We start from the raw sequence: 144,179 nt of genomic DNA, 5'->3' as shown, positions 1-144,179 counted from the left end.
ATGCTTTCGTGTAATATGTCTGTTAAAATATCAACCACTCATAAGTATGGCCACAAGGAAACATGAACGCACATCTGTTTGTAACTTATCCAATTGTATAAGCGAGACAAGATTCACTGTCGATTGTACATTCATGTTTCTGTTTAACCACTATCAACTATTTACTAGAAGTTTTTAATTACGTGACCACTGCCTGCCTAATTTCCAGTTGCTGAGTTCCATGATCAAACAGAGGATACGAATGCTAGAAACTTACGATGAGTTTAAAATATAAATTTCCTGCAATCTTTAGTCTCGTTTAGACTGTTCGTCGGGCAGTGCTACGTATTTGGCTTAAATTAATTCTGGACTTATACAAATTCAGTCTACAACGCTGTGTTAATCTACAGTACCTCGTATATAATCCAGATTTGAACTACTGTCTTCTTCAAATTTCCAGCACTTGGAAGCGAGAGTAACCCAGGCGAGTTTCATAATTGCATTGGATACTTTCGTGCTGTGTTTATGATGCCTAATAACGTTTCGTAGTTGCTTTCACGTAGAGTAGTCATATATTCTGTCAGTGCCATCGATTTCTAGTCGAAATCATGTAAATTTATGACTCGTAATCCGACATATTGTGGAAAAACTCATTGCATGTACACGAGCAATCTTAGGCCATGTGCTAACTAGACACTTCATCGTACGTAATATGTTACTTGACGCTAGATAAAAATCTCACTGCATCAACCTTTTACGAAATGGTCACGTTATCTGAACCTTCTAAACCTTAGTTACATTGGTGATTACCATTTTAATAAATGTTTACTATACGCTCTGTATTTTCTGTTATCGGACACGGTGAATCATGGCTGAACTTCCTTATTACACGGAAGTCATTTTAATTCCGTTTTCGGTTTATCTAGATGCAATACAAGTTCAGAAAATACCTAAACCACCTCTAAAATTCTCCACGAACGCCATCACAGTCTACGTATATGTTTTTGTTCACACATCCGACTGTTACAATAATAATATCTAAACAAACGTTTAGTGCAACTGTCAATATACGCAAGAACGATTTTTTTTCGACGTGACATTATAACACATCCGAACTATTGTAGCTATTTAATTTCGGCGTCGTTCATTATTTTAGTAAGTATTGTTTCCTCGCACCTGTTATCTAAATGATGATGTCGGTACGACAATCAACTGTTCAACTACTAGATGATTTAAAAGCTGTCCAGTTCAGTTGGTCGTCTGACAACAATGTTATTCGCGCAAATCATCAGTTTACGCAGTCGAGAGAATCTCCTGCAAATTGAAAACGACATTTTCGCCCCCAGCCCGACACTGACAGTGTTTTTCATTGGTATCATTGACATGAGTCCAGAGTGACACTCTTGGTTCCTTATGTTTTTTTCGATACTTTTCGGTTCACTTATCGAACAAACATAATCGTTTAAACACTTCATCAGTCCACCTTCGCTCTCCATCTGTAGTCTTCGACCCTTAAATAGAGTTCGACACTTCTGAAGGGAAGCTTCCAACGACACTGTCTTACGTCATACTTTAAACCAATAATGGTACAAACATCGACATTGATTGATAATACACTTATCATGCTATCGTTGTAGCATCATTACTCTTGCGGCAAGCTTAACGTTTCTCATCTGAGGACTTCAATCACTCGTCAAAACTGTATATTTCAACGCACTTTGGTAGAACTTCAAAATGTTCTGTTTTTCTTAAATTATTTTTATGGCTAATCGCTTTACAATCAACTAAGGTCCTAGTAATTTATTACTATTCGCTGTTTCACTGGCCCTTCAGTCGTATTGGTTGGATGCGTCCTGTATATTATTCTCTTTGAATATAATCTGAATAAGGGTTAGCAGGATCGAGTTTGGAAAAGCCAACTTCGATGTATAATTATCATTACTATTTGTGTACTCACACATGATTTTATAGGGTCTTGAGCAGGCATCGTTTTTAGCGAATTGTCTAATTGCTTGTAATAGGACTACTCGGTAGGAATTAAAACCAATTCAGCGTTCTAAACACGATTTAATGGAGTATTTTGCATAATAAATCAGCATTAATACCATTGGTTAATGACATTCCACTAGACCATAAGGAGCCGTAATTAAACAAAATGTTCTGCCCTACAGACATGGATGGATTGAAGTTATCTACTCATCATCATGTTTGCTGACCAGTAACGTCACCCCCCCTCCTTTTGTGATGTTAGACTCCCTTACGTTTGTGGTATGAATTTTTCTTTAATCAAAGCCCATAGTTGGGATACACTGTCTCTACTAGTTCCATGTTACAGGCGAATCAGATAGTTAAAGAAATTGTATTATGGGTTAGACATCCATTTAGTATATCACACTGCTATGAAGATAAATAATGGTAAAAGTTAAAAAACAGGATAGATTATATGTGGTTTAAAGATGGTAAGGACTAACAGCAAACCAAAGGATATCAAAGAGCATAAATTTGTAGGACTTTCAGGGTAAGAAAAATAAAACACTGAGCAACTCACAAGAACTTAGGACATTTCAGGCTCCGTATGATCGAACTTCTTATTATTTTTTAATATATAATATACTTGACATGACGGATAGCGACTACAGTAGCATTAATATAATAGACTCCCATGTACGTGTACCGAATTCTTGACACTTTTTATTCGCGTGATGATGAATTCCACGCTTTATTCGAGAAAATTTCCCCTATTAACTATTCTCCTCGCTGACCCGGCTGCTTGGTACGGAACGCATACGCATCACCGTCTTCCACCCAGCATCAAATGGTTAAGTTGAACGGTTCCATTGCCAACTTAAAAGTGCTCTGCGAGCACACGAAAACGACAACTGGTACGAAACCTTATCGCTCGTCCTCTTAGGAATCAGAACGAGCTTGAAGGCAGACATCCAATTTTCTGCCCCTGAACTTGTATACGGCACGAGATTGCGTCAGCCCGGGGAATTTTTCACACCACGGAGCAGTAACGATTTCGGTAAATCAGATTAAGTCCAACGACTGTCTGCATTTATGCGAACACTGTCTCCGGTGTCAACTCGAATACAACATCGACAGGTCGCTCTCCCTCGAGAGTTATCTACCTGTTCACATGTTTTCATACGAGTAGATTCGGTACGCAAACCTTGGCAACAACCTTACGAAGGCCCTTTTCACGTGATCGCTCGTCACGAAAAGACATGGCCGATCGAGATCGTCAGTATTGATTGTCCCAAACCAGCACACGTCGATGACAGTGCCCTATCTGATAACTTGAGATTCAATTCCAGACCTATCAAATTTACTAGCGGGATCCTTGGATCTTCTTCAGATCCCACGCTAGATACATCTGAGACCACATTCTCACGTCCCGGTCAACAGCACGTGTCATCTGCACCATCTACGGAAGAGACGACAGTCTCACGTCCAGATCAGCAGACCACTCCGCCCTTGACTTCGAATGAGATTGTAGGCTCACGCGATACGAACGAAACTACCGTCCCACGTTCCGGTCGCCGAGTACGGTTTCCCGTACGCTTCCGCGACTAGCCACGCAGTTAACAACCGATACGGTGTAGGACTATTCCTATACTACATGCATACTACACTTCCCTTTTTTCGATTTCTTTTCTGTATCCTGAGCCCACGCCTCCGACCATCCTCGTTTGGTATCGTCGACTTCAGTCAACTTTGGCGAAAGCTGGCCTGATCACCCACGCTCTTGTCAACGCACTCAGTCGATATATTGGTTTCGAATGCTTGGTACACGTTTGGTCTCGAACTCGGTCGTTATGGTCGCTTCTGGTTCCTCGGATCAACGTGGTTTCGTCCTACGTCTGCAGCGTTTCTGGTCCGGACCCCTCTGAACTCAATCTCTGAGATTTTGAATACAAACCACTCTGGTGTAGCATGCCAACTCAAGCAACAAATACAGCACATCGCCCCTGGTACCGTCCTCCGAAAAAGAACTTCGTTGGCAACTCGACGATCAACTATCACTTTCCTGTTCCGCCAATTCTTCCGTCCTACAATCGCTTGTCAGCCGATCAGTCCCACGATTTAAACCGCTACATATCGAAAGTGTTAACCCTTTCTAGCGGGGAGCTCCTATAGTGACTCACTTTCATCACGAGAACACGACTGGTTTAATAAAAACAATTAGTATTATAACCAATTGTACCAGTCACTGTTTTAAGGTGCTCTTTGTTTAACTGTGCTAAAAACATCATTATTCTCACACTTTTGATTGTGACCTCGCGCGAATTCGGTTACGCTCTGTAACCAAGCTTGAAACCTGGCACGATCTCGGTATTCTTTCGATGCCACGAGATCGCCAGCAAATATTATCTCGACTTGGTCCGTTAACTGCCTTCTGATATTTGGCTCCCGGGGGATTTTCTGGATATCCTGGCACGCGTTCCTTTGTAGTGGTGTTCATAGTCAATTTCGACTCGACTCCACGCTACAACGCCATGGTTAATAATCAATGAATAAAAGGAGAAGATAAACCATATGTTCTGTAATTTAGTTATATTCATATTAATAACAATGAGGCCCGTTATATTCTTGTTCTCTCTAGATATTAGGCGGTTCATAATGAAGTGCATCATTTGTAGGTGGGAGTTCAAGGAATAGTTGAAGCTCTTTAGAGTCTAGTAACAGGGTTATTAGCCTTTTGAATTAGGTAGAAGTGTCACAGTTACGGATAGGTATAGGCAACCTGTTACACAATGAACTATACCGCACTGTAAAAAAAGCTTACAACGCATTTGTTTTTGGTGTTTTACGGTAAGTAGTGTATATGTGTTGTTACTTCGTCTACAGGCTGAGTCATGGATCATAGTTGCGCAGGAGGTTAGAAATGAGAGTCCATATATTGCTTTGTAGAGAAATATCGGATTGTTCCTTAGCCTACGGTGCCATAAAGGTTCTAAAGAGAGGTGCTTACATCTTTTTGCAATCGAGATGATTATGTAAAATACTTTCTCTCCTCATATTTTTTATTTAGCTTTGTATATCATCCTTGAACAACAAAGATAGCTGTAATATTTTGAGGTATTTGAATTGTTATACAAAACAGGAGTACATTAAATGACTCAATTCAGACCAAACAGAACTAGGTGAGCCCAAACGAACGTATTGTATTTAGAATTAGAAATCTGGCAGACGTCGAGCACGTAGGGACCATTAGATCACACGAACGCCACAACTGCCACAGCTTAAATTGGAATCTTAATTTGTGTAATCGATTAAACGTGTTCTCCTAAGGTTCATTTTATGTCAGTCAGACTGTCCATTGGATACAGATGCTGTATTATTTTGAATATGCTCACTGGCATTAGAATTAGCAACTGAAATTGGAACTGACTCACCTGGTTCCTGGGATTGTATTTGATCGACATCTCGGTTATGTGTACTAAAATCACTGATATCTAGAATTTGCACCATAGATTGCCCAACATTCTTTATCACAATCAAGGTGGCTGATCAGAGATCATTTCTACAACAGTATGCAACTTCTTCAGACTCCAAACATCCCATATTTGAACTAAGAATCCTTTCTTTTTATAGGTTTGATTATTATTATTGATGGCTTTATTCAATATTATATTTTGGTACAATAAAAAATTCTCAGCACAGGGTATTTCAACAAGTTACTCACGCAAAGAACAGTAACAAAGACGAAAAAAGGTTTAAAAATATAAAACCGAAAAACTGTAAAACTTTTCAAATTAGAGACATGTTAAGAATGCAGGTTATTGACTAGGTTAACTCTAACAACTAGTTCGTCACAGAGTATATTTGCTAGGTAAGGTATTATGGAACTTTTATACTTTTGCTTGCGTACTTGGATTCTAGTGTAATTACGTCTCGTTCTACCAGAAGATATACAAGGAGAAAGATAAGAGTGAAGGGGATGGTTAGTATCTGATAAAATAACACCTGCCTGCATGACTTTAGATGTCTATCCACTACCATATTAATTATGACCTCGAAAGATTCACCACACATCTTGCCAACTGCCTTCAGCACTCTCCGCAACACAGCAAAGTCTTTTCTCAAAAGCCTGGGGAAGAATAATGGAGGACAGTAAAGAATGATAGGTATTATGCAAGAATTGACAAATTGTAAGAGTAAATGACGAGCAATCCCAAGAGCATGCAATCTCTTTATGTAGTAAATCAGATGGAAAACCTTCTTCGATAACAATGAAATGTGGGAAGACCAAGAGAGATCAGAGGAAAAGGTGACACCAAGATAATTGACCTTCGACACTGTTTATCAAAGAGTCTCCAATGGTACAAGCATTGTGGGATCGCAAAATGGTGTTTAGATTCCGTTCATGTCTCATGCTAAAGTTAACAGCCTGACATTTAGACGGATTAAGTATGGGACCATTGCCAACAGACCAACAATCAATACGGGACAAAAACTCGTTCATTTCTATTAGATGTAAAGAGGAAGAGATAGGCATACATACAGTGAGATCATTCGCATAATTTACAAAAGTGTTTTCTGTGGAAGATGACAGATCATGCAGAAAAAAAGCGAAAGGAAGAGGTGAAAGAACAGCTCCTTGTGGTACACCTTCATGAGACAGCAGAGACTCTGAACACTTTCCTCCAAACACAGTGTACTGTTCCCTTCCAGAGATGTAGGAACATAGCCAGTTGGTTATCCAGCTGTCAGTGTTGACGCTGATTAACTTGTTAAGTAGACGTTGCCTTGGTATAGGATCAAAAGCTGAAGTATAGTTCAGAAAAGCACATCGAACATACTTCTTACCTTTTTCTAAGTTGAACACTATGTTGTGATGGAGAACTGCAACAGCATCTAAGGTGCTTCTTTTACATCTGTAGGCAAACTGATACGGATCAATATGCTCTTTAATCGCAGGCTGAAGTGGAAGTATTAATAATTTTTCCATTGTTTTGAGGAAGGGTGAAGCTATTGCAATAGGTCTAAATTTTACATTCTTATCGCCAGATGCTTTCTTGGGTGCAGGAATTATCTTCATCTTTCTCCTCATTTTCGGTATGAGATTCGATAAGAAGGATCTGTTAAAGATAGTTGTGAACGGATAACATAGGACGTCAGCGCACTTTTTAAAAAGGATGTTTGGGATACCATCAGGTCCTAAGCATCGAGATGAATTAAGTGACTGGAGATATCTTCGGACATCAGTCTCAGCGAAAGTAGAAACACAGCTATTATTTAAACCTGTGGATAAAGGGGGCATCACATCAGATGACTGACGTACAAAAGACTTATTGAAGTCATAAACATTCAGCTGGTTCTCGCTCCTAAACTGTCTGTCATCTGTAAGTTCTTTAAAGAGTTTCCACATACTTGGAGAGTTTTCGCAGGACAAGAGTTTTTGAGTAAACATAGAGTTGATACGTTTAATCTCTAGGTTCATCGGACCATTTAGCTTACGAACTTCATAAGAGTTCTTCTCCTTGTACATTCTTTCTTTCACCCTCCGTAGTCGTTTTATTTGTGGAGATGTAAGTCGATCAAAACTTACAAAAATGGTTTCAGTGGGACAACAAATATCAAGGCAGAATTTAAGACAACAAAGTGATAACATCAGTAGTGATTTCCAGTGAGTCATCTGTAAATAATTCCCAGTTAGTCGTATGAAACATGTTTTTCAGATTTCGGATATTTTCTGAGTAATTCCTATATTTGACTTTCTTGGTTTGATGTAAGAGTGTACTCTTCCCATGCTTTCCATATACTTTAGGTAGAACACGAATTATACAGTGATCTGAGCTAGACAGTGGAGCACGTTCACGAGTCGCATATATACCCATATCATTAATGAAAACGAAGTTTAAATGAGCATCCAAACGGGTAGGAAATTTTACTACATTTTTGTGACCTAGTGACGTAAGGAAGCTACAGTCACATGAATTGAAATCATCACATACAACTGAAAGTGAACCACTGAAGGCAGTAACAGCGAACTCAGTGAATTCATCAGCGAAAACAGATAGCTCAGATGATGTGCAGTCTGGAGTCACGTAGATATTGGTAACATAAACATATTTGTATGTATTCAGATTTTTTGGACGACATCTTAGAGTTAGACAGTTAGACAGATGGCATAACAACTCCTGGGGTTGTAAATACTTCGGTCTGAAAATTATAATAATAATAAAATTGGGGTAAATGAAGACATATCACATTCAAATTATTACTGAAGTCTTCCAAGGCCGTTACAAGGTTATTTTGGTTTTGTTCAGAAAAATACTGTACACAAGTTGGGAATACCTTGGTAAATTAAAATCATACTAATTTCTTAAATAAACCCCCAAAATAACTTTGGATACTGCTCGAAAGTTACTTTCTAATCTTGATTGAAAATAACCCCCTCGGTTACTACTCATATGCTCCAAGGTTACCTTGACGTTATTTGGCACAATTGTACATAATGTATACTCAGCCATTGAATAAAATTTCTTATATGTCGCACTATCCAGCTAAACCAACACAATCTTTTTGAATGTGTTTGCTATCGAATTATGCTTATTTGAGGAAACTACATAAATCACATCGGATGATATCCCAGCATACAGGTGTTTATCCTGTCAGCAGTCTGATCAGCATGGCAAGTCTATTTGTGCCATTTCTTCGTAAAACATCTTTTCTATATTGACTTAACGTTTGTCATGGTCTAATCAAGTTACAAAGTAAGTCCAGCGGATAAGTCCCAAATAAAAAATACCGACATGCGAGATCTCATGGCCAGCCGTATTGTTACGTCAAAATTTTGCTCTCATCCGTTAATGAAGCAAGGTCAATAAATCCGTTTATAACTTATGACCCAAAGAACATGAGAACCAAATTACAGTCGAGGTAATAAACTTTATTCATAAGTCATAAGTAATTAACCCAATATATTGTTTTAATAAAAATCGTCGCAATTACATAACAAATCTTTATTTTTCATGTTTTCAGAGAAAAACGTCCGATGTACTAAGCTAAATGTAGCGTGAAACCAGACATGTCTGAGGTCAAAGATATTACCAAGCAAGGTCAAGAGTTGAGTATACACAACACAGGAAAATTAATGATATTCAGCTTGACAATTATTGATCAGTCAAACATTTCCAATTTTTGTATAACAAATATTCCACCTGTTTCATAAAAGGAAATTACTGGGGCCCCAAAATACTAAGTAGTGAGCAAACTCCCATGCTGATAGATCATAAGCAGACGAAACAGTAGAAACAGCTTATTTTTTACATGAACAAGAAAAACATCGATGGGGAATGATAAAAAGATGCCATTGCTAGTAACACCTTTTGAACGGAAGTATGCCAACCCAGTTAAATTAAAAGTCAGAAGTGAAGAGGTTCGAAGTTCTATCTGCAAGTCTGTTGATAACTTAAGAAGCACTAGTTCTAAGCTGGCCAACGGTTGTAAGAGATGAGTATCACTGCGTACCCACTTCTGATCTGGTGCGAATGCGTGACCGCGATCCTTCAGCAACAAATGTCGAAGACCTACGTAGTTACACATGTTACTCCCAGTGGAGCATAGGCCGCTGACCAGCAATCTCCAACCCACTCCGTCCTGGGCCTTCCTTTCCAGTCCTATCCAATTTTTGTTCCTTCTTTTTATATCTCCATTTCTAAGCTTAATGTGTTCTTAAGTCGTCCTCTCCTCATTTGACCTTGAGGATTCCATGCGAGGGCTTGCCTTGTGACGCAGTTAAACGCTTTCCTCAATGTGTGTCCCATCCACCTCCAGCGCTTCTTCCTGATCTATGCCTCCGCTGGGATCTGGTTTGTTCTCTCCCACAGTACGTTGTTGCTAATAGTGTCCGGCCAACGGATCCGAAGTACTTTGCGTAGACAACTGTTAATAAACAATTGTGTCTTCTGGATGATGGCTTTCGTAGTTCTCCACGTTTCCGCCCCATACAGTAGAACTGTCTCAACATTTTTGACAATTCTGACCTTGGTGTTGGTTGACAATTGTTTTGACTTGCAGATGTTCTTCAGTTGTAAATATACTGTTCTTGTCTTGCCGATCAGCGCCTTCACATTTGCGTCAGATCCATAGTGTTGCCCTGTCCCCGCTATCAAATGCTTCTTCGTAGTCAATGAAGTTGATATAGAGTGATGAGTTCCATTCAATTGATTGTTCCACAATGATCCGTAGTGTTGCAATTTGGTCTGTACACGATCGATCCTTACAGAATTTAGCTTGTTGGTCTCGAAGTTGGGCGTCTACATAGTCCTTCATCCTGTTTAACAATACCCTGTTGAAGACTTTTCCCGGTATTGAGAAAAGAGTGATGCCCCTGTAGTTATCACACTTGCTGAGATCGCCTTTCTTCGGTATTTTGATCAGAAGTCCTTCTTTCCAGTCTGTTGGTACTTGTTCCTCATCCCAAATCTTATTGAAGAGAATGTGGAGTATCCTCGCAGTTGCCGCTACGTCTGCTTTTAGTGCCTCTGCTGGGATGTTGTCCGGTCCTGCTGCTTTGCCACTCTTGATTTGTCTGATGGCCATGCTGATTTCTTCAATTGTTGGTGGGCCAACATTGATTGGGAGGTCCGTGGGTGCTGCTTCGATGTTGGGTGGGTTCAGTGGAGCTGGTCGATTCAAGAGTTCTTTGAAGTGTTCTACCCACCTGTTTTGTTGCTCTTCAATGTTGGTGATTACCTCGCCTTCCTTGCTTTTCACTGGTCGTTCTGGTTTACGATAATTTCAAGCGAGCTTCTTTGTTGTATCATACAATTGTTTCATGTTTCCTTCTCTTGCAGCCTTTTCCGCCATCATTGCTAGATCTTCCACATATTTACGTGTCGGTTCTGATGCTCCCCTTCTCTTGTTTGTTTACTTCTGTGTATTCAGCTTGCACCTTGGCTTTTTCTGCTCTTGTTCGACTGGCATTGATTACTGCCTTCTTTTTCCTTCTTTCTTGAATATTATCCAGTGTTTCAACAGTGATCCATTCCTTGTGACGCGGTTTATTGTGACCCAGAACCTCATGACATGTTGAAGTTACTGCCTTTTTTTATCCCTTTCCAGTTGCTGTCCATAGTATTTCTCTCTCTGTTGAGTAGATCAGGACTGGACTGGAATTTATTGCTGAGGGCTATCTTGGATTTGTCCAGTTTGTGAGTATCCTGAAGAAAGGCCGTATTGAACTTTTGTGATATTGTCCGCACCGTTGTCCAGTGCTTCTTGAGTTTCAATTTCATCTTGGCGACCAGCAAGTGATGATCTGATGCTATATCAGCTTCTCTTCTTGTTCTCACGTTCTCCGTCGTCCCACTGAACTTTTTTTGATGCAGATATGGTCGATTTGGTTCTGAGTAGTGTGATCCGGTGAAGTCCATGTGGTTTTTTGTATGCGTTTCTGTGGGAATATAGTGCCACATATGACCAGTTTATTAAAGACTCATAGGTTTGTAAATCTCTCATCATTTTCCTCCCTTTTTCCCAGTTCATGTCGTCCCATGATGCCTGCATATCCAGTGTTGTCCATTCCAACCTTGGCATTTAAGTCTCCCATCAAAATGGTCAAGTTCTTTTGTTGGGCACCTCTGGACGATTGACTTCAACCTATCGTAAAATTGGTCTTTGACGTCTTCACTGTAGTCGTTGGCAGGCGCATAGCATTGGATGATGTTCATTGAAATGCCCTCTTTCTTCGTTTTGAAAGGGGCTGTGATGATCCTTGGTCAATGGGATTTCCATCCTATAAGTGCGTTTTGTGCTTATTTGGATAGCATCAACGCAACTCCTTGCGTATGTGGGGCATTTTCTTCTTCATGGTCAGAGTGTAACAAAAGCTCCCCTGAAGCTAGTCGTTGTTGTCTAACCTGCGTCCAATACGTTTCACTGATTTCGAGCACATTTCTGCAGCAATTCGGAAGACTCTTGCGGTCCTCCAAATTGTACGAGCATTCCATGTACCTTAATAAATGGTTGCTCTGGTTGTCAGAAGGGGCATCTGCCTCATGACTTCCGAAGGAAATCGGCCTTCACCATGAGACGTTGAAGTATGACACAGGTATTCAGTGTTTGACAACGCTTCTACCAGTAACACCTAATATGATTCGTTCCCACCGGGAGAAATCAAAAGACTGAGTCGAGGAGATCGGAAGAGTGTATTTGGCGATAACCAAAATATCGGAGTTCTCTGATCTAATCTGGCTAGTGATTGCGGTTGATGTTGAGCACGGCGTTACCACACGTGATCTGGTGCGGATGCCTGACCGAGCGCCTTCAGCTAGATGAGTCCACTAAAACATATGGTCAGCATCCAATGTCGAAAACTTACAGGGCTATTTATTTTGGGTATTTATTTACCGCTACAGCGTCATAACAAATTGCTACAGAAATGAGAAGATACAACCTAGAGGTACTTGGAATCAGTGAAACATCGGACACAAGTTGGACAACAACGACTAACTTCAGGAGAGCTCCTGTTATACTCCGGCCATGAAGAAGAAAATGCACCACATACACAAGGAGTTGCATTGATGCTGTCCAAACAAGCGCAAAATGCGCTTATAGGATGGGAATCTTATGGGCTAAGGATCATCAAACCCTCGTTCAATAAGCTGGTCACAGGCGGCACCATATTCCCACATAAACGCATATACAAAACCACCGGATCACTCTACACAAAACCAAATCGACCATATCTGCATCAAAAAAAACGTTCAGGAGGACTATAGAGGACGTGAGAACCAAGAGAGGAGCTGATATAGCATCAGATCATCACTTGCTGGTCGCCAAGATGAAATTGAAACTCAAGAAGCACTGGACAACGGGGCGGACAATATCACAAAAGTTCAATACGGCCTTTCTTCAGGATACTCACAAACTGGACAAATCCAAGATAGCCCTCAGCAATAAATTCCAGTCCAGTCCTGATCTACTCAACAGAGAGAGAAATACTATGGACAGCAACTGGAAAGGGATAAAAAAAGGCAGTAACTTCAACATGTCATGAGGTTCTGGGTCACAATAAACCGCGTCACAAGGAATGGATCACTGTTGAAACACTGGATAATATTCAAGAAAGAAGGAAAAAGAAGGCAGTAATCAATACCAGTCGAACAAGAGCAGAAAAAGCCAAGGTACAAGCTGAATACACAGAAGTAAACAAACAAGAGAAGGGGAGCATCAGAACCGACACGTAAATATGTGGAAGATCTAGCAATGATGGCGGAAAAGGCTGCAAGAGAAGGAAACATGAAACAATTGTATGATACAACAAAGAAGCTCGCTTGAAATTATCGTAAACCAGAACGACCAGTGAAAAGCAAGGAAGGCGAGGTAATCACCAACATTGAAGAGCAACAAAACAGGTGGGTAGAACACTTCAAAGAACTCTTGAATCGACCAGCTCCACTGAACCCACCCAACATCGAAGCAGCACCCACGGACCTCCCAATCAATGTTGGCCCACCAACAATTGAAGAAATCAGCATGGCCATCAGACAAATCAAGAGTGGCAAAGCAGCAGGACCGGACAACATCCCAGCAGAGGCACTAAAAGCAGACGTAGCGGCAACTGCGAGGATACTCCACATTCTCTTCAATAAGATTTGGGATGAGGAACAAGTACCAACAGACTGGAAAGAAGGACTTCTGATCAAAATACCGAAGAAAGGCGATCTCAGCAAGTGTGATAACTACAGGGGCATCACTCTTCTCTCAATACCGGGAAAAGTCTTCAACAGGATATTGTTAAACAGGATGAAGGACTATGTAGACGCCCAACTTCGAGACCAACAAGCTAAATTCTGTAAGGATCGATCGTGTACAGACCAAATTGCAACACTACGGATCATTGTGGAACAATCAATTGAATGGAACTCATCACTCTATATCAACTTCATTGACTACGAAGAAGCATTTGATAGCGGGGACAGGGCAACACTATGGATCTGATGCAGATGTGAAGGCGCTGATCGGCAAGACAAGAACAGTATATTTACAACTGAAGAACATCTGCAAGTCAAAACAGTTGTCAACCAACACCAAGGTCAGAATTGTCAAAAATGTTGAGACAGTTCTACTGTATGGGGCGGAAACGTGGAGAACTACGAAAGCCATCATCCAGAAGACACAATTGTTTATTAACAGTTGTCTACGCAAAGTACTTCGGATCCGTTGGCCGGACACTATTAGCAACAACGTACTGTGGGAGAGAACAAACCAGATCCCAGCGGAGGCATAGATCAGGAAGAAGCGCTGGAGGTGGATGGGACACACATTGAGGAAAGCGTTTAACTGCGTCACAAGGCAAGCCCTCGCATGGAATCCTCAAGGTCAAATGAGGAGAGGACGACTTAAGAACACATTAAGCTTAGAAATGGAGATATAAAAAGAAGGAACAAAAATTGGATAGGACTGGAAAGGAAGGCCCAGGACGGAGTGGGTTGGAGATTGCTGGTCAGCGGCCTATGCTCCACTGGGAGTAACAGGCGTAAGGAAAGTAAGAGCGTCATAACTCTTCTAAATGAAGACTTTCTGACTTCCAGAGTAGAGAATAAATTGTTCGAATAGTTTTTTTCTTGTGAGCGTTGTTTAGCGAGTTAGTTTTCTACAGGAGGTAGTGATTAAACCCATGCCAAACCCTCCTTTATCTGGGCTTGGGACCGGCAGTAGCTCCATAGGGGCTTCAGGCGGAGTTGTTGAAGACTTACAGAACTGTTTATTGTGGGGAGTTATTTACCTCCAAATATTGTCACAACACCAAAAGAACAAGCGTTATCACGGAAAATTGAGTAATTATAAACTACGCAATGAGCTATGATAAACAGTCACACTGTTTCTAATAGTATAAACTTAATACGGTCACATAATGTAGTCTACAGTTGCGATGGTGTTATGAATGTAAAACCAGGGGATTCCAGTGCGATGAGAAGTTTCTAGTTTAATGAATCTACTCCTTAGACACCCTAAAGAGAAAATTTAGGATAACTCCTGTTTACGTTTTCTGAATAAGGCGCCGAATGTGAGAAGTCAAGTAAGAAAACAAGCAAACAACAAAAATGCAGCGAAGGACATGTCAAACAAAGAGGGTCTACTGTGTACCCACGGAAAGTTTCAAAATCAGGCTCCCTAACACTGAGCTTACTCGTCCGACGATAATTAACAACACTGTACTAGTACGCATTGATTACACAACTTCGACAACCAAGTGGCCATGTTCTAGCACTTAGCTATGTCATCGGATCATCCATGAAATTAAAGCACCTTGTGGATATGAAATTTGTTTAAATTTTCGTCCAAGTCATTGTTTAGGTTCACTCACTCAAGAATATACCAATATCAGTAAATTCTGATGGAGCCAATAAAGTATAAAAGACGGCCCTGAGTTGCATGTGAATGCTAAGAAACCTTCAATACTGTACATATACAGAAAAGGTACGAAGAACCCGCAAGTTTCGAATCATTATGGACTCGAGGAACATTCTTCTATCAAAAGGAAAATTATTCCTCCAGATAAGTATATAAGTATGGAGTTATAGAGCGTAAATATAAACTAGGAAACTACACTCACAGTCAGAAATGGATACCAGTAGTTAACGGAATCCAAGGGATACCCAACACTGGAGAGTAGACAATTCATTGAAGGTAAACAAAGGCCTAGATTGTAGCGTTCTCAGAAGGAGAAAATAAGATTCTAGCCCAAGGCATGATTAAAATAAATCAATGCTACAAGAAGTTCTCATAATAACTGTTGGTATTCGTCACAATTGCTACTGCAATGATGTACCTGGATACAATTATAGCTACTTATAATTATTAAGTGGTATAGTGAGTATATAGCTAAAATCATGTAGATGTTAGAGGATAAATTTATCTTCTCTGTGCAACAACTTAATGTCCACACAGTCACAGCTCATTGAACTACATAAAAAGATGAAAATTCTTTGACTCCCCCACTGAATAAGAGCTAATTCATGTTAATGCATAACCTATGGTTGACCTCATCACACATTTATGGATACTGATATCAAGAAGCATAGGATTTCCAACCATACTACACATCATTTCATCAGATCTATGATTCATCATCACTGACTACGAATGTAAAACATTACAAAGCTTGAGTGAATGACAAAATCACTCTGAATGAGGTTTGTGAATCGTCACAAGTGAAGCTAAAGAATCACTGGACACCTGAGCAAGCACCACTACACAAGTTTGTTACAGACGTTTTTCGAGATGCTCCCAAGCTCAGACAGTTCAACGTAGCTCTCCGTATCAAATCACAAAACTTAAAAAGCCTACTAGAATATAAAATCACCATGGAGAACAACTAGTAAGGGATTAAAGAAGTGACGACTTGAACATGCTAAGAAATGATGGGTCCAAAGAAGCATCAGAGCATACAATGAATCTCTATTAACACACTGGGTAAGATTCAGGGGGTGGTCGAGAAAATACCAGTTAAAAACAGCCGAATGAATGCAGTGAAGGTAGCTCTCAGATCGAATATACAGAAGCAAACAGATGGGTGGTGAAGAATATCGGAACCGACAGGCAGATATACATAAAGACCTGACAATTGCAGTGAAACAAGCTGTAAGAGAAGGAAACATGAAAAAGCTATTCGATACGGTGAAGAAGCTTGGAGGGAAATACAGAGAAGCAGAGCAGTCAGTCGGGAACAAAGAAGGCAAACCAATCACTGAGGATCAACAACAGCGAGATAGATAGGTAGAGTAGTGTGAAGACCTATCGAATTGATCGGCATCGCTGAGCACAGCCAACATTGAGGCAGCCCCGCCAACAATCAAAGGAATTCTCAAAGCCACCAGACAATTCAAGAATGCCATAGGAATAGTTGGACTGGACAGCATACTAGCTGGGGCACTTCAATCAGATATGAAGGCAACTGCAAACCTGCTCCACGTTCTCTCCAGAAAGATGTGGAATGGAGAACAAGTACTAACAGACTGGAGAAGGATACTTCACCAACGTACCGAAGAAAGGAGACCTTAGTAAGTGCGAGAACTACTGAGGGAACACGCTACTGCCAGTGACTAGTAAAGTTTTCAAAAAAGTGTTGGTAAGCCGAAAGAATGCTTCAGTGGACATCCGACTTCAAGATCAACAAATTGTCTGACGTAAGGATAGATCGCATACAGACCAAACTGAGACACTACGGGTCATTATTGAATAACTAGCTGAATGGAACTCACTGATTCACGTCAGTTTCCTTCACTATACGAAACCCCTCTACCGAACGGATAAGATATTCCTTGGCAACATGAAGTATATGGGAAGATCGTCATCATCATACAGAACTCCTACGTTGGACTGAGCTGCGACAGCGTGCATAAAGGATAACTCACAGGTGCATTCCAAATGAGGGCTGGTATCAGACAAGGCTACCTATCCTCCCTTTGATGGTCTTTCACTGGATTACGAAAATCTCAAGAGCTTACGAGAAGTGAGAAAAACAGTAGACACTCTGGACACAGCTGGATGCCTTGGACTTTGCATATGACATGGTCCCGTTATCTCATATATAGTAAAAAGTGCAAGTGAACACTGCCAGTGTAGCAGCGGTCTCTACAGAAGTCAGTCTCAACGTTCGTGAGGGACTCGAATCACACTCGATGGCCAGCTTTCACGTACCGAGACTCCTCAAAACAACTGTCACCCAAGATTAAAGTCAGAATTTACAACACTAACGTCAAGAAAGTTCTATTTTAGGGTGATAAAACTTAAAGAACTACCACCATCATCATCAAAATAATACAGATATTTATGAACAGTCAGTCGAGAAGCGAATTGGGAAAAGACATTGGAGATGTATTGTGACATGCTTTGTGCAAACCACTACCCTCTATCACAGGGAACGTTCTAACTTTGAATTCCCCAGGCTAAAGGAAATGTGACCGACTGAAGAATATATGGCTCTTGGAATTCGGGCGCAGACATCAACATCACGAACACCTGTTGGAAATAACTGGGAAGGAAAACCTAGGACAAAGTTGATTGGAGATCCCTGGTCGGTGGTTCATGCTATATGAAAAAGTAGTAGGCTTCAATATCGAAACAATTTACGCGAATAATTCACTTCACGTTGTCTTTTGCTGGACATATTTTACAATATACAGACGAAGTTTTGAATGAGATGTTATCGAATAATACTACAATATATGTTTCACTACCATGAAAGTTAAACATTGCAGCAGCTATATCCTAGTGGGCAGATGTTTTAAATATTCCACTACTTCTATTATTTTTTCAGTGGAGTATTGAATGAAAATCAAGTTATGCTAAGCAGTGACGTCTCCAAAACCAGGACTCACGAGCAAAAGACACCAGTGACATATTACCTTCAGCACTATTTGGTAAACATGCATCCAATTCACTCATCAAATCCCAAATAAGCTATTGACAGTGTACTAAGTTTTCTTCATGTTAGGTACACTGATTATATCATTACAACGTATTGAGCTGACTTATAAAGTGAAATAACGATCACGTCGTTGGTTATAATTTGAGGCTGATAAGGAAATTATTTACTACTATTTGACATCTTCGAAGGAATAGTTGTAGGACTCGTAACCCATCAAGAATCTATTTTGACTTTGATAAATTTTCTAACTTTTTTCGATAGGTTTCATAGCAGATTAACCGACAAAGTTCATATGTTATTGATTAAAGAAATGTGGACAGCGTTTTCGTTTTGCTACTAGGAATCAAACCCAGGATCTTCAGGTCTTATGACAAACACATGAACTTTTGAACCTACAAGTTTTCATCGAAGCGTTTATTCATCTTGCTCAAGGCAACTCATGATCATCTAAGATCGTCAGGACTAATTAGGAATTCTAAGTTTCTGAATTTATAGAAAAACAGTGATGCAGCATTAGATTGTTGAATATATTAATACAGGATTGTAGGTGTTGATGATGGCTAAATCATACTACATACAAGATAAAATTAGCCAAATAAGAATTACAGGTCAACTATAAAACTCATGATCGAACGAAGGACAGAAAGTGAATGGAATACTGAATAGGAAATGAATATGAACTTGTTATATAAGCCTGTTTTTAGGTTTTTCATATATAAAAAGAAGTAATCAAAATGTATCTGAAACAAAAGTAACGCCAATCAAAATAATGATTACAGATTGTTTAACCTAATCTAAAACGTAATATACTTAATCAAGAAACTAAATGATTAACATGATAGCTCATTATAATATAGTTCTAGAACATGATAGATTCCACCATATTTATTTAATATAATATCCAATAATACTTTTATGATGATAGAAACTTGAATGTTCTGTTATTCATTTTGATTCCACTAAATCAAGCTATCTGAATCTGTGTTGTTTCATGTATTGTGACAGTGATCTTAAAAAATTGTTCAAAATATTAGAGCGTTTGCTATAGGATTACAACATGAAATACCTTGTAGATTTTGTTGTCATCATTTTGTGTTAGGTCGGATAACTGTTTATTGAAATAAGTGACAAGTTGCTTATACACCCAGATAGACCAATAAATTTTATTGAATAAATAAATAAAAGCACAAAATGTTAAGATTATTCTACATATTTTCAATATTAATTGAAAATACTAATGACTATAAGTATCTATTGTTTCGAGTTTCTTTTTCACACACTTGTTGAAACAGTCAAATTTACTAAGAAAGTGTAATCCACTACTAGCCACCATCCGTCTTTGATTATAATGCTTGTGATCTAAGGCAATATCCAGGCAATCTGAACAGGATGCACATATTCCAACAAGAGATTGATAAATTGCAGTCCTATACATCAGTGGGAAGATTCAAACAAACAATACAAAAACGAATTAAACAAATTTGCCGTTGTAATACTCAAAAGATGTATGTATAGCACGTTTTTTCTAAAAGCTGGAATTAGTAAACATTAAGCGAGTAGTTTATAGGAACAGTGATTCCGGGGATATAAATCAAATACAAATTCATTTGTCCTGAAACCAGTTTATTGAACAATTTGTTAATTCATCTAAGAAAAATACAAAGAAACTTATTTGAGTCCTATGTGTTTTTTATTTTCTTCCCATATTGTTTTAGAAGTAAATAGGAATAGAATATGAAACCCATTTACTAAAGAAATTATTTGCCACTATCAAAATCTTAATAAGTAAAATTTTTCTGATTTTTTAGTAGCAGATATATGTTAAGATAATTTGGAACATGAGTGATTATTATTTCACTTGGTTCCCATATTTATTCTTTCGTAATGAATAAACTAAATGTGACTACGTTGCATTTTACTATCAGAATGGAGGTTTGTGGAGATTGTAGTAACTTAATAGTTGAATTCATGAGTCAATTTAAGCTAGACCAAAATAGAAAAGCTAGAAACACTGGACGGCTGTTTCGTCCTAGCGTGAGACTCCTCATCAGTGCGCATCCACGATCCTGCATGCGGGACTCAAAGCCAGGGCCTTCGGTCTCGCACGCGAACAATTAACCTCTAGACCACTGAGGCAGTTACTCTCCGATGACAGTGGTGGATGGTCGCGCAATATTGTGGGCTGGTTGAATTTAGACATTAACACCACTGAATGCGAGCTCAGTGGTCTAGAAGTTAAGTGTTCGCGCGCGAGACCGAAGGTCCTGGGTTTGATTCCCGCATGTAGGGTCGTCAATGCGCACTGATGGGGAGTCCAACACGAGGACGAAACAGTCGTCCAGTGTTTCTAGCTTTTCTATGTTGGTCTAGCTTAAATCGACTCATGAATTCAGCTACATTTTATTAGTTGATAACTTGACAGGTTATTTACCAGTAGAGTGATCATTCTAATCAATACTAAACGAAATCTATAGTTTACATTATGTTATTGTTCATCATATAAACTATAAATAGATCTGAAGTTCATTTTTAAAGTCAACTAAAATAATATACAGAACCTTTGAATAACCAGGAGCTTCTGACAGCTGTTTCAATGTAGTTTTTTACTTGTAAGTAACGGGAATCTACAAACACTAGATTTTATATCCTATAGGCTACTGAGTATGTTAATTTTAGATCACTGAACCGGGAGCCGATGATTTATAGTTTGAAATTTATTCAATCTGTATTATAAAGTGACACTCATCCAATGTCGTTACCTTTTTTCAGACATTTTGAAATCCATAAGTCATTGATTCATATCGAAAATTATAAATTCATGATTGCTATCATTTTGATTCAGTACCTTGTTACTGACAATTTACAGATTTGTCGTGAACAAGTGGAGGCAACTATTTGTAAAAAAAATGGTTGAATGAGTTTTTGTTATCTTCAAATCGAATAACAGAGTATAATAAGAGAAAGTTAGTGGTATACAATGCATTAGAATGTAAACCTACATAGGGTAGTTGAAGATCTTGTAATCTAGTACTTCTTAGGTAATTTTATAACCAACAGATAATTCACTATCAGGTTACAATTGCTAGATAACCATTTGACTATTTTTGACGTTTTCTTCTTAGTGATTCTTGTGAACATTATGTGATTATAGTTTGATCAACTGTCCCTTTGAATAATTTGAATATAAAGCAATACTCGTATCACTTGTAGGCATAATTTCTTGACATTAGTATGATAAATACTGGTTCTGGTAAACAATTTGATAATTCTAATGATCACTGTATTTAGACTCTACACCCTGAAATAACCAGACAAATAGTCATTTAACGACTGGAATATAAAACCTAATTCCCCCCAAAACATCTTATTTATGTTGAAAGTTGGGTATCATGTATACAACTTCTTAACAGATAAACAATAAGCTTTTTCCTGTGAAAATTAAAGAAAACGTAAATGTGAAAAAAAGATTTTATGATAAAATCATAAATTAATAAAACTAATTATACGGATATTTAATTGATAAAATGTTTACCACAACTATTACCGTTACTACCCTTATCGGATTATTAGCATGTATAGTATGGCAACAAATTACACTTTAGTAACTTCTTTGTATGTTAAGAATACATTCAGACCACCCTGAAGAATGACGACAAACTAATGCTTATAGTTGAGTATTTTTAAACCTTGAACCTTGATGTATAGCTAAACAGATGTATAGTTTTTGGAAGATTTGCTAACTTTTTCCTAGTGTGGTATAAAATTGAAGTGGCAAATAAAAAAACAAACAAATAAATAGTAACCACTGACTCATGATACTATTTCATTTGTCTATTTGTGTCACAGGAAGAAATGACATTGTAAAATACAGTTCTATTTAAATAACCATGTCACATTAATTAGGGAAAAAAATGATGCTTGTTTATTGATATTTTTAGAGAATTTCAGTGAGAAAAATACATATAAGTTTTTCTGCATGCATTTAAGTGTTTTTTTTTTTAGACATCGACAGAATTCTTTTTAATATAATTAACAGTTGTTTCTGTTATATTGTGAATTTCGGTAAATGGGCTAAAATTAATCAGGAAAGAAATTGTCACTTAGTCCATCCAATGAATCATGGAATTCAATAAAAAAAAATGTATTTAACATAAAATTGATGGGTTAGTTTAGCATTTTTTTAAAAAGCAGAATAAATGGTGAACCTGTAATAGATATAATTTAGAAAACGAATCACCACAAGTGTCTTTAAGTTACTAGCCTAGGGTTATTTGTTTTAAGTACATGAACTAAAGTTTTTTATTGAGGTGGATTGTTAGAGTAATAAACAAGCAGCTCGGTATTTTTAGATTTTTAATCCTGCCACGATCCTGTATAGTTTTATTTTTAATCAAACCAGTGTGAAACTGAAGTTGTCTTTCTATCACGAAAAAGATGTGATTTATGTAACAATCGGGATTTCATATCTTCCCTAAAATGAAGTGAGAGTTGGGTCAGAATTTGGATTTACAAAATCACTTAATAGTGTAACTATTTAGCTGAAAACATAAGTAACACAGACAGTGTCCAATTTTTCTTCTTAACGAAGTCATCATCTTTTCATACTTAATGAAGCCCTTGTGGTCTGTTAGATGATTCAACTAAATATCAATTCTAGATTGACTAAATTAAATGCAATGTTATTGAAACGATAAGATATGAATGTTTCATATAACATCACCTTATTCAAATTTATCGATAGGCTGCTTGTAAGAATTTCAGCATCTTTAAATTAGGTCTAAGAATCTCATTTATAAGAATGTCAAGTGGTTAAACATAACGGTTACATAGTGCGATCAAATATCACGGATGATTAGTTTATGGTATTAGTTTCTAATCATCAATAATATAGTCATTGCGAAACATAGTAATAGCTCTTGTGTGGTTTCAAGTGACGTGTTCTTTGTTTATTTATTGTTTTTCCGTTATTTCTTCTTAGTGGTTGTGTAGGTGTCAGTTTCTTTAGAGTCTACGATACGCCCTACAAATACATACTGCTGTAGTGACGCTGAAGTCGAACTTGTTCAATTCGGATAATATATTCCATACAGGTGTAAATAAATTGCGGTTTGTCTACTCTTGTGACTTTACCCATCTAAAACCATAAATATGTAAACAATATTTTAGGTATCCTGGGAGATGAAGTTATTTATGTAGTAACAAATTCAAGTAAAGGCGATACAAATAGATCTTAACCAAACCCGTTATCGTTATCCAAAAATCACTTGTCATATTATTTACAAATGGCTTAAAATATCGGCAGACTTTACCAGTCTGTATAAAAAAAAATCACGAGTATATACAAATCGATCAGTTAAATTGGTAATGAATGTAAATCTGTCTGAATAAATATTCTGTAAAACCGACTAGGTTAAGGTGGTCTCTTAAAACATTTGGCCCATCTATTTCCCAGTTGTGCGAATGTTGCAATAAACCAGAATGTTCTAAATTTGTATGAAATGAATGATTATGAGTGCTGACTGTATTTACATGAGCCCTAATACAAAAGAGTTACAAATTACTGTACTAACAAGTACTGGAAAACCCAAAAGAAAACAGTGAATCCGCTGGAATTTTTTCTCCTCTTTTTATTTGATAAAAATGAGACAAATATGTTGAAATTGATGTATCTCATACATGTTGGAAGGTAAAAACAGACAGTTGTAGGGGATGAACTGAACTGAAACTTTCATAACTCAAGCTGAGTATCGCCAACTGATTGAAGTGAGATACATAAACCATCAGATACCGGCTTAGTGGTATAGAGCTATTAGTTAAATATGTATTTAATTAAGTTATGTAAATAAGTATGCTGACTAGTAAGCCTTATATTGGTTTATCGAACCAGGGATCTATTACAAGATGTTATATTAGTCATCCCTAATTCAACTTTTGACTAGTAAAACAACTGACTATTATGCTTAGTCAGCTAATATCTTAAGCATAAGTACATTTAACAAAAAAATATTTTGACATTATTAGTTTATGTTCATTTGTGTTTATTCTATCATCCGGTGACCAATAAAAGTATATGAAACACACTAACTAAAGTGACGACATTATTTTGTGTTTAGAATTTATAACAGAAAACTAGTATTTTATAGTTTTGTTTTTAAGTGAAAATTTACAAAATAGTTTTTGTAGAAATTTGATAAGAAATACATTATTGTAAAGTCGTGGATACGTACATGGTGTGACAATTTTATCTGTATACAAACTTTAGTTAACATGGAACAGTCTTGAAAGGAAGTTATTTGACGGCTTACAAACTGAGAACAGAAGCTTTGCGTTTGTGCCTCAGAAATCCAAATCATTTACATACAATTTTGTAACTGTTTAACTTTAATAGGCCACTATATATATATATATGGACCTACTTAAAATGTTATTAAGTCATACTCTAAACATGAATCATTTCACGAAGCTTTGTTTCAGTGATATCCTGAATGCTCAGTACCAAAACAATAAGTGTTAGTGAGACCATGGACCGATCTAAATTAGACGATTGTTGAATGGCAAGAAGCATTAAACAACTGTTTTGCTCAGGTGATTGGACTCCTTGGCAGCCCACACCTATGACCCCACTTAGGATCGAAGTCAGGACCTCCAGGTCTCACAGAGTGAGCCTCTAGATCAATGAGCAGGCATTCGAAACAATAATTGTTATCCCACAAATTAGACCATACCTACTCTTATGAATCTGATTAAGAATCCGTTTTCTGTAAATGAAAGAACTTCTTGACAAAAACTTTATTTCTTGCGAAAAAAATTTAAAAATGATGACGATAGTGAATAGCTGCAAGATTGACGACGAAATCCTTGTATGACAATTGTAAGTAATTTTTGGAGGAAATGTTTGTTCAACTTCGAATATAATTCTTTTATATTTATGAACCTTACCGTAACTTAATTTTTTAAACTCATAAATTATCAGTTAATAAGTATACTGATGCAAGAGTGTGGAGCTTTTTACTGAAAACATTCAGAACTTCACTGGTTAGCCCCTGTTGATATTTTCCCTCTTCAATCAAATGCTTTAACACTGACTCCCTTTACAACTTGGTTATATTTTGTATAGTGCTTAACATTGGAATCCAGGGTGATTATGATCACAACTCGTGTGCAGTGGATCAAAATCTGGCATTCGAATCTACTGGGTGGAGTTGCTATGTTACTATTTCACTGAATTCACGTACACTCGATCTTTTAACTTCGTGTATATTCCCAGACAAATTATCGAAGTATAGTTAGGCGTATTTCCATTCGACAAGTGCAGAAGCCGAATATGAGTTCTGTTGGAATGCTTTTTTATTAGAAGTGAATTAATTCAATAGATCACACGTTAGCAAGGAGGCCGGATTCAGCAAGAAAACATACAGAGTGTCCTTTGAATATCAATGTATGTGAATACATGAGTAGTAAATTATTGATTGACTGGGTCTGCAACCAATAAGAGAATAAATAAAGATAAGTAATAGACATGCAAACGATCACATACAAATGGACATACAGTTAATTAACTGATTGAACTATGATAAAGAGTTAATAGAAATACATCGGCCTTCATTTAACTCAATTTTATCTGCCTTTGGCAAGACATATTATGTAAATAAATAGTTGAAAAGCAGTCTACTACAGAGTCAAATTCTGAGCACTAACACTGATGTACTCATATCCAACTGATAAATTCTAGACAGAATAAAATGCCTGTTCCACATCCCATTGTTAAATACTGTCCAAGTCTAAGTAAATTTTAGTTTTCAGTCTCATACCAAGTAAAATACAAACAACTTACAACGAATTTATTTGTGTATTGTGAATATCATCAATTGTATTTACTGTATATATATATTACCATTGGCGCGTTAAAGGTATTTTTCATTACGAGGTAATATCAGCTAAAGAACTATTGAAAAGTAAAAAAAACAATAAACAGCTATTGCGTTGCCAAAACTCATCAGTAGCTTCAGAAGCGAGCCCAAACCATGGTGTCACTGTGAAAAAGACGCCTTTAGACCTAGCATAGACTTGTGTGTACTGTGAAAACTGAAAGTATGACAAAATAACCGTTCAGTGTTTTCTAGTTCCCAGTGGTACTTTAAGTGAGATTTTTTCATTAAGAAAAGTGTCGTCTAAATACATAAAGACAATTTCTCTTAGAAGAATATAAAAATCCGACTTTTATCAAAAAATAAAAGAAACAAATCTATTATGGGGACATTCAATTTATAATCTGGGCACATATTTCGCTGAAGCGGATACAAAAGTTAAGTAGGATATCTAAAAGTTAACAGATTTACTTTCATTTACTTGCAAAGTGTTGTGGAAGATCAGTGCGCAAATTATTTTCTCCGAAATTCTTTTAAATCTATTAAGGAATATATCTTCCACTGGTGATATGAATCCATTTCTAAACAACAATTGGACTATAGATTGTTTTCGCTTCTTGTAATTTCTAGGAAGAACATTTATGTTATCAACTTTTAAATATCTGGGTTACTATCGAAATATGTCATGCAGAGATTAACAGAAGTTTTAGGTATTCTAGGGATTAAAAAAAAGAAAGGCCATAAAAGCTTCATAACTTCAATGTATGCGACATTCAGAGCACACCAATGCTCTTTTCTTTTATAAATGCTGAACCAAAACATTTTATGAAGTTAAGATAAGAGCATTGTATACAGTGGAAATGTTTTCAATACAGAATATCAGAAATGTCTAGTTGAAAATTCAATTAGAAGTCCCATTAGCAGACGACAACACTGACGGTAAGTAATCATTTCACAAATTAATCAGACATTTCACTACGCTATCATACGCAACATTTTCAGTAAACTTACGTACTTGCGTTAGTCGTCAACGGTCACGTACAATCGATTTATTTCCGTGATGAAAGTATTAATCACAGCTACTGATGAACGTTTTTTTCATGTATCTGTAAATGCTCACAAACAATGCATTATTGGGTTTAAGAGACAGAAGCTTGAAGTGCATGCATTATTCATTTTCTTAATACTTCATGCTACGGCTTTCTCACAGAAATACTAGAACAGCGAAAATATTGTTTGAAATATATGGGACATATTGTAACATTTAAATCAGTAGTCTTTAAAAAAAAAAAAAATATTCAAGGTATTAATGTGTAGCTAAATAATCCTTAAAATAGAGCCATATAATCACATCGACAGCTTCAGAAAAGGGAGGTAAACATGACTCCATTTGGATCAGCTCATATCAATAAAATTCATACCACAAAATACGAATATTATGAAGTCCATTAGGTTTGAAAAGTTCTAGGATTTGAATAGCAAGTTAGCTTTCAATACGGTTACGGTAAAATAATAATTTAGGATGGGAGATTTCCAAACCATTACCTTAGAAAGTTTTTATTCCAGACATAACATGTGACTGTATTGTTCATGTGACAGGTTTCTGGAAGAATATAAATGAAAAAAGATTATACCTCTAACTATAATTTAAGACACAGAAAGAAAAATGTTTCTTAGAAATTTTATAAAATAATAGCCGCTCTCATTTGATCTCATTCCAACTATGCAGATGAGCATAAGAAAGCTTTTCGGCCGAAAAATTTTCAGTATTAATGCACTTAATATTTTTAAAGTATCTGACAACTTTCATAGTACCTGAATATCTACACATAAATGAAAATCCAATTTTCTTTTTCACCTTCTATATTAACTGTTAGACAATAAGATAACAATATCACCAAACCCATTAATGCTACTAACACTACAACCAGAATTGAGCACAAAAAACCACTTAACTTTTGGTCTACAGACAATTTATAATAACCACTGATTGTAAAACCTATGATTTGCGGCACACTTTAAACTTTCATATATTCAGTTTCTTTTTAAAGAAAGGACATTACAAAGAAATTAAATTGTATGAGAAGACAATCTGCTCAGTTATTTATGTTTTGTCACTGAGATTGAAAGTTTCAACTTATCATATATGTCCCACGAATTTATACCCACATTAATATGTTACGAATACATAAATCACAGAGTCTGATGTCTTGTTTTTTTTTCTTTTCTCAAATACAATCTAAACGAATTTGTCATTTGACTTTATGATGAATAAGTTAGTAAATTAATAAATAAATGAAATGAATTAAAACCGGTGATATGTATATGTATATACGATGACTAAGGATATCGTTTATGCTAAATATGGTACTAATAGAAATCTATGTTCTACAATCAATTTGTGTAGCTTATTTAACTGGTTCCAACCTATTTTCTTTTCAAAATTTATTCCATCAATTTTTACATTACCCCACCCTCTAACTAAATTATTTCGCAAAATTTTAAGCCAGACAGAAAAAAAAAACGGTAATGAATTATTTATTTATTTTGCCATAAATTTACAAAAATAAACACACATAAACTGATAAAATATTTCTCAACTTTGGCTATTTCAAATTGATTTATAGTTGAAATGTAGAAATAATAAGGAAACTGATACATTTCTTTATAGTCTATGTTTGTTTTATATAGGTGGTTCTTATAGAGATAACTGATGAAGATATAAGATGTGGTTGGATGTTTAACGTATTTACTTAAGAAACTTATTTATTCTTTACAATGAGATAATTTGATGGTCTATATGATAAATACCTGAACTCAGTTTAGAGAGTATTGGTTACTGTTCATTATAATGTTGCATGAATGGATAGTAGTTTGCTGTAATGTTTGGTGTTTGATGTAAATAGGATTTGCATTAACTATTACTTACAAGTAAGTTATATCTCTCACACTAGAGAAATTATTTTTTTGACACTGTAATAAATGTTGTTTCGAAGCTAATTTAGAAAGTAATAATCAATTTCTGTAAAGTCATGTCATAAGCCTCATTTTCAACACTGAAACCCTATTCGTTATATTGTAATAGAGAAGTCAAAACATTTTCAACTGTAATTGTTTGTGATTTATTGTGAAACAACCCGAAAATATTGGTTTGAAATAAATAACAAAAAAGCATAAACAATTAACAGTAATATCAATAGGAATAACTACAAAAGAGGTTTCGCTATACAATCATTGAAAGTCCAGTCCACCTAATCTATGCTTATGTAACAATACTGGGTCTATTCAATACCATAAGTCTGATCATACTAAAAAAAATTTCAGCACAAAATATACATTAATACAATAAAATTCTCGCTTTATAAGTGTCTGGCTTGTAAAGTAGGCACTGTTAGTATTTTTTCGATAGTGAATGAAAGCTTTGCAATTCACTTGGTCACCTTAGATAACAAAACGCAACTGAAATCATTATTCCGAGCTACAAATCTTCACCATCACTCAATCAATGTGCATAAAAAGTTTCCATACTGTGATTAGCAGTTATTCATATTCATCCGTAAATGTTTACTATCACATCTCTTTTGTTTCTGCAGCTGATAGAGGATGAAGAAAGCAAATTACTCACCTTGGTAGCTTTTTCTGAGTTTCTGGGTAATTATATTTGAAATAAACTGTAAACACTTTAAGAAAGTAAAAGCCACATATTCTATACTTCATTTGCAAATCTTACATAAATTGTCTCAAGTGTTATCGTTCCTTCATCGCCACAACAATTACCTTATCTTCTTAACCTTCTGCTTCTGATTGGTGTTATATACTACTTAAGTTTATATAAGTAGCATACAACACAATGACAATAAACGCACGTTTGGATAGATGGCTTCCGGGAAGTTTGAGCAATATGACGTAATATTGGTCATTTTCCGACATGAAACAAACAGACCTAACATATGAAAAGTTATAATTGAACAGATTGGAGACAAATTATTAGACACTTATTTAATGGATAATATTTGTCGTAACAATGACTTGATATAACTGGAATTTGTTTTTCTAGACAGCAGTTGATGCATTACACACGACAAAGTATTGTAAAATGTAACAACTATTATTATTGTCAGAATTAAATTTAAAGAGCAAAGAAACACGCAATAAAAATATGACAATTAAATACTGATATTAAATTGAAGTGATACTCAATCTGTTGCTAATCATTCTTGTTTTTCGATACAGTTGGGATAAGAATTTTTCAACGAGCGATGATGGATAAACACTATCTGGATGAACGCGAAACTAATATGGCTGTGTGAAAATTATAAGAAAGATATAATATATTGGTTGTATTTAAGTAATAAATAACCCACTATAAATAGTATATAACATCAAGAAATACTTAGTGAAATTTGTAATGTATGTTCAACAATGTATCAATGCATTCTAGACGACTACAATGATGTATATATATACAAACACAGAAAAATGGTTTGCATTAAACAAGTCTGAACTTCAGTAATATCTAATCAAAGGATGTGAGGAAACAAATTTGCACAGAAGCTACCTTACATTAAGTACATCTTGTAGTTTGAATAACCAGTTATTAAAGTTCGATAATTTAATTAATTTGTAACAGTTTTTTTAAAAACCTATATCTCTTTAACAGGGTTAGTATAGAATTGTGTGAAATGAAAAACTCTGTAGCCACTTAAATATAATGACTGAGTGTTGATATATATATATATATCATTGGCCAGCATAATTGGAATTTATTGCAACAGTCTCAACAGTGAAACTCCTGTATACATTTTTATCAATACGAAACTTATTTAATAGCAATTTCTGTCTAAGTTTAAACAAGGTAAAGGAGACTAAGTGTTCCGATTCAAATCTCACTAGACAATCAGTCAAACAAATGTCATTTGTATATAACATTAACAGATTAAACAGTAAGTAAATATTCTAAAGAAGAACTTTATAGAGTGATATTACACTTCCCCCCCCCCAGGTACAAAAATAGAAATTTAATTTCAATGTAAATAATCAAGATGTTGTTTAGTCTATAAGTTAATAAAATCTCCTATAATTTTTAACCCTAATTGTTTTAGGTATTTCTTTTGAAAAAAAAATACTTTTATGAAATACAAATCTCTTCTGATGGAACTCGTTTTATTTTTAGAAATAATGAATTAAATATTCATGATAAATAGCATAAAGTAAAGGAGAAAATGTCAGAAAGAAAAACAGTTTAGAGATAAGTTATGCTTCCTAATTCTGGACACTAAAGTGTTAGTTTATAATTGTGATTATTGAAATCGATTTGTGTAGAGAAGAAAAACGTGACACAGTGATTAGATAGTCTTTAAAATTGATTAGCTTTCAAGTAGTGTTTTATCAGTATACTAAAGGAATTAATAATTTACTATTTAAAAAGGCAATGTTTGAAACTACCAGTCTCTTATAACACTCAGTGAACATAAATAGTTTTCATAATAAATATATTTTTTTTGTTATAACCCAGTGGAAAGAAAATTGTATTTATTATTAACTCTCTATACAGTTTTTTATAAGCAAAGATAGATAGTGGCTAGCAGTGGAATCCAGGACGCGCGTTTCGTTCCATTTGGGACTCGTCAGCTGGATGCATCTGCATCTCAGAGTCTTAAAACTCAATGGGAAGATACAAGCAAAACAGTACCAAGTGAATCTAAATTCACCCCATTGCACAAGCAAGTGGCTGTCAGGACTCAGTAGCTGAGTGGATAAGGCGATGGCGTTTTAAGAGAATGGTACTGGGTTCGAGTTCCAGGTGGACATCAACTCTGAGATGCAGGTACATCCAGCTGACGAGTCCCTAATAGGACGAAACGCGCGTCTTGGATTCCACTGCTAGCCACTATCTATCTTTGCTTATAAAAGCTTGTGAATTAAGGCAATATCGAGGCAAAGACACAGTATGCACATACGCCAATAACAGACTGATCAATTGCAGTCTTAAACCTCAATGGGAAGATACAAGCAAAACAACACCAAGTGAATTCTACACAGTGTTCAATTTATTTGAAACTACTTAGTTCAGTCTTGGTATTGGTACCTAGAAATAGTTTGCCTTTGTCCTCGATTAATAGACCATTGAATGTATTTAATAGTCTTTTGGAAGATTGTAATAAGCGTTCAATCCAATGTTTTTATACTGCTTAGACTAAATATATACCACAGAACATTTCTCAGCTGTGTTTCACGAAGCTGTGGCTTAGAAGTTAACATTTTTGGCTCTCAGTCACTGAATTAAAGGTTGGAATTCACGCCGTCTAATTAAGTTTAACCAAACGGTTAGTATCTCTAGTCCTCATGCAAAACATGAGATTCACAGTCTAATACATAAAATAGTTCTTGATATAAATTAAGGTTTCTGCGATAACGAATGAATGTTAAACGTGCTAAAAATGTACTTTTAAAATAAAATCGGAAGAAATGCTACTATGATATTCAAAGTTTAGACGTTTTCCTTAATCTTAAAACATTGACATTACTTTAAAAAATAAACAAACACGTAAGCCAGAGAACGCGATGTCGCATGTCGGCGTTTTCGTCTCTTCTCCCCTTGTTTTTGAAGTGTTGAACAAAAGTGGATAGTCATGTTTACAGATTTAACTGAAACGTAAAACCCTCATACTATAAAGACTCAAGGCACTAAATAGAATCATTTAAAAGTAACATGATGAAATAAAAACTTTACAGTTCATGTGAATGATGGAAAAATTTTAATATAAAATTAAATCGTATGGCAGACTTGGTTTATAGCTATGGTTTAAACTAATGTCCTGATACTTTAAAACCAACTAAACTGAAATATTATTCGTTAATAGAAATTAACCAACTTAATATTGATACGATATAATGCTGTACCGGGATTGTTGAATACACCTTATCCATTAAATTAGTTAACCATTCAATTTATTTTGCGTTCATTCAAAATTTTACAACATATTATGTTCCCTCTTCTTATATTAAAGCATGGTTATCAGTGCTATCGGAAAGAGGAAATAGGAAGGCGATCTGGTAATAAAATATCTTGGAAACCATAGTATTCTTGATGCCTATTTCGCTAGAGGTAGTTTTGATAATATCTAACTCGATTATAAGCGGTAAAAGTGAACCACTTGAAAACACCCAGTCGACAACTAATTTTAATTTGAGTTGTAAAAGCATTTGTGTATTATTATTATTATTATCAGCTTTATTCAATATTATATTATTGGTACAATATAGAATTCTCAGCACAAAGTATTTCAACAAGTTTCCGTTTCTTTCTTCTTGATCGGTCCTCGCGATAAATACTGAGTGATCGCCAGTTAGATGTTAGCAGTCCAGTAAATGAACATCTGAATAATGTACATTCTTTTCGCTGTATATTGCCAGCAACCACATTAGCTCTTATTGAGTTTTTTGTAACTTTGACAACGAAAGGTTGTACACTTTTCAGAAACGCAGCAGAATAGGTCATGCGATTAATAAACATAATGATATATTAAAACAAACAAAAATAGATAACTTGTTGAAATATCTAGATGGCAGGAACAGGTAGCCCAGATGCTCAAGCAGGTCGCCCTTGTTATAGATTCATAGAAAATGCTTCCACAAATATTCGACACTAGGGAACATAAACAGTTGACATGTTTTAATGTATAAAAATCTAACTGATTGTATTTAAAACGTGATAATGCAGTGAAAGAAGCAATTTAAATTACATTGGAAATCTTGTTTACTCTGAAATTTATAAACTACGTGTTTGGTTATTAATATTGGGATATAAAAAATGATTGGTTCAGTTAAGAGTTCTCTTTATGATGAATTCAGTTTCAAAGCTGTACAGTTGCAAATATATACTTAGTTTTTCATTAATATGACTATTAATAATAATAATAACATTTTTGTGTTCTTTGTTTATTTTACCTCTCTGTTACCATGTTTAATAAATTACAATTATTATTATTAACGGACATATTATTGATAGTCATCTTGAAAAACAAGTATGTATTAGGGATTGCACAGCTTTGAGAATGAGTTTACCGAAAAGAAAACTCTTCACCAAACCAATTTTCATTATTTTTATGTCTTAATTAATATATTTTGTTTAGTTTTTAATTTAGTTTCAGATGAGGTTGTCACTAACAAAATAACCTAATATATTAACACTTTACTTTGTCAACAGAAGTACTAAATACAGTAGTCACAAAACAACCAGAAGACAATTTTCATAATTAAAAATATTTTACATTAATGAAATACAGATTTTACTCATTAAAACACACTTTTAAAAACAAAATATACCACAAACTATAGTGGGAATAGTATCACCAAGAATATCATAACTGATGAGATACCTCAGACATTGTAAAAGGAAGATTGGTGATAATGATTTAAGACAGTGAATAACTGTTGGATTTAATAATTCGAATAAATCTAGCGGAAAATGTTCAATTACAAAGCACATTTCGAAAATGCATTTCAAATCTTCTAATTCATTTTCAGATTGTTCGTTTGAATCTTACCATTGTTATTTAGGACTGCAAAGGATCGGTCTCTTGCTGAAATCTGTGCGTACTGTGCAGATTGCCTCGGTATTGCTCTAAGTCACAAGCAGTGTAAGTATAGGTGGACTATCTGGAGGCTATCTGGACTCAATAGCTAAATGGATAACGCGATTACGTTTGAAGTGGACGGTTTGAGTCCCGGAGTGAATATCAACTCTAGGATGCAGGTACATCCAGCTGAGGAGTCGCTGATGAGACGAACTGCTCGTCCTGAATTCCACTGCTAGCCATCATCTATCTTTGCATTTCAAATCTTTTAACCATATCTACTCCAGTAAATCGGAAGGAGAACATAAACAAAAATTATGGTCATAAAAATATATCCACGTGATTGAAATTTGCTTCACAACTACTCGACATCTTCAGCAAACTGTACCACAGGGTATTTAAAATCTTATTTTTGAAACTAAACAATTCTAAGAATTCTCAATCTCAGTTTGATATACTTTGAAATGTGTTAGACCTAAAAATCTCTACTATTTCATTCAAATTTGTAATGAATTTGAAATATGTCAACAATCTTTCTATTATTCTAATAATAAATTATCAATACTTGTGAAAGTCGCTAGTCAGCTACTATAGTCTAAATGAAAAGAAGTATATATTCTGGCTGTCTATTTTTAACTACTCAAGTAGATATTAGTTACAGATTACATTCAAGTTTCATTATTACTGACCGAATAGACTAGTTTGACAAGTTCAAAGTAGATTAAACAACAACAAAAAATACAGAATTTTAGTAAATTACTTATTTAGCTTGTTACTTTTATTAATCATATCCGATTGATTTTTCAATATGACAATAAACAAATAACTCTAGATTTTAATTTGTCACTTGGTCTTCTGATCATTGGTGTTTAGTTTAAATATCAAATCTAGATTGTACAAACAATAGTTGATAGAAAATTTAAAATTATTTAATTTCACTGAACAATACAGTTAATTTATACTTACTTTACCCACCACATTATCAATCTGTTTTGTCAATGTGTTAGTATTTCTCAGGGTTTCTCAAATAAATATTTAAATTCCAGTATAACTTTTCTTACCTTAATACTTCTGGAGACTTGAATGAAACTTTTTTCTTACTCACTTTGTTTGATTGAACAGATAAACGAAAAATAAATCGTTAAATTTTATCTCAGCATGATAGTACATTTTTCACCATTTGTGCTAATATTAACGATAGACAAATGTATATCACTCAATACGATAGATACTGATAATTCTAGATGAGAAATGAAAAGTTTTTATTAGACAACACTGAAAATACTCTTAAATCCAATTTTTTTCTTATTACAATTCACCATTGAAATGCACTGTTTTGAGAAACCAAAAAGAAATGTATTAAGTTTTTTAAACTAATTTAAAATAGAAATAGAATTGAACTTCGACCTATAGCAGAGTAGAAGACGCACATTTCGCTGTATTAAGAACTCGTCAGGTGGATGTGCCTGAATCCCACTATTATTCACAGAATTCAACTTTAATAAACTGTGAGATGTGATGAAAATTAGGTTTGAGGCAATATCCCTATTTGAATTATCTCATTGCAGTATTATTCAGATGGTTAATTCTTATAGTTAATAAACTCTAAGAGTAATGATAACACACTTCATCTTAACGAAGTAGATATTTTTGATAAATGAGGATTAAACGTCCAATTTATGAAGAAGAAAAACTGAAATGTTTTGTATTCAGACTTAAGAAGCTAGAAATTCTCTCTTCGATACCATTTATTTAAGTTCAAAATTGTATAAATTGACTTACAGACATACATATTTCTAAGATTCGGAAGTTTTTGAAAGGGCTATATGATTATCTAACTCATTTTGGTTTCTATACTAATGATTCACCTGCTCAGTGATTCACTTTGAATCATTTGTCTTCAAATGGAAATATTACACCTTATTTTTTGTATTCAAACGAGATCATTTCAAATTCGGATGGCATAAAGAAGGATTCAGGAGAAGGAAGGACAGAATGACAAGCGGAATATTTTAAAATTACGTCGATAAAATGAACATTCGCGCTAAGACATTTAATGGTCTCACTTAGATATAGCAAATTAGGTTACTGCATCCAGATTGCTATTATTATTACTTATCAATTAGTTAGTCAAACGTATTTGTTTTTATCAAGAACCGCTTAAATTTGTCGTTACGTATTGATCCGAGGGCAAAAGCAATGGGTATTTCTCCAAGCCGAAAAATTTCATCAATAACTGATCATCATTACGATTATTATTAAATTACCAATATTTAAGAAAAATATATCTTAAACAATCTTCTCGGTGTTAAATGAAAGTCGCTTGGTTCGGCCTTTTTTCCGCAGACCTTGTCCTATTCAAGAAGTGCAGGTTGGAAGAAACAGTTTCATTTTTTGGAGAAACATTTTCAAATTATTCATAATAAAATGAACTGTTTATTTTCAAACTTTTGTAAGATTTTTACGACGAAATAAACACAATATTGTTACAATTTTCTCTTATTACAACCCAGCTATTTCTGTTGCTTAGTATTCTTGAGCACCAGTTCATTCGACAAGTCCTCAAATCAGAACACAGTTTAACAGGAAGGAAATTATATTCCAAACGACAAGCGTAGATGGAAGTAAGAAACGCAATAAGAAAAACGATAGTATATCTATAGTTTGTACAATGAGAAGATTCTAGAGTCTTCTCCAAACATCAGATAGCGCTAATTAGATAAGAATTAGCCAATCAGAGCTCACCAACACAATCGTGCATGGAACATGCTTTAATCCAATCTATGTCCCGCTAACACTTCCCCTTTAGGCATATTCGTAGGATCTGGTTCTAGGGTCCAGCTGCAACCGAGTGACTGGCCTGTGCTTTCGATTTGTCCATCATTTAGGCAATAAAACAGTTGTATCACTTTTTGCTTGCACAGAAACTGACCTGTCTGTTCCAGGCGTTTTGATTCCAAAGGTGTCTAGCAGAACATCAAGAGGTATTCGATATCGAGTCTCGTTGCTGATTATAGAAGTTGCTCCCAATTCCTGGAATATCGATACGGCTAATTTATAAACTCAGTTATTAATTGAATTCATTTCATACTTTTTTGAAATACCAATGTATATATGAGTAATCATTAGTAGAATCTATACCATTTGAAAGTTTTTAGAAATATAAGTTTTTATTTACATGTGTTGCATTTAATTAAATGTACTTACTTGATGCTGATTAAATATGATGTTAATCATCAAATTCAGTCAACGAAAATTATATGTATTACGTATACTATTAATATGTGTATTGACACTATCCCCAATTAGCAATTTCCATGACGATACAGGGAGATTAGTGAGCAGTCATCATTAAAAACCAATGAAACACTACTAGAGTTATCCATAATTTAAACAAAAGAATATGTCTATTTCCAATATTTCAAATGCATAGTAAACTCAACATAAATGTAAAGCATTTTAAAAATGCTAACAATTCACCCTAAAAAATTTCATCCCATTGTTGGATAGTTTAGCATAGTTTTAAATGAATCGGTTTTATAATTTACTAGTCAAAACTTTGACATCTGGTTGTGTAAAATATCTTGTCTAACACAATCGTAATGAAGATATCTTTAAGTAGTAGAGATAAGATCACATTAACGTGTGATTAATGATTTTCTCTGTTAAAAAAAATAAAGAAAACCCCAGTTTTAGAATATATGAAAAACCTCTTAAGAATAAAGCGCCTACAATCTTTCTAACTGTTTTCACTGTCATTGATAAGTTAAAATTGTGTAGATTTGTGTTTTAATGAAGTAAGATATGACAAGTGATGAATTCGATTTCAGTTTCTTTTGTTATTTTTGCCTAGTGGTTTTAGTATGTCTTCTTTTCAATTTGTTGATCGGAATTCAACAGTTTACAGTTAGAGCGTGGGATGACTTTTCAATTAGTTTATTATTCATTAAAAACAGTTTTCTTTTGACTTTATTTTATCCGAAAAAAAGGATGTAAAACATATTGACCGATTCAGATTATGAAAGTTTAACTGAAATTGTTTAGATAACTACCTTGTTCTCTTTTATTTTACAAAAAAGCATCAACAGTTTGACGCTGTACGACTGAAGATCGAAAATTTTCAAAAAAGGAAACATTTGTTTAAAAAAAACCTCTTCTGATTAGACATTATAGAAAACATTAGACAATAAAAAAACACTATATGAATTTAGTATGTACATGTTGAAAGTTGTGTACAGTTGTAAACATGACTCTCAGCAAAACATAACATAACGAAAGAAAACTTTTATTATTATTATTATTTTCAAAAAGAAATTAACACTTTAGAAATAAATTACTTCATATTCATATATTATCTTATTTTAGGACAAATCATTCTGCTGCAGTTTTTCCAGTTTACATATATACAGAATATCCTGGTGAAATATGAAAATCAAACATTAAATACTTCATTTGCACGTCTTCTGTCAGTTTTCCTTTACAAACTTCATCGTTCCTTCATTCCAGGTGTTATTAAAATTACTTTCTGTTTAAACTCCCGTTCCTTTCACTTAGACCTTTTTGACCTCCTACTGCCAGGCATTTCACTTCTGATTGATGTTACATACTACTTATGTCTGTAGACATAAGTAGCATACACCATATATATATATATATATATATATATATATATATATATATATATATATATATATATATATCAAGGACAAATATAAAATGTTACCGTATATTTTAATTCACTTTTAAGGTTCTGAATATGCTCGTCGTTATTGACAAGAACTACAGTCTACCAGTCTCTTTTAGTAATCATGCATCTTAAGCTGATCACCCTTAACTCTGCCTATAACTGCTTTGATTTATTGATCATAAATATTTAGTTATCCGATTTTTTGACTCCGATAACAACCATACTTAATTAAAGCAACTGGAAATTGTTCAAGTCCACTGATAAAAAATCCACATTTTAATGAAAAGATTTCTGATTTGAAAATAAACATTTTGTTAGAACTGATATTGATTAGGTATAGATTAAAATAAAATAACGCAATAAACGGTTGTTTTTTCGTGAAAGTTAGATCAAACTGTCAAGTGATAGTTATATTTTTTACAATATGTTTGCAAATATAATCTGATAATAACAGCCAAAGTGATAATATTTGCAGATTATTGTAAATTCATTGTATTTCATGCTTCTACTTCAGGTACATACAAGCTAATTAATCTATTTAATTCTAGATATGAAGACTTTTCAAGGTATGAGTCGTCATCAGAGGTCAATGCAGTTATTCAAAGCATAAAACTGAGTTGACAATTTTGAGTCAGTTTTTTTATGAATTTTTTTAAATATAGTGATAGTGATCAGTGGTAAAATGTATAAAGGTCAAGACACTGATTAAATTACCATCATCCTTTCTGTTGACAACAGATCATTCCAATAACCAAGATACTTGATGAGACTTCAGAATACGGTATGTTATCATACTGTATGAAATCATTTTGGATCTGATCAGAGATAAATCCATGCATTTTGTGAAATTTAAATACCATTCGGCTGAAACGTTTTACTGATTTACTGAATATAAAATAATAAATCACCAAGTCACGGCTATCACCTTAATCCAAATTACCAATTAATGACTGAGAATCATGAGAAAGGTATTTTTACCAGATTATAATAAAAATACCCGAGTATTAAAATTACCATTATTATAACAAAAGTACTACTAATCTGTGAAACATTATGCTATAAGTAGTAGATATCAGATAAAATGTAACACCATCACATGTAACAATAGTATTTGAGCATTATATATTGAACTATATTTATAGATGAACCATATGGTACAACGCAGTATAGGAAAATAAATAATTTCAATTAAAATGTCTAAGCACACTTGAAAAACGAAACAATTGTTCCACTCTAAAATGTCAATCATTCTTGTTAAATTTTGAATTCAGTTTCAGTTTCTAATGTTTAGAATGGACAAAGGTGATGGTCAAAAATTTCAGACATGTTCTTTTTATTATGTGCTATAAACGGAGTACTTGTAACCGTACAGAGGGAGTAAACAATATCAATAAAAAAAATCATTTTCAAATAATCCGATTAGGGTTAAAAATTAACTTATTAATTTTAAGAAAAATCAAAGCGAGCAGCTGACGAGTCCCAATCAGGACGAAACGCGCGTCCTGGATTTCACTGCTAGCCACTATCCATCTTTGTTTATAATGCTTGTAAATTAAGGCAGTATTGAGGCATACGCCCAGTATGCACATATGCCAATAACAGACTGATCAATTTCAGTCCTAAAACATCAATGGGAAGATTCAAGTAAAAAATATCAAGTGAATTAAAATAAATAATCGCCCAGATTCATACTCATATTTCTTATCTGTACAGCTTTATAAACTATTTCACTGAAGAATATAAATTAGATATTAGGAAACAATTACTTTGTTTAAAGGTGAGAAGGATATGAACATCGGTTAAAACAACACCAGCTAATTTACATTATACATGAAATTTATGATGTGTTATATTCAATATAGTGAATGTTTGATTTATATTGTTAATTCAAAACTATGTTTCAGAATGAGGGGATAATATTTGAGAATTCTTTGTTTCAACTATAAGATTTGAGTACAACAGTTTAATTGCCAAACTAGATGATTTATGCAGCTTTGATTCAGTAGAATATATTTAGAAGTAAAATTTTTATCATTTCTAGGATTCATACATAATTCCGCGTACTCGTATCTCTGTTGATACTGATGATGGCACACTTAATGATTAATTACAAACGATATTGAATGTTGAACCAGTAATGGTGATGAAAAATATATAATCCGTCGAAAAATTAGTTCCATTTTTTCTCCTGAAGTACAAGCCGGTATTCTACAGTGTGATGTCAATGTGTTCATTCTTTAAATGTTCAATGTACATTAACGTCATAATAATCGTCTGAAGTACATTCTACAGTATTATCGTCTCTATTTACCCAGAATTTTGGATAATTACAATTTCTGTAATGAGATTAATCATTGTGATCAATAAAAAAATGTCCAGTGCATTTTAAGAAAACAGAGACTGATTTACTTCGGATTAAAATCAAATTAGCAAAAACAAAATAGCAGATAAATTGAGTTGTCAGAGTAACCTATTGATTCTAACTTAATTTGTTTATAGAGAAAACAGACATTCCAAACGGGTGAAATAATACTGTAGAATTAGTTTGCACCGATATGTGAACCCAACTGATGAAATGCATTTGAAAAGTTTGACAGTTTATCATTTTTCTACCTAATGTAACTAGACATCAGGATTTCGTGATGAAATAGTTGAATATGAACAAACTATGTAAAATATGAATATCTAGAATTGGGTAGATGAGGTTGGAAGGGCTTCTAGATCATGGTTGAATTCTGTCCATTGAACTTCAGTTCAAATTACCTACAAAGATCATACAAAAAGCCTATTTTCTAACTTGATTTCAGTATTCCTCCAGAGACCTAGAATTTAAGCCAAATATTACATTCCACCACAGTAGATGAGCACCTAGGTTTACTCATTTTAATTCAAATGGATAGGTATAGTGAGACGATGATAACAATGATAACTGAAATTAACTTTTTGATGATACTCTTTTATTAAAATCATTAGCGTACACTGAAATATGAAACAATTGTTACTTTCTTTATCATATAAAATTATTCGGAACCTTTTACAACAACAAACTGACAGAAACATGTGTTTAAATGGGTTGAAAAGTTTTAAGTAAACGAAAATAAAATCAACATAAATGAAAATTTTACCGAAAACCAAAGAGGGATGAAGAGTATATGTATATTATGATAATCGGTTATGGGAGATAATGCCTCGAGTTCATAACCCACCAAACAGTTTAGTACTTCCTTTACTTCTAAGATCAACAAACAATGGACTCATAAATCATGTCTTTGTTTTTGTCTGTTTAATCTGAGAGTTTCACATTCTACTTCTAATATAGCCAGCGTTACTGTTTAAACTACATTACTTACTTACTTACTTACGCCTGTTACTCCCAATGGAGCATAGGCCGCTGACCAGCATACTGGTAATATATACCAATGTTATTGGAAATGCAGTAAAAACATACTTTTCTATCTACTAGACTATAGTCAAGATTATCGTGATAATTTTATGTAATTAAGTTTCAGGGATTGAAACATTATGAAGTGTTTGATTTACATTTTTAGAATATTGATAGTTCTGTAAGTAAATAAAGAAATTACCTTAACACCACTTTATGATAAATTTTGTAGCTGATTTACGCTCTTTAACATCAATATTAAGTTTGTCATTTTGATGTTTAATCTTTTATTAAGTGTTTTGTAACATATTCAAAATGATCAGAAAGAGAGCTCGTCTCACTGATTTTTATTTCAATATGTTGATACCAAAGGTATTCGAGGATCGTCTGATCTAATCTGGCTAGCAATTGCAGTAGATGTTGAGCACGGCGTTCCCACTCGTGATCTGGTGCAGATGCATGACCGAGCGCTTTCAGCTAGATGAGTCCATTAAAACATGTGGTCAGCATCCAATGTCGAAAACTTACAGAGCTATTTATTTTGGGGATTTATTTACCGCTACAATGTTATGAGATACATACTAGATACAAAGTTGAAAGAAATGATAACCTCCTTTTTTAATTTTGTCTCATAATGAAGTTTGTTCAATAAAACACACTAAACTTGTTAATTTTACTGCAAACATAAGCAGTGGTAATCATTAGGAATTCACTAACTAAATATTTACATAATAAATTTCACTACACTAGGATGTATCAAAACACTTAAAAATATTGTGACAAAATACTTATGTCATAATAGGCATTCGTAAACTAGAAATAATCCATTGAAGAAAACTACACATCTGTGCCATTTCAAAATCTCTTTTCTTTATGCTTTGTTGTTCTTTCAGAACAACATATAATATGGCTTAAAAATAATTACCTGTGAACAGAGATATGCGATCTAGTAGCAGAGTGTAGTATATGATGAATGGCATTTGATTGATCGAAATGTTTATATCTAAAAAACAATCCGACCGATATGCATTGCTGACACATTCGTTTTTACTGATTTGTCAATATTTATAACACTTCATTAAATATCCCACTAAAAAATTAAAAAATACATATAAATTGAATGAAGAAATGTTTCTTTTAAATTAGTCCCTTGTCAGTGCTGTACATTAATATATAGGTTCTAAAATCGGGTTGAAACTCGATACCAAATAGACGGTGGTGAGTCAGTATAACAATTTATTAATGATTAAGTAACACTGTAATAACAGTATATTACGTGTTCACATTTTAAATGGATTTCACTCTTTTCTCACTTATTTAACTCCATTTATGAATTGAAATATGTAAAAACAAAAAAGAAATTACTTGACGATATGAAATTCAAAATCACGACTTTCCTCACTTTTTCGAATGTTGTCTTAATGTTAATTTAAATATAAGTGAAATCACTGACACAGTCCAATCTATCTCGCATAGAATGAGTGACATATGCCCCCGGTGCATCAGTGAATTGTTTATTGAATATTTCATATAAAACGACTAATTTTGTACTGATTGATGATTCTGTTAGTGAAGTACGAAAATTACTTATCTATCAAGGAAATAAGATTTGAATTCGGTGGTGAACATAATTTTAAAGCATAACCATTAGTTTAGTCTTCTTGCTCATTTGGTCAAGTACAGCTCTCATATATTGGAAGACTTTGATTTGTATCTATTCATGTATAAAGTTCTGTAGTGTTATTCTTATTCAGAGCATAATTATCATTTATTGTCATTATATGGCATGAGTTTTGTAGCTGAGGCCAAAATTAATTAACAACAGGTTAAGTACTCCCATCAGTCACCTTAATTTTTTATAGTAATTTTTCGGTCGCTATGACATAAATTCATTAGAAGTGTGTTAAGCTGAATATATTTCCTAACTTCAGCACTATTGGTTTACACAGTATAATGTTATATCTGGTTTAACGACTAAACTCTATTCACTTTCCAATATTCTGAAACAGCTCATTTTAGTTTATACTAAATAATCAAGTACAGTTGTAATGAACAAACTTGGTCAAAGGTTTATTCTTGATTAAACACTTATTGTTAAGGCGTATAAGTTACCTAGTGGTAAGTGATACTCATATAGAAGTGCGAACTCAGCTTCATAATTAGAAAAGTAGACTGTGAGTTTTTTAGTTTAAACTAATATCTGTAGGATTGGATCTGTTAAACTATTCTGTCAATTTAAAGTTTATAATTCAAATTGAAGACCCAGTTGACAAAAATCAGTTAGTACTGATATTTTCGGAAGAGATATTATTCAATATATGGTAACTGTTCAATTAAACTATACACAGGACTATGTACTGTTTAGGCTTAATATTTCCAGTGGATTGTTTGTATTATTCGTCACATAATTGTGAAATTCTATTGTCAAGACGTGTTCCAAAGACAATATATATATGTTATTGTTTTGCTTCGCACAATGCTTGAAAATAGTTGACTTTAATTTTTTTGTAATGTTCAAAGCAGTATATATGGTGTTTAAACGCAAAGTAAGAAAACTAATCCAAAACTATCATCACTGCTAATTAGGTCAATAATTATTAACTACAGTAATGATTTTTGTAGACTATTTTGTTTAAATAAGTAGGTTATCCAGGTAAATGTCTCTTTAGTTTCAACTAAGATCAAAGGTTTGTTGTTGGGTGATACGAAACAATTACCTTCAAAGCCCGAGACACTAGTCCTAGTGTTTCTTGGTACTCACCAGTAAAAAATGTCTTCAACATGAAGGAAGTTGACTTTTTTCTTTCAGATTTAAAACTCTCAGTAATCAACATCACAGTCATAAGTAATATGAATGAATTATTCATAGCCTATATAATCAGTCTTCCAATTGTAAACTGGAAGATCTAATTTACCCATGGACGACTTCGTCAAATGAGTTCATAAACTGCCGTACACAGAATCGTGCTAAGGTTATCGCCAACAATTGTAATGTTTTTAAAACATAGATTAATTCAATTAGTAAAAAACATTGGAATAGCACAGTCCATTATAAAAAGGGAGCAATAAGCACACGTATAGCGATCAGTAGTAAGAACACAATGGAAGATTAACTCGTGTTTTTTTATAAACAGGGTACAATTTTATAGTTGGTAGTTAAACAAGGAATGAGATCTAAGTAGTGGACGTTTACCTTCAATATTAATGGTTGATACGTTCTTACTAATTAAGATTGAAATAGACAAATTAGGAGCTCGAGTATAAAAACACATGCCTAAGATGTTGTGCCTTATACCAGCACATTAAGATGAAAGTAACACTGTATAAATAAGAAAGGTCAAAATAACATTCTCAATGCTACGTAAACAATAAAAATAAAAACTATTTACAAAGAACAAATCAAGAAGTATGAATTAATAATAAAACTAAAGATCTAGGAAAAAAATCGAATGATGAATACAGAAGCTTGCAATTAATTTTAGCCTGTCATCGCCTGCATCACTGTGATCTTTATGATACTTTATCTTTCAGTTGAAACAAAGGTTATGGTGTCTAAACTTTGTCGTATTCAACAATTTATGCAATAAAACGATAATTATCCTCCTTGCGCTTTTTAATTTATGAATAACTAACCATGAGCATTTGAAAATGGTTTTCTAATATTGATAAACCTAGTGTTGTCAAGTTTCTTGATATTTTCTTTCCTCGCTTAATGAGCTCATCTACAGTGTTAAACTATAAACAAGAAATTAAAATGGACAGAACAAAATAAATAGCAGTGAATGAAATAAAAATACAAATTTATGAACTATAATATCTTTTTATTAACTTTGTTCCATCTCAATAAAATCGTTTCTCACTGATTATTATTTACCATATTATTATGAATTGTTACACTTTTTGCACCAAACCTTACTTAGCTTAACTCCAGACAATGATTTGTGAAATTGAAATAAAGAAATCGTATGGTGCATGCTAAGCATTTCGCTTTTTTGCTTATTTGCTGTGTTTGTTTTTTTGATGTCGTTTTTTGACAATTATTTAGTGAGTCAGGGTCAGTCAACTGTCAAATTAACCATGTAGAATGTTAGTTCAGCCAAATAGGTATACTGATACTTCAAAAGTAAATGAAGTCTGACGTATTACAATAATTCGCATTCCACAACTGATGTTTATATATACAGTTATATACAAGGTATAGATGAAAATGATTCATTTTATGTAAATTTAGTTTGTTAACAGAACAAAAAAGAGAAACAGATTTTTTTTCAACCCTTAACTTTTGTCTTTGAAAAGAGTAAAGAAAAAAAAGAGGAAATTATTCTTCATTGTTTAATATAAATTTAACTAAATAAACAGGAAAAATACCATACTCTTTATGATTGACTAACATAGTCAATGGTGACTAACCTTAAAATATTTCCTACTTGTATTTATTTTCTCTAAAATTTTGTTGAACTTTTAAAAGACAGAAATACTTCTTCTGTATCATTCCATTAATGCTTTTTGTTGTTGTTGTTATTGTTTTATTTGAGTTGATAAAAGTCATAAATTCCAACTAGTAATTGTCTGATTAGTATAACTATTGTTATTATTGTAGAAAATAGTGTACCTCTCTAGACAGTAAAAACAGAGATAAGTAAATCGGATTTAATAAAAGGGATTTATTAGAAACATACTTTCCATGAAAGAGATAATTTATTTGAGATGTAAGTTATGGAAAAAAACTACTCAGAAAACATTAGTTATTAAAAATGTTTCTCATTGAGAACTAAAAGACCATTGAAAACACAATTTCATTGGAATTTTAAAGGTTATCAGTAATACGGTTCTTTATGTTTGCAAAGAATGAGACCGAGAACGTCTAGATCTTGGGTTTACATGGTTGATTAGTCTTAATTAAATATGAGATAAAACTCTAATTATTAATGGTTTAACCATTGATATTACTGGATGAAGCATAATTGAAAATTAACTATTTAGTATAAGAGAACATAATGAGAAACAAAAATCATTATATCAGCAAGCTGTCTTTTATTTCAACAATAAACAAGATTGTAAATTAAGTAAGCACTGGAGCAAATTTGTTTCCTTCATTTGGTATCTCATATTTTTAAGTGATCTTATTCTTACGTTGTTAAAAATTTTCCTGGCCATTATAGGAACAAACAGTAACCTCACTAAAACAAAACAGTCAAAACTGATTTAAGAAATAATCTGACAACTTTATTTGTTTTTGATTGAGATCATCAATCGATTGACGTTACACCATCATTGAAAGCCTAGAATTACCGGACGGCTTTTTCGTTCTATTGTGAGACTAAGCTGTGCACATCCTGCAAGCGAGGTCATGGATTAGCACTGATGAGTAGTCTCATAATAGGTCGAAACGACCGTCCAGTGTTTCTAGGTTTCCAATGATGGTCTAACATCAATCACTTCATGATCTCAAACAAAAACTTAATCTCCAGAACCCCATACTGATAACTTTATTAGTCCGTAATTTTCAGATTTTATTGACCTAAAGTATTAACTATTACCTTATATGCATCAGTTTATTTTCTGTAAATCAGCCATGTAACATTTAAACATAACTGTCAAAAATATATATGTAGTTTGTGGAGAAAATAAAATAACTCAACTCAAGAATAATGTTATTTACTTATCAGTATTTTTGCAAAATAATCAATATCAAAGTCATGAAGAATCGTCAATCTAATTGTTCACGTACATTTCTGAATATAGTAGTTTATTTGACTGGATGATAAATAAATGAACTTTTAATTCTAACAGATTTTTTTTCAATAGTTGAGATCATGAATCATTTGAAGCTAGACCACCATGGAAAACCTGGAAGCACTGGACGACCGTTTCGTCCTATTGTGGGAACCCTCCGAAGTGCGCATCCACGACCCCGCCTCTTGGGAGTCGAACCCAGGACCTATCAGTCTCGGGCGCGAGCACTGAGCGAAACGTCTACCATTGTCTTCAGTGAGTTACTATCTCATAACAGACCCGGTTGAACTCAACTGGTCAATGCTTCTCATTTGAACTCCAGGATATACCTCTTGAAGCCAGATTTTTTTTATTTAGAGAAACTTGTGAAATGGTTTACAAATATGGTGAATTTGACAAAGCTGAAAATTTTTATGAGATAGATGACAGATGAGCTTTAAAAGTAGATCTGTTAGTAATAATTTAGTTTTCAAATACTTTTTATCATGAACTGAAATCAACCAGAGAACTGATGAATATAATAATGAACTGGGTAGTTGTATGTTCCTAATTTTGATTTACTCGTGAAGAGACCTTAAACATAATGCAGAATCATTGTTGGAAGAAATAAATGATGTTATAGACTATACAAATGGAGGTATTTTATATTGTCTGAAAAGATTAATTCCAAAGTACTTCAAGTAACCAATATTTCAGAAAACATTGGTTTATTTAAAGCAATATGGTTAGGTATGTATATATATAACACTGTTTTTTTTAAGAGTATTTATTTATTTATTTGAACACATAAATATTGGTATACAGCGGCACCGAATACATATGCGCCAAACAAGTCACCTGATTTGTGTGTCGGCTGTGATACTGCCCAGACCGAAGCAGGTGGTTTCCTTAGGGGGCCAAACCCGGAGACTTTGACCTAAAGATCTAATCCACAAGGCCATGGAGAAACGTTAGGAGATACAGTCCCATGGTAGCCAGTGACCAATAATTGGTCCATACGCCATTTGTTCCCTCAGGATACTGGAACCCGTGTGCACCATCAGTTTGGAATCAGGTTTTTCAAACTCCACTAGGTGGATCCTACGTTTGTATGGATAGATGAACAGATTTTAATTCAACAACTGGTCAGTAGCTGATATGACGTCAATCTTAATTCAGCTTCCTTTCGGTGTTCTTAGTTATTCTCCATTTCCATAAATACTTTCAGTATACGGGTTGTGTAAATTGTCTAATTTCATTGAAATTATGAATTCATCTGCGTCAGACCACTAGTAAAAACCTGAAAGCACTGGATGGCACACCACTGAGGAGTCCCATACTGGGACGAGACAGTTGTCCAGTGGTGATCTAACATAGATCGGTTCACAATTTCAATACATAAATATTTGTTGTTCAAAGGAACTTAAATGTTGTGCTTTTGCTGGTCTTATACATTTGAAAACAATTTGTTGTTTTCAAATGTAGAATTTATGAAGATAGGACTCACTCAACTGATTTATTGATTTACAACTAATAGATAATGAGTTTATACATGTTCTAAATGAATTCATACCTGTAGTATTTAGAACTACAGGTGTAGTGTTTATAATCGTAGAGTATGAACATGTGCATTTTTATTTCTTGAACTATTCTACCATTAACCTCTATTTATTAAAACGATCAATGGAATATCACTTATGGAAACTTGGACACGAACAAACTATTCTATTTACTCAATGAACAAACAAGTAATCCTCATCACTTTTTTAATTATTATTAATACATATTTGCAGAAGTCTCTACGATTGGGTTTTAAATAAATCCAACATTTCGTTAGTCAGTACGATTCAAAGATTTTTAAGGAAATATAATCAGACATCGGAATTATCGAATATAAATACATGGTTCACCTGTTAGCTGTATACTAAACAAGTCATCCTCCTTAATATATTACATTAACTTAGCGACCAACTAGTGTGGAACCATTTGTTCGAATTTAGACAAAAGTCCTGATATATAATCGTTATTGTTCCGGATCCAGTATTATTCAGACGAAAATAAATGGAAAGTTAACTGCATTTCGAATTTTCTAAGTGTCTACACATCCTTTATCTTGTTAACCTCAAAGGGAAAGTTCTAGGTTCAATAGGTTGTAGTGACGGGATATTCAGTTTTATCAAACTTTTTTAAACAAAAAGAAAATACGAAGCCGATAAGTAAAGTCATGATTATACAGTTTAATATATAATGTGTCGTGATATTAAAACAGTGAATATCAATAAAATGGGGCCACAATAAACTCCATCACTATTTTCAACATTCACATGTTGACAGGTATACACGAACATGGATACATGCATATTACAAAATAATTTTTTTCTAAAAAAATCCGTTGAAAACAATATACGATACTAAGTAATTGTAACAATAACAATAAAAAATAAAAGCGAACTGAATTAGAAAAAAAATCAAGAAAGGACAAAGAACGATAAAGAAAAGACAAACAGAAAACATTCAAAAACAACCTGGATGTGAAGTATTGTCGATCCATGTGAACTATGTGTCTATGCATCCTATGAGAGAATGCTATTGATAAACAAAATGAGGATAATTGCACAGCCTTAGTGAATCAGAAACAAATCATACTATAATAGAAACTAACGATGATAACAACGATATTACTAGTCATAATGTGAAATAGTAATATAGGTAATAGTAGTATTCAAACTGTATCCAATTTACAAAATATACATAGAATAAGATACAGACAGATTAAGGATTCTATTTGGAAGAAAAAGTCGTTTCATAAAAAAAACAAGTACCTAGGAGTGGATGAGTAGATGAAGAAATACATCGATAAAGAAAAATAAACATGAAACAAATCACTTTAGAAAAAAAACCAATGATCAAAAATAACCGAATAAAGTCACTGTAACAATTATTATTCTATTTTCACTATCCATATAACTGTTGTTTAAATGAAAAATGTTACTATAAACAGTTGAGTTGACCTTTGTTCTTCGTTATTTAGATCGATTGAAAATTGTTACCAGTAACAAAATTTAACCACGAAGAAATAAAAGATAAAGAAAAGTGTAAGAGAAGGAACAATTCAGTTTGAAATTAACCGGTCTGTTAAAGAGTATGTTTTTGTATTAAGATGGTTTAATATAAATCCTCGGTTGTTTTTTAATGGTGGTAAATTTGTCATTGAAAAAATATGATTTAAAAAACAAATTCATGGTGAACTAAGCAAACCTAAGACTTGGACTCAAAGCTAATAAATTCATTCGGTCTCAACCACAATGATTGGACTTGATTACTTCCTTATGTTTTTCATATCAAAGTCAACTAATTGTTTATAATTACTTTGATGATTTGAAGGATTCGATTGACATTGTTGATATTGGGCAGGAAGAGGATGGTGTTGATGATGACGATGAGTAGAAGACTGTTGTTGTTGATGTTGTTCATAGTGAACATACCGATGAGGATGAAGAGATGGGGTATTTGTTTTATTATTTGAAGCATGAATAGCAGAACTAGTCATGTTGTTTATTGCTGTATATTGAGAATAAGAATTATAATTAATGGGATTATTATTATCATTGCCATTATTATTATTATTGTTATTATTATTACTACTATTATTGTTACTGTTTTTAGCTTCGGTTTTCAAAGAATAAAGTTGTGAGTATCGACAAAGTATAGGACTTTCACTGATACTCTTGTCATTCGAATTTTCCGCCGGTATATTATTAGTATTACTGTATTTTTCATCTCTGTTGGCTTTAGTAGATTTATCTAGTAATCCTAAAGCAAAATGTCTCTGACAATGATGATGATGGCAATATGGAGATACTGATGATGAGACAATATTCTGGCGTGGTGCAGCATGTGAACTAGTTCTCATTGGAGGTCTTGGAGGTGGTGATTTAGCTTCTCTACGATTGATGTTTTTAGTATTATCTATAAAATTATGATTAGGAGTATAATTAACATATGAGCGTGATTTACACTCATCAGAATGATTTAAACATTGTGAGTTATGATTTTGATTCAATGTATTCAGTTGATATGATGTAGACTTTGGTATAGAATGAATTGCGTGATCTATAATTTTATTCGACTCATGATTTATCCAATCATTTGGAAGTGTTTCTGATTTTCTCAAGCGACCAGATAAATTTTGAGGTACAGTTGATGTGCGATACGGTAATAAATGTGTCCAATAGGGGATTGGTACACTAGATGCATTACTTTGCATAGTTTTGTCATTGTTATGAGTACTAACAGTAGTGATAATTTCTGTTGTGGATGCATTTACGGGATTCGAACTTGTGGATGTGGTAACAGTGTCAGCAGAATTTTGTCGATCTCTTACATAACCACCAAAATTATTTCCACTACTGTCATTATTACGTATCATCTCAGGAATTGGATATATTGATGCATTTACATAAACTGAACGTTTTTGTCCTCCAGATCGACTTCTTCCAGTGGCTATTTGTTCTGAGTTATCGCCTAACCATGGTCGTCTAACTGGAGTAGGTGGTGTATGAGAACAGCAGTAATTTCCAGAAGGAGGTACACACAGTGGTGGAATAGGATATAAATCCTTAGGATTCAAATGTCTGTTGTTATTATTTATACATGTCGACATATCAGGTGATTTCATGTAGTTCAACTGATCAATATTTTTCATACAATTTGTAGTTGATGACGTTGTGCTGTTATAATGTGAAGCATATAAAATTGGCATTTTAAATAATATGAAAACGATAAGCACAAAATATAAAATTAAATCAACTTCTTAATTGTAAATGAATTGAAAAGTAAACATTCGCTCATTGAATGCAATTCTCGTTTGTACTAGTGTATTTTATTTTATCACGTCAGTCACGTTTCTCAACCAGTCATAATCGTCTCAACTACCGGCAACAATGATTGGTTAGTTAGACTTGCGATGTTTATTAACAATATATATGGCCAATATACACAATAAGATGTACAACCATTGAAAATGTACGCATACACTTAGGCTAGTATACTTTTGAATGTGAAAATTTGTAACATTTACAATGAAATATGGCACACAAGTTTCATTGTACAATAATAGTAAACAAGGAATGAGTAAATTAATTATTTATTTTTTTAGAGAGTACTGACAGAGAATAAGCTAACATGTTTAAAGGTGAGAAAACAAAGAAAGCAGTGTTGTTCAATATTCAATTAGACATTTAGTGAATCCATCTAATAATTCAGAAAATAGTAATAATGATGATTAAGTTAAATCTGATTTAAATAAATATAAAAACTAAACGAAAATACGATCGACTTATTTACTTATTCGAGAGATCAGTATACTTCCTCTTGAAAATAATATTTTCCGTGAATTGAAAGCAAAACAAAGTTGTCAGTTATTTAAGAATAACAATTCATTATTAACTCAGTCTACGCTAATCCTTAAAATGTTACTTTTTAGTGAGATCAGTGAAAGTGGAAAGATTGGGATATTGTCAATAAGAACTGGTTAATGTCATTACATTGCTTACAAAAAAATATTGTTGAAAATTGAAAGAATAAGGTGAAATTAAATAACATTTAGACAAGGTTCAGAAACGGAATAAACAAGCTAGTTCACAATAGCAGGGAGGTCTTGAGATTAACAAAGGACAGATTCTAAATTTGTGACACTGGCGCAAACTTCACGAAGCACTTGTTAAGGCCATGTTATAACATGGCCACAATACTAAGGATTAGCAGTATAACTTTAAAGTTTGATGTTCCATAATCTTTTGATAAGTCACAAAAACTAATTCGATCCCATTTATTGTTTGATGACTTCGCCTGGAGTCCCTCCGGGGGCTACTGCCGGTCCCAAGCCCGGATAAAGGAGGAGGGTTGGGCATGGGGTTAGCTTCCCCATCCCGTAGAAAACTAACTCGCCAAAAAAACGCTAATCAGAAAAAAATATTCAAACCTTTTAAACTCTGCCCTGGGAGTCAGAAGGTCTTCATTTAGAAGAAATACGACGCCTCATGATGAAAGCCGGATTCCTTCGGAAGTTACAAGGCCGATGCCTCTTCTGACAACCAGAGCGACCATTTATTTAGGTATATGGAATGTTCGTACAATGTGGGACACCGGGAGAGCCTTCCAAATTGCTACAGAAATGAGAAGATACAACCTAGAGGTACTTGGGATCAGTGAAACATTGGACACAAGTTGGACAACAACGACTAACTTCAGGAGAGCTCCTGTTATACTCCGGCCATGAAGAAGAAAATGCACCACATACACAAGGAGTTGCATTGATGCTGTCCAAACAAGCGCAAAATGCGCTTATAGGATGGGAATCTTATGGGCTAAGGATCATCAAACCCTCGTTCAAAACAAAGAAAGAGGGCACTTCAATGAACATCATCCAATGCTATGCGCATACCAACAACTACAATGAAGATGCTAAAGATCAATTCTACAATAGGCTGCAGTCAATCATCGAGAAGTGCCCAACAAAGGACCTGACCATTCTGATGGGAGATTTCAACGCCAAGGTTGGAACGGACAACACTGGATATGAAGACATCATGGGACGACACGGACTGGGAAAAAGGAACGAAAATGGTGAGAGATTTGCAAATCTATGTGCCTTCAATAAGCTGGTCATAGGCGGCACCATATTCCAACGTAAACGCATATACAAAACCACATGGACTTCACCGGATCACTCTACACAAAACCAAATCGACCATATTTACATCAACAAAACGTTCAGGAGGACTATAGAGGACGTGAGAACCAAGAGAGGAGCTGATATAGCATCAGATCATCACTTGCTGGTCGCCAAGATGAAATTGAAACTCAAGAAGCACTGGACAACGGTGCGGACAATATCACAAAAGTTCAATACGGCCTTTCATCAGGATACTGACAAACTCAACAAATTCAAGATAGACCTCAGCAACAAGTTCCAGGCCTTTCATGATCTACTCAATGGAGAAGGAACTACTGTGGAGAGCAACTGGAAGGGGATCAAAGAGGCAATCACTTCAACATGTCATGAGGTCCTGGGTCACAAGAAGCACCATCACAAGGAATGGATCACTGTTGACACACTGGATAAGATTCAAGAAAGAAGGAACAAGAAAGCAGCAATCAATACCAGTCGAACAAGAGCAGAAAAAGCCAAGGTACAAGCTGAATACACAGAAGTAAACAAGGGAGTGAAGAGGAGCATCAGAACCGACACGTAAATATGTGGAAGATCTAGCAATGATGGCGGAAAAGGCTGCAAGAGAAGGAAACATGAAACAATTGTATGATACAACAAAGAAGCTCGCTTGAAATTATCGTAAACCAGAACGACCAGTGAAAGGCAAAGTAATTGCCAACATTGAAGAACAGCGAAACAGGTGAGTAGAGCACTTCAAAGAACCCTTGAATCGACCAGCCCCACAGAACCCACCCAACATCGAAGCAGCACCCACGGACCTCCCAATTGATGTTGGCCCACCAACAATTGAAGAGATTAGTATGACCATCAAACAAATCAAGAGCGGCAAAGCAGCAGGACCGGACAACATCCCAGCAGAGGCACTAAAAGCAGACGTAGCGGCAACTGCGAGGATACTCCACATTCTCTTCAATAAGATTTGGGATGAGGAACAAGTACCAACAGACTGGAAAGAAGGACTTCTGATCAAAATACCGAAGAAAGGCGATCTCAGCAAGTGTGATAACTACAGGGGCATCACTCTTCTCTCAATACCGGGAAAAGTCTTCAACAGGATATTGTTAAACAGGATGAAGGACTGCATAGACGCCCAACTTCGTGATCAACTGGCAGGATTCCGTAAGAATGGATCGTGTACAGACCAAATCGCAACTCTACGGATCATTGTGGAACAATCAATTGAATGGAACTCATCACTCTATATCAACTTCATTGACTACAAAAAGGCATTTGATAGCGTGGACAGAACAACACTATAGAAGCTTCTTCGACACTACGGCGTGCCCCAGAAGATAGTCAATATTATACAGAACTCATATGATGGATTACACTGCAAAATTGTGCATGGAGGACAGTTGACAAAGTCGTTCGAAGTGAAGACCGGTGTTAGGCAAGGTTGCTTACTCTCACCCTTTCTCTTTCTCCTGGTGATTGACTGGATCATGAAGACTTCAACGTCTGAAGGGAAGCGCGGGATACAATGGACATCTAAGATGCAGTTGGATGATCTAGAATTCGCAGACAATCTGGCCCTTCTATCCCAAACGCAACAACAGATGCAGGAGAAGACGAACAGTGTGGCAGCAGCCTCAGCAGCAGTAGGTCTCAATATACACAAAGGGAAAAGCAGGATTCTCCGATACAACACAGAATGCACCAATCCAATCACAATTGACGGAGAAGATTTGGAAGATGTAAAAACCTTTACGTATTTGGGCAGCATCATTGATGAACAGGGTGGATCTGATGCAGATGCAGACGCCGAGAAATGGAGATAGATATGAGAAAAATGAACAAGAATTGGATGGAACTAGAAAAGAAGGCCCAGGACATAGTGGGTTGGAGAATGCTGGTCTGCGGCCTATGCTCCATTGGGGGTAACAGGCGTAAGTAAGTAATGTAAGTAAGTATTGTTTGATGTTCGAACTTGTCTACTACTGCATGTTTGAAGACAGAAGAGGCCAATGGATGTAAATGTGTATTTGAGAAAAAAATCGATTGAATTACCGCTTTAACTACAAAACACCTAGACAGAATGCCTTTTTGTCGTAAAATGTAATTTTAAGGTGGAATGGTATGGGACCAATAATAATAGTTTGTGTAATAACCAACTATTTACGTATACTGTACAGATTTGTCTCATTTATTAAAGCCTGTGAATAGTTTGTAGTCTACAAAATCCGTTTGTATTGGTTGATCGCTTATTTTTGAAGATTTAAATTAGTTTTTCCTGCTAGGCTAATGTTCTTCATTTTAACTGAGGTCAAAGACACGTTCTCTCGTTAGTTTCTTGTGTTCTTAGTATGCTATATTTCTTAAGTTACTTTCAGCAGCGTTGCAAATGTAATTTACACCTAAAAATAATTGGCCAAGTTTGCTTTTCTTCAATATCATCAATCAGTCGTTTCATTAACAGTTGACTTTTAGAAAAGTTGGGAGTTGTTCATTGAAGTCGGGACTAGGAGTATTTTACCGTTTTATCAATAAATATTGACTAAGTATTTCGAATAAACTGATTAAGAAATATTTGAAGGTTTTATCAACTTCAATTTAACTTGTTTGGTTGTATGTGTTTTTGAAAACCGTTTTAAAAAAAACTTGTCTACATCTAATAGGATAAAAAATATTTTTGAAAATCTAAACGATCTATTAGATCCATAACAAGAAAAGAAACGCTAACAGAATGTGAATGTAACGTTCATAGTAAGTTCACGACTGACGTAGCTCACACTTTCCTTGAAACACTGAAAAAATATATTTAATTATTTTAATATATCATTATCCACCTTTGAATGACAAGCATCATTGCTTTGCAAAACCTCAATATTAGTTAATGAACATTACACAAAAGCCCAATTAGCCAAACAAAGGAACTTATCCTAGACTTAAATAAAACCATGAACAATTCACAACTATCTTTAAGAACTACTATATTCAACAAGCAAATACAAAGCTGAAAATTAAACGTTTATTTTCAAGAGAACACAACTGCAAACGAATTGGTTCTCTGAGCAATAAAAATCTACTAATAAAATCGTCTAGATAAGATTGATAGAATTGTTTTAATGTATCGTTTGGACTATATCAAAACTAATATCTTCCGTCGTAAAAGAGTTAAAGTATCTTATTATTTAAATGAATTTAAGCAATGATAACAACGATAACAACCTGATTTGACACATTTTTTTCTCCAATCAACCACTAATATAAACGAACTGCTTCACTAAAAACAGATAAGATTTATGTTCAACAGAACTATAAACATTTAAGTACATTAATAGGAATTAGAAAAAAGAAAACCCTAATCTACCTTATGCATGTTTATCTTATCAGTAAATTATGAACAAAATGATAACTGTGTATTACATTTAAACACTAATGGTAAGTGTAATATTAATATTAATAGAAATGATAAAAAGTATTTACTAATACGCTATTGGCAAACAAAATAATTAGTAATCACAGTCGCTAAAATACTTTGAGTAATTTGAATGAATTAATTTTATGTTTATGCTGTAAGAACATTTCACCGATATAGTATATTATCTTTAATCTTAGAAGGTATTGAAGACTATGAGCCGTAATATCATAAGATCGATATTAGTTTAAGTTAAGCATATGTTATTAGAATAAGAACAACACGATGCTGTTTATAAAATTAAATATCATGAGACGTTAAAACATGTAAGGTGAACGGAACACAGACAAAGTTTGAAACACGATCCTAAATCTACGGTAGACCCTATCACGCCTGAAAATAGATCTACAATAGAAACGGAACACATGATTAGATTCCAAGGAATCTAAATAATTGAGAATAAGTTTGGGACACAAAAAAGCCGAGTAACAGAAGAATCACTATACAGATGCGCTAATCAGAACAGTTTGAATAGAAAACGCCGAATAAAATTAGTTACGCCTTGGCAACTGAAAATTAGCAAATAATTGAGCCTTATTTCTACACACCCTGTTTACATCAGTCATAGCCTATTTCCGACAAAAATTCTTTCTAATGTTTAACATCACAACTATGTTTTTCACTTTTCGCATGCTGCATACATTTCTACGATCGAAAATTTTCATTTGTACTATTAACTTTTAGTAAACAAAACGAATAACATGTCCTTGTTGGTACACAGAGACTAATAAAGTCTTTAAAAAGTTTTGAATAATAATAACATAAGAGTATATACACACACATTCAATGTTTTTCACATTATGAATATCCTTCACATCTTACTGACTCATATTTTCTTATTAAACAGAAATCAACATCTGTATATGATTAGATAAGCTTATAGAGTAGATCTGTTGGACGTTAGATAAATCTTTTGATAACCATTGCTTTGATTATTACCCTGAAGAAGTACAGATAAGGTTGTTGGGACAAATGGTGGGATTATTTAAATTTCAATCGCTCAGATTGTTTTAAATATAGCTTTTCCATGTCTCCAATATACTCGGAGCCTAATTATTCGTTCAAATACTGACGAATACTCATACATACACCCAATTATTGATTAATTCGATCTTGCCAGGTCAAATGGTCGTAGCGATACATGCCCTATTAATGAGGGACAGTGAGAACGGATTAAAATCGAATGAGCAATGGCTTTAATTTGTGAAAATAGAGAAAACGAAGGTTTAGAAGGGTTAGTGATAAATATTATACAAGTCTGTTCAGTCATGACAAATAATCAATGGCCCAACATTTGATGATAAACAGTCTACAAATTTCATTAAACCTTCGCAAAAGACCCATTGAAATAAAAATAGTTCACCCCTTACTCAGCTTAATTTGTCTTTATTTATTGTGATTGGATGTTTCACAGTTATATCGGATCAGGAATCTTATTCCAGTTATTACAACACACAAGTAATTTAAACATTACGAAATCGCAACAAATCCTATTTTAAAAGTGTTCATGTCACAGCATACTTGCTCAATTACCTACGCCTATTACCCTTCGTGGAGGAGCGTAGGACGCCCATCAGGATCATATCACTCCACAGAGAACTGAATTCGTGATACTCAGGTCAAGCGTTGTAAACAATTTTTTTAGACTAAATTAATGTGTGATGGTTCATTAGGTATACAATTGTTATCAATGCGTGATGAAAACGAATAACAATACAAAAATTCCAACAAAACCAGTATGGGTAAGTATTACGTATCACAATGCCAGGAATTTATCAAACAATTCGTAGCACAAGTACAAATGAAATACATTTTATCGAATAATTTACGAGGTTTAATGTTGTATTAAGTATTAAATATCATCAATGATAACTGAATATCAGACAAACGAGACATTTACAACCATTGGAAACTTATAACACTAACTGATAATAACCAACTACTAAGTTTTCTAGTCCTAGATAATATTTAATAAATCAAACTTAGATTGATGAGAGTTAGATTATCGATTAAACTATTTTGTATGGGTGAATTAGATATTATATTCCGATTGTTGGAGTAAGTAATTTACCATCAAAATGTTATAATACAGGTAACTATAAATAAAACAAAATTGTTCCCTAATTTCTCGAATCTTTTATGATAAAAATGTTTATACTAAGTGCAAATAATTAATGAGATATTATTGATAAGCAAAACAAGGAGAACTAGTTATATAGGTATAAACTAAAATAAATAGAAGAGAGAAATATGTGCAGTGTAAACTGTATTTATAAATACATAGGTTGACATTTAATATCCAAATTAAAATCAGTAAATACATTAATGTTAAAACGGTCTATCTGAAATCTTGTTTAAAACTGGAGTTTGATGTTATCAATAAAATGAGGAATTTTTGCCCGATTAAAAGTCGTAAATGTTTTATGTGGCTGACTGAAATTGTTAGTCTAGTAGATCGTTTGAATAGTATTCACTTTTTTTGACATGACCCTTACAAGTGATCATACGATCTAGGGTTTCTATGTTTTCTACAATATAAAAGAAAACAGAATAAATCCTTAAGGTCAGTACACCAATGAAATATTCAACCAACTAGCCCGTTCCAAAAAGACAGCTTCTAAACCTAGTTGTCGTTTTTTACATCGGCCATCATCTCCATCTGCCTAGTGGCGACAAAAAATCACAAAACATTGTGGAATAATGTAGAAGAATTGAAGTCTTCTACAATAGTTAAAAGGTGAGTCTGAATTGTAACAAACTATGACTGCAAATAAGAAACATAAATTCACTAATGTCATGCTTTGGTTGGAGCCAAATAATGTCTGTTCAACGAAATCGAAAACATGAAAACTGGTTAAGTTAATTCAGTCACCTATTAATGTTAAAGTAAATAGGGAAAGAGAGACAGCACAGGGAACAAACAACATATTTTCTAAAATAAGGATACCAGTTGTAAACGATTAAGTTTCGCCTGCTCATTTATTAATTATTTTACAGTCACCGAGTGATCAGTGTCAAAAAAATATTAGTGTGTTATTAACGGGGTAATTATTGTTTAATGCGGCTGTTGTGCCTGATTAACTTCGTAGTCGGGATAAGTGTAGGGCATGCGTGTCTCCAGGGTGTTCTATTCTACCTATTATAAAATATGATCAAAAAAGAATGAAGGTGGACAAATCAATACTGTGGCTGTTGATCAAAACTGCTTTACGGTGTGATCTAGCTTATCAGAGTGTGAGAAATCGTCATAGCTTTCAGTTGATAATTCTAGATGATATACATCACATTACGTTTTCACGAATCTCACAAACGTCAAGTACAAATGTTTTGCGATGCTGGATGATTTGTGTTGATGATTCGTCAACGTAAAGAAGTACATAATACCAAGTAAAATAAGGATTATTATTATCAAACATATTTTCGCTGAATGTTACAAGATCTTATGGTTAACAAACTGCATTGCTTAACCTATATTTGTCTATGGTAAAACAAGAATATGGAGTTGATAACTGAAAACAATTCCACCTTTATATATAATAGAAAATAACAGCAATTTCAGTAAAATCGTCAGACAGACGTTTAGTGAAACGTTGATAAAAAAGTGTGATAAGAGAAAAAAATTACAAATCAAAAAACGCATTAGTGATATCTTGGAGGTGTTTAAAATCAGATTCATGTCAAAATTCCCTTTCTATCCTGATAAGTTTGTTCATATTAATTCATTTACATATCGAATAAATTTTTCTAATTCGGTAAACCATCAGAATGTAACAACAATAATAACGAACTATATGAGGCTGTATAAATTAATTTAACTGTCAATATAAAAATGAATGAATTAATCCGATTGGTTGGCGCCTAAAATTAATTTTTCTTCAGAAAGAAAACAATGTCTAAATGATTATCGAGAACATGAGTCTGCTGTACAGATGGTCTAGTTTAAGAGTATTATAAATGGTATGTACGAATCTAACGTAAAAAGATGTCATTGATATAGGGAAAAATATCATACAGACATGGAAAAAGAAGTCCAATGGACAACACTATCACTTAAGTATTATATATATATATATATATATATATATATATATATATATATATATATATATATATATCACCCATAATGAGAAGTGAGGAAAAAAAGACAAAGAAAGAGAAGCTTTATCCATTATCTACTATCGTGTATGAGTCATACTAATCCCTAACTTGTGTTTTAGAAGTAAAATGAAGGTACTAAGCATAAAATGCAATATTTACTGAATGGAATCAGTGCTGAAAAACAGAGAATATAGTACCAGATGGGATAAAGAATGTTTTATCATAGCAGTCAACTTATATATAATAAAGTGAATCTGTTAAAATCAATCCTGACTAATACGCACCAGAGAATATTATCATTTATGAATGACAGAAAAGCCAAACAAATCATTTAACTTAAGATTCCCAGCTATTTAAAAAAAACTTTGAAAGTGTCCTCGCCCAAACTTTTTATTTTACTGATTGACATGAAAAAAACCCAGTAAATAAGTCATAATTAATGTGATTTCATTCTAGAAAATCAGTTCTACCTAGAATAATGTCATTCAGATAAAGTCGAAAGATAATATTTTAAAAAAGTAATGTAACTGCGTTATACGCACAAAAGTTGTTGAATTTATTTTCGATGTATAACCTTTTGGTGGTTGAAGTGCAATATTTCAAAAAGAACATTCGTCAGTATGGGGTTTTAGGAACTGTTGAACTTCGTTGAAATCATGGACCGATCTGAGTTAGACCACCAATGAAAACCTAGAATCACTGGACGACCATCTCGTTTAATAATCTCCAAAACAATAAACTTTCAATTATCATGCGCTCACCAGTGACTAGTTTCGAGAAGAAATTTCCGGAGTCCTAATGAGAAGCCGTGACCAGTGACGCTGAACCGTGTCGGGTGTGAGGCAGTTACCCACCGAAGATGATCATGTAACGTCATGGAATGATTGAATTTCGACATTAACACCGTTGGATCTAAAGATAAAGCCTTCGAGAGCGAGATTGAAAGTCCTAAGTCCGATTCTCGCATGCTGGCTCCACTGAAGAGCACCACACAAGGACGAAACGTTCATCCAGTGTTACAAGGTTTCCAATAGTGGTATGACGTAGATCATTTGAAAACACAATTCAACTATTAATGTGACTTGTCTATACAATTCAAACAACAATAAATGTTGGTGTTCTAAATAAACACTGAACACCAATTTTTTCAGATAATTTATGTCCCATTTTGAAATAGTTTAAAATAATAGTATTAATACCACTCCAGAACTAAGACTAATAATAAATATAAATCATACTTCTGAAGTATTCTTTCATTATTGAATGGTTTTCGACACTTATTGATTCCTAATAATGCGACAAACGCACAGATCAAAAGAACGAACAATGAAGGTAAATTAAGAAAAAATAACTAATGATTATTCATTCCTGCTAATCATAACACATTTCAAAAATAACTTACAAATATAGTTTCTGATAGAGGTACTGACTGAATATTTGATGGAATTTTTAGAATTGCTTAAAGCTGAATATAAGTCCTGCAAATAAGTGATGAAAAGCAAGATACTTTATTAATTAATTCAGTTGTCATATAGTAGATACACTTCGATAAACAGGATTCAATAAGTCTAAAGTAAAAACATAAAATAACGTTCATCACTACATGTTAACGTAGTGTTATTGATCGTACAGCAGAAGTACTAATCTACACTCTAGATGTTTATCACGTTGGATCCATTATTGTAAGTTAGATGGAGAATTCAGATCAGGTGATATATTTCACAGTAATGTGGTATATAAAGTCGTTTGTTAACTGTATGTAATCATGGCGAATAAGTTGCTTATATATATATATATATATATATATAGACTAGTGTTTGATTACTGAGACAGACTATATCCATCACTATTATTATTAAGGTAGTTTAGAATCCTTTTAAAAAAATTCAAGAAAGTGACTATTTGTTCAGCTAATTGAAAAATATACCGAGGTCGCTCTGAAAAGAAAGGCTAAAAAGAATAAAACAGCAAAATCCGAAAAAAAACACAATTCAGTGGTCATGTGTCACCAAATATTACTAACTGTTATTTTTACTGCTCTTCACTGACACTGTTAATGTAACCAAATAAGTTGACGAAATGATACTGAAATTCACCGTATTTCATGTTAGGAAATTAGTCGTAAATAGTTAGACATATAAAACTAAAATCCAAACTGCAGAGATAAAAATTATCCATGAATTATTCTGGAGGGCTCATAGGTGAATAAATATTAGACAGCGAATGAAACCCAAATGTGAGCTAATAGATCTCCACTACCCTACTCGTTCGATGGAATAGGTCAATATTCTAACACAAGATTCGACTTCAGTATATTTGATTACATCAAAAACAAATTTATATGCAAACAACAAGGTTTGTTTTCGAAAATTTTCGATGATATAATTAAAGAGTATTTTAAAAATATATGGCCGTTTTTTCCTCCGAAATTAACACTCTAAACATTATTAATTCATTTGAAAACATTCTGCAATCTTATTAGCATGAAAAAAGAAACAGAATAAGACTTGATTAATTCCATTTGACATTTTGACCCGTCTACACAAACAGCACTAAATATTTATTATAATATTTGACTAAAATAAAGCTAAGCATGGAAGATAGTAATAAGACGGCATTCGAAACACAAACATAGTTCATATATTCATCACGGTGAATTAATTTGCATTCTATCATCCTCAAATAACATCACCTTTGCTAATAGCTGATTATACACTAGTGAAACGCAATAAAATACACACATATACTACTATTATAATAATAATTATTATATACTGTACAATAATAACTTAAACATGTATATAGGCAGTTGATGGAACGCATTAAGTGTTTGAATAATGAGCTTTTCCTAACAGTCTAGAGAGAAAAAGAAGCACAAAGCCAGTTATTAAATAGACGCAAATCAATGACAAACTAATTTACATATAAAATACATAAAAGACTAAGTTTTACTCATCAAAATACACTATTTGATATTCATAAAAATAACTCTTTCTTATTGTTTCAACTTAATAGAAAATGAAATAGTGAAAACAAGGCATAAACAGTATTAGTATTAGCAACGCCACGGCTAAAATGATGTTAACTTCGACATTTTGTCAACATTGGTTTGCGTTGTGAACGGAGATCAGCTGGAAAACAAATGGATATGAAAGAGAACTGCACAAATATACTGTCTTAGTGCAGGAGTTTTTAACACTGACAACCCTGAATGAGATCGAGACTGGTAACACCCGAACCCCGGAGTAAGTATAAGTAACTTTTTGTTTTGTTGAGTTCTCCAAACTATATGGTCAAAGTGTAGAGTTTTCATCGTCTTCCCAAACAACATTATCAGTGTTTGATGCAAACAGACTTCTACATGAAATCTTAATAAAATCCAAAGACCACGGGAAATCTATTTCACCATACTTTATGTGTATTGCGCAGCTACGATTAAACACGATAAAATCAATGATTTCTAAGTCTTAACTTAAGAACAAATTTTATTGGAATTATTAATTTACTCCTAACGGTTGGTATTGAATAAAAAGAACGTTTATGAGAGAAAATAAGAATTTATTACATGGAGATTGATCATAATCAGTTATTATTTACACTTCTTCATTTGATTGATGCCAAAAAAACGGAACTGAACATTATATACTTATGCCAATTATTTAATTCGGTATAATATCTGATGTTTATGTAATCGAACCCTCAGGCAATCTTTATATGACAAGTATTCAAGTCAATAATTAGTTTCATGGTACAGTACAAATAAACAGTAAAGGTAAACAAGTTATTATCATGCTTCTCATAGGAAACGTTATAACCAATAAAAATCTGAGGAAACGAAGCACATAAAAAAATTCCGAAATACTTAAACTTTTTATTATTTTAGGGTTTATACGTCTATATCATTTCGGTGTAAACATTTAAACAATGGATAATATAATTTACGCATTGAATAACTTTAGAATAAAGTTGAGTGAAATTCGATCGATACCATGCAGAAGCAGTTCAATAGTTTCTTTTACAAGATAGGATGTGTAAGATTATCTTTTTTACATTTTACTGTTTCTTTAGCCGATACCATTGGACTAGTCGCCTTTATACACCAGTATACAACAAACGTGAGCAACTGAAAAAATTCAACTTGATAATTCGATAAGTAATAGACATTAAAATATATCAAGCAACACTTTTATCGTAATATGAGACTGGTAAATGATTTGTATTATAAAACCAAATTTTTATTGAGCTCCCAGAGCGCATAATAAGAGTGGAACATTTGGAACAGTATAAGTTTAACAATATTTGTAAGAACAAAACAATATGAATTAACTAATGACATAACCTATAAAAACGTTCTGAATTCAAAAACCGTATTCATTGTTGAATGAAATCTGTTGAAAAGCTACTGAAAACTAATATAATACTGATTAGTTGTTTTCTTAGTAGGTCTCTGATACTCATTGATAAGGGATAGAGAACTTGGATGAAACAACAGTTCAGAAATCCCAGTACTTGATAGATTTACAGCTAACAAAAATCTGTATGATGGATAAAAAATGCTTAAGTGTTATTTTCAGATGATGTAATAGTACATAAATGGAAGAGATTATTTGAATTAAAGAAAACCAAATGTATATTTATTCATAAGGTTACGAAGAAACAACTTCTGTGTAAGGATAAAATAGTACTACCATGCGAACTAAACACTTGTAGGTGAAATTGGATTTCTAACCTTTGTTACTTCATCTTTCTATGAAGGACCATGAACAGTGGAGTTCAACTGCGCACAAGGCTACAAGTATCGCCAATAGTGCAATATCGCGAGCTGACTAAAGTTGGAAACATGAACCGATGAATGTCAAGCCAGTAATCTAAAAGTAACACGCTTGCTGTGAAGCCTAAAAGTTTTTGATTTGATCCTTAAGTACTCTGTGATTATAAATTGCTAAGTTTATTAAAATGAAGAACTTATCTAATCCCTTCTGATTTCCTAAGGTTATTGAATTCAAGTCAATACATAACACAAACTATTAAACTACATTGTATATGCATTCATGTCAGCTTTACTTTATCAATAATGTTAATATCATATTGGACAATTTATTTTAAAAATGAAATGAATACCGTCTAATTAAGTATCGAAAATATCAAAACAAGTCTAGGTCAATACATAAAAACAATTATTCGTTAAATGTAATTTATGATAAACACATCAAAAACACAATTGAAAAGTTAATCTCACTACCATAATTCTTTGTAAACAAAATAGGTGTAGCTATTCTGGCTAGAACTTTATCTATCGTAAAAAAGTAAATACGGACTATTGACAGTGATTTGATTTTCATTTCAAATAACCTATTAGATAATGTATCAGTAAATATTAAGCATTTTAATTTTGTCCCTAAGTAAAATAATTTATAATAATGTAGCTATTCTGTTTGTTTTTTATAGAAACACTTTAAATGAAATCAACCGAATACTCATTTTATCTATTTTAATTATCATTTCAACATGTAATCAATATATTCTTTTCCAGTTAACATTAAACACTTGAAAAATGCACCCAGTAAAACATTCAGTCAACAGAATAGTAGCGTACAGTGTGCTTCATAAGTAAATGGAAAATGATAAGTGGTTATCACAGCTATCAGAAATCAATGAAAGAGATGAGTTAAAGTAATGTGTAGTATTTGAATTTGCAAACGAATAATTCATTTTTGACTTTTCTTTGTTGATGTTCCTAATAGTCATAAAATTCAAGTTAAATGAGCAACAAAAGTTGAATGCACCACAGCGGCACATAGTGTACTATTCAATTTGGTTTACACATCCTTAAACAGTAGCCAAAATTAATATCCTCACGCATTGATGTTATAAATGGATGTTTTATCATTGTATGAAAGAACGCATACAATGGTAGATATTGCGTTACTTATCCTATAGATATTATGATTATTTATCAACTAGCACGAATATTTGATAGCTGGTGTTCATTAAAAGAAATAATGAGAAAGAGTACTTTAAACAATCGTCTCATGTTGATTTGAGGAATCTCATAGGTGTGTATCCATGATCTTACGAGAAACTGAACACACTGAATACGGCTATCATGGCCAGCTCACTATATTTAAGCTACCAAGTCGGAATTCAATGGTTTACATATTCAAGTTTAGTATGTATATGATATCACGTGACAATCATTCGATCTCATCAGTAAAAAATATTTTATTTCTGATATCGGTGACTCCATAGCTCACGCAATATCTCAAAACAACTTCAGGAAATAAGTCTAAATTAAGTCACAACTGTGCACATGATTAAAACGTCGCTTGTGTACATTGCTCAATTGGAACTTAGCTTATTTCACAGCCTGATGCTTCGTAGAGAATGACTGAGCCATATTTAATACACAAATTAGGAATTAGATGGTAAAATGTAAACTTATATATATATATATATATATATATATATATATTCGATTTAACTCGTATAATGTACTTAGATTGAAAAGACTGCACTGTAAATTACTTAATGAAGGCACTAACTTCATGTACATGTCATGTGATTCTGTGTAAAAAGAAAAGTTGTTCGTTTATGCACTAATTGATCGAATTAATAGTCTTAACACATTATTTATGTATAATTCTAGAATTGGTTATATACAGTGAAAATGAATATGTAAGTAAATCAAATAAAATCACTTCATTTCATATTTATTGCTGGTTGAATAGATGGATAAAATACTTTACGAAACTTAGATTATGATCGGTTAGTTCAGGTCTAAAGTTATTTTACTGACATAAAATTAAGAAAACCAATTACCTATTTAATAGCAAAATGTATTTTTTTTTTAAATTGATGTCTTCCAGATATGAATTAAAAGATGCTTGACTTTCGTCGTGTAGTAAATATGTGACTAACTCATTCATGTTGTACACTGCATTGGCTGGTTAAATTTAAGCAGTATTTAGTTGTTACCTGTTAGTTTACTAAAGCTGATGAAGCTTCCAAAATAACTGGTCATGTTGCTGCACTGTTTTACTGTCTATTATGAGAATAGGTATCAGAGTTAGTAAGTTCTGAAGCAAATGAGAAATACATCTCGAATATTATACATTTTCATGCAAGGTGTTTGAAGATAATTTCGTTCTGGTCAGAGTCTTCACTCAATAAAGTCAAACTGTCAGTTTACGTCTAGACAATCAACGGATTCATTGGCAAAACATTGTCCCTCATAATATTTGTACACACCATGAAGAAAGTAATATAGTTAAAAGGAGATAAAAAAGGATCTCTTTGATGTTTGCAATCACCTTCACAAGTTTTCATACTTAATTATAAGTTCAACAGGACCACTATTCTTTTTACAGCACGACACCATCTTTACTCACAATAAGAGCTTATCTATATTACTAAGATAAGAAATATCCAAAGTAAAATGAAGAGAATAAAATTTGTCTCAAACATAAGACGTTAGACACAAAAATTGATGTTTAAGTAAATCTGAAATTAATATCAACCATATAGTCATTTAAAAATTTGGAGAAATGCACACTTACAGATATACAAATTGCTGTATAAATGTAAACAAATTATACTGTGAAGGGAAAATGGCGAAGAAACATTACGTCACTTTGTTTCATGGTCAGAGCTAGCCAATGTGAATTAATTACCTAGATTTTTCACCAAAAAATATTAGAAGATAAATAATAAAACAAAAACCAAATTGAAAATATTGGTTATATACAAAGTTTATGTGAAACTTAGCAAATGACCACTAGTTGAAGTGAATAATCGACATAGTGATTCGTTTGAATTGTATTACACTTTTTCAGCATTTATCAGTATACTGATTAGTCCATTAATCAAAATATGGAATATCATATAGAAGTGTATTATTAGTTGTATAGAAACGTCCAACAACACAACGATTAAGATAGACATGAAACCGAAGTTCCAAAAATAAAAATTAGTCTAATAACAGTTCTGTTATTATTGAATGTACACAAATTGGTTACAAACGTCAACTTGTGAAGTATCTGGAGTGATTAACGTGTTTGTGTCTGAAAAGAGAAAGGCTTCCTGTACCAAAAACATAAAGAGTAATTACAACACACAGTAGAGTAAATGACAGTTGGTAGCTGTGTCTAACGATAGCAACGCTTTACCACCAATCAAAACAGGGAATAAGAGCACATAATTATAAAAGCTGTTATGCTTAAACAAAGATTCAACAAATAAACGTTACACTATGATTTCAGAAGTCCTTAGAAATACAACTGTTTACTGAATATACACAAGTAGTATAAGGCATTATGAACAAATGAGTTCAACGAGATGAGAATAAACTAAAAAAGGAAAACGAACTTAACAGGTATAAAAAAGTCAAATCTGAATAGATCAAAAAATTCGAAATGTTCACCAAATGTATATTAAAAATGTTTTGAATATTGATAATTGACATCAAAACAAATACGTTTGTTTTTTCTTCGCACAGTAAATGATAAACACCTCGTCGTGAATTAACTTTCAATAACCCCGTTATTACAATATTCATTCTTCTAATTTATTTTTAATGACTTTTCCCCAGTAATCTATCAGAAGAATGTATAAGTCATAGCTGATATATTAATACTTATTTATGATATTTTTCCCATGTAGATAATTGCTATGCAAAGATGTTAGAGCGTTTGAGCGAAAAATAAATCAGATATTTGGCAAAATCCTAAATCGGATTTAAACAAAATTTATGCACAATTATTTCACTCGTAATTACAGCAACGGATTACGTCCTTCAAAAAAGAATGAACACACAGTGAAGAAAACTTACCATTTGACGATATCACTTACTACTTCTATAGATACACACATCCAATAGAAAACTATCACTACGAAAAGAAAGCTTTAGTGAATGATATCGTCGAAAATAGGATTTTCTCAACTGAATTATTATTACTCCTTATTTCCCATATAGAAACTGAAATTATGAAAGCAAAGATGGATGGTGGCTAGCAATGGAATCTAGGAAGCGCGCTTCGGGATATTTAGGACTCATCATGCCAACAAGAGACTGATTAATTACAGTCCTGAACGTCAATAGAACGATTCAAACATACAATGCAAAAATGAGTTGAAATTATGTAAGCATGGAATTGAAAAAAACGTTGTCGTGTAAAATATGAACTGATAAAGAAGTAACTTACACAGAGTAAGATGTAACTGGTAAGTTATGAAGTGATGTAACTATGAAACAAAGAGTGGTTCATTTTCTAGCGCTATAATTAAGTAAATATATAGTTTATTAAAGAGATGACAACATTTAATGTAGTTGAGGCTTTATTGAATCTAAAAATCAAAATCAACAATAACTATTCGGAAAACCCTATTTGTTTTAGGAACCCGCTAACTAATTTTTGAAATACTGATTTTTATGAGAAAAAATGCATTTAAATCGATATGCATGCTGTGACTTCACAAAGTTTACTAAGAAAATGACAACAAACTGAGTAAAAACAGTTGCATGTTAGTCTCTGTTCATAGGAGCACTTTATGAATCCCTACAAAAATAGCACGTACCCAAAACGTCGAAATGCAACAGTCGTAATAAGTAGTTCAGAAACCATTCAAAAAATGATAAGTAGATTGTCTATTCATTGATAGAGTAGGATAGCCCCCTTTTTATTCAAAAATCAACGTGCAGTTTCAAAAGTCTCAAACCAATAACGAATACATAACTACCTTTATACCACCCATGAAAATTTATCTGTGGTATATACTAATTCAATCGAATAAATGATTAGAAAATTATTCATACAGCCTATTTAATAGAGGAATTACGAATTTACTGCAATCTAAATCAGACGCAGTGATCGAGTCTGAAGTTTATCAGATGTTTTCATCATATCTTTATAATTTTCACAGCTTTTTTAAGGACTCAGTGTACTTTTGAATTAAATGGTAACCAACAGATGCCTCGAAATATAGTGAATTCGTTTGCGTTTTATCAATACAACAAAAACTACTAATATTCAATAAATCAACGTTAACTACTTATAATCTGTCAGTAGCTACAGAATTTTAAAACAAATATTCGAAGATTTGAAACCGATAGTGAGCATTAATTTTGTAGACTCGACAACATTATACGACAAACTACAAAAAAATCCGGAAGATAATGGATATACCAGTGTACTTAATAGATGAAATAAACCCCATTTGTTGTACAGGTTTTGATGTCAATAAATAAGTGATGTCAACGAGGTGCAGCAGAATTAAAAAATATGACTGAAAAAAGACATGCTAGCATTGAAAGAAATTGTTTACTGAAACATAGAATTTGATTCACAATGTGAAAACTTTCATGACACAATAGTCTACAGTTTCCAGCGTACAGATTATGCAGTTAATTTATGTTTCTATTTCGTAGTGACATAAGTAACAATGATCACAAGTCAGATGTTTGATAAACCAATATAACACTATGATTAAAGGTGTAACAATATAAAAATCTACACAGCGAATAGTTACCATCGCTTTGCGAAATAAACTTGAAGGAATAACTATTTAAATTTTTCTCAACAATACGACTACAGTATTATGTTTATTATGAGAACATTTCAAATTAGTTTAAGGCGCCTACGCGAAAATTACTACTAAAAAAGTTTCATTTCATTATTCTCAGTGCACAAGTAGTGACAAACAAAGCAATAAGTGATCAATTAATTAACTGATTTGATCTCATACCAACAATGGAACACAAACACCTATACATTATCAAAAGATATTATTTATTTGTGGTGACAAATTATCTATTACTAAGCCATCATACTGGAACCATTACAATATATCAAAGTCTAAAAGATTCAACAAAATACAACCCTAAACCTTGACTTCCAGTTTACCATCAACAAATCAATGGTAAAATGAAAAAGACCACAAGTGACAATGAAATGACAGTTGGAAATGGTCGATAATTAGAAATATTTTGAGATTTTATAGGTTGAAGATATGAAAAAGAACAAACAGTTTGACAAGTAAATGAGAATTTACTCAGATTACCATTTTAAATCAACACATGTTTGAACAAGTATCGATAAGCGTTGGAGATAAAGATAAACAAAATTTAATTCTCGCTTTAAAAAAACAGGTCATTTTGCTTCTGCAATGAATAGTAATCAATAAAGTAGTGATAAGATAATAACTGAAAAAAAAATACTATTTGTTGAAATATACTATAGAGCTTCCCTATTTATGACTTCCATTAGTGACCTATGGTGAAACCTGTTAATCTATACGTTAATAATTTAAAGGGATGGATAACTTACTTCATAAGTCATAATCGAATGTATTGTTAATACCTAATAGAATGAGTAGATCATACAAAGAATCAGTTCAGTTTGTTCGGGTATTCCTTATCAGTAGGTAATCATCTATCATTTATTTAGAAGTAGTTGATAAACGCAAGTAGTTTAGGAAACAGACTAGTTGTCTTGGATCGAAACACAACCCACGTGTAAACAGTAAGACAGAAATGAGTCTTGGATTCAACTTACGTTTATCAAGTATAAATGATTTTAAAGCGATTCAATATATCTAAGTAATATATGTAGTAGGGTGAAATGTATAATGCATACTGACTATTGAGTGAATCATTGCATTATACGCTAAATCTTACAATTTGTATAATTGTGTAGGGAATAGATCATATATTAGCGTTACCACCAAACATTACCCAAGTCACTGATAAATAAAACACTTATGATGAATAAAATATATTATGAATTGCTTTCTGTTTCTGAAAACTTACTATAAGCCTATTGACACCTTAATATATTATGCCACAACGATCGATAGCACAGATACAATTCTCACCGGTTCTCAAAGTTACCAGTCAGGACTTCAGGGAGACCATATAAGTAATAACCAAATAACCGAACTCAGTTATTTGTATACTCTGAGGAAGTAGTTCACACTAAGTCACGAAACGTCAGAAATACAACTTTTCTATCAATTGGAATATAACAAAAATATATTTATTATTAAATTTCTACCCAATGCTCAATTTATTTGAAACAATCAAGTCTAACCTTGATCTGATAACTGGATATCAAGAATGAATATATATATATATATATATATATATATATATATATATACTGGATACCCAGCGAATGGTCTCTCAAGTTCCACATTTTCATACATACACCCCGTTTTATACAATTCAGTTAAGCGGAAACAGGTAAGTTTATTAAAATGATAGCATTAGTAAAGTATTGTAAAATATATTAGCATTTCATGAACAAACCCTGATTTCGAAGCTAAAATAAACTTCGATTTAATGAGTGCTAGGTCACTTAAACATCTCAGTTTAAAATATAATTCAGCAATAAAAACAAATGAATTGTACTAATGAATTTACAGTTTAAGAATCAATAATTCTGCCCTAACAGATAGAAAAATGACAGACACATTGAAGGAATAAGGTTAATGAATATTTAGAAAAGCCTTCGGATATGACTGTATGTCAAAAGGCTTTACATTATAAAAACTGTAATAACATTCAATTTATCTTATATTTTGTATAGAAAAAAATTGTTTCACTTAACAGACATGGATTTCGACGCTGATCGGTTGCTCTGCCTTTCGATCTACATTCATTTCCAGGATGATCTAAGGGTGTGATGCGGATTAGCCACATGTTAATAATTTGGTTTTTGTGGTGAATTGTCATTTGGACAATTCACACAAATTCAAGCAATCGATCGTATTGTCATTATCTACAAGCAAAACATGTCATAGCTATGAGATAAATTTGTTTATTCTATTAAATTATTTGGGGACTAGCATTCAATGAATAAAATTCAGTTCAATTCTACAATCAAATTCATGCACAGTGAATAATTTAAATAAAACAGGACATTACTCACTACATGTACATGTAAAACAAAACATAATTTTGTAGGTCAACAAGATACACCTTGTTTAATTTTTATACTTTTTTTTAATCATAACGCTCTTTTTGTTCATTTGAACAATTCACAATTGCAACATGGCACGAAATCAATGAAGAGAACATATATAATAACCAGTAAACAGAGAGACTAGTAAAAAGAATAATAATAAGCGAGAATGAGGTGATTCTATCATTATAAACCTTTTTATGTTGTATGCCTGTCAAGAATAACAATAGAGACGATAATTTATATGCATAAAATGTTCTATTAAATGTTTTGGATACATTAAGTAACTAAATAAAATATTATTACTGAATAGAAGCAATTAAAATTGAACATGACTATTCTTTCTTGTCTGTTCTGAACAAATAAAATAAGAATCAAAATGAAATCAATGCAGGAATATAGTTTATGTACAAACAAGCGAAGGTATAATGATAGAATACAATGTCCCTGGAAAACATTTAGGTCAATCTTTAAGAAACACAGGCATCCTTAATGGTTCACACCAAAAATCCTACAGTATATAAGGTACAGAGCCTTAATGTTTTACAGTGAACACACCAATTTTAGACAACTGAGTGGGCATTCAGTGGTTCAATCCCTAATCAGATTTATCTTGTGATATAACACTATCTTTATCCAATGTTACCGGTACGTTACAATTTCACGATCGACAGAGTCGGATACCACCAATCACGACTTCCCAGGAGAACTTTGTCATTCAATATCAAAGCTGGTCAGTAGTGATTAGGGATATGAGTCTCAGTTCCAACATTCTTGAACCCTTATCGGTCACTAAAGTTAAAATGTATAATTTGACCATAATTAATCACATACGCAAGAAATTAATTGCTTTTTGGTTCCTTTATCCAATTTATAAGGTGTCAAAATATGTGATATGTAACACTGATTTCCCATGAGCTGATGAATAAAAGGATCGAAAAAAAATACGCAAATTAATTGCTAATCATATGAGCCAGACAATAAATTATCTCTTTTGATCTGAGATTTATTAAGTTGCTTTATGTATGAAAAAAGATAAAGTCTCTTTATGTTAATCACTCACAAAAGGTTTTTTTCCAAATACCCTATCACAAAATTGTACTTGTCTAAAATCCATTTTGCATAAACTAGTTGCAAGATGGGTTTAAAAGTAGATTTATAAAACGAAATAAATTTACATGAGTAAAATTAATTCAGTTAGTTTAACTTATTCACCAGATACTTGGTTATGAACTACAACCTTAGTATGAGGGATAATGACAACATACGGGTGCCCAAACCGAAATAGGTGGAGTATGGTTCGAATCTGCGACTTACTGGTTGAAAGTTAGACTTCTTCATTGAGGAGAAACCGTTCAACAGTATAAATAATATGGTGCCGACTTCTACATTTATAGACCCATTAAGTTGAAGTAAGGGTCAACAAATTTGTGGAAATATAAGCAACATATATAGCCCACACCCTTATAGAACAGAATGGACACACAAATATGGGTTAAAGGTTAAATATAAGGACTAGCAATTGGCTTTCATTCGCTACAATATAATTATGCTAATGGAATTTAAATGTACTCAACGGAATCAAGTAGAAAACAGACTTTGACGAAAACGGATTACAATGATCAACTGGGAGTTTCAGATGTAAGCAGACACAACACACAAGCTATTTTATGAATGAATACAATCAAATTAAACAGTTGTTATATTAAATAATATATACCCTTGCTGGGTAAAACACAGTAAATGTATTAGACGGTGTTTAATCAGTCGGACTAAATAGATAACGAACTGTTTAGTTAATACTGGTTTAGTGTATATTACAAGCGGTTTCATGTTCAGCTGAAATGTAATTTGTGGTGTTACATGTTGCCCCCAAATGCTCTCAACCACTACCAGGGAAATCCTACTCATTGTCTTCTGGCGGCGGGGGTAATGTTTACGGAATTGAGAGGACGAAAAGCGAATGTCCGACGTTTTAACAGGGTTGATGAATATGGATGACCCACCTAAGGGACTTGGAGAACACTGATTCCAAACCAATGGTTCACATGAGCTCCAGGACCCTGAAGGAACAAAAGGCGTATGAACCTATTGTTGGTCACCGGCTACCATGGGTCTGCATCTTCTGACGTTGCCCCACTGCCTTGTGGATTAGACCTTTAGATCGAAGGCTGAGGATGTGGCCCCTTAAGAAAACTACCTGCTTCGATTTGGCCACCCGGGCTGTATCACAGCCCTCACACAAATCAACGATAGCTGCTACTGGCCTCAATGTTATTGTGCGGCGCATATGTATTTGGTGCCCCCTTGTACCAATGTTTATGTGTTCAAATAAATAAATAAAATAAATTGGATAATATATAAAAAGAATTAACAAAATATTTTGATGAAAGGTCAGTATTACAGCAGATAAGTACGAGTCAAGAGACGGATTTAGAGAACATGTAAGAATGGACCACTTAAAGATACAATTAGTCATCTAACATCTTACTGTCACTACATAGATGATACTTTTATGGTATTAGAAAAAGAACATGAGGGTACTTTACTCAATATATTTAACAACATTCATCCATCAATTACTTTACTTTCTAGATGCCCAACTAACAAGAAGAGTAGACGGAACATTAAAAAAGAGGGATATATAGAAAATCTGCAGTTGGACAATATGCTCATTTCTATAGTGCTGTACCAATAGGATATAAAAGACAGTAAAGATTCTGACTTATCGTGCTAGAATGATTTATTCTGATGACATTATTGTAGATGAATTGAATAATATTCGTGACCTGTTTAAGAGGAGTGGATATCCAACAAAATGCATCAACAAACACATGAATGAGATGAAAAAGGATCGGATGTATCTACTGTTCTGAAGAAAGTACTGTTTTTAAAAGTACGATTATTTAATGATGCTATAGAGGATATTGTAACTCAAAAGTTAAGAAAGAGGATACAGAAAACATTTACTGCAGCCAGGTGTTTTACAACCACCCGAAAATGAACGCCGTAAATAAAGGCAGATTGCTCAGATTCGCCACATTCATATGTAATTACCAATTCAACTGCTCTTGTGAAGACTGTTATATGTTATAGCAGAACATCATGTCTTGGTTGAGCAAAGTACAAGTAACAGTGACTAAGAGTTCTATTCTTGCTCACGTAGTGGACACAGGACATCAAGCTGACTTGAATAAAGCTTTCAAGTTTATGCACCATATTCCATTACATTTACCACTGAGTTTATAAGTTCGTCTATTCCATATTGCTGAAGCTATCGGAATCCATTTTCACCAACCTAACCTTTGCATCCAAAAGAAGTATGTACAACTACTCTCGCTACATTTGTCATCGGTATAGGAGTGAGTTTTTAGTAGAATCTTGAATAAACACTTTCAAAGATATTCAAACACTTTTCAAATTTCTACCGCTTTTGTATTTTTACGTATTCTTAAAATCCGTCTCTTGACTCCTACTTATTAGCTACTGTAATACTGACCATTCATCAAAATATTTTGTTAATTCATTTTATATATTTATCCAATGTAACAACTGTTTAATTTTTCAAAATAATTACTTTTATTATTATAATGCTCTTTCTTCCAATTACTCAATATTATTTTATAATCACTGTGATATTATGTAAATAAAATCAAATGTACAATTGTCTATCTTTACCTCTATTTCCTTGTTACTATATTTTTTTCGTTTACTACTTAAATGGTGCAGAATTATGAATTATAACTAAACCAATGCCTAGTAGTTATGTTGATTTTTAAAGTTAATAATACAATTAAACATATTAACCATGAACAATAATCATTCTAGTTAAAACATCAATCATTTCTTTTTATTACTAATTAAGTTATTTTTACTTAAAGTTCATTACATTTTATATCCTTTAAACCAACTGTCAATTTCAGCAATGAACACATTTTAATGTGATACAATTAGTCAAAATATTAAGGACATACAATTCAAGTTATTATATTTCGTTTAGAAAAAAAAAGAATTGAAAATTGAAAAATTAAAAAGTCATACAATCAGCATTACAAAATAATTTAATAAATAATAAACTTTGAATCACATACGAGTTAAATGAAGGCTGTAGATAGTTTTGTTCAGTAATTTAAAATATGGTCATTTTTAAGATGGTTACTAAAATCGTAGTTCAGTAACTATAAGTTGAGTGCTTAGACTACTGGACTGTCGGTTCGATTCAACAAGTGAAAACTTTATACCAATAAAATAATATTATCACAAGTGGAACATGTTAGTGATTAGAAAAAAGGACCATATAGGTCAAGACAAAAGTTATCGGAATACCAAGTATTCCCTAAGTAAAACAATCTTTGCAGACAACGTTCAAAGTTGTTTATAAGAAGTAGAGTTGGTTTTCGTCAGCAAGGAGACTACTGAAATTCAGGGGGCACTGAAAAACTGTTTCATACTACGGTGGGACTCTTTAATACTGCGAAACAACGGTCTGAAAAAGACTGGATCTAGAATACTCAGTCCTTGTGGTGAGCCACTGATTCAAAATCCAAATGTTTAGCAATTTCAACTCCACTTGACTTGAAATATCGTGAAACAATCATTTAGCTTATGTCAATTCTTTATAAACAGTGCCTGTCGAATTAAACGAATCCAAATCTTCTATCAAAATAATATAAATACTTTATTTAAATATATCACATCTGTGTGAAATTGTATTGAATTTGACTTTTAAATTCATTTTGAAAATTTCAGTTAGAATTATCAGGATATACGATCAGTGTCAATCAAACTAGTCATAACGAGTAAACAAGAAAAACACAAATCTAATACAGAGAACTTGTTGCTTATTGTGTAAAAAATAACGCAGAAGTAGCAACACAACAGGAATGAATAATACATTTGTGACTAAATGAGAATCACGTTGATAGATATCACTTGATAAGATTTATCAGAAAGAATCGCATACAATTTTCTCTACCCCATGTGTACGATTTCGTATTTACCCTGGCGCCTTTCAAGCTTCGACTAACAAGATTAGGTGATAAAAGCATATCTTACGGACGAGTCAACCAGAATTAAGAACGCGACTTCGGGGCTTCCGAGCGAAATCTAAATGTCATCACACATAACAAGGGCTAGGGATAAGGTCGACAGTGTCAAGTGTATCGTAGTCAGTAATTACGCGTATGTTTTCATCTATTTAGTAGCTTCATTAAAGATATTTTGGAATCATTTCTATTATTAAATTAAATTTAGGTATGATTTCTGATACGTTGTAATTTTTTCCATCATGACTGAAAGGGCTACACTTGAAAAGTCCGTACCATGATGGAGTTGTGTTTACGTCGGAAAAAACATGAAATTTTTCATGTAAGCCAGCAAAAATGATACAGCAAGAAACACGCCCCCTATCATGGATTATGATAGTGTAACTAATAATTCCCACTTCATTTTGGTTGGTTGCCAGGTTCAAAGTCAAAAGTGAGAATAGGTGTTGAGTTTATCCTCACGCATAAAGAGCAGTAGAAATGCCTTTATACACCGCTGAAGACATTTATAATGGAAACGTTTCTTGTAATTATAAATTAAAGATGATAGTGTAAAATGTGTCAGATGTCAAATTGCTTCTTAAGATTGCATATGACAGACAAATCAACACCATCCTTAAATCCTAACCCTAGAACTTTTATCCTGAAGCAAACTTCAACCCGGTGACACTAAATTTTATAGCAGAACTAATTAGATAGCTTCTCTTGTATTTTCGGGCGAAATCCAATCATCCAAACAGCTATTGATAGTCTTGCATAATAGCTGATGTCCGTTCATGATGAAAACCTTGACCCTGAACCACTGATCCTAATCCTGAATACCTAACTCTAACTAAGAGCAGTGTAAAGAATTTTAAAAATTTGTTTGGATCTTTTAACGTGTTCAAGAAGATGGTTCGTTTACATCGCCAACCAACCTTGAGTTGAGACCAAGATAAAACTTAACACCTGCTTGTCAGAATACAGTTTTCATAGGCTTCTTTGCCCGATAGCCAAAATAGAACAACACAGACAACTTTGTAGTAGTCCAATTCTATAACTCAACTCATACAATAGTGCATAGAAAAGCTTTGACAACTCATAATCAATAAGAAATTACAATATGAGGATAACGACGCCATAAGTAGGAGAGAGCTAAGTGATAGGTTCGTAATTAATAAAGAATAAACTTGGGAAAGGTAAAATATACAAGTTTATGTATCAAATAAAAGCTTACAACTAGGACAATATGAGAGTAAAACAATTCAAATCTTTAATAATTATGCAATAAAAATGTAGACCATAATATATGACTCATACCTTCTCATTAGTCCATGATTAATAGTAGGGATTGTGTTTCATGAACTAACATGACCGATAAAAGGAAAGTAACCTAGTCTACCATCCTATCGTAAATTTGCATTAACAAATTTTTCCACCTGAGCCGCCTACACAGATGTATCTATGCTTGTGTATACTATAGGATGTAAATTTCAACTTCATCTATGTATTTCAAGTATGCATGTAATGTATACTTGCTCCAAAGATGGTTGAGATACTTAACATGAACAGGTAGCGAATACGAAGAATGGGAGTGGAGGCCATCTTGCCCTTCTAGTCATGGTATTTATGCTTATGTGTATGCTGTGGATTGCATAGGATTTCATTTGTATATTTCAAGTGTGCATGTAATGCGTACTTGCTAATATAAAAATATGAGAGTCCCTCTTACCCACTCAATTAATAGCAAATTCTAACCACTTATTCTTTGTGATTTATAATCATATGGTTGTGCACTGAAAACATATCCTAGCTCGGGTATATGTGGCGCTAAAGAGTAGAAACATTATGCAGTCTAATAGGTATTAAACTATTTTTCTAGGTCAGTTTGATTTTTATCGATCACCAGTCATCTTACTTATTAAATCAGCTATAATCATTGAATTATCGGTTTGTTTTCGAAAAAGGACTTATCATACTTCCGACTTTTTTTTCTCATCAATTACAGTTGACCTGTTATCTGAACAAGGAAAATAAGGCCATAATAAGTAGATTTATACCTCGGTGCATTCAGTTTGAACATCATGATTTCAGCTCCCAACCAAAACATCTAGATCGAAACAGCTATAAAATATTGTACCATAAGTCGTCGTAGGTTACTTATTGAACATCCATACAGTTTTATTCCGTTTATCTTAAAATTTTTACTGAAACTGTGCTAACAAAACGATGCCACCAATATCAACACTGGTGTAGATGGAGATCATCTTCATTTTCGATCTAATCGATAAGATGCAAGGTATATATTCCAATGTCAAAACGACTCAATAAAATAAAACATTAGATTATTTAATAAACCCACTGTGCAAATTATTTCTTTTCTAATAAAACCGAATAGTTGCATTCACAGTCTAATTTTATCAACTGAAAATATCAGTAATAAGCAACGTGGGACTTAATAAATGACATAAATAATAGAAGTAGTAACAGTAACAGTGTTAGTAGAAAGCATCAAGCATAGATAATATGATTCAAAAAGAAAGAATAAATTAGTGAAACAGAAAAATAGGAGATAATTTTAAAGCACGTTGATTAAATTGAGATTAACTCTGAACCATGTCATTCATTATTTCCAGAGACTGGTTACGACAATCAAGCGAGACAATCAAAATTCGGCAAACGAGAAGGCCACGTTGTGAAAACCAAAGATCTAATTGAAAAGGGCGTGTTAGTGGTCAGGAAATGGTTTTGTTTTCGAAGAAGTAGACATACATTTAGTGAGTGATCATGATCGGTTTAGCCCAATAAAATTCCTCCTTCACCCTTAATCCTTTCACTTAGTAGCTGGGTGTGGACCTGAATATAGGGCGTTCTGTGCATCATTTTCAGTCTCGTAAACGGCAGATTATAACAAATGGATTCATGGACTGATCTCAAGTCTTGATTTGGTTGCCCTTAGCTTTCTTTCAACCCACTCCTCCTCCGACAACAGCGAACATCATGTGAACCGACAGTCGAAAGTTTGGATATATAATGAATGAACTTACCATTATCGATTGTGTTGATATACTTCAGTTAATACAAAACAAATGTTGTACTCGTATCTTTAGAAATGATTGTGAATCCTTAGTAAAATTCTCATAGACACAAACATTTGATAGTCAGATACTCGTGAATGAATATTTTAACTACTCAACGAATAAAACAAACAACAGACAATTATCTATCTAGAAAAAGCATTCTGGACATATTCACAAATCGATATTAGCTAAGGAACCAGTGAAAACCACGGGTTATTACGTATATGTTTCGTTTTAGTATGCAACTCCACAGAAGTCTACACCTAGAATTATTAGCCATTACGTTCTGAGCATTGAGTTGATCATCAATGTTACCAAATTCACTCAATATACATTTAATCAATACTAACACATGCACACAAAAATCGAAAAGTATAATTACATTGTATTCGGACAAACAGTTTTTAGAGGTCCAGAGTCAGATTGGAACTTGCCTCCACCTAAAGCTGAATCATGTGAAGACATGGAATTCGGTGATAAGTCAGAACAAGATGATTCCCTTCTTGTTGTTGTTATAGTTGTTGACGTGGAAAGAAGAGAATCTGGTCGAAGTGAATTACAAGATGAATTATTTTGTGTTTGGCCAAGATCAACAATATTACTATTATTCGATATATGATCAATTGGAATATTTGGATGACTTGGTGTTGGTGGTGCATCCAAAGTAATTAACTGATTATTATTATTATTACCAGTGGTAAAGTTTCCATTGACTTGAACCATATTTGGATAAGAAATCTGTTCATTAAGAGCTAAAAAGAATATGGGAAATCAATTTAAAAGTATGCAGTAAATAACATTGTGATATTTGACTTGAAACTGATTATTTAATTTAAATATATTTAAATATCGAAAGGGCTTAGTAGGACTGTGATTACAGTTATAATTCCCTTAAATCTCAACAAGGTTGAAAAAGACAATCTGAAGTAAGAGAAAGTAACGAGGCCCAATGGTTTAACCCGACTGTTGTTGCTACCTTGACGTGGTGGTTGGGCTTGCCTATCGTGATGAAACAACCGAGCTATATTGGCTGGAACAACTGTTCCTCAAGATCCTACCATGCCAGACAGGTCGGTTGAAGAGCGGTAAGACTAAAAGCAATAAACCCAAGGTCCAAAGGCGAAGTCGTACTGTTGACTGTACAGAGGTGTGACAGCAGTAAGGTGTTTTCTTCAGATAACCAGCATGACAGCGATGCTGCCTTCCCACAAGGAGGGGTGGGGTTAGAAAAAGTCGACCCTAAAAATGCACACCTCGTCTTATCCCACGGATATCCGTCTCCGGCGGTAAGGTCTCAACAAGTACGGAGCTAACACAAAAATTACCCATAAAAAGGTCGTGTGTGACCGACCTCAAACAGTTGTCCCTTGGGCACTGCGGTCACGCTCCCAGTTCCTTTTCAGGTACCTCCAGAACAACCCTTCCACGGTGTGGACAACCGAGAAGTGATAAACGCCCTCATACCTCTAACAGCACTCAAGACCACTGTATTCATAATCATCCTCCGTCTTCACTTCCTATTATTGCTCCTACATCTACTTTCACCTCTAAACTTCCTTTTTCGGCTTCCCCCTCAAGTGTCACCATAGCCAACGATCCTAGTGCTCAAAACACTGTCCCAGGTCTACTGAAACATCGCTCCAAACTACACATTAGAGCCTTCAACGTACGCACCCTATGTCAAATCGGTCAACAGGCTTCCTTGGCTAGAACCCTAGAATCTCGTACCATTGATGTATGCTGTGTCTCTGAAACACGCATACAGGATCCCAGTGTGGTAATTCACTTGACCTCACCTCGACAAAACGGAGAGCCAACGAGATACACCCTCTGTGTATCTGGTGTCCCGACGGCCAGCTCTCGTGGACTGACAGTAGTAGGGATAGCACTAAGCAGGAGGGCGGAACAAGCATTGTTAGAGTGGATCCCCGTTACCAGTCGTTTATGTGCTGTTCGGCTAAACGGCTCCGTAAGAACCCGGAAGGATAGAGACACACGTCGTTGCCTTTTTGTCGTTTCTGCCTACGCTCCCACCGACTGCAGCTCAGATGAAGTGAAAGATGAATTTTACAGAAAGCTATCTGAGCTTCTTCAGAAAGCTAAACGTTCAGACATAGTACTCATAGCAGGTGACTTTAATGCCCAGATAGGTAGTTTAAACCAAACAGAAAGGCATTTAGGTGGGTATTTTAGTATTCCGGCACAACGAACAGATGATGGTGGTCGTCTGCTGCAACTGTCCACAGACAATCGTTTATTTTTAGCAAACACAAATTTCAAGCATAAGGAGAGACATCGTCTAACATGGATGGATTCTCGTAAACTCATCTCATCAGGCTCTAAACACAATGAAGAGCGAAAACAAATCAGATCTAGGTTAACCAAAAGTCTAAGGAACGACCGTGAGCAATGGTGAGCAACGAAAGCAAAAGAGATGGAAAAGGCGGCGGCTATAGGGAACACAAGACAGCTCTACAGACTAATAAAAGAAACTGGAATTAATAAGTCAAGTGTAAGTCAGACTATTTCGGAAAAAGACGACACCCTCATCTGCTCTCAGTCCAGACGTATAGAACGATGGGCGGAACATTTCAGAGAACAATTCAGCTGGCCTTCAGCTACTCTACAACTACCCTCCACTCCCAAACAGTGTGAATGGAACATTGAAGTAGGTCCCCCAACTCTTGCTGAAGTTCAAAAGGCTATAGTTAATCTGAAACGAGGAAGGGCAGCTGGTCCAGATGGATTGACTCCAGAGGTCTTTAAGGATGGTGGTCCAATTTTAGCGATTAGGTTGACTAATATTTTAGCTAAGATCTGGCAGTTAGACGTTATCCCATCTGGCTGGTCACAATCACTTATCGTCCCAATATATAAGAGAGGGATAAAATCATCCTGTGATAACCATAGAGGGATTAGTTTAACTAATATAGTATCTAAAATACTAGCTTCGATAATTATCAGACGCCTAACTAAGACTCGTGAACTGCAAACACGAGAGAACCAAGCTGGCTTCAGACCTGGTAGTGGCTGCATCGACCACATATTCACCATTCGTCAGGTTCTAGAACATAGGCATACTTATCGGCGTCCGACAATGGTGGTCTTTCTCGACTTAAAAGCAGCATTTGACTCTGTAGACCGCGAGATTCTGTGGCAGTGTCTGTCATTGAAAGGCGTACCTCAGAAGTACATAAACCTTGTGAAGGCTCTTTTCTCGAACACTACCAGTCGAGTCAGAGCTTATGGCGAACTGTCATCTGCTTTTGTAACCTCATGTGGTGTCCGTCAAGGCTGTCCACGTTCTCCATTTTTGTTTAACTTCATCATAGACCTATTGATGGAAATAACATTCTCGTCTACTGAATTCCCGGGTATTGATCTCCTTCCAGGAGGTCCACTTATCGACTTAGAATACGCAGATGATATAGTCCTGTTTGGTGAAGACGCTGATAAAATGCAGAGTCTTTTGGTAGCACTAAGCAACAATGCCAGAATGTTTGGAATGCACTTCTCTCCCTCTAAATGCAAGTTGTTGCTTCAGGACTGGTCTGCGTCAACACCTGAACTAAAGATAGGGAGTTGACAACTTCACTTATCTTGGAAGCCTGATCAGCCCTAATGGGTTGGTGTCTGACGAAATCTCAGCACGGATTCGAAAAGCTCGCTTGGATTTTGCTAACTTACGTCACCTGTGGCGAAGGCGAGATATCCGTCTATCAACTAAGGGACGAGTATACTGCGCGGCAGTCCGTTCTGTTTTAATTTACGGCAGCGAAACATGGCCATTAAGAGTAGAAGATACTCGTAAGCTACTAGTATTTGACCACAGATGACTTAGAAATATTGCTGGCGTCTGCTGGGATCACCGGGTAAGTAATAGTGAGGTTAGACCCAGGGTATAAGGAAATGATGGTAAATCAGTTGATGAGGTGAATCTTCATCGAATGAGATGGTTAGGCCACGTGTTACATATGCCTGAACACCGATTACCACGACGTGCAATGCTAAACGGTGTTCGGGATGGTTGGAAGAAAGTTAGGGGCGGTCAAACCAAGACGTGGCATCAGTGCTTGAAGTCACTAACCTCTAGTCTGAGCCATGTTGGTAGATGCAGACTACTTGGTTGGGGTCTGCGTGACTATCGTAACCAATGGTTGGAGACCCTTGGTGACATGGTTCAGAATCGATCACAATGGCGTCGGTGTATACACTCTCTGTCTTCCCTTAGACTAAGAGATTAAAATCGCTTCATATCTTTGTTTCTACGAACTAAATCTTTCTTCCTGCACTATATCCTTATGTGCAATCTTTTTTTACCACCTCTGAATTAACTACTTTTATGAATCCGGTGTCCATCTTGTTGTGTTAATGAGGTATGGCAACTTGGACCGATGCATATATGTGCCCGGTCCTACGTTGTAGCTGACTGACTGACTGACTAAGAATTTTAGCCCAGTTGTAGCTGAGAACTGGATTCAATCTTATCTGATTAGTTTCGATCGCTGGTTGTCAGTTCTAAAGAAAAACCTTTTCCATCTTACAAACCTGGACACAATGTCTGCTTCATGTCAATAATATATTGGAAAAAAATAAGATTTATTCACGTTACATATACGGTATTTATAAATGGAACAGTACTCTTAAACAGCAGTAAAATGTATTGTTATATATCATAACAATATCTAGATCGTGTACTTCACTCTTTGTGAAAACCACTAATTACCATTAGACATATTACGGAATTAAGTATTAACCAGTCAACGCAGTATATTGTATTAATATAGCATATACATAATTGAACCTTAAGTGAAGCTGTATGGGAAATATATCGATCTTGAAACCAGTACATTTTAGATTTTAGTTATGCTGATCGCATTACAGTTATTTGTGATATCAAACTGGGAGTATTTTATTATATAATTTAAACGTCAGTTAAGGTGTTTAGTCAAACACTTACTTCAGCGATAATACACATACTACATTAAATAATACTTGAAGATCAAACATTTCCAAAATTAAAACAGGACAAAATGTTTGGATTTTATATAAAGAATATTTCATTTAATATATATATATATATATATATATATATATATATATATATATTCGTCCGAACATCATAATTGTATAGTTTAAAAGACTGTCTACAAAATGATTGACATAAGGCATCTTACGGAATAGGGTGACAGACATATAAACACAAGCATGCACATCTAATACAAAACATAGTGAACAATGTAAGAAATGGAACTCTAAACTGTGATGGCGAAATGTAAATCAATGAAGTGAAGAAATAACAGTACTAACACTAAGAAATAGTTAGAAGAATGATGTTTATACAATAAATAAATAAGGTCCATGAATAAGAGAGAAAAGAAGTCGAATAATTACCAGTAATATAATTCATAAGCAGAGATCTACTGAAGAAAAAAAATCAGGTGGAGGAGGGAGGAAAATTCAAGGAACAAATTAACAATCACAAAGGTGCAACCATAATTTTAAAGTGATAGTAAATGTCCCCTATTTAAGAAGACGAAACAATCTTTTTTTCTCAAAGAAAATGTGCAAAAAGTTTAGAATGACTGATGATTCACGTTAGATAATATTGATAAGAAGAAAGGAATGATAAAATAATTTCCCCAAACATGAAAAGAAGACAGAGCAAAAAAAGAAAAAGCTATCCTTTCAGGTACATAAAGATATTTATAAATTCATGCATCAACGAATTAAAACTCCACTGCTTACATTTGTTTTGGAAAGCTGGATAATAATATTAACTTTCACACAAAAAATGTATGGCTCAAAGTCGGTTAGTTGGCTATTGAGTTGTGTTAGACAGGAATTGAATTCAAGTCAATAATTTGGATATAATTAGAGTTATAATTTATTTCGACTAGGAGATTCTTAAGATGATTTCAGAATTTCGTATAACTTGTATGCTACCACCAAAAACGAATGCTGAAGCAGTTTTTCTGAAACCACGTGCGCCATTCAAACTGGCTGCCTTCAACGTTCGCACACTCATGCAGCTCGCACAACAGATAGGGCTGGCTATGTCTTCGGAAAGTCTTCATATCGATGTTTGCTGTCTATCCGAGACCCGTATTTAAGACTCTGGTGAAGTACTACAAATTCGCTCTCCACCTGTCGCTTCAAAAAGCTTGTTTTACGTGCGTTTATCCGGGGACCCTGTGGCATCTTCGTCTGGTCTTGCTGGCGTTGGTGTCGCACTAAGCGCTAGAGCTGAGGCAGCACTAATCGATTGGATCCCCATTGACAGTCCGTTATGTGCTGTTAGATTAGAAAGTTCCATCAAAGTGAGAAGAAATCGGCGTGAGAAACGATGTCTTATCGTCATCTTCACCTATGCCCCGACAGATTACAGCCCAGATGCAATCAAGGATGAATTCTACCACCAGTTAACTGTTGTTCTCCAGAAAGTGCGTTCGACAGATATTGTAGTACTAGCCGGAGACTTGAATGCTCAGGTCGGGCGTCTAGGCACAGAAGAGAGTCGTTTAGGTGGCCGATGGGGACTCGTTGGTCGCAGGTCAGATAACGGGGACCGTCTACTGCAACTGTGCACAGACCACAACCTGTTTCTGGCTAGCACTAACTTTCGGCACAGTCATCGCCGATGTGCCACCTGGCGTCCTCCCTCTACATCCCAAGCCTGCACTCAGATTGATCACATCGCGATCAGCTACCGCTGGCGTGGTTGTGTACAAGACTGCCGCTCCTTTTGGAGTACCTATCTGGACTCTGACCATGCCTTGGTCTGCGCCAATCTTACCTTACTTTTCAGTGGACAACGAAGTGACCGCCAGCAAAGTATTGATATTAGCAAGCTGGTTGCAACTTCTGTTGCAAATAAGTATCAAACCGAGCTAGCCTCTAGGCTAGCTACCACTCCACCGAAAAGTATAGATGAGCATTGGTTGCAATTGCATGACGCCATGAAAATGGCGGGAACAGTCAGTTGTGGGTTTGCGAAACGTCCCGCTTTTAAGCACTGGGTTTCTTCTGGTTCCTTACAACTCATTGAAGCCCGTCGGTCTACTCCGGGTGACCGTGAGTTTGACCATAAACGAAGGATGTTACGTAAGGAAATTGGGCAAAGCTTGCGTAAGGACCGAGAAGCCTGGTGGTCGAAGCGTGCTAATGAGCTGGAAGCAGCAGCTGCATCTGGTAATGACCGGAAGCTCTTCCAACTCATCCGAGCCACTGGCAGCAAGAAGTCTGGTGTGAGTGAAACAATCTGCGAGGATGATGGGATGCCAATCACTAACATCCATCGACGTCTTGAACGATGGGCAGAATTTTTCGAAGGGCAGTTCAACTGGCCTGCTGCTCCGGCAACATCGGTCAGACTGTCCTGCCCTCCATGGCCGGTGACGACTGATCCACCAAATGAGGAGGAAGTCCGCAAGGAACTCCAACTCTTGAAGCGTTACAAATCACCTGGCCCAGGTGACTTACCTCCGGCTCTTTTTAAAGATGGTGGTGACATTTTGACTAAGGAATTGACGACGTTGTTTACAAAGGTTTGGGTGTTAGAGAGTGTACCAACGTCATGGAATGAGTCGATAGTTGTCCCTATCTTTAAAAAGGGTTCACGTCGTTCCTGCAACAACTATCGGGAGACAAGTCCACTTCCGATTGCGTCCAAGCTATTGGCTTCCATCATACTTCGTAGGTTGTTCAAAACCCGAGAAAGATTGACTCGCGAGGAGCAGGCTGGGTTTCTTTCTGGTCGAGGATGTATTGATCACATCTTCACCCTCCGCCAAATGTTAGAACATCGCCATACTTTTCAAAGGCCAACAATCGTAGTGTTTCTTGACATCAGGGCTGCCTTCGATTCGTTGGACAGGACTGTTCTCTGGGATTGTTTATTGAAGAAGGGTGTGCCTGAGATGTTTATTAACATCTTATAGGCCCTATATACAAACACCTCAGGCAGAGTGAGGGCATACAACCACCTCTCTCCATTGTTCCATTCGAGCAGTGCGGTTAGACAGGGTTGCCCAATCTCACCATTCCTCTTCAACTTTGCCATCGATGACATTCTGGAAACAGCTCTGATGAATGTAAGTAATGGCGGTGTGGATCTGTTGCCTGGAGAAAGACTTCTCGACCTTGAGTATGCGGATGATAATGTTTTACTCTGCGATAATGCCCAAGCCATGCAATCCGCACTTAATCAGTTGACAATCAGTGTCCGTAGGTATGGTATGTGCTTTGCACTTTCGAAGTGCAAAGTACTTCTACAAGACTGGCAGGATTCTAATCCTGGATGGTGAGCAGATAGAAGTAGTCGAGATGTTTGTGTATCTAGGTAGCTGCATAAGTGCTGGTGGTGGCGTGAGTGATGAGATCTTGAAACATCGCGTACACCTAAGTGTCTGAGACTAATAGGGTTTCTTAGTAAAGATGAGAACGTTTGAGTTTAAACAATCAAATTGAGCTGATGTTTAATTCGAGTGAGCAATAAAACACCAGCAAAGCTGAATGGTAGTGAGAAATGAATTTTCAGTACACACCTTAACTATTTAAGACTTTGCAAATTAAAAAGCCCACTCAGTAACTGTCTAGCTTAGGATTAAGGTGAATGGCTCTAAAACGATGAATTAGTCTATATACTAAGTTATTGTTGACAGGAAATTCAGTTACCGAGTTGGATTTACAATGGAATTGTTGTTATACTGTTAATTCTAAAAACATGCGATTTGTCCAGTAATTTTGAATAAATCGAGCATCGGGTAGATTGTTATAAATAAATAATATATTTGTAATGTCCCAATGAGTAGAAAAAAATAGATTTTCTGACGTTTTTTTATTCTATGATTAGTCCAGTAGTTTACAACTGAAGAAAAATGATTTTCATCATGCACTGATGTCAGCTGAAGAACCAGTGAGAACAAGAAGACATCAAACAGCGGTTTAGTTCCAGTTTTCAAATTCTCAACACTATGTACTTACAACAATACACAGGTTACCTTGCTAGATCTAATGAGAGTTAGCTAGTCAGATAATAACTGTTAAAAAAACTTAATACACACTAAGTTCCTTTTCACAAAATGGAATATATCTGGTCGTCTGTTTCTAAAACTTGAACTAACCAAGAAAGATTAATTAAACATATAAATCTCATGCTCGGATTACTTAGTGATCCTCCAGAGAATCATGGCAGCTAACAGATAATCAGAATACTAAGTCCTGTCATCAGTGATCATACATACATAAATGATACGTTTTAAACATATAAACCTTTTATCAACATGTATCACGTCAAAATGTATGAATAAAAGCCATATGAAATTGTGACTAACTAATGCTACTCGGTTGTAAATTTACAACTGATATCTGTGTTTATAGAGTGGTTGTTTCAGAAGCCATTAATTTAAATGAACTTTTTGTGGCTAGTTTATTCATATTCTTTTTATACAAACAATATCAGTATTAATAAACCAGAGCACTTCTATATAGATATATATGAATGGCTACTAAATCACACCTTTGATTTAAGCCGATATAATAAGAGGATTTTATAAATTTAGGTGATCAGATTAAAAGATAGGAATATGGGGGACGTAATAAACAAATTAATAAAAAATAAACCATATAAAATTATTAATTTCTAGTGTTATCATCATCAGTGCCAGTGTGAATAAGACTAAAACACTTAGATTGTGTTGATTTTTACAATATATCATTGTAACTATGGTACGTTAATGGAATAAATCATTACGAAACAAAACTATACAGTAGACAAAAAGCCTATAGTTTACTTTTTCTGGACACATTAACAGGTGCGAATGAATCAGGAAATAGGTAGACTGAAATAGGGAAACATGAGTCAAAATTCTTGACAGGAAATGATTTTGGCCTATTTTACATGCACAAAAAGAAAAAAATCCACCTTTATTCTATAAACACAGTGGTTAAGTAACTGTTAGTAATAGTGAGGTGAAATAGACATGATTGAAACTAATTTCAAACATATTAGTAGTTTTGGGCATACAACTGGGTGAATAAGCTAACTGTAAAATGAATATGTTTCTTTACAACAAGTGTATGTAAAAATTAAACTGGATAAATAAACAGATTCAAGCATACATTCTCGACTTCGAAAATTTCCTACATTTTATACAAAAGCATATTTTGTTTTATTATCAAATAGAATTAAAATTGAAGCAAAATTATTCTAACCGATAAAAGTGTTATTCTTTGTTGTAAATCACAATCATCGTATTAACTAGGTATAAGAAAATTGCATTTCCGAACAATGTTTTCTAATTTCTAATCAATCAAACACTCGTTTTATTTGATAAACTTCGCAATTTTCAATATTTTTCATGCACATCAGTCACCAAGTACATGTTCCCGTAATCGGATTTGAGCTATATCTTTCATGATACCCAAAACTAAAACCCGCTTATCCAAACAGAAGTAGAAAAAATAAGATATTATTCTGAAACCGAATGGTCGAATCCGAGTACTTTAACTGCTTACTCACTACTATGCAGTCATTTGTGTTTATATTCAGATGAAGAAACTTAAATAGGGCAAGAACAAACATTGATGCATGCTTTTAAAATTATCAATAGACAAAGAAGTACGACCACTCTCCGTTTTGTTGAAGCCATTGCGATCAAAAAACTTAAACCGAACTTATGCATCCAAAAAGATACTTTAATAAACTTATCATTACCCTGGTGACCTTTTTTTGTGTGTGTGTTGGTTATTTGGGTTATTTTACTCATTGATTTATTTTAAAATATTTATACTCCTCCCCTATTACCTAATTCTTAAACCAAAAATTACCAGAAATTACTACAATCTCCACAAAAACCCATCTGATATTAATCAACATATGCTCACTAGTGACTGGCTTCACGAGGTATATCCTGGAGTTCTAGTGAGAAGTAGTGACCAGTGGAGTTCAACCAGGTCTGTTGTGAGATAGTAACTCACTGAAGACAATGGTGAATGTGTCGCTCAATTTCGTGGATTAGTTGAAGTTAGACATTAACACCGTTGGATGCCGGCTCAGTGGTCTAGTGTTTAAGTGCTCGGGTGCGAAACCAGTAGGTCCTGGGTTCGAATCTAGCAGGGGGCGAGGTCGTGGATGCGCACTGCTGAGGAGTCCCACAATAGGACGAAACGGCCGTCCAGTGCTTCCAGGTTTTCCATGGTGGTCTAGCTTCAACTGACTCATGATCTTAACCATTGAAAAATTGTATTCACATATTTCCACCACCTGATCCTCTTAAATTATCTTAACTTTTCAAATTCTATTTAATTATTATTGCGTAACCTATCTTATCTTATGATTATTCAATTCCATTAATCGCTAAAATTATCACACAATTTATGAACTTCACTAAACTATTACACCACCCACCCTAAATTAATTCCCTTTTTTTAACCTCTGACCTGTTGTAGCATATATATATATATATATATAGTTATTATTCTAATCCAGTTATTTACACTCATTTATGTCAATTGTTTCACACTATCTCAATGTAAAAATTCTATCACATTTTTGGTTGTAAGCAGCTGACGAGAAACCTCGAAATATTATGAATTCATACTATTCTGCATCAATGTTTGTTCTTGCTCTATTTAAATTCATAAAGGGTACCAATTGCATGAGGAAACTTAAGTGAGCAGCTAACATGAAGAAATGAAGTTAGTTTTATACAGCACATTCATGTGAAAGCCATGTACCTTCCTGATTGATTCAACTAACACTGAGATCTGGCATACAATTTCAGTCAGTAGATCACTATTCAAATCACCGGTTTTATTGAATTAAAATATTACTAAGCTCAAGTAAATTGTAAGTAACTGTTAAAATATAACAGGTTTCAAACAGTTTGAGAGTTGCTTATGTGGTTTGAGGAAACCATTTACTATGCACCGTCAGCTTCCCTTTTATTTCGATAGAACAATAAGAAGACGGAGTTGATCTGAAAAATGTGATGTATTTGCGCTATACATTTCGAACTAATTGCTTTAAATTCCCTTTTATTGTTTTGAAAGCAAACTATTCAACTGTCCATCTGGAATAAAAACATTGGCTAATATTGATTTAATAGTATTTCTCTGCAACTAGATGGCTCCCTATCTTATATGAATGGAGCTTAAGTCCAAATTTAATATATTTGGAAGAAATTAAACAGTTATCTAATATATCAACGTAGTTACATTTCATATAAAAATACGGATAAAATAATATAAAATTTAACAGAAGATATAACGTTTCCGGTGACTGAAAATATTAGCTAATGTGTCTCCTATAATAGAATACAGACTGAATGTTATCTATATTTAGGTAGCACTGGATACCACATTGATGCACAACACAACAAATCCAAGACTTCTTAATTAACTGATAATGCTAACTTAATTACTCTAAATTAAATTTCAGCCAAACAGCTTTTTTCACCTTCGTTTTGTTCTTCATAGATCAGTAAACTTCGTCCACTGAGTGTAATTTTTAAGGAAAACTTTCATAAACGTAAATCTCAAATTCCTCGCAAAGTTGTTCATACAACTATGTTATGTATTAGTATGCATATTATCATGAATACCCTCAGTCTACATATGAACAAAATCTCTATATATACAATAGTTTATAGTGTTGATTTAAAGATAAATATCTTCAGTCTATTAATAAGTATTCTTCACCTTACACAAGATCGAACTCAACAACTTCAGGCTTTGTGATCCACATTTAACAGTTAAGATTTTCAACTATATTCTATCTCATTACCAACTTGGTCAAGTCTGCAAAAACTGTTTTCATGGAAAAGATATACTCGTAGACCCCAAGTCGGGTTAAATAAATCGAATGGGATTAAAAAACTCAGGTCTAATAAAAATATATCTAATCAGCATAAGGAATCTTAATTGAAGATGAAATAACAAAAACTTAACCAATTTTTATTTTGACGATATGACCAATAATTTTTTAGTGAAAAAAACGCTTCTTTTAATAAAAAGGTAATTATAGAACTTACAGTTATTAGATTTGCGTCCTGGTGAATGCTTCATTTCACAAGAACTAAAGGAATTGACGAGTAGACTTGGACTATTGGAAGTCACAGTACTCTGATTATTATTATTACTATCATTATTATTATAATATGTAAAACAGCATTTGGAACAAACTTCTGAATATATAGAAGAGGTGAAAGGATTATACAAAGGTTGATACTGCTGTCTCTTGTCCAATAACACAAATGAGTCGGAATATTTCATTTCATTTGGAATATCCACACATTCAGAGTTAGACTCCAAACAAGATGAATCTGTCATAATGGCAGGTGTTGACGATGTTGTACACGAATTAGCAAAATTACCATGTAATATATTAGCATTGACAGATGCTTGATAATTTGATTGAAGATATAATTCATGATTAATTGGAGTTTTATCTTTTATTGGAAGAGTATATGATGAATTGTCAATGTTCGATAATTCCATTAGATTATTGTTAATATTACCAGTAGTAGTAGCAATAGCATTTATCTTATCATTGTTAATAGGAAAAGATGATTTCATTGAAGAACATGATGTTAAATAGGATGATGATTCGGGATACAATTCGGATGGAATTACATTACATTGATATGACATACCATTGTCCAAATAACCTGATGGCTTTTTAATTTTACAGAGAAAGGAAAATGGCAAGTATTCAAAATTATAATAGAATCATAATATTAATAATAATGGGTAGTGACACTAATTTCCTTAGCCTCAACGGAACTCAGTAATAAAATACAAGTCTATTTATTGGTGACTTTGAGCAGCACTTCAAGTGTAAAAATTAAGGTTGGTAAACAATCACTTGAAAAACAGTAACTGGAAGTTGAATGCACTAACTAATAAACTAGTTTTTCGTCACCTCAATCACTCGACATGTGAATTTCTCCTTTCTTAATAATCCAAAGATTTCCATTTCATTCTACTTGTTAAACTAAACGTAGACAAGCAATGATATCAATTCTGCTTAAACAAGTGTGGTGTGTTAGGTTATTGGTTAAACCAATCGAATTCGAATGATTAATTTGCCAGTCCGTAAAAGCTTTCATCTGTAATGTTTTAGGCAGTCCGTCAGTGATACGAAATTTCTTAGAATGTGTAACTCACTGACCAAGTACAGGTTTACGTTCTTGATTTTACGTTACACTTCTGATAATGTTAGCCGATTACCTAAACCAAATTAGAGGAGGTTACGTTTGACTATGTAGTGGAATGATTGGAAGTCGAATGTTTAAACTCCTGTAGCATTGCTCAATCGGTATTCATCCTAGCTCTCACCCGAAAAGTATAACGCAAAGTCCAGTGCATAATCTTGTGCATGGTCACTGAGTTACATTATACTGCAACTCACTAAATCTAGTAAAAAAATATCCCTATACCAATCGAATTGTAATTTTTTTCATGTTTTTGAGGGATTATGTCAAGTTTGAAATACTGATACATGAATGAAGAATGTTCGTTTCAACGGATTCTCTTCAGATTCTAATGTTATATATTCTAATCATTAATCTAAAAAGTGGCCAGGTTTAAGACAACTACATTGTTTAAAATCATGGCATATGGATTTAAGACTGTTTGTTGTAAAATAAAACAAAACTGTTAATGTCGAAATGACTAAAATGAAGCGTTAACTTGAACGACCTCATGCGTTAAATAGAATAGTGAGATTAATAAAAATAGTAATAAAAATAATAATAAATATGGGTAAATTAAAGTAACAGAAATAATAATGTAACTACAAGTCAGATAAAATGTTTAATGTAAGACTGTATAGTGTATAAAGTCAAATGAGTTCAGTAAGAAATAATAAAGTGGGGTGAGGGGCGACCGAATTAATCATGTGTTCAGAAGATTAGCAGTGATATTGAAATAATAATGATAATAATGTGAATAAGATTAGTTTTAATCAGTCGAAAATGGAGAACGGTTGTATGTGAATTGGTCAAATTAAGTCATTCCATCATGAAGATTACCACTGATTCAGTGCAAACTGATCACAGTCTCAACGTAAGACAATCCTTCTCAATAATTTATCATGTTAAGTAATTTTCTGCCAAAATTAGTCAGTGAAAGAATGAATTCACTTTCGATTCGATTGTGAATGTAATTGAGTAGTGGCAATTATTTACCTGTTGTAACATTTTATCAAGGTCAATATTTTCGTCACAGATAAGAAAGGTATCATCCATATATCTCTTAGAAAAATAACATCAATTGTTGTTTGAAGGATAATGTTCTCCAGGTTGACCACGAATCAACCTAATGATTTTTTCCTGATACATTGACGTTGGTTATTAAATTCACAAGATCAAAGGAGCCTGAAGTACTAAATTTGCAAACCTGGTTTCTGACTGGTTGTAGAATTTCCATCAACGATTTGAAAATTGCACAGTATGTAGAGTTATTATATATATTGTATATAATACGAATATATGATCATAATTACGGTTGGCCTATAAATGGCCAAGTACAGTTAGGTGTGGAAAAGTCCACTCCTTCTCTCAAAATGCTCTCATACCACGCTTATATTTCCGACCGGTAAAGTTCTAATTACTGCTTTTTCGAGTCCCGGGTATTGTTTAAAAAAGTGAGAGGATGAAAATTGAAGGTCCAGTGCATAAACTGGGTTGAGAGATAGGTAGGATCCACCTTGGGAATCTGGAAGACTATGATCCCAAACTAGTGGTGATCAAGGGTATAAACTGATTTTGGTCACCAGTCATCAGAGAACTGAATCACATGACACTGTACCACTGCCTTGTGAATTAGGCCTCTAGGTGAAAGGCTAGTGGAATAGTCTCCCAAGAAAACTACCTGTTCTTGTTGGAGGGACAGGACAATATTCGAGCCCATTGGTAAGTATGATAACTGATAATTACGAAGAAAATGATCTATTCACTCAGCTTCCTTACTAAACACGATCGTGGAAAGCTATTTTCAAGCTACTCAACCATCACTGCATCTAATTTCTCTTTTTTCTAAAAAAAAACGAACCAACAGCCTACTAGAAAGTACACAAACCTCTCTAAAGAACAAAGTTTATTTATTTCAATAATATTGACTATTGACTAAAAAACAACATTTAAGTACTCGGGAAACACACACGCCAGTAAATCCATTACTTGTGGACTATTTTTTTAGCAACCTAAATGATTAATACATACTTAATGTGCAGTCTTACAACTAGATACTGCTTGTGTTGACTTCGATAAAGGGTACAAAATAAAACCTCTTGACATTATATATATATATATATATATATTCTGACTAAAAAAGTCATTTGTACAGGACTATGTAATTTATTCTTTAGTAAAAGGAAAAAACACTATTCATAATTCAAAAACATTTAGATACGTTGAAGCACGTTCAGCATTAAATGTAAGATATAAGTTAAGAAAATCAACAATGGCGACTACTAATCATGAAAGCACATACAATTTTTATATATGTAAGATACATAAACTGAATAAGCTTGTTTTTGCTTACTTACTTAAGAGACTGTTAATCCTATATAATACAGATGACACATATTGACTGAAATGTATTATTTAATGATTTCCCCATAGTCACTTAGATTTTTAGTGATCACATTTACGTTAAACTATCAAAACTCAAAACATTGAATAATGGTAGTCCTCAAAATCCTAAAACGTGAATTATACACTTCCGATTTAATAAATAACAATAACATGTAGATGAAAACAAGGATTATTGCCATTGTGACGCGAAGTTTATAAGCACAATGAACTATATTAATTATGTTATGAAATTATAACATTTTATTTATCTTAATAAGGAGTTTACTTGGTGGAATAGAGCATTTAGAAAGGCGTCATACCAAACATGATAATGAAGCGGAAAAATAAAAGAGGTGAAATCATATTATAATAACGAGAATATGATTTAGATAAAGTCTCAAGGTTCAGTTACTGTTTATAAAGAAAACAACCGAAAATTGAAACAGTATCTTCACGGACTATAGTCTAAAGTCTGTGAACTGTGCAATTATCGCATTACGACCACACACAAATATACGTTATTCCAAAACACTATGTTCTGAAGTTCATATTAAACTCTATAAAACAGTGTATCACTACGGTCCTGTACGACACACCAAGCAGTAGTACTAAAATCTGTTACTCACTAGACACTTACCCAACTAGATTAACCTTATCGAATAACAATATAGGTGTATGGTGATTTAATGACTAAGGTTTTGAAACAGAAAAATACTTGAAACTTTTTATTTGACAATTTTTCATTTTAACAGTAATATAATTATGCAAAAAAGGTACTTAACATTCAATGAGAACTTATTTAAATTACGTATGAATTTAAATTCGCTTAGTGATAGAACAGAATGAAAGTTATGTGTTAACAACTTACAACATAACTACGGTCTTGTAATTCAGGAACACTTCTTGATAAAGAAATTTGTGGAATCAAATTTGGAACGAACAAATTATTATATTTATTAATCTGTGTTAATGAATACTTATCAATATGGTTGATTTCAAATTCTGCAGAGCTTTGGTATGAGTATACAGATCGAGGAGCTGAAGAAGATCGACAATATTGTGTTTTATTATCACGTTTATGCTTATCCCTCGAAAAAGAACGTTTACGTAGACGTTGTAACAGACTATCAGCACCAGATTTAAGCCTTCCTTTCGATGGTTCTTGATATGTGTATGTGAAATCTTCTTGATTGTGTACAGTGCAATGATGTGAACCGGTAGGATTGACAGAATTTAAATGATTAGACGATCCTATGTCAGTTTGACGAAATGGTCCGCGTGAATGCCATTCAAAACATCCAAGCTGTGATGGAAATCAAGAGACAATGGATAAAAGTTACAATAAGGCAATAGTTGGGAAATTATTCACGTAGAATTAGCGTTACGTCTTTATCCGGGTATTTATTAATAATAAAAAGTAATGATAATGATAATAATAATAATAATAATAATAATAATAATAATAATATAACCTTCAATAAGATTATAAATACTCTTTGAACTCATTAGAACTGGAACCAAATTATCGCACTTTTTAATTTAATAAGTAGCTGTAACTAACTAACTACATTGGACAATCATTGTGTTCTATCATAAATTGATTGGGGTTACAAAAAATGTGGATCATTAGATTTCAACGCAGTGGTCTAAATGGATTGTGTTTGCAACAAGACTTGAAAATCCAATATCAGGTCTTAGATGTGCACTGATGAGAAATACCAGACTAGAATGGATTAATTGTCTAGTGCTCCAAAGTTTTCAGTGGTTCATCAACGACATCAAATTTGAACATAAAACAAAGTAAAAACTTCACTGAAACATCTGAGCATCTAAAGATAGTTTTTGTTTAAAATTGGTAACAACTGAAAAATTATCAAACAAGCAAGTGAAGGACTGAACATATATTAAGTTTTGCTTATAGAAGCATAAACTCATAAATTAGATGGAACTTATATGCTGAACAGAATTTCACAGTATACCTTATTGAGTGAGAACCCAGAGGTTGGATAAGATATTTAATTTCTTAATCTGTCTGACAGTATGAAAATTCTTGTAAAAATATGAAGACAAATAATAATGAACAACACGTGAAGTCAACGCACGAATGAGTATAAGTCAATGAACTATTACTAAAGCACTCTATTTTCAACCACTTGGTTCCATATGTATGTCTTACACCAACAAATTCAGTCTGGGTAGTTTTGCAATAATACTAACCCTTAAAATATAATATGGAGCTCGGAGTCGTATACACAAACATGTAAATGATGAATGAGCTAATAATCAATACAAAGCAATTATTGGTAGAAATAATTCAGAGACTAGAATTTCTTATTCACAAATCGTAGCCTGGAAAAAACAAGATTCGAGAATCTATTCACAATAAACAAAACTGATAAAATAAAACATAAAATCACGTTTAGAATAGCAACCTTCCTGCTTAGTATGAATTATAAGCAGATAAACACCCATAATCACACATAAATAAAAAAGCTCGGTAAGACATGGTTTTCTTATATATGAATTACACAAAAGAACAGAATGATTAATCAGAGATGAGATTTAAAGAATTTATTTTAAAAGTACGGTGTTAAGCTTATCAGTCACTATAATTTTCTAAGACTAGACTTGATTAACATATTGTTTTATGCGCATATGAAAGAGCTAGAGCTTTCTAAGTTATGGCGATAACATTCCAACAAATGACTTAGGATCTAGTATTATTTCATCTACTGAGTTGTATGTACTTTTACAGAATAGTTAGAATGTGGCTAGCAGTGGAAACAAGCACAACCGTGTCGTTCTATTTGGGGCATAAATGATGTATTGAAGCAATCGGCACACGAAACACTTATGCCAATTAAGACGGATCAAAATTCAGCCAAAAATATTAACAAGGTAACGTGAACAATTAAAAATCATTACTACTATTAGTAGTAATAACACGCTTCGGTTATGAGACTAACCACTATGTCATCACTGTTTGCCCACCCAAAACAAAAAGCAAAACAATACCATCAACAATCCCTTTTAAAAATAGCATAGTAAATACTTTAATGAACAGGAGTCTACTCATTTGCTCCACTGGCCTAGTATAGATTCAAGGTCAATTAAACAACTATATAGTATCAACTTATTAAATGAATACTGAAAGTTTAGGTGTGGTCTTATGTGAGTCATTTACGCACCAGAAACTCATTCATCAAGGGTGATAAATGAGAGCGAATAACCCTATCTGTGGCACGCTACTACTGCCAATATACCTTAGCTATAAATGAAAGTGGTTCTACTATTTTTTTGGATTGATTAATTCAATTCTGTGACTAACTGATGATAGAATCAAACCTTCAATACCTCGATTACATAGTTTAATGCTCCAATCATATCTTCAGAAATTTCAAACTCCAGCAAATTAATAAAACTGTTCAATCACCTGAGAACTATGTTAGGTTAACCACTTTCTCTCTATGATCGACTTTATTGATATCAAAGTCTTTGACAATCGGTTTCATTTGTCTAACAGACTCCAACCAGAAAACATATTGCCTTTAAAATAGTTTACAGCAAAGTTCACACACTTTATATACTAATAGTATGACTTAGTGCATAAAACTTAATTTTCTCCAAACAACTTCAAAGCTAGCTATCGTAAAACGTTTAAATGGATGATGGGGGAATATCTGTAATACACATACAGATAACTCGACAGATGAAGGTCTGTCACATCAGAAAGAGCTTTATCTCATTTATCAACCATCGCTGCACTCCCTCCAAATAATGTTTCGGGAAAGTGCGATCAATATTTTCGAACCGAATACCTGTAGCCACGTTTCACAAACAGTGCAGCACACTGGTTCTTGAATGCGTAATATGACAGATTCACCTGACCAAATAGCAGTGTTGATCGATAAAAGTTAAATGATCCTTATGTTTCAGCGCCAAGACTACGTCAATGATATATCAATCAAGGGTGAAAAAGTTCATAATGTACATGAAGTGGTAAACGCTCTGAACCACTTACCTATCTGGCATCAAACCAAACACCGAATAAAAACTAGATACAAAACAATCTAGAATGTGATAAATACATCTCGAACATTCCCGGTATTACCATCTAAAAAGTTTATATAACCCTACGTCATACGAGTGCTATGTACACATCATCTGCTTAACTGAAATAGATTGGGTGATCTTAGAGACAATATCGCCTTGGGGCTAAAATGAGGTTAGAAGCATTATCGGTGAACCATGCAAATTATAACCAGCTGTTGATCACAGCCGAACGATCAATAGCTAGGTGTGAGTGACAATCAAATAATAATAATAATAATAATAATAATAATAATAATAATCAACGCTGTAAATCAATTAGTGACTTCCGATAAGTGAACAACACAAGTGTACTTTTAGACAGTCTGGGTTTTTTTTACCTATTCACAAAAATTTAATGACACGAGAATAGGAACAACAAAACTTGATGAAATGGAAAACCGAACACAGTCTAGATAAGTTCTACTTAATAGGCGGAGACAGTAGAAAATAAAAAATAAAATCAGAGAAACACAACAAATTGGATTAAAACGACGTCAATGTAATCTATTTTTGTATGTCGTATGTATGTCATGCTTTCCTCTGTCTTCCATCCTCCTTCATTGTTTATTATGCACTGCAACCGGCATATATACAAACAGGAATAGAAAACGTAAAACAAGATGGGTAAACAAATTATTACGCAATTATGAGCTATTGAAAAAAAAGCGTGTAACTGACACACAAACAAACATCTGAGCTGCAGCCAGTGGGAGAATAGGCAGAGACGACGAAGAGGCAACGACGAGTGTCCCTATCTTTCCGAGTCCTTACTGCTCCGTTTAGTCGGACAGCGCACAAACGACTGTCTACTGGGATCCAGTCTAAAAGAGCTAGTTCTGCCCTAGGACTCAATGCTATACCTACGCCGTCCAGTCCACGAGAAGCAGCACTTGGGCTTCCAGATACACGAAGTGTGAATCGAGTTGGTTCTTTATTTTGACATGGTGATATCAAATGAATTACGCTACTCGGACCCTGTATGCGCGTTTCGGAAACGCAGCACACATCGACGGCGCGAGATTCTAAAGTCCTAGCTAAGGAAGCCTGTTGTCCTATTTGGCACAGTGTCCGGACGTTATAAGCTCCAATATGAAGTTTAGAGCGTGGTTTCAGGAGACCAGGAATAACGTTCCGCGTACTCGAATTGTTTGCCCTAGCGGTGCGAGGTGATAAAGGGACGTGAGAAGGGTTAGTCGGGGAGATAAGAGAGGTATTAGGAGGTGTAGGAAGGATTTGAATGTGACCAACTTGGTCTCGTGTGCTATTACGGGTATGAGGGCTGGTGTCACTTCACGGATGCCCACACCATGGAAGGGTATTTCTTGAGGAATCTGAAAAGGGAGTTGGACTAATGTTGGCCTTAACGACCTGGGAGCGTGACCGCGGAGCCCAAGGGACAACTACTTGAGGCCGGTCGCGTACAGACTTTTTGTGGGAGGTTTTTGACGCGTTAGCTCCGTTCTTCAAAGGGCCTTGCCGCCGGAGACGGAAATCCGTGAGGTAAGGTGAGGTGTGACATTTCTAGGGTCGACTTTTTCTAACCCCTTCCTTTCTTGTGAGAAGGCAGCATCGCTGCAGATGCTGGTTGTCCGAGGGAAACACCTTACTGCTGTCACACCCCTCCACAGTCAGCAGTACGACTTCGCCCTCAGACCTTGAGTTGCTGCTTTTAGTCTTACCGTTCTCCAATCGACCTGCCTTGCATGGTAGAACCTACAGGAACATATGTTCCAGCCAATATAGCTCGGTTGGGTCATCACGACAGCCAAGCCCGACCACCGCGTCAAGGTAGCAGCTACGGTCGGTCGTATCACTTAAGATCTTCAAATGTAGAGTACGATTATTTTGCGACACCTAACCAGAATCATATGAAAAGACTGACCAATATTTTTTCCTTAGAAATTTCCCCGCAGACATCAACGGATTACTGCCTTCAAATATGAAACTTAGTTACCAAGTATATATTCGTGTAAGACGGTTAGATATAGATATACTAACTTCATAAAATTAGGAAATTAGAGAAAGAAACAAACCTGTAAACCAACGATTAAACAAAACTGATGACTCACGACGCCTCAATAAGTTGGCTGATAAAAGCTATTTAATTACTAAATTGAAAATAATTTCATCATTCACTTAAATTTGTTACTAGAACAATTGTCAAATAAATCATAATAAAATATTATAACAATGAATGAAAAAAGAATTGACGATTCACTTTATCGAATGCATAAACTTTTGAAACACAATATTAACACTACACGTGCTCTCCTCTATTATGACTAGTACTAAGTAGTAAGGGGAGACAGTAAATGTATGCCTAATTTCAAGAGTGAAATAATGTTACTCGACTCCCCAGAACAGAACGTAATTCGCAAACTACTCAACATGCGATTAAGTTGCGTGCATAAAACTGAGACTATAGCTTAGTGTTATAAGAACTCGAGTTACAACTGATTGGTCAAAAATATGAACATAGCTGCACCTACCAGGTTCCAGTGATATGTCTTATACAATAAGTGCGATTAAGTATCAGTGTACATAACTGTACTAGTTATTAAACAGTTTTTACGTTAACATGACTGCGAAAAAGAAACCGAGTGGATATACTGAACTCATGGGTCACACAGCATAGACAGATTTTTAATATAGTACATATTCAAAATACCGAGTTTCAGAGCTGTACAACAAAAGTGATGACATTACTGTACTGTCGAGCAAGTAGAGAGTAAGAATACAACTTACTAATCACACTGAATGAGAATCGTACTTAATCATGAAATGACAAATTCGAATTATGGACCACTGATTTCCGGTTCACAGCGTGACTTTAAAGTCTCAGAGCTCCATTCAACATTGGCTCGTGAGTATGTACTGTTGAGAAGTCCCGAACTAGGACGAAAACATTATCTAATATTCTCTGATTTTAAGTGTTTCCTCAGTTTGAGTGAATTCATCAGAAAAGCTACCATCTAACCTGTGTATAATGTTACTTTCCTTCAAAAAACAAAACATTACATACCAATTTTTATCTCTATAGCATGACGCTGATTACTATAGTCATTTTAGCACAAAAATCACTGATTAGCATTTTTAAAAATGGTAAAAAGATAGGGTTTTGAGGACAAAGCTATAGAAAAATGTTCACACATGACAAATATGAATACTTATAATGTAATATGAATATGGATGAATTATACTTCCTGTTGAAAAACATAAATTATCTAAAACTAACCATTCAAAAATTAAACCCAAATACAACACTATATAAGTAATCATACTATTCTAGAATATAACTTAGTTACTAAACTTCCGTGAAAAATATAACGGATAAATGAAATCATGGAGAGAAAAAATATTGTTACTCCCATGACAGTTTTAAATTACGCTTAATGTAATGTAATATACCACATTTACTTAAGTTAATTATGTTAAAAATTCTAAGAATGTTTCAAATAAAGTTATAGAAAAGTTGTTTATGAAACGAACTAACAAATTCTGTTGATTATTTAAGGCTTTGAATAGTCGGTCTGTAATGTAACCCATCTTCAAATTAAACTGTCATCATGGCGATCCAATGTTAAACAATAAAAGAAATCATCAGTATAGGGGTTGTGGAGATTATTAGGCTTTTGATTGAGACCATGAACCGATTGATGTTAGACCACCGTTGGAAACCTGGAAGCACTGGACGGCCGTTTCGTCCTTTTGTGGGACTCTTCAGAAGTGCGCAAGGAGAGAATGTATCTTTGCCACTGTGAATGATTTTTAGCCATGTCACCCGCTTCCAATAACTGCCATTTATTCAACGATTATCAGTTGTGGTTTTTATTAAAAATTCTGTTATTATTGTTGTATCTCGACATATGTTACACATGTAGATTTAATGTTGGATCAATTGACTTGTTTTATCAAATCAACGAAAACAATCGATAATTTTTATTTAGAAAATAACTAAGTATTCTGAAAAATTGAAATTCTCAACCGAATTTAAACCTTGCCTATCATCACCTATGTAAAGGCATTTAAACACTATCTTTAATGTTCAAGAATTTCAGATACTCCTCACAAATAAAACTTGGACTAATCATTCAATAGAGATGGACTCTCACTTACTGAAATGCGTTTACTTCTTGCCCATGATCTTCCAGACGACTTTTTGCTCGTTTGATCAATACTTACATACGTCACCTGCTCATTATTACTACTTTCTATTGACTTTGAAACTTGACAATCATTTGATTGAAACGATTTGTAAGGAAGTTTCTGGTTATCATGATGTTCAGTATGATGTGGTTGAATCATGTGAAACTGATTAGAAAATTTGTCGATGTTTTATTGCATTACACTCACTCAGTTCACATCAAATAGGCTGTCATCTCAACGATCTAAATAAATGAATAGGGAAATTCAGAAATCAGTATACACTTTTAAAATTCTAGGAACAGTAACTATAAATACCATATTGATATAAAATTCGAAAACTAACCTGAGATCACCAGTCAATCGATTACCTAGATGAGAGGAACAGTTTGAGTAACAATGATCAAATAGTTATAACTTTGCGACCTCTTTAATATAGTCCCATCGACAAATGTAATGGAGGATATGTATTTCCTGAAATGTAATTAGTATTATTTGACAGATGTCGATTAAGCCTCAATTATCCTAGTGCATCAGAAACAACGTAGCTAGTTGGCTTGAATGACTATGCTACTTTTGTTCAAACAAGTATAAGCACGAAACAATTGTAAGACAAGATTCGACTCTCATTATGTGTAAAACATATGATGAATAATATTTATTCCATTCAGTGAGTTTTAAAAATTATCACTGCACTATTAGCGCTAAGATTTATTTTGTCTAATTATTCAGAGCCAAATACAGTATCTCGGGAGAAATTAGTCTTATGGAAGTCGAAAGTAATAAAATCGTCCCTATAATAATTTTTACAAAATCCATCAGTGAAGATGGAAGTTATGGGAGTAAATAAAAAATGCCACACATTAGTGATATCAAGTTAGACACTGACACAAGCATATGCAATACATTGCAACTGTCAAGTGTAAACATAAAGTTTGTGTCAAAAAAGCTGCTAGTTCTGATCGGTAGGTCTGCGTCTGATACATAGTTGCAGAACGCGTAGTCGTAAATGTCATCGACAGTTAGTAACTTTTTGTATTTTAGCAGAGAACAATGATAGGTGAAGTAAAAATACTGTCAAACCTTTGGTAATTTTTTTATTTTCTCATAGTCGTTAGAGTGGATTTGCAATGTGTTACATTTAAGTTGTGTGTTTCACCTCATACGAAATACTATAATTCACCACTTGAATAGCAAGGTTACGATGTCCAATACTAGCATGACGATCAACTTGCAAACACCGCAATACCACCTTGAGAGAAAATAGATCAGTCTCTGGATTACCGAAACAGCTGATGGTTCAAACGTAGCTGGTATGAAACTAAGGGAATCAACTAAATAAACATCCCCTACCCTGACATTTTAGCAAAATATCCTTTAGATTTAACACATCGTGTGATCACTCGGACTGAACATATACCGATTTACTCATGTAAAATCGCAATAATTGAAGTTGCTATTTTTCTTCGTCAATGACTTCAGGAATTATAGTGGCTTAAATAAAAAATTCACAAGTCGTGGTTATAAGCCAACTGGTCTGCAACTGTCTAATGAACACACTCATTGAATAAGTAAGATATGTACTATCTCAACTGATATTACGTTTAGAATTTCTGATCCGAGCTATCATCCGGCATTTTTAGATCACTTTTGGATACAGAAGGCTCGACTAGCTTTTGCCAACTTGCGTCATTTATGGCGTAGGTGAGATATCCGTTTATCAACCAAAGGATGGGTTTACTGCGCAGCAGTTTGTTCCATCCTACTTTATGCTGTGAAACATGGCCGGTAAGAGTAGAGGATATCCGTAGGTTACTAGTATTCGATCATAGGTGTCTTCGAAACATTGCTCGTATATCTTGGGACCATCGAGTAAGTAACGCAGTTGTTAGGAAACGGATACTAGGTAAGGATGGCAAACCAATTGATGAAGTAGTGAAACCTCATCAGTTAAGATGTCTGGGACACGTGTTACGTATACCCAACCACCGACTGCCTCGACGTGCGATGTTCAATGGCATAGGAGTAGGTTGGAAGAAAGCTAGGGGCGGCCAGACCAAAACATGGCACAAGTCCATGAAGTCACTGACAAGTGGACTGAGTCATGTTGTTAGGTGTAGACTACCTGGTTGGGGACCACTAGATGATAGCAACCGATGGTTAGAGACCTTGAATGACACGGCTCAAAATCGTTTGGAATGGCGCAGGTGCATCCACTCTTTGTGTTCTCCCTAATTCTAATCTTCTGTATTCTTTACGTCCCTTTTTTCTCTTTCCAAATTTATTTCACTGAACTACACTCCTTGAATAACATCTTCAAACTCTAATCTTTCCGATTACTGCTTATACTCTTACTACCTCTACCACTATTGGACTTGAATCGACAGTCGTATCTCCTTGCTATTGTAGTATGACAACTTGAAATGATGTGCGTACGTACGTTGTTGCTGACTGACTTGAGATCATTTTATCTAGAGCTTTAAGAATCTATCATTTTTTGTATGACTCATCACTTTTAAAGCAACTTTTTATTGTAGGCTTTCTTTGTATCTATTAAATTTTTATTTGTTTTCAACCAAATAAACTAACTCAGAATTTACAACAGGTTACTAAACCATTTCAGGAAAATTTCGCATGACACTTCATAACTGACTAGAAATGCGCCAAAGCTAAACGGATTAAAAAGTTGATGAGCGAAAATAGCTACAAAACAGAATGCTTATCTCTAGCAGAATATTAACCACAAAACACTAATACAATGAACAACTAGATATACTTCAAAATAAAACACATCTATAACCATTGTAGAATATATAATATATAACTTGCAACAGTTTATTTAGAAAATGAGTGAAACGAGTGTAATAAAGCTGAATAACCTCAGTGACCAATAAATCTGACCGAGGTCTCACCCTGTAAATCGTAATACAAAAGTGCGGAGAAACTAGCTTTCAAGGTAAAATCAAGTAAAAGAAATTAGTATATGGTGACCGGCTGCATATAAACGTTCCTGCAAACAGACTTCAACTTGATTAAGTACAGAATGCTGCTTACCTGAAGCGATTCTCATAAATGAAGTCCTAGAACTTCCCAATAAGGTAAAGAAGTTGAGTCTGACATTAGACAATGAGAAGACTACGAGAGTAACCACCAGTGCTATCGGTTAAGCTCCTAACATGGATAGAAAGGTTGAGACTTGCATGGTCAACATACATGAAGAAGAAACCTCAGTCCAGAATATTGTTATGAGTAGTCGTCTAGCGCTGTCAGGACAAATAGATCACCACCCATCAAAAGTGCACTCACTCTAAATGTTATTGATGGGGTGAACGCAACTGAACGATGTGCTAAGAGCAAAACTTTCTCAACAGCCAAACTAGGTAAAATAAATGAATTAGTCCAAACTTCATGACAAAAAGTACAATTAAAGGAGAGGTCCCGGTAGTTTGTGGGAAGGGAACAGTAATGATACGATCGGAAGCCGTAATCACGATTCCTAGAGAATTTAAATCCATCCCTAGTTTAATTATTTGGAATCGGCATTCAAAATAGCAATTAGCCTGATAAACGTCATTCACAAGATCTGCCATCTGTAGGATCTGCTGTCAGAAATTCAAAGCCAGGAGAGGCATTGAGAATGTATGTTAATAAGGTGATAAAACTCGGCAAGTGGGTTGAGGACGGAGCACAACCAAAGAGGTTCTTACATTTATTACCTGAAAGTACGACAGAAAGAATGTTATGCCAAACAATCCACATGAGATTCGTGACTGGAATATTCATATACAACCAGTTAAAAACTCGAACCTTTGGATTCAGGGTCTCCAGGTAGTGGTCTTTAAAGTCAATACTTTATAGACCTATATGGGTAAAACGGGTGACTAAGAAAACACCGTATGTGCTGTACAAACGTTCACAGCCTTCGAAAAAATCAAGAAATATATGTAAACCTACTATGGCTAGTACTTGCACTATTTATAAGGTAGTCGGCACATCATACCCGTACCTGCTCAAAACGATTTCTCGTAGATTAATCGAAGTGAAAAACGAAGTGATTACACCGCTATAATTTTTATTTACTTTATTCGTACGAGTGCACGGAAATCCTTTTGCTGAAAGAATCGCTTTTGGTTGTAATGACCCACCCCCTTGAATATTGCCATTGTTTTATTCCCTTATTTCTATGCTCTCGTTAATTTAAATTATCCCAACCCTTTTTTCTGTCTCTTCACAATCTCATTTTCTTAAGAAAATAATTATTTTGTGACGTATGTATATTTTGGTGCCTATTTGACTGGAATATCATATATATGTAATCTATAGGTCAATTTTGAATCAAAGACAATTTTATAAACTATAGAAGTGACAATAACTTAAAGGTATATAGGAACTTCTACAAAAATACCTAAAATCACAACCCGACGCAGTAGGTCAAGACTAAGCGTCCATAAAGCACATCAAGGTCGTTTGCTAAATATCTAATATCTTCGCGAGAGCTTATACAAACTATTTGATGATCCATATGTTAGTACGGAATTATTAGGTCTCCTATTGAGGTTGTTCCTTGAGTTGACTGTGGTCACTTCAGCAGTGAGATTATTCTAAATAGTGTCTACTCTTAGTGAAAAAAAGCGTGGACATATGAATTTTCACTCTTTATGGTACATAGTTTCGCGAATTCCCTCATGGAGTACAGTGATGTGTCTCTGGTAGGATATTCGTGTTGAGACGACTTGGAGTGTCTGGTGTATTATGAGCCGCTATCGGATCATCTTTAATTCTCCCCTAGCTCAGCGAGAACAATCTTGCATTGAAATTTATCTTACCGTGATTTGTTTCTCGGTCCTATCACAATTCTTGTCTGTTTCTGTACTTTTCTATGCTTTTTTTGAAGACAGAGGGGTTAACATAGTCGTAAATTTTGAGATCAGGCTTAAAGTACTTTTCCGAAGTGTCAAATGCAATTCTGGAGTGACTGAACTAAGTTGTCTTCGTATAAAGTGAGGAGTTGGTTTTGCTTGGTTTGAACCTGAAATGTAGTCGAAGCTCTGTGTGGTTACTAGTCCTAGATTTCGTTCTAAGCTGACGATTTATGGTAGATATTAATAGAAGACGCAAGTTTTCTGTGTCCTATGGAACTGAATATGTATAACGTGGCACTTCGACAAGCTAACTTTCAACCAATTGTCAGCCTCGCGTTCCCTATTATTGTGTGGTCCATTTACAGCCAGAGTTAATTCTTTCCACCTCTTATAAACCTGCATATCTTACCATTTTCAGAGTATGCGAGAGTGAAAGATCTTATTTTATCTAGGAGGTAATTTTAGAGCAAGGATGAAAATGTATCGAGACCTTTTCGATGGGGAATGGGTACCTTATTGTTCCAAACGCTTTTCCAAAATCAAAGGGTGTTACACGAACTGGTATCCTTGTCACGATAATTTCCCTGTCGTCTCATGTCAGGAAAATGTTGAGCTTGCACGATCTTTTTAAACAACTGTTGGGCTTCACGAAGGATGTTGTTTCTGTTGGAGATGCTACCGGTATTCGGAGTTTGACAACGCTTTAACCAGTGACATCTAATACGTTCTGGAAATCTAACTCTTCTTCCAGAACGCGTTGTTTCAAGTTTATTTTCTGATACTACCAAGGTATCATCGTGTGTGTTGGCTGTTGGTTGAGGTATTATAAGTGTAGGAGTCGTGTCGTGCGATTGTACCGAAGGAAACTCGACGTGAATAGGATTTCCCCCTAAGTACGCTGATTTTAGGCGATCGATGCTGATGCTATCGTTGGTTCTGTTCTTATTGACTATACAGTGCTTGGGTTCGCGTTGAACAACGTTGAAGGGTCCTTCGTATGCTGATTCGAGAGGTCGTCAATGTGAGTCTCGACGAACGAAGACGTGTGCACTATTTGGTAAGTCAAGTTGAAAGGAAACATCAGTTGATTGAGGTCGAGTGGAAACAGGTTTAACTGAACGTATTGCGTTTGTGAGCCAGTTCGTGCAGGAGGTTAGATCCATGTTCATTGGAGAGGACGAAGGATCCACGAATTCTCCTGGAAGTCGAAGTGTCGTTCCATAGACGAGTTGAGCCGCAGTGTATCCAATGTCAGCTTTCACTGCATTGCGAATACCTAGTAAGGCAAGTGGAAGAGCGTCGGTCCACTGTGAAACGTTTGCAGCTGATATTGAGGCTTTTAGTTGTCGGTGAAAACGTTCTACCAACCCGTTTGCTTGTGGGTGGTAGGCGGTCGTTCGGAAGCGAGTGCTTCCTAATAGTGTGGTCAGACGACGGAAAAGTTCAGATTCAAACTGACGTCCGCGGTCTGTGGTGATGGTTGAAGGGCAACCGAAGTTTGCTACCCATCGTTCGACGAAGGTGCGGGCCACTGTTTCAACAGTGATGTCCTTGATAGGTACTGCTTCTGGCCATCGAGTGAAACGGTCTACGCAGGTTAAGAGGTAAGAGTATCCATTTGAATCTGGTAACGGTCCTACCAAATCCAGATGAACATGGTCGAAACGAGCATCGGGAGTTTTAAATGAGCCTAAGGGACATTTATTGTGTCTGATAACCTTAGATTTTTGGCAGCTTACACAGGAGCGTGGCCACTCCCTCACGTCTTTATTCATGCCAGGCCAGCAAAACCGTTCTGCTATAAGCTTGATGGTTGCACGAACACCTGGATGAGAAAGTTTGTGCAATGTATTGAAGACATTGCGTCGATAATGTTTCGGCACGATTGGGCGATCCCTACCTGTAGATGTGTCACACAGTAAGGTTTCCTTACCTGTTCCCATCTGTTTGATGCGTAGTTTAAGGGTTGTGGACGATAACTCGTGCTGAAGATCACTGTCTTCTTTTTGAAGCTCGGCGAGTTTAAGAAGGTCGATTCCTTGGAAACTGTTCAAGGAAGTTATGCGAGATAAGGCGTCTGCAACTACATTGTTTGCTCCAGAGATGTGTTGAATATCTGAAGTAAACTGCGAAATGTAGTCCAGTTATCGAGATTCACGAGGTAAGTACTTGTCTGAAAATGAGCTTAAAGAGAAGAGTGAATTCACAGCCTTCGATATAGTGTTGAAAATGCGGCACATCACAATACATAGCTAGGGATTCCCTACCGAATGTGCTGTACCTTGATTCGGTGTCTAGCAACCGTCTAGAGGAAAATGCCAAAGGTTGCTAGGAGTTGTTAACCCATTGTTTCAAGACTCCTCCGATTGCCGAGTCGGATGCGTCTACTCCGTTGCTAATGGGTGCTCGGGTGTCCTGATGTGCAAGCATTGTTGTTTTAGCAATCAGTTCCTTAATTGTGGAGAATGCTTTTCGTGCGGTGTCGTCCAGATTGATGGATTTCGCATTTCCACGAAGTTGGTCGGTCAGAGGTTTCATAAGTAATGCGCATTTCGGTATGAAACGTCTATAGAAACTTACGAGGCCGTTAAACGGGCGTAATTGCTTGACGGTGGTCGGTTCTGGGTAATCCAGAATGGCCGCCACTTTGGTTCTAAGAGGTCGAATTCCTTGTGCATCTATAGTGTGTTCTAGGAAGTCTAATGAGTCGGTTTCGAATTGGCATTTCTGAACGTTTACAGTAATGCCATGATTTTGTAGTCAGTCGAAAACAAGATCCAGATGCTTAAGATGCGATTCTCTGTCCGGACTTGCGATTAGGCAGTCGTCAACATACGCATGTACGAAGTTGAGACCTCGAAAAACGTCGTCTATGAATCTTTGGAATGTTTGAGCCGCGTTTCTTAGACCGAAGGGCATTCGCAAAAATGCATAGAGTCCGAAGGGAGTTATGATAGCTGTTTTCGGTATGTCGTCAGTGGCCATGGGAATTTGGTTATACGCTCTAACCAAGTCGATTTTCGAAAAGACAGTTGTACCTTTCAAGGTAGCTGTCAAATCGTGAATGTGAGGCAACGGATAACGATCGGGAATGGTTTTTGCATTCAATCGCCGATAGTCGCCAGTTGGACGCCAATCGTTGCTGTCCTTTTTAGGGACCATGTGCAACGGAGATGCATATGGGCTATTTGACGGTCGTATAATTCCTAAGTCTATCATATGGTCGAACTCGTTTTTCGCCAACCTAAGCTTTTCAGGGGCTAGTCGACGTGCTTTAGAGAATACAGGTGGTCCTGTAGTCGTGATGTGATGTGTAACGTTGCTGGTTACACACGGTAGTTTCGGTTGTAAGTTGAAAGCCGATTCATGAAGCCGGTCGTTGGGATTCGCTGGGAGAACGCTAACTTCTGAGCCAATGTCGACGAGGTAGCGAACTCTCGTTATCACATCTGCGACGTATAACAGACGGCTATGTTTGCCAGCTACGGTTGCCGTTAACGCGTGCCGGCTTGGAAGTTTCCCGAGTTGTTTTTCGAGTCGGTCGGTTTTGAGTTGGGAAAATTGCAGGGTTTTCTGCAGTTTCTGGGAGACTTTCCATACTGGTTATAATACCAGCACCAGTCGGGGTTATCCGTCTCTCGTGGTCTAGAGACAAATCGCTTACGCGAAGTGCTTCTATGTGTGTTGTGTGATCGCTTACGGTCGTTACGAAAACTAAGATAACGCGTGAGTGTATGACATAACTCGGTTATGTCATTCTGGGTTGTTTGAGGCTTTTCTTTGACTGAAAAACCTCAGTATTAGAAGACTTTGTGATTTCTAAAATGCGGTTGGCAGATACAGCCAGCTCATCTAAGGCCTTGTTTTGAAACGAGACCAGCACAACTTGCACCTGTCGAGGAAGTTTGGATAATAAAAGTTGTCTGAATAGACCATCATCGAAGGTTCTTTGGCCGATAACCTCTCTCATTCGTTGCAACATGTTCGTCACAGAACCGTGTTGTAGGTCGATGTTATTAAGGAGTTGGTCTAACCTTTGTCGATCTGTCAGGTCTCCGCGTTTATGGATAGATCGTTTCAGTGTTTCGTAGGGTTCAGAAGCATCACTAGTAACATACTAGGTGTTACGTACCTGTTGAGTTCACGCGGTAGTGCCTTGACTACTGCTACGAATTGTGTACATGTTTGCGAAAAAGCTTCCTTGTTCAACTGAGCCCTAATTTAGGTACCGAAGTTTATTCTCAATTTACAAATAGTCAACCCAAATGTCGTTCTTCAATCTCATAGGTCGCTGGAGCAAAATCTCTCAAATACCAAACCAAATATAAAGTGAAACCAAAACGTCTCTAAATAAGGATATAAACAAACAATATCAGAGGTTGCGTAAAACAAATACATCCAAAAACAGTGAAATTTTTAATATTCAGTATAAAGTTTTTAATCAGCCAAATGTCTTCAGTTCCCCAGTAACAATAAATAGATATTGAAATCAAAGACTTTCGTCAAATAAAGGAATAATATGCTGAACGAATTTCCTGCAACTTATAAATTTAGATTAGTACTTCGGCAGCTAACATTCTTATTGTCCCAAAGGTCAATGATGAACTTATGAGACCCAGGAGAACTATTAGCTGCTTGGCAACACATAGGCATAAGTAGTCAATAACTATAATCGGCATAAGTGCATAGTCAGTAGGTTCAGCACATACATAGGCAGGCCTAGAATTCATTCTGATTATTGTGAGAGATTCAATAATACCAGCAAATGAAATTAGATATGGTGTACTGACCTTCTTGTTCTGTTTACTAAAATACGTAATCCTCTAACAACAGTAAACGACCTATATCATCCCGCACTCTAAAAGGAGATCTAGACCAGATGTTAACAATTATAGCCCAATTAACCACTGTCCCATCTTATTTTGAATTATGGAGAAAATTATTACGAAGGCAGCTGAGAATCATCTAGATAAGCACCAATTTATTGTATCTTCGCAACATAGGTTCATTTCCAAAGCCATGCGTAATCTGTTATCTGGGATACTTTGGTTATGTAATAAACAATAGGGATGAAGGGGAACTATGTCACTCTGTACTCTAACGTTACTGAGGGTTTGATTAAACCAACACTCATCTTCACTACATAAGTTAAAAACATTCGGTATGACGGGTAAAAGACATAATTAGACCTCATCATTTTTAAAAGACCGAGCTCAGGCAGCAAAAGTATGGCGAAATTTTTACTACCCTCAGGACACTACCAATGGTGTCCTCCAGGACACAACTATCGGGTCTCTACTGTTCATCATGTATATAAATGACATGCAAATGCATTACATTTGGCAAAACATATTTATGTGCTGACGACCACGAAGTGGTTTATGCAATTCACTCAAGTCCTAGTCTAAATATCAGATCTGGATAAACTTCAACACAGGTGTGATGCATGGTTTCTCTTTCTCAGTACTGAAAAATTTGGGCACATGTACTAAAGTACGACTAATCCACATGTGAGTTTGCATCTGAGAGAGCTGGAATTTAAAAGGATAAATAGCATATGTAATTTAGGAGTGACATATTCCAGGAGCCTTTCACTTACCGAACATACAGCATCTCAAGCCCCTAAAGCCTTAGGGTCAATGGGTTTATCAACCTTAACTTCCATTAAAAGGAGTCCGAAATGATTCTATATAAGGTACGTGTTCGACTCCCACTAGAATATTGTTCGATTGTATTCGGTTGTATGGGTTTACAAGAAAAACATAAGATCACGGGAATTAGTTCTACCTCATAAAACTGAACCTATCTTAGATAGATTTTAAGCATGGAAATTTGACTCCTTATGGATTAGACTAATCAAGTTTAACCTTGGCTCACTTTTCAAAAGTCTACGTGATAAGGCTACGGCCCATTACATTACTTCAAAATTTTCCAAAGTAATAATTATAACCTTCGGAATCAGGCAAATCAAAGTCAACTTTATTTGTCACGCCACAGGCGAGCCTCTAGAATAGGTCCATGATAAATACCCGGTCAAATTAGACTCTAACTCAGCTAAGATCTTCCCTAGAATACTTTATGGACTGATTCGGAGTTTCCATACTTGCTCAGCGCAGCCTACCTAAGTCAGGCTACATTTAAAGATGGGCCATCAAACATCTAATCGTGTGAATAAATGACAGGTTGGCGCCTAGCGGCTATCTCGTTAACTACAAATATCTGACCTAATATCCTATGTAACCCACATTCTATATTTTGCTGTTCCAGAATGCATCTCTTGAGTCTCTTCAACATTTTGTTCACCTATTGGTGGTACTACAGGTTATGAATCTCGGGAATACCCTGCACCACAACTCATCAATCATTTATGCAACTAGAGGCTAGTAGGGTAGAAGATCAGTAGCCCAGAGAAACTGTCCACATGAACCAATATCAGTCGTAGTATTGTGAGCCTCTTCTCTTTTTTAATCACCATCGTCTTTCAATTTTTATCATGTATGTAACTGTCAACCGTATTTTTTCAGATTCTCAGTCATTGCCTTGAAAGTATTGGATTGAACCATTTCACTAGGTTTTCATTTCTTTTCCTTCATTTTTTCTCCTAAGTAAATATTTTTTTAAGATTACGAAGTTTGTAATTAAGACAATAACTTGTGTTACACTTAAATTAACTTCTCAGACTCGGTTTATCTTCACTATGCATATATGACTCGTACATCCTCGTTTATTGGGGACTTTAATAGCATCACTCCAAACTATGACTGCATAAACATTTATTCTAGCGTTGTATCTTACTGCAATAATAAGTTATTTTTTCTTAGCAATTTTCTACTTTATTTTTGCTACTAATTTGACGATACATATATAGTTGTTTATTCTTGTTTTGTGTTCATAAACACGCTTATTGAACTATTTGCGTATTTCACGTCTCCTTTATTTCCATTCCCTTATTTTCTCCCTTTCCTTTTTTGAAGTAAACTCAATATTTTTCTCAATTACACAGAACGTGATTTATTATTGCTCCGTTATCATTACTATTATTTTCTCTCTTTTTCAAATATGGCAAATATAAGGTTAACATTATTGAAACTTATGTGTTATTGAACTTTTGAAGAAACTCGAAATGGTTTCTTCACAACACTTATGTACCCATAAGATGATTGTGAATAATTATAATAATTGTATTGCCTACTGGTTTATTTCTACTAACTTATTTTGTTTGGAAACCCATAATCTATCTCATGCTCCTATGCGATACCGTTTCGATATCCCATCAACTCTACAAGTTTTAATTGTCTGATATGCCTATTCCGGATATTTGTAAAATTTATTTTTTTTTAACAAGGTGTGGAGCGTAGAGCATGGAGGTAAGACATAGCTGCAGTCTAACCAGCACTTTAATACAGTATGATGTCAAAACAGAAGGGAGGGTAGAGTTATTGACCAGCAAGCATGTATGGTGAAAGCCATCACTTCGACTCACCAATGTTTGGGTGCATGATACTTTGATTGTCTCAGGCTCTTCATGATTAGTAATAAGGTAACTAATCAATGATACTAAGGTTATCTTATCATGCTCGCTGATTCTTCGACTAGTGTTTGTTCCGTCATTCTACGAAGTCATCCTATTACATGCATTTTCAGACGCTTAGGTGCAGACATAACGATCGGCATTTAGTTCCAACAATAAAAAGAGCGATATTTAAACCGACTTATATATCTGCATGAATAATCTATCACATATCCTTTCTGATTTTATCTGTTGAACAAATCTATCTGGTTGGTATCTTTTTAATAAATATTATCTTGTAACTTATCGTTCATGCCTGCAAAAATTGCACTTAACTGCTTTAGGAAAAATATTTTGTTGTTGTATGATATCGAATCCGGTTTCAGCTACCTAAAGTTTATTGATGGGTAATCCACTCCGTTCCTATGTTTCGACTGCAAACGTATATGTTCTAAGGTAGTGTGTTTCAAGTATCATCAAGTCAAAGTCTGTCGCATTGGACGCCTGAGGGAATCGTTTGTTGAGTAGAAAATCTGGTGTCAAAGTATATTATCCCAGTTCGGATTTATCCTGTGAGTATGGTATAAGAAGCCGCATTTGTTCCAACTGAAATGTTCATCCTGAAATGTTTGCTTCTAACAAAACAACTGATTGTTTAGGCACTCTGCCCCACTAGTCGTGATCTGTGATGGGTTTTCGCATTTGTCATACCCTGGGATGTCGATTTTGGCTCGATGTATGGCTGATTTAACCTGTTTGATTTAGCATCAAATATCTAGCAGTACGAGAAAAACTGCCCGGTGTGCAAACTATCATGATTTGCTCTATCGTCTTGTTCTACATCGCTCCTACATTGCTCTTTCTGTTGTCTATCCAGCAACAATCTATGACTTTGATGCTCAAGACTCTCTCTGCTGTGTCTTAGCCTCTCAATTGTCTTATATCTTGTGCGTGATGCATTGTAAGCGATTCAGTAAGAGGTTTTATTCCCACTGCATTGTCCGAAATTCGTACCATATGGAGTAAAAATGCTTATAGGCCTTTTGCATCCGAACAGTGTTGAACATAGAATTAGACAGCTTGAGTCGACCTTTGCTTTAGGACTGTTCATTCGATGATGTTTATGCTGATCAAAACTTGGATTTGTTGTAAGGATTAGGAGGGTGGCCGGCAGTCTAATTTTTGTCCTCTCCGATTATCTGACAGAGGTGAGTGATTCATCGTTTCCTTCTGCTTCGTAAGTATTATTCTGAATTTAGGCTAACATGCTATAGCACATCATTCTCAAGATCTTATTTGTATTTTTGTACTGACATGATTATGTAAAGCTCCCACGCATACATTCTTAGTGGCAACAACTGTTTATTTATTTATCCACGCGGTGTGGCTTCCATTGAAATCTGAATCTACAGGTACTACGTTTATCTCCTAGTTTGTTTGTAATTATTATCATATACGACTCCCAAATTCAGAGTCGTTATGAACTGATCTATGTCGCTGGGGATTTTAAAAACTATTTTTGCATTAGTTTTAACTAAAATTGTATTCTGGTTGCTGCTACTCTGGGTGACTGTATTCTTGATTGGTCTTGGGGAGTAGAAACGTAATTCGTTATTGTCGTCAGTGGGTGGTTATAATTGATTATGACAGAAAAAATGCTCTTAAACCCCTAGTAAGTCTTATTTGACAATACTATCATTCTCATTTTCTTTCACTCTGTCTAATACTTGAACGTCCACCCACAACAACTGCGTCTGTCTTTTGTACATTGGCAATCTTCTTCACCTCGGCAGTCATTATTCGATTTTGCTTACGGTTCGCCCTGTAGATGACAGTTTATTTTTTATGATGTCAGATCATTAGCATTAATATAATGTTTAACTGAAATCATGTTTACGGAGTTGGATGGTTGATATATGTTATCTTGAGACTGCCTGATGGGAACAGACGTTCAAATCGTCGCTAATGGATTCTGACCCTATTTTGCTGGTAATACTGCCATTGATCCTCAGACATATAACACTTATTTTCCGACTATTTCTACTGCCTGGAATACTGTTCTATCCTAGAGTGAATTTTGGGTGTATAACTCAAGCTGTATTGTTTGAGGTATTTTATGCTTTTGATGTGATTTGTTCTCGCCATGGAATCAGAACCGATCAAATGAAGCACAGAGGTGATTTAGTGTGAGCGATTTTAAAAGGCTTTGAGTGATATACGGAAGAACGTAGTTTGGTCTAATCGAACAAACACTAATTAGTTGGTTCTCTATGTCCAGACCAGTCATCACAGTGGTTGTTACATGGAATTATGATCTGGTCCGGTATTAGTACATTTATCTTTGTTAAAATCGTAGTAGACCAAGTCCCAAAATTGTAGATTTGTCGTGAAAAGACTACCTAATATATAAAATCCCACGAGGGAGTCACATCATTGTTTATTCTGACTGTCAGCAGTGCAATGTTAAGCACTTCTGAAGAACACATTTGGATTGAAGAATAATATATTTTAATGTGAATAGAGATTTGTTTCGAGGATGACTACACCCGCAAAGCTGAGCCATGCCATACCGACCAATTCTTCCCACATTCATCATTCTTGATTCTCTATCATTGTTACGTGTTGAAAGTAAATCTCCCTAGCAATTATACGTTCAGCTTCAAAGATTGTGTGATTAGGGACCAATGCGATTACGGTTTCATTGCTTAAGCGATGGTTGTCTCGAAGATTGGCCACTCAGGTGTACGAACGTATGGCTTGCAAACAACACATTTGAACTTGGATCGTACTTTTACTTTGAAGAGTGTAGTGAGCACGTTATTTGGGTTTTTAATACCAGTCACTCTTTCAGGCTTTTGACCATAATCGAACCTGAAGGTTAATTTAACAGTTGTGCATACTCATCAGCCATTAATCTCTATCATCTAGCGTTTAACTGAATGGTGTATTTGCGTGTCTTAGATAAAACTACATTTAATATCTACAATCAAATGGCTTTTAAATTAGTAGACAAGTTCTCATGCTCGTAGAGACGTCACGGAAACAGTGGCTTTAACGTCACCGTCCGAATCCTCTCCCTATACAAGGATACCAAAGGTAATCAAAGTCGAGAACGAAGGTATGCAAATGTATGTTTGAATAGTGATTGATGGGTTGAAGTGAATAAAATCTAGGCTGGATTGTCGTCGTCAGAGACGTGCAGCGAAGTGTGCCCAAACACAATCTGGTGAAGATGCATGACCGAGTGCTCTCAGCCAGAGGTGTGTCTAGCAAAAATAATGAGATGAAAATCAAAACCGAAGACCGATAAAGCCGTTTGTTTGATGGATTTATCTTTAAACACCTTTAGCTTTTTAACACACTTCTCAAAGTGGATTCTATTTCAACGTGTAACTCTCATTTTATTTGCTTAATTAATCTGCCAACTTGGAATGAGCTGCAGTTCCTGTTCGTAGAAAATTTATATGCCGATAGCCTTAAGAGATTGAAAGAGTCTGCAATATGGATCAAATTTTCGTATGCAGTGCTGGCTCACTGAATGAATCGAAGAATGCACGAAAATATTTGATATTTCATTTTTGTTGAACATTGAAAATTTATTTTCTTCACTATCAGAGTATGGTTGCTTGTTTAGTTGTTTTATTAGACAGAAGTTAGGCGTTCCATATATTGACTTACAAATTGCAGTAGGTTTGAAGTCTTACTCAAGTTTCGTTTGTCTGACTTTTATTTTCACACTCGTGTTGCTGGTAATTGCTATCGATTGCTCTTCTTGTTAAAAGTAAGTACATTTTGTACTCTTACTGAGTTGTCTCTTGACCTTTGTCTTTGTTCTCTTTCCCAGCTCCCCTCACATTGCTCTACGCGCTGTTAACGCCGATGTTTATTTTTCCGAGCACTTCGTATTGTCAGTACTACAAGGAAAATAAAGTCACAAAGTGTTGCGTAAGACATTGGGACTGTATTTTCTTGTAGTACTTGGTAACTTGCTATACCAAGCAATTTATTTCATCCATTTATCAATTTTCGGATACCGATAGTGTAGTCTATTGACGAGTTTAAATAAATACTTTCCACTTCTGTCAAAATCAACCCAATGTTAACTATCACGCCGAGCATATAGGTTGGTTCTCAGCCATCCAAATAAATCTCAGAAGTGAAATCGAAATGACCGTTAACTTTGTTAGACGCGGGTAGTTCCAAAGAAATCTTAACAACAGTCTTACTTCATCAACGTGTAGTACACTTGGATAAATATTGTTGCTATCCGGAAGATCGAATCATGACAATTTATGATTATTAGAAGCCTACTGTGTGTTCACTTGTGGAAGTGACACGACGACCTTTTACATAGCCAAAAAGGGTACTCGGAGAGCTATCGTAAAGACTGTGGATATGAACAGTTTCTGGTTACCTTTGCCTCCATAGTTACCAAGGTGCATCATTGTCATTATTTCTGGGGACAATTCTTATCAACCCATAATTGTAAAGTCTCAGAAGATCGTTACTGAAATCACATCTGGTTAACTCGGATCTAAGAATCAGTTTGTCCCCAGCCTTTGCCTCATTTTGAACCTGGAGATCCCGAGCTATGTATGTGATCATGGCATCACTGCATGGGTATGTGTACATGGTCCTTTCAGAGTCGGGAATTACATGTCATTATCATTAAATAATTATAGTTCAAACGATTCGTTAAGGATAAACCTATTCTATAATCGGTCGTAGTATGCCTCTGAAGTATCGAGTTCCTGTGTGTGGGCGTTGAGTTATTAGTATAATTAATTAACGTTATTTGTACAACAATCCGGTACAACTACTGCTGTACACTTAGAAAAAACTAGCAATTTCAAGTTGATGTAGTTTCCCAACATAGTCCATTTCTTCAAAGTGCTCCGACGACGTGATGGGTTAGAGTTCTGTTTTCTCTCAGATTCGACTTCAAGCAGATTAAGTATCTCTTATCACACACAGCCAGCAGTCTTCTGCATCGGTCAGTTCAGTAAGGCTCATATAACCTGTTTAGATGGTAGTAGTTTAAGTTTAACCATCTCGGGCTGTTGTTTCATTTTGGTGACAAAACACTAACTTTGACCCTTAAGGTTACCGTTTTAAGGGGATTGCACTTTTCGATTTTAGTAGGCTGTTCACTGCTATCTTCACAAAATATCTACATTTAGTCTCCTATGTATTTCAGACTGAAACGGCCACAGCGTGAGATGAGACCAATCTATGAAGTCGATAACTGCTAGTCTAAGTCATATTGATGAATACAGGCCACCTGGTCAGGATCTATTACATAGATGTGACCATTGGTTGTAGAGCGATATGAATCAAAACCGTTCACAGTGGCGCGAACTCATAAATACTTTACTTGCCCATCGATCCCGAATTCCAGCATTACTTCACACATGCCTTCCTAGTCTGCCTTTCCAAATCATGTCCTCAATATCCAACCGTTCTCTTTATCACTTAATTAAGTCTGTTACCCCTATTGAGGGATAGACCACCGAGCAGCAATCTTCAGTCACCCTGTCTGAGGCTCTGCTTTTCAGTCGTTGCTGAGTGTTATTCCTGATCTTGGTTTCTGCTTCCGATTTCCGGCACCATATGTCCCTCGGTATGTCCCGTTTCCCTTTTTCTTTAAGGATTCCATGTTGGGACTTGCTTTTTGATGCATTTTGATTATTTCTGCAGTGTCCTATCCATTACTAGCGTCTTCTAATTTCCTCTCTAACATGGAGCAGGTTCGTTCACTAGTAGAATGGGCTATTGCTGATGGTCTCTGGCCTATGGATTTGGGGTATCTCACGCAGCCGGTTGTTTGTGAATACCTTTGCTCTTTTGGTGATGGTGGTGACAATTGTCCAAGTTTCAGCTCCATACAATAGAATTGTTTTAACGTTAGTGTTGAAGATTCTTACTTTGGTAGTGGGTGTCGGTTGTTTTGAGTTCCAGATATTCAGTTGTAGGAGTGTTGCCTTTGCAGTACAGACTCGTACGTTTGCATCTGCATCAGATCCTCCTAGTTTATCGACGATGCTGCTCAGGTATGTTAAGGCTCCCACCTCTTCAGAAGCTTTGCCAGTAAGTGTGATTTGACTGGTTCTCAATGTGTTGTGCTTCAGAAGCTTGTTGTTTCCTCTGTGTTGGGGCATGCTACTGTGAGAGCTGTTGGTACAATGGCTGTCTTTGCATTTGTTGTTGTGTTTGCGATTGCAGGATCAAGTCATTTACAAGATCGGTCACTCAGCTGCGTTCAGTGTGTCTGCTGGATTTCGTGTTTTTCTTGAGATGCGGTCTTCATAATCCAGTGAACAACCAGAAGGAAGAGAAAATACTTGATTCGAAAGGTTTGTCTAATACGAGTTTTCATCTGTAGTTGATCTGTCATCTGCTCACCATGCACGACTTTGCAGTTCAGTCCGGTGTTGGGGCACCATGTGATGGTGAAGATTTTCCTAGGTACTCCTTAGTATCAATGGAGAATTTACAAAATTCTACTTTTCAGGATGGTCATGTGTTTCCCCAAACCTTACCCTACGATGGTCTGCAGCCTCATGAGAATGTTGTTTATCATGTTCGCTGCTATCGTTGGTGGGTGCATAGCACAGGATCACATTCATCATAATCCTTCCCTTCTTTGTTTCGGGAGATGCTGTGATAGTCTCGAAACTCTGAGTCTCCCATCCTAGATTTGTTCATTCTATTCTTCTCTTGACAGTATTAGTAAAATTCCTTGTGTTTGTGTGTGTGTGGGAGGACACTTTCTTTATGACTATACTTCGGTGACAGCTCTTCTCAAGTTAGTGTTTTTTTCTGGATTAAATGCAATGAGTTGCTCCTATTCTAATGCCGGTCAACTTGTGTTTGTGCTTTTCTGTGTTTTTTCAATTTGTACTTGTGGTCTCGTATATTCCTCGGATATTCGGCGTACCCATGTTTACCGTTACCCTGTTTGTCGGAGGGAGTATCAGCCTCGTGACTTCTGAGGAATCTTGGCTTTCACCCTGAGACATTATAAGTGATGTATATGAAGACTCTCAAACTGTGAGGTCAGAGTTTGGATGAGTTTTCCTAGTTAGTGTTTAGTTAGTGGTGTTGTTTCTTAGGTGATGGAGCTTGTGACAACGGACAGTAGCCCAGGAATGTTTCTAATCTGAGTACATGACATACTTATACATAATTGAGTTTGCGTTTGCTTTACAACTCTTTTGGCAACAATTACTCACTTTCTGTTTGTTCGTAGATTTTGTTGTTGAATTGAAAATATGTTGTCAAGCATAAATCGATGAGTCCTACCAGGACATTTACTCATGTTAAAAAATTGTACATAAGTGTTGATAACGCTTTTCTCATTAACTGTAAGCACAGCCTGAAATAAACCATAAAGAGTGCACTAAGTTTTTACAATTAGTCATTTCCAAATTGGAACGTCGTTCCAGTGGTTAAAACATCCTGTTTTGATCCAATAAATTGTGGGCTTTGAAAGCTACAACTACTTCGGTTTGACCTAAACAGCATTTAGTTCTTAACCAATAAGGGAAAGTTTGCCAACCTGTTCCGCCAACTTTAGTTTAAGCATTTAGGCGGTATCACCAATTCTCACCCAGACACTGCTCTGAAGCCACACGCTCAGCGAACAAGTTACTTCGATTTGATCAGAATGCACACCAGACTTTTATTTGTACTTTGTTGGTAAGCTACATTAAGTTTCCTTCCAAAGTTGCCTATTGTTGCTTTATCTATTATATAGAGTAATTTACTATTTTTCAGTTTCAGCATTAAAATATGCCACTTCCTAAACATACAGTTCAACCGGTCAAACTCAGTCAGGTAATTGTCCCGAATGGCATCGACAATGAGTTGGAATTTGTGGTTAATTCCACGGTCTGCAATGTCATGAGACAGATAGCATCAGTTAGCCGATTGGCCAACACCATGTTCGAAGAACTCACTATCGATTTTTCTCGACTAGTTGAGCGGACTGTTCGTCTGCAAAATCGTCTGGGAAAACTTCATGAAGATATGCAAATGGCGCGCAGCGGTGACGAAGACCTTACTGCTGGAGTACAAGAAGTTGAGATTCCGGTGTTCTCTAGCAAAAAACCAACTGATAGCCAGGTAAATTGTTCTACCTTTTCATTTTAGTTAGGTATTAAATCAAAATACCATACCTCCTTCTATGCGGTCACAATATGATCAAGCAGAAGCAGCTCCAGCACTTCAACAAATGGATGAACTCAGAGATGATAAGAAAACTAGCATGAGGTTGTATTCAGATCCCAGCTTTTTCTTTGATTTATGGAGTCAGGAAATGTTACAAGATCGCAAACATAAAAGAGCCGCCAAGAAAAAAGTAATTTTTGCTGATCCGTTAATCGGTTATTTTCTTATCTCTTCTATTTGCAACCTATGTTTGTAGCTGCATTCGTTGTTGTTTTATCTAGACCATCTAAGCATTTATAGATTATTTCCTTCTTTAAATGACAAAGTTATTAGTACTTACCTGATGTTCTTTTTATGGTTTCAATAATAAACGTGCTCTTGCTTTGTGATTACATGGATTTCGTAATTGAAGTATATATCAGTCTCAGTTCTTAAATCATCTGGTGACTTTTTTGAAAATTAGTACTAAGCCGACTTTTGGAGTGATGCAATTAGTATCATATGTTTCGGTCCTAAACCCTTCCACTTTATGATGCTAGTGAATTCTACAGTTTCGTTTGACGCTTTTAATCATGTCGCTACAACTAAACGTTTTGATCAAGTTTTGTATTTATATCCAACTACATATTCGTCTATTGAATTGTAGGACTCTTGTTTAGTTGTATTTTCTTTTTTTGCTCTTCTGTCAGGCGGTGAAAATTGATCGTCTCATTTATTTCATACCCATATCTATGTTACAAGGTCGCATTTCCCTTCAACGTCTGTCTTGCCACAGTTCTCTTAGTTCTCTTGACTTTTAATGTCACCGAACGTTTTCTGCGAACAAATGCTGCAATTAGCACTGAGATTGATCCATAGCATATTCTTCCTTACTCATTGACACAACCGTTTTTAATTATAAAGAAGTAAGTGTTTTGTTGGGATTTTCGAAGCAGTTTTAAAAGCGATGATACTAAATTCCTCGACTCACTTTCTTGCTGTCACTTGAAAATGTATGTTTGCATAGTCAGAAGACCATTTATCACAACCAACTTACAGCAATATAATTCATTCTAATTCACAAGCCTGGATTTGTGTTGCATTCATTTACGATCTTTTTTTTCTGTGTCTGCGCTTAGATAAAAATAGGGGACTGTAAGAAAGTAAAGCGATTCATGGATATAATCTTTTTGTTCCAGTTTTAGTAATATTTTATACAACCAAATATCCTAATCTTTGAAGCTTGTAACCTGTTTTGGGTAAAATACCTATTTTAGAGACCAAAAGGAAAGGGAAAAGCTGCTCCACTTAAAAGTGGATCTAATCAGGGAGCTCAGAAACCTCAACTTATCATTCAGCAACCAGGAGTTGGTGGCCATAAACTTCCTGCACCGTTATTCGAACAAAACGGTCCTGTTAATGCCAGTTCTCATATGGATAGGGATGTCAATATTGTCAACGGTAAACCCACCCAGCATCAGTTTCTAAATAATGGGGATTTCGGAAATCCTTCATTACCACCTCCGCCACCTCCACCAAATGCTCTTCATTCGTCAACACAAGTTGATAATGTACAGGATTTTCGACACGCATCTAATCAAAAGAGTGGTTATTGCCCAACTAAACCTGACCTTAGTGGTGTTAATCAGTTTCCTTCAGTTACCAACAACATTTGTAGCAACCAAGACCCTTCACCAGCCCATCAGATGACTCTTCCTGACCCTCCCGCACTCCATACACAGATGACATCTCTTATTTTACCACCACCACTTCCTCCAGCGTTCTTGAGCGACGGAGAGTTAAAAGTCTCAGGTTGGTTTAAACCGCTTAATATGTGTGTTATTAATCACAATCTGATACATCGTTTGGATGTTACGTGATAAAGTTTCAATTTAGTATATATAGTGTCGGTCTCTTACATATACAATTGAATTCGTTCACCCTCTACATCTTTAGCCTAGTATCATCCCATAATTTTCATCTCAGTTGCGTTTTTCAAACTACTTTCCTTATTAATGATTTTGTAAGTATCGTTACCAAGGTCAGAATTTTTCTACTCATTGAGATATTACAAATATATTATTTATTTATACTTTCCTTATGTTTATTTCACCGCTATAGTAGGTATTATTATTATTATTATTCGTTTTCTTAGCTTTTGGTTGTGCTTATTTCCTTGTTTCATGTAACACCTGAAAACCAGTTTAGTAATTAGTTGTATCATATCAAAAGATGCACCGGTGTGGTGGTTATTCTATGTTCACAGGATCTATATTTTTCTCTGGCATTCGTTCTGAAGAGAAAAGATTTGCAAATATTAACACTACTGAACGTCCAACCTTACTCCATAGATTTTTGGATTTGTTGGCAAGATCTTAAAGAGGAGCTGTTAGAATTTTTTGACAAGCTTCGAGAATGTATCTTCACAGTCATTGACTATGGACACCATTTCCATTTCATACGCTTTCCGTTTGCTTATTTCCTTTCATAATGCTGGTGTTTTGTGGCGTGGACTGGTACACAGTTATCCCGGATCCTGAATTATACTTTATATATATATAATTTTTCGCAGCACGTCTTCGTGAATTCCGTTTCTATTTGTTTGCATATATCTGATTTGTTCATCTTTCCAAGTACTTTATTTACGTTTGTGTTGTGTTTTTTATGTTAATTTGGGTATTTCTAGTTTTTATTTAACTTTTTAGACATGAGCGAAAATTCACATCCAAATGATGAAGCTGCTAGCAGAGACCCATCTGGAAAAGATGGGGATGATAGGATATCATCACCCACACAAATGCATGATGGCAAAGAGAAACAGTCTCAGTATATTAATTCTGTAGGTATGGAATCGGTAAGTTTTTTTTTACCTTTTAGCTGTTTCTTCCATAAGCTTAAAGTTAAAATGCTGCAGTCATTTTTTACTGCGATTAGAGTTAATTCATGTTATACATGCATCATGCCCCCACATAGATTAATAGTTAATTAATGTGAATGGAAGGTGAATCCATCAATTAACTCCTGTTTTGTTTTATTGTGTGATGACTGTAATACTTACTTTATTGCAAGCGTTTGTGAACTAATGTAATCGTAAAGTAGTTATTAAGTAGATTAAACATATGACCAATTGATTTGAATTTTGTAGTTCATATATATATATATATATATATATATATATATATATATATATAATTAAAAGCTAGCTCTTTTTTAGTTCTATAGATTTACTTAGTCTGTTGCTAACCTGGCTTTGTTCCTACTCCGAATAATTCTCCCATTTTTACATTTATGTTTCAGTCATCATCGGCACCACACAATCTTCCTCCACCTCCTCCCGCGCCGATTTTCGAGGCGAAGAACTTCAATGAGCCTTGTAAACCCAACAGACAGCCTAGCGAGTCGGATACTTGTGATCATATATCCGCTTCTTCGACCCTTCCTCCTCCAGTGACACCTTTTGTTGTTTCGCCACCTCAAACATCTATTCTATGCTCATCTACGCAACCTCCACCACCCCCACCTCCACCTCCCTTCATACCAAACCAGAAAGTTGGGTCTGAAAGTCCAAGCAATCAAGCAGCTTTACCAACTAAGAACACTATCCCACGATGCAGTGTACCTCAGTGTCCTCCTGCAGATTTGCTTTCTGCTATACGCGCTGGCTGTCAGTTACGCAAAGTAGGTGAACGAAATCTTCCCGATCAATCGAAATTTAGCCGTGCAAATAGTTTATCAACTCTGATAAACAAACCTAAGGATGTTCAAGTTAGTTTCACTGATCTTAAGTTTCTTAAACTTCGTTTGTATGTATCTACTTTCAAATGTACTACATCCCGTCGTTTAAGGGAAGTGTTACATTTCAATAGTCAAGGTGACTAATGCCTCTTGCTCATTCAAGTTACCAAAGTTTGTCTTCTAAAAGCTCATTGTAAACACAGTGCTTGTATTGATCAATTTTGTATAGAATCATAAATTAATATTCCTTCATCGCAATAATCTCGATTACGGCAATTATGTAGTCTCCTCAATTATGTTATTACAAAAATTTTGTCGAGTGTCATGAGATAACGTACTAAATGAGAAAACAAACCAGGGATGCTTAGGATCTTTCCAGATGGAAGCACGAACGGAAAGCGACAGTGTCCACTTTTGGTGCAAAAATGTGAAATCCAAATTTCTACGGTTAAATTACAAAAATAAGTTTGCCAAGTGATTTCTGGTGATCTAGCTTCCTGTTGTGGAATCTAGATTCCCAAAAACCACTTAGAATTTACCGTTGATCTCCTTAAAATGAGGTCATTTGGAAGCACTAATGACATGCCTTTCTATCTACACAATGGTACAGACGAATTGACAACATAAAGCCCTAGATTTCTAACACAACTCTGTTCCAGCCTTCTAGTTTATTCGTTTACATGTATCTGCCAAAGCAGTTACATTGGTAGAACAGAAAGGAGAGCCTACGTCCGATTCAAAGAACATATTCCGAAAAGTTTAAGATTAAATGGATTGAACGCATTCAACAGTGCCATCGCAAGACATCTCCTTGATACAGGACATGAAGTCGATATACTGAAGTCCTTCAAAGTGATTAACAAACAATCAAACTCCAACATTTTGATTGATTTCAATTCATATTTTCTTCATTACCATTAATCTATTTTCATGAGTTCTAATCACTATTTCAATGTTCTGGAACTTTCCCTCTCTAACTTTATTTATTTATTCGAATCAAACATTTTATGAGCTCATTAACCCTATCTGAATCTTCGCTACATCATGATACACATGTATTGATCCTTAATCACACTCTTATGTATAAATATGTCAATATCTGTAATAATTTGAATTTCAAATAATTTAGGTTGTAAGCAGCTGATGAGAACCTAACGAAGTAAAATGAATTCATATTATTCTGTACAAATCTTTGTTCTTGCTCTCTTCAAGATAATAAAGGGAACTATGTGTATGAAATTATTCGTTTAGATTCTTTTTCCCTTCAAAGTAATTAGCCTTTTTTGTACCCTTCGTTTTAGTGATTAATGTAGTTTGTACCTTCATAATTTTTATGTCATTGATTTGACGAAATTTCTGTTACCTCTTTTAACTTAATTGGTGCTCCAGTACTCGTTCTACTGTCTACGAAACTGTAATTAATTAGTTTGAATAATATCCTTATTATCAACGGGAGTTATCTGGAATATCCCTAGAATCAGGAAGCATTGTTTTCCAATTGTCCTAGGTGGATCATGCATGTCCACCAATCCTGTTAAATCACCGGACCACTCACTTTCCGTCCTTTCAATTTCGTAAATATCACCCCCGCTACACACATCCAAGAGTTCCATTGCTTTCTCTCTCTGTAAGTAGTTACATTTCTTGATCAAGTTGGTTTAGTATTTTCTCGTAGTAGCCTATTTCAGAACTGATTAATCCGTAGCTGTTATCCTGCGTGATATATTATCTTGTGTTTATTCTGTTTGACTTCTTTAAGTATTTTCCTATTTTTCATGTTTTCATTTTCAGGCGATTTATGAAGCTGTTAGGCGTCGTCGGGAATGTATGGAAAATAATTCCTCGGAAGATGACGATGACGACAAAGATGCAGACAGTAATTCTTCCGGTTGGGAGGACTAGCTCTTATCTATCGTAACAAAAAATGTATTAGGCCATGTACCAGTTTCGTTTTTATCTTCTGCCAGTAACACGTTTTTTTTAACACAATACCCATCTTTGTATACTTACATTTCTACTTACGTCTTTCTATAACTTCTGGTTTTGCTTTGTTCATGTTCTCATATTTTTCTTCGATTATTATTTATTAGCTGTATATAAATGTACAATTCCGTTCACATAGGCATATACTTTTATGTCTTCATTAACGTATGATGTTTTCTCTGGTTACTTTACTTCAATAATTTGAGGTAAGTTAAAGTTTGGCAGACCATAATTAAATTTTTGTGTCTTTCTGATAATCTGGAGGTTCTATTACGAAGACCACTTCAATAGATTGTTACGCATTGATTTCGCAAATTGTTAACCTCTTGAAATTTTGTTTTGTTAACGATTATTGGTGGGATAATGTTAAAATCCCTTTCTTTTGTTTTAGGAGTATTACTATGATTGCTCAAATCTCATTGAAAAAATAAATCAGTTATGATTTCATAGGTAACTGCTAGTCATTATTGATCTAACAATGCTTAAGATCAAAAAATACATTAGACTAACTTCTCATTAATAATTTGTGTCCAATGACATATTGATTGTTTTATTATATGTACAATTTCAGGGCTGATTTAATTGTACTCATTTCCTAACAATCATGAGACTAAAATCAAGTTCAATTTTATGTGTCTGGTTATCCTGCAGTCAAAATATTATTATTACCACTTTAAAGAATAGTTTTTCTTTCTGCTGTTCTTTGTCCCTTTGGTAAACAACTATGTTCATTTATTTCTTATGTTCCGGTGATTGCGATCGGTGCGATTTTACTTCTCATTTTAATTGTAGTTGAACGAAATACCATCGTTTTACCAAAACATTTATATGCATATTTTTTGTTGGTTTCAGTTGCTTTAATGCTGTTCAACTCATACAAGTATGGATGTCATTAATTCCTAAATATCTTATTTACATTCATTTTTCAGAATTTTACTAATTTTAAGTAAGGTTTCCGGTCCGTAATAATCTGTTTGCCTCTGAATAATATTTCCCTCTACTGATTTCTTAACTTACATATTGTTAAAGTGATTTTTACGGCTTTTTTTCGACTTAAATATAGACTGTGGTTATGTGGTCTTATCTCCATTTAGTCATAGACAATCCGTAACTTTCAGTTTTTTTTATTAGTTAAATCGTTTCTGTAAGATGTATGTTGATCTCATGTCGTTAACTTGTTTTACGTTGCGATAGACCTGTGCATCTATTTGCTGGCTAGTGTGAATACGAAGATATTCGTTGTCGTAATGAATAGAACTGTTTCTGATGGCTATTATTCAATAAAATTTGTATTGCTTCAATAGTTTCTTCAAAATATCCTTTAGACCTTTTGTTTTGTGTATTTATAACATGTCATTTTATGTATCCCAGTACTTTAATACATCTTGGCTTTCATTTTGAAATTAGATGTGCTTTATACAGATCTGTTAACAATATAAACGAAATCGTGCATGCACGTAGTCTTCTACTGACGAACTGTATTGTTTAGCTGATAATATCATAAGATTCGGACCAATTAATTGCGAACTATTTTGTGGGTTAATTTGCTCTAAATAATCAATAAAATAACAGCTATTCTCCTGTAGCATATTATGTTAGTAAATTATATGCAAAGGAATTGAGTACAACTACTTAAAACGTTTTGAATTTATGACATGCGAAAAGGAATAAGACGACCTTCGTGCTTAGTTTCCCCAGTTTATCGAAACCGTTAAGCCGAAAAAATTCCGTCCACAAAACAGTCGGGTTGCTACACTTCCCAAGCCCAGTAAAAAGCGGCTGAGAGAAGAGTTGTCAACCCCAGCTCCTAAAAAACTACACCACTATAAGAACAGTAGTTTGCAAATTATTCTCTTCACATGGGTTGTACTACTAATATTTAATCTCACATGATATGAGTTTTCTAATTCTTGTGGTGTGAACTTCCAATCTAAACATTAGGCTAGTTCTCTTGATCAATAATTACTGTTGGGATATTGTTCCAATTTGTGTCTGTTAAAACTTACTGTTTACGATAAGCATATAATTTTTTAATGCAGCTCGTGCATTTCATTTGTCTTCTGTTTGTAAACCATAAAGCTTGCAAATTGTTGCGAACACTAAAACCTTAGCAAGTACGTGTGCTTACTGATATGACGCTCAAGAGTTAGATCTAACCATCAAGTCTTCATTGATTGAAAGGTAGTGGTTTACAAGCTGATTTCTAATATTTTACAACAATGCCGTTTTATTTCATAACAAACTGCCTTTCTGATCATTAGTTTTGTCTTTTGTACTAAATCAGTTGGACGCAACAACACATTCATGAACGGCCAGAACGCCTTCATCGAATCAAAGTTTCCATCTACCTTTCTGTCAGCGTTCTATTTTATTTTAACGACCAGAATTTCCGTTCATAAAACAGTGAAACCATTCTGCATTAATTTGTGTTCAAATGCATGACCCGACAATATACCAGCTGAGGTCAGACATCGAAGTAACTACAAACATGCTTCACCTTCTATTCAAAGAGATTTGGGAGAAAAAACAAGTGCCGATGGACTGAAAAGAAGGACACCTCATCAAGACTCCAAAGAAAGATCTGAGCAAATGTGAAAACTACAGAGGCATTACACTACTGTCAGTACCAGGGAGAATCTTTAACAGAGTGTTGCTGAACCGGATGATAGACGCAGCAGACGCCCAACTTCGAGATCAACAGGCTGGATTCCGTAAGGATCTGTCGTTCACAGACCGAATTGTGACACTACGGACCATTGTTGAACAATTAGTTGAATGGAACTCGTCACTGTACACCAACTTCATTGAATATGAAAAGGCATTTGACAGTGTAGATAGGAGAACGTTATGGAAACTTCTTCAACACTACGGAGTTCCTGAGAAGATTGTCAATATTATCCGGAACTCATACCACGGACTATAGTGCAAGGTCGTGCATGGAGGACAGCTGACAGATGCATTCCAAGTAAGGACCGGAGTCAGACAAGGCTGTTTACCCTCTCCCTTCTTCTTTCTTCAGTTGGTCGACCGGATTATGAAAATCTCGACATCTGAGGGAAAACACGGAATACAATGGACAGCTCAGAATCAATTAGACAATTTGGACTTCGCAGATGACCTAGCCCTCCTATCGCATACACACGAACAAATTCAGGTAAAGACAGCCAGTGTAGCAGCAGCCTCTGCATCAGTAGGACTCAACATACACAAGGGGAAAACCAAGGTCCTCAAATTCAAAGCGGAGAACAGCAATCCAATCACTCTTGATGGCGAAATTCTGGAAGATGTAGAACCCTTCACAAATCTGGGAAGCATCATCGATGAACAAGGAAGATCAGATGCAGACGTAAAGGCGAGGATTGGCAAAACGAGAGCCGCATTCCTACAATTGAAGAACATATGGAACTCAAAACAGCTTTCAACCAATATCAAAGTGAGAATCTTCAATACGAATGTCAAGGCAGTTCTACTGTACGGAGCTGAAACTTGGAGAACTACAACAACCGCAATCAAGAAGGTACAAGTATTTATAAATAGTTGTCTACATAAGATACTCAACATTCATTGGCCTGATACCATCAGCAACAGCCATTTCTGTGAGAGAACAAACCATCTTCTAGCTGAAGAAGAAATTAGGAAAAGATGATGGAAATGGATAGGATATACATTACACAAATCGTCAAACTGCATCACGAGGCAAGCCCTAAATTGGGATCCTGAAGGGAAGCAGAAAAGAGGAAGGCCAGAGAACATATTACGTTGGTAAATAGAAGCAGATATGAAAAGGATGAATAACAACTGGAAAGGATTGTCCAGGATGGATGGAGAATGCTGGTGAGCGACCTATGCTCCTTCACGAGGAGTAAAAGGCGTAAGTGAAGTAAGTAAGCATTTGTATAGATCTAAAAATAAGAGAATTTATAATCACTTGTTTATGGAATTCGAATTCAAAATTTATTAACATTTTAAAGGCCCTATATAAAAACACCTCAGACAGAGTGAGGGCATACAACCACCTCTCTCCATTGTTCCATTCGAGCAGTGCGGTTAGACAGGGTTGCCCAATCTCACCATTCCTCTTCAACTTTGCCATCGATGACATTCTGGAAACAGCTCTGATGAATGTAAGTAATGGTGGTGTGGATCTGTTGCCTGGAGAAAGACTTCTCGACCTTGAGTATGCGGATGATAATGTTTTACTCTGTGATAATGCCCAAGCCATGCAATCCGCACTTAATCAGTTGACAATCAATGTCCGTAGGCACGGTATGTGCGAATGTCGTCCCAGAGAATTACACGTCGTGGATTATTTGCCGACGCTGTGACTGGTTGGAAAAAGTGGAGAGGTAGTAAGTGTATGACATGGTGTCGTAGTATGAAAGAAAGCTGCAAAGGGCTGGCTTGTGTTGGTCCTTCACAACTTCCTGGCTGGGATTCGAGAGATGGTGCGACTCAGTGACTAGAGACTTTATCAGATATGGCTCAGAATAGAAGCCAGTGGCGATCCTGCTGTAAATTTCCTTTCTTCATAAAAAGTGATTGTATCTTCCTTAACTGAAAGATTTCTTCTGATTGTACCTTTCCGTTACCCCCGTTTTTATTATTACACTGCCATACTCAAAGCAACTGTCAACCAACACCAAGGTCAGGATTTTCAATACAAATGTCAGGACAATTCTACTGTATGGGGGCAGAAACCTGGAGAACTACGAAAGCCATCATTCAGAAGATACAGGTGTTTATTAACAGTTGTCTACGCAAAATACTTCGGATCCGTTGGCCAGACTATTAGCAACAACCTACTGTGGGAGAAAACTAACCAGGTCCCAGCGGAGGAAGAAGCGCTGGAAGTGGAAAGGACACACATTGAGGAAAGCACCCAACTACGTCACAAGACAAGCCCTCACATGGAATCCTGAAGGCCAAAGGAGAAGAGGAAGACCAAAGAACACATTACGCCGGGAAATGGAAATAGACATGAGAGAAATGAACAAGAATTGGATGGAACTAGAAAAGAAGGCCCAGGACAGAGTGGGTTGGAGAATGCTAGTCGGCGGCCTATGCTCCATTAGGAGTAACAGGCGAAAGTAAGTAAGTACACTAATCTGTGGTCGTTATTTTTTTCTTATGGCGAACTGTCATCAGAATTGATTACCTTAAGTGGTGTTCGTCAGAGCTGTCCACTCTCTCTCCATTCTTGTTTGATTTTGTCGTTGACGTGCTTTTAGAGATATGACTTTCCTCATCTAAATTTCGGGGGGTTGAACTTCTACCGTGCGCTTCACATTTTGACCTAGAATATGCCAATGATATAATTCTATTCGGTGAAAACGCTGACAAAATGTAGTCTTCTGACCACTATAAACAACATTACAAGCATGTTCGGCATGCGGTTCTCTCCTCGAAACGCAAAATGTTGCTTCAGGATTGGGTTGCATCGACACCCAAACTAATGATAGGGAATGAATTTGTTGAGCATGTCGACCGCTTCACTTATCTGGAAGTCTCATCAACCCTTGTGGTCTGCTGTGTGACGAAATCTCAACACGGATACAGAAGGCTCGACTAGCTTTTGCCAACTTGCGTCATTTATGGCGTAGGTGAGATATCCGTTTATCAACCAAAGGATGGGTTTACTGCGCAGCAGTTTGTTCCATCCTACTTTATGCTGTGAAACATGGCCGGTAAGAGTAGAGGATATCCGTAGGTTACTAGTATTCGATCATAGGTGTCTTCGAAACATTGCTCGTATATCTTGGGACCATCGAGTAAGTAACGCAGTTGTTAGGAAACGGATACTAGGTAAGGATGGCAAACCAATTGATGAAGTAGTGAAACCTCATCAGTTAAGATGTCTGGGACACGTGTTACGTATACCCAACCACCGACTGCCTCGACGTGCGATGTTCAATGGCATAGGAGTAGGTTGGAAGAAAGCTAGGGGCGGCCAGACCAAAACATGGCACAAGTCCATGAAGTCACTGACAAGTGGACTGAGTCATGTTGTTAGGTGTAGACTACCTGGTTGGGGACCACTAGATGATAGCAACCGATGGTTAGAGACCTTGAATGACACGGCTCAAAATCGTTTGGAATGGCGCAGGTGCATCCACTCTTTGTGTTCTCCCTAATTCTAATCTTCTGTATTCTTTACGTCCCTTTTTTCTCTTTCCAAATTTATTTCACTGAACTACACTCCTTGAATAACATCTTCAAACTCTAATCTTTCCGATTACTGCTTATACTCTTACTACCTCTACCACTATTGGACTTGAATCGACAACTGCATCTCTGTGCTAATGTGGTATGACAACTCGGATTGATGTACGTGCGTACAAAGTTCTACGTTGTTACTGATTGACGCATCTTACGTTCTTTTTCTCTTCCCATTCTCATTGTTATATGTAGCGCATATATATCTGGTGCCCCCTTTAAATCAATAAATAAAGGAATTCGAACCTGCCAAGTATCGTTATCAGCAGCATGTGTGTCAATGGTACAAGTAAATTCAAGGTTATTGGAAAGTTAAATTAGTTAAATAACTAGAAGATCCTTCCAGCACATGTTACCAGTAAAATTTAGTTATTTGTTCCTGAGTTTTAGGCTATAGATATTTCATTTTTCCAATAGATATGTTTGCTGGTTGTACTAGGAATGCTGCCCGCGAATGCCCTGGTACGGCCGAGAGTGGGGTGAGTCCGCTCTCCCTCTCGAAATACTCTCACACGGCCGCGCGTATACAGCCTCTGCCAGGGAAGTCCTACTCATTGCCTTCTCGTGGCGGGGGTGTTGTTTACGAAAATGAGAGGACGAAAAGCGAATGTCCGGCGCTTTAACCGGATCACAAACCAGTGGTGCACATGGGCTCCAGTATCCTGCGGGAACAAATGGCGTATGAACCAATCTTTGGTCACCGGCTACCATGGGATTGCATCTCCTTACGATGCTCCACTGCCTTGTGGGTTAGACCTTTAGGTCAAAGGCTCGAGGAGTGGCCCCTAAGATAACCACCTGCTTCGGTGTGGGCACCAGGGCAGTATTGCAGCCCACACACAAACGATGAACTCCATGTCTATGGCAACCACTTTTCTCGCTCCGAAAAACAATCAGTCGATTCAAATAATTATCATTACAATTATTGTCATTATTAATACTATTATTATTACTATTATTGTCGTTATTATTATTATTATTATTATTATTATTATTATTATTATTATTATTATTATTAATTATTATTCTCCACATTATTCACCCTCTTTTATAATTATACAGCGGCTCGTTTTTGGTGGAAATCCGACTGTATCTAAACGTTCTCGAGTCACTGCCCGGTTGAAAATTGTATGTTACCATCGAATATGAGTACTGAAGCAGTCTTTCTGAAACCACGTGCGCCATTCAAACTGGCTGCCTTCAACGTTCGCACACTCATGCAGCTCGCACAACAGATAGGGCTGGCTATGTCTTCGGAAAGTCTTCATATCGATGTTTGCTGTCTATCCGAGACCCGTATTTAAGACTCTGGTGAAGTACTACAAATTCGCTCTCCACCTGTCGCTTCAAAAGCTTGTTTTACGTGCGTTTATCCGGGGACCCTGTGGCATCTTCGTCTGGTCTTGCTGGCGTTGGTGTCGCACTAAGCGCTAGAGCTGAGGCAGCACTAATCGATTGGATCCCCATTGACAGTCCGTTATGTGCTGTTAGATTAGAAAGTTCCATCAAAGTGAGAAGAAATCGGCGTGAGAAACGATGTCTTATCGTCATCTTCACCTATGCCCCGACAGATTACAGCCCAGATGCAATCAAGGATGAATTCTACCACCAGTTAACTGTTGTTCTCCAGAAAGTGCGTTCGACAGATATTGTAGTACTAGCCGGAGACTTGAATGCTCAGGTCGGGCGTCTAGGCACAGAAGAGAGTCGTTTAGGTGGCCGATGGGGACTCGTTGGTCGCAGGTCAGATAACGGGGACCGTCTACTGCAACTGTGCACAGACCACAACCTGTTTCTGGCTAGCACTAACTTTCGGCACAGTCATCGCCGATGTACCACCTGGCGTCCTCCCTCTACATCCCAAGCCTGCACTCAGATTGATCACATCGCGATCAGCTACCGCTGGCGTGGTTGTGTACAAGACTGCCGCTCCTTTTGGAGTACCTATCTGGACTCTGACCATGCCTTGGTCTGCGCCAATCTTACCTTACTTTTCAGTGGACAACGAAGTGACCGCCAGCAAAGTATTGATATTAGCAAGCTGGTTGCAACTTCTGTTGCAAATAAGTATCGAACCGAGCTAGCCTCTAGGCTAGCTACCACTCCACCGAAAAGTATAGATGAGCATTGGTTGCAATTGCATGACGCCATGAAAATGGCGGGAACAGTCAGTTGTGGGTTTGCGAAACGTCCCGCTTTTAAGCACTGGGTTTCTTCTGGTTCCTTACAACTCATTGAAGCCCGTCGGTCTACTCCGGGTGACTGTGAGTTTGACCATAAACGAAGGATGTTACGTAAGGAAATTGGGCAAAGCTTGCGTAAGGACCGAGAAGCCTGGTGGTCGAAGCGTGCTAATGAGCTGGAAGCAGCAGCTGCATCTGGTAATGACCGGAAGCTCTTCCAACTCATCCGAGCCACTGGCAGCAAGAAGTCTGGTGTGAGTGAAACAATCTGCGAGGATGATGGGATGCCAATCACTAACATCCATCGACGTCTTGAACGATGGGCAGAATTTTTCGAAGGGCAGTTCAACTGGCCTGCTGCTCCGGCAACATCGGTCAGACTGTCCTGCCCTCCATGGCCGGTGACGACTGATCCACCAAATGAGGAGGAAGTCCGCAAGGAACTCCAACTCTTGAAGCGTTACAAATCACCTGGCCCAGGTGACTTACCTCCGGCTCTTTTTAAAGATGGTGGTGACATTTTGACTAAGGAATTGACGACGTTGTTTACAAAGGTTTGGGTGTTAGAGAGTGTACCAACGTCATGGAATGAGTCGATAGTTGTCCCTATCTTTAAAAAGGGTTCACGTCGTTCCTGCAACAACTATCGGGGGATAAGTCTACTTCCGATTGCGTCCAAGCTATTGGCTTCCATCATACTTCGTAGGTTGTTCAAAACCCGAGAAAGATTGACTCGCGAGGAGCAGGCTGGGTTTCTTTCTGGTCGAGGATGTATTGATCACATCTTCACCCTCCGCCAAATGTTAGAACATCGCCA

At 35.3% G+C, this 144,179-nt stretch overlaps 2 protein-coding genes across 3 annotated transcripts; one reads left to right on the top strand and one right to left on the bottom strand.

Moving 5' to 3' along the window:
* Positions 1 to 50,478: 50,478 nt before the first annotated feature.
* Positions 50,479 to 113,195, bottom strand: WC2_5 (blue light receptor). The gene is made up of 6 exons (XM_012941123.3): positions 113,134 to 113,195; positions 108,702 to 108,973; positions 101,362 to 101,796; positions 96,948 to 97,590; positions 84,296 to 84,665; positions 50,479 to 53,331 (listed from the first exon to the last, which is right to left on the bottom strand). Exons 2-6 carry the CDS (start codon positions 108,888 to 108,890, stop codon positions 51,921 to 51,923), a joined length of 3,048 nt encoding a protein of 1,015 aa, XP_012796577.2. The 5' UTR covers positions 108,891 to 108,973; positions 113,134 to 113,195; the 3' UTR covers positions 50,479 to 51,920.
* An 11,528-nt stretch (positions 113,196 to 124,723) lies between these two features.
* Positions 124,724 to 142,090, top strand: WASF3_1 (Wiskott-Aldrich syndrome protein member 3). 2 transcript variants are annotated; one of them, XM_051210690.1, is made up of 7 exons: positions 124,724 to 124,881; positions 128,877 to 129,224; positions 129,256 to 129,459; positions 130,526 to 131,060; positions 131,954 to 132,102; positions 132,546 to 133,013; positions 134,775 to 142,090. In XM_051210690.1, exons 2-7 carry the CDS (start codon positions 128,892 to 128,894, stop codon positions 134,883 to 134,885), a joined length of 1,800 nt encoding a protein of 599 aa, XP_051070708.1. In that variant the 5' UTR covers positions 124,724 to 124,881; positions 128,877 to 128,891; the 3' UTR covers positions 134,886 to 142,090. The 2 variants fall into 2 exon arrangements, with proteins under 2 accessions (XP_051070708.1, XP_051070707.1); XM_051210689.1 differs by having other exon boundaries at positions 124,724 to 132,102; positions 132,546 to 142,090.
* The last annotated feature ends 2,089 nt before the right edge of the window (positions 142,091 to 144,179 follow it).

This window comes from Schistosoma haematobium, chromosome ZW (assembly GCF_000699445.3).
Source record: "Schistosoma haematobium chromosome ZW, whole genome shotgun sequence".
Classification (NCBI taxonomy): Eukaryota; Metazoa; Platyhelminthes; class Trematoda; order Strigeidida; family Schistosomatidae; genus Schistosoma; species Schistosoma haematobium.
This window is presented reverse-complemented; position numbering and strand designations above follow the sequence as displayed.

Excerpts from the sequence above, each read along its gene's own strand:
- WASF3_1 (XM_051210690.1), top strand. The coding sequence starts at position 128,892 with ATGCCACTTCCTAAACATACAGTTCAACCGGTCAAACTCAGTCAGGTA. Across the intron at positions 129,225-129,255 it reads AAAAACCAACTGATAGCCAG|GTATTAAATCAAAATACCAT; the intron begins GTAAATTGTTCT and ends CATTTTAGTTAG. Across the intron at positions 131,061-131,953 it reads CGGAGAGTTAAAAGTCTCAG|ACATGAGCGAAAATTCACAT; the intron begins GTTGGTTTAAAC and ends TTAACTTTTTAG.
- WC2_5 (XM_012941123.3), bottom strand. The coding sequence starts at position 108,890 with ATGATTCAACCACATCATACTGAACATCATGATAACCAGAAACTTCCT. Across the intron at positions 101,797-108,701 it reads CAAGAAGTAAACGCATTTCA|CTTGGATGTTTTGAATGGCA; the intron begins GTAAGTGAGAGT and ends TTTCCATCACAG. Across the intron at positions 84,666-96,947 it reads AGGACGCAAATCTAATAACT|CTCTTAATGAACAGATTTCT; the intron begins GTAAGTTCTATA and ends TATTCTTTTTAG.